The sequence below is a fragment of the Rana temporaria genome, chromosome 2 (assembly GCF_905171775.1).
Source record: "Rana temporaria chromosome 2, aRanTem1.1, whole genome shotgun sequence".
NCBI lineage: Eukaryota > Metazoa > Chordata > Amphibia > Anura > Ranidae > Rana > Rana temporaria.
Genome location: NC_053490.1, coordinates 244,077,746 through 244,221,924, shown reverse-complemented (window position 1 = coordinate 244,221,924; position 144,179 = coordinate 244,077,746). Strand labels below are relative to the sequence as shown.

Here is a 144,179-nt window from a genome sequence, read left to right as displayed (position 1 = left end):
TATGAAGCCACACAAATGTCTATCAAGTAGCACCTGAAATCGCGCTGACCTTGCTACTTTGAAATCGCGCTACTTCAAGTAAAGTAGCACGATTTCAAAGTAGCATCAGTGTGAACCAGGGCTAAAGGTTACAAAAAAAAAATAGCCAAATCAGACACAGTTTCTGTATGGGAACCTCAGTTTAATGTTTGCACCAGGGAAAATGAGAGAACCTCATTGATTCTTGTCAATGGTGGTGGATTTAAAGAATAAAACATAGAAGTTTTTTTTTTTTGTTTAATATGTTTTATTATAGCTAAATCTACCTAAAAACATTTATTTTCCACCTAGCATAAACATTCTGATAAATGATGTCATAAAAGTGTCTAGCATGTTTGTGCTAGTAGGATTACATTTCTTGTATGTTTTATCCATTACATCTGCCACTGTTAATAAACATTTGAGTTGTTCCCTGAGACATTCTATGATCGATGTTGCAGCAAGGCGATAGAGAAGTATCCCAGCATCTTCAGAGATGTCAACTGCCTTATCTTATCTTGTCTGCTCAGCGTGCGGGGGTGTTGGCGGTGTCGAGATTGGAGGGTGGCTGTGGAAAGATGCACAGAAAAATAAACGACCAATGATCCAGCATTTACTGTTTGAATGAGAGGCTATTCTACAAAGTTCAATTAGACCCACTTTTGTGTTGGTCTATGCTGTTCTGGTTGGTAGGGTGTAAAACAAAATAGCACTATAACCCAGGTTTGTCCTAGTAAGGCAATTCTCCACAGCAGTGCCCCGTTGTCAGCCTCTGTATGCCACCATTATGTCGAACAATCAAAAAAAGCCGGAAATACGCTGAACTGCTATAAGTAAGACCCACAGAGGCTGAAATGTGTCATTGTATCTGTCACTTGGATTTTATACCCCTTTGATTTCAATAAAGAAAAATATTTTGCAGTTCACCATCTTGCCAGCTGTGCTTTTTATGCCGTTCACCGGGGATCTTCCTATGTCCTTCTCAATGCTTGCTCTGGGATCACTGTTTTTGATTTTAGTCTGCTGCTTTGCTCTGTTTCTATGGGGAATGCTGCCCAGTCAGACCACCCATTGCTTATAAGTTAAAAGAGAGCCAATACTGTTGTAATATTTACAGCCCTGTAAGGACCTCAAGATAGAGAGAGCCCTCTAAAGGTCAAGACAAATTGTCATCTAAGAGCAGACATTCAATGTTGATCAAGTTCATTATCTCACCTCTCATTATAATTGTTCCCCATTTACAAACATCATAGGTTACCAACCCTAATAGCTTCTGCATTTGTGGTAGAAAATCATTGCCTGATAAGCTAGTATGTCAAGTCTGCCGGGAGCAAGCAGCATAAAGCCCTGCAAGGACCTTAAGATGAAGGGAGTCTTTTAAAGGCCAGAACAGTAGCCATTTAGGTGCTGACATCCAGGCAATGTTGATCAAGGTCATCATCTCCCCTCTCATTATTATTGCTCCCCATCAGGCCCGGACTGGGACAAAAAATAGGCCCGGGCATTTTAGACTGAGCAGCCCGGGTGGGGGGGGGGGGGCGGTGCAGCTGCACTTTGCGGCGGTTAATCATGAGATGTGGGGTTCCAGCACCCTGCACCTCTGGACCCTTTATATTACACAACTCCCTGGACCCCTTTACATTACACAGCACCCTGCACCTCTGGACCCTTTACATTACACAACACCCTGGACCTCTGGACCCTTTACATTACATAGCACCCTGCACCTCTGGACCCTTTACATTACATAGCACCCTGCAGCTCTGGACCCTTTTACATTACACAGCACCCTACACCTCTGGGTCCCTTTACATTACACAGCCCCCTGCACCTCTGGGCCCCTTTACATTACATAGCCCACAGTTTGTTACACAGACACCCCCCTAACAGTTCTGGACCCCCTGCATGTTACACATACCTCCCTACAATGCAGACCCCCTCCCTACAGTGCAGACCCCCCTACAGTACAGACCCCCTCCCTACAGTACAGACCCCCCCTACAATACAGACCCCCCCTACATTTCAGACTCCCCTTACAATACAAAACCCCCCCCTACATTTCAGACCACCCCTACAATACAGAACCCCCCCCCCCACAATACAGAAACCCCCCTACAATACAGACCCTCCCTTCAGACCCATAATGTACCTCATATCCGTGCGCGACTGCATGTCGGGTTCCCTCCCTCTGTGTAGACATAAAGGAGGCGACTTCACTCTGCGGCTCCGACTCGCAGCTGAGAGTGCACTGGGGGGCAGTGGTGTATTTAGGTTTTGTGCTGCCCTAGGCCTGACTAAACATGTGCACCCCCTAATTTAAATATGACCTACCCCTTTCTGTCAATGCCACGCCCCTTCATGTTTAAAACCTGCCCTATCACCTGCAAATCACACCTCTTCCTCTTAAGGATCCACCTTGATGGCACAATATAAGTACGTAAAATGAAATAAATGAATAACTAGTACAGTGATAGGGCATATTTTTACCACTGATCACTGTATTACTGTCACTGGTCCCAAAAAAAGTGACAGTGTCTGATTTATCCACCACAATGGCCCAGTCCCACCATGTACATGAAAGAGTAAAGCCCAGGTATCCATAGTGTAAATTCATATAGTAGGAAGCGCTTGTAGCTTGGGAACAAGCAGTTTTATATGTGAGTAGCAGCTACTTGTAATGGGAGCAAGTGCTTTGTGAATACTGTTCTTGCCTCTCAATGTTACATCGGCGTAGCGCATATGAGATGCGCTACGCCCGCACAAATATACGCCGCTCTACGTGAGTCCGGGCCATGGTGTTTTTATCATCAAAGAGATAGGTGACAGGCAGGGACAGAAGCTATCAGACCCAGTAGCAGCTGGTGCTCAAAATTTTTAGAGGGGCGCAAACAAACTGAAAAATACTGAAAAAAAAAACATCAAATGCAGCCGCTGTGCCCATCAAATGCAGCCACTGTGCCCCATCTAATACAGCCACTTGTGCCCAATCAAATGCAGCCACTGCGCCTATCAATTGCAGCCGCTGTGCCCATCAATTGAAGCCACTGTGCCCATCAAATGCAGCCACTGTGCCCATCAAATGCAGCCGCTGTGCCCATCAAATGCAGCCGCTGTGCCCATCAAATGCAGCCGCTGTGCCCATCAATTGAAGCCACTGTGCCCATCAAATGCAGCCACTGTGCCCATCGAATGCAGCCGCTGTGCCCATCAAATGCAGCCGCTGTGCCCATCAAATGCAGCCGCTGTGCCCATCAATTGAAGCCTCTGTGCCCATCAAATGCAGCCACTGTGCCCATCAAATGCAGCAACTGTGCCCATCAAATGCAGCCACTGTGCCCATCAAATGCAGCCCCTATGCCCATAAAAATGCAGCCACTGTGCCCATCAAATGCAGCCATTGTACCCGTCAAATACAGCCACTTGTGCCCCATCTAATACAGCCATTTGTGCCCAATCAAATGCAGCCACTCCTGCCCATCAAATGACATCACTTTTACCCCATCAAATGCTGCCACTTTTACCCCGTCTAATGAAATCACTCATGCCCATCAAATGCTGCCAGCTGTGCCCATCAAATGCTGCTACTGTGGCCCCTGCCTGCCCGGCACTTATTCCATCTCAGGCAGTGGGTGACGGTGTCGAGCTGTGGGACAGCTCCTGTGTCCTCCATTCTTTGCTCTCCTCTGTTGTTCCATTGCATCCAATAGGAGCCAATCAGGTAACGGGTATTAGACCCACGCTACCTGATTGGCGGAGAGGCGGTTCAGTGTTAGAAAAGCAAATATTAATTTGCTTTTCTAACACATCTGGGTGGACTGCAAGAACAATGCTTTGTGCTTGCAGTCCTCCTTTTTGAAGCCTGTTAGAGCCTACGGCTCTAATCAGGTGCTTCAAAAAAACACCCCTGCTGATGTAATTCAGACGCCCGGCATCAGAAAAGAGGCCGGACGCATGAATAGGGGGTGGCAGCGGCAGCCATGGATAGATTCATGCAATGCATGAATCTATCCATTCTACATAGAGGGGGTGGCTGTAGAGAGGGGGCAGTGCCCATGTACCCTTAATGGACGGGACACCTCAGACCCATGTGGCATTTAATTGCAGCTTTTGTCCATGTCTGCACCAACAGGGACATTGCTGGAGCCATGTGTTTGCTGGGGACAGACCTATACAGCATGGATTGGAGCCATAGGAAGTGCTCTTAAAATCCTCCTCAGCTCTGTGCTAGCTACACAGGTCTGACTGACAGGAGGTGGGCAGAGACAGGAGCCAACAGCTAGGGTACATTAAACTCCTCCTTGGCTACATCGTGCCACACAGGCTTGGCAAGTAGCAGTGGAACTAGCACTTACATTTGGGAGGAGGATGCAATAGTGCTTGCTGGACGTGCAGGTCTGCATGTAAGTTCCCCTCACTCTCTCATCCAGTCCACAGAGCCCGGGCAGGAAGGATGGTGCGGAGGAAGGTGGGCGGAGTATTAGGCTCCGCCTCCGGCAATTGTAGTGAGTGCGGCCAGCCTGGACAATCACCGCCCAAGTTTTTTTCACGGGGTTCGGCTTTAAGACACAGCACTGCTCGGGGGGAGACATGCCATGCCGCCCGAGGGCCGTCGCGGGCCAATGGCGGCCCGCGGGCCGCCGCGGCCCACCGGGCATATGCCCGGTATGCCCTATGGCCAGTCCGGGCCTGCTCCCCATCTACAAACACCACAGGTTACCAGCCTTAATGGTTGCTGCATTTGTGGTGGAAAGTCATTGCCTGACAAGCAAGTATGTCAAGTCTGCTTGGAGGAAGCTTAAAGGGTTTGTAAAGGAATTGTTTTTTTATCTTAAAGCGGGGGTTCACCCTATAAACAAAAAAAATTTTTTTTTTCTTCTAGCATAAAATTAGGCATAGTAGCGTGAGCTACAGTATGCCTGTCTTGATTTTTTTTGCCCAGTACTCACAGTGCAATCCTCTATAGAAGACGGAAGGTGATTGACGGCCGGCTCTGGCACGTCACGCTTCTCCGGAAATAGCCGAAATAGGCTTGGCTCTTCACGGCACATAGTCTGTGCGCAGGCGCCGTATAGCGCCGTGAAGAGCCGAGACCAACTCCGGCTGTCTTCGGGGAGCGTGACGTGCCAGAGCCGGCCGTCAATCATCCTCCGTCTGGATAGGAACGCCCATTCCCCGCGGGGAGTCGGAATCTTCTATAGAGGATTGCACTGTGAATGAATGAATGAATGAAAAACTTATAAAGCGCGGCGCATGCGAACTGAATCGCTTCTGGGCGCTAGTTGTTCGTGTCTCATGACATCAAAAGAGCAGAGTTTTGTGAGTACCGGGCGAAAAAAATCAAGACAGGCATACTGTAGCTCACGCTACTATGCCTAATTTTATGCTAAAATGTTGCTATGGAGGGTGAACCACCGCTTTAATAGCTTCCTTTACCTTAATGCAGTGCTGTTTTCATGTCCTCATTGTTAGTTTTTTATTTCAAGTTGCTGTAATTCTTCTCTGATCTCCACACTTCCTGGTTGTCTGTTTCCTGATAACCACAGTACTGGGAGCTCTCTCTCTGTGGTCACTAATCAATGAGGCGTGATTACTGTGTGTCTAAAACCCATCAACACCAATCCGTTTCATTTTACAAACCATCACTTCCCTGTATTGGCTCTGTGTCTCTGTACATCACAGAAGCAGGAAACAGCATGCAAAAACGAAACTAAAACTGCAGGTACATTATATGATTGATTGTTATCTATTTTTAATCATTTTTAAAAGGAATCAGTTAACTATTATGTCTCTATACCCTGTAAACAGTCATTTCAGCAAAAAAAAATGTTTTCCTTTACAACTCCTTTAAAGAATCAGCCACAGAGTAGATACTTGTACTCCTCAGTTGGCAGCTGCACTGTCTATCTCTCCAACCAGAGCCAGTAGATGTAGGTGTTCAAATTGGAAAGCTGGTTGGAGGATGAAGACGTTAAAGGGGCCACAGGCCTTTACTTTTGGCCAATAGAGCCCTTTTCAAGGTTAGGTAAAGATGCAACTGCCTAGGGTGAAGTGGAGGAAACTCACCACAAGGTTAGAAAGTACTGATTTCTCTACATTGAACGACTGGAGGAATTAATCCAGGAAGAATGGCAGGGCCAGAAAAAAAAGGCCTGTGTAAACAGGTTGTCAAAACTATATCCCCTGAAAGAGCCAAAGGTCAACCTGCTACTGTCTAATCCAATGATGGATGCATCATTAATGCAACTGGCAAGACATGTCACCTTGTAGTTACATTCAAGGACACTCTAGTCCACAAATTAGATCTAGATCTGAAGTTCCTACATACTGTAGCATCTGCAGGTGCCTGCAGACCAGCAATAACTTTTGCAGCAGTAATATCGAGTTGGATGGTTATTATTAAAGAAGCCCTTCTGCAGGAAGTGGAGAGAGACAAGGTGGTAATAGCTTTGTAAGAGCTGAAATTGAAGGTTGACGTCAATTGATCTTCTTTAAAGCGGGAGTTCACCCATTTAAAAAAAAAAAAAAAATCTCCCCTTAGCTTCCTGCTCGTTCGGTCTAGGGGAATCGGCTATTTATATTAAAATATGTGCAGTACTTACCCGTTTTCGAGCTGCATCTTCTTCCGTCGCTTCCGGGTATGGGTCTTCGGGAGCGGGCGTTCCTTCTTGATTGACATTCTTCCGAGAGGCTTCCGACGGTCGCATCCATCGCGTCACTCGTAGCCGAAAGAAGCCGAACGTCGGTGCGGCTCTATACTGCGCCTGCGCACCGACGTTCGGCTTCTTTCGGAAAATCGTGACGCGATGGATGCGACCGTCGGAAGCCTCTCGGAAACCTGTCAATCAAGAAGGAACGCCCATTCCCGAAGCCCATACCCGGAAGCGACGGAGAGGATGCGTCTCGTAAACGGGTAAGTACTGCACATATTTTAAAATAAATAGCCGATTCCCCTAGTAATAACGAGCAGGAATCTAAGGGGGAAAAGTGCCCTCTAAGGGTGAACCCCCGCTTTAAGAATGATGTTGCCCGCGGTCATGGCACAAAGGGCATTAAGGCTGAAGCCATGGTTGGTGGATCCCACCTTAAAAATAAAGCTAGTGCAAGATACCAGACAAGAGATCCAATCTATTTGGGAGTGGATACAGCCATTTCAAGGGTGACCACTGGCAGGTTAGGGCGGATATCATGACAAAAATCAGAAAGGTCCAGCATACAGGTGGCAACTCCCAGATAGATACAAGGACGTAAAACCCTACGGACCGGCAAAAGATTACTAAAGGAACTGGAGAAGTACCCAATCTTTATTGTTGAAGCCTTAAAAATCTAAGGAGAACATTAACTGGCGGAGCACATTTTTTACTGGCAACCTGAAAAGTTACAGAACTCCTATTGAAAACTAACATAGTGAATATTTGAACAGTATAAACACAATATGGAAACACTGACTATAACAAAGTAATTTGCTTGATTTACACCTAAAAAGTCATCTCAGCATCAAATTATCAGCCCCTGACATTTACTAGCCGTTGTAAAAAAAAAATCACAGATTTTTACAAACTGTCAGTAAATTTACTGGCAGTTGGCACCCCTGGCACTCATCCAGAGAGTGCCTGTGGGAGCCAAATGAAGCTTTGCGCACACACCTGGATGGAAAATATTCAGGATCAGTGGGCCATATCAGCTATACTGTTGTGACATTGGTGGAAGTCTGACTACCCACAACACATTTACTGTGGCAGGATGGCCTGGCTGCGCAAAACAAGGTACCTGTACGTTGCAGCTTCTTCCGGGTCTGGGGCGCACGTGCAATCACCGCCATAACTAGTAAAAATAACATAAATATATCCCATAGTTTGTAGACGCAAACCAATTAATTATACGCTTAATGGGATTTTGTTTACAAAAAACATGTAGCAGAATACATATTAGCCTAAATTGATGAAGAAATTCAATTATTTATTTATTTTTTAAAATGGATAAGTAAGAAATATTGTTTTGTTTTCAAAATTGTCAGTCTTTTTTTTTGTTGACCGGGACCGTGGGTCCCGCGGACCCGATTACCGCTGGAGTGCGGCGATCGCTCCCCAGAGCTGAAGAACGGGGAGAGCCGTGTGTAAACACGGCTTCCCCGTTCTTCACTGTGGCGGCTGCATCGATCATGTGATCCCTTTTATAGGGAGACACGATCGATGACGTCAGACCTACAGCCACACCCCCCTACAGTTGTAAACACACACTAGGTGAAACGAAACTCCTTCAGCGCCCCCTGTGGTTAACTCCCAAACTGCAACTGTCATTTTCACAATAAACAATGAAATTTAAATGCATTTTTTGCTGTGAAAATGACAATGGTCCCAAAAATGTGTCAAAATTGTCCAAAGTGTCCGGCATAATGTCGCAGTCACGAAAAAAATCACGAAAAAATCACGTCACGAAAAAAATCGCTGATCGCCGCCATAAGTAGTAAAAAAAAAATTATAAAAAAAAATTATAAAAATGCAATAAAACTATCCCCTATTTTGTAATTGCTATAAATTTTGCGCAAACCAACTGATAAACGCTTATTGCGATTTTTTTTTTTACCAAAAATAGGTAGAAGAATACGTATCGGCCTAAACTTTTTTATATATTTTTGGGGGATATTTATTATAGAAAAAAGTAAAAAATATAGATTTTTTTTCAAAATTGTCGCTCTATTTTTGTTTTAATAGCGCAAAAAATAAAAACCGCAGAGGTGATCAAATACCACCAAAAGAAAGCTATATTTGTGGGAAAAAAAGGACACCAATTTTGTTTGGGAGCCACGTCGCACGACCGCGCAATTGTCTGTTAAAGCGACACAGTTCCGAATCGCAAAAAGGGGCAAGGTCCTTTAGCAGCATTTTGGTCCGGGTCTTAAGTGGTTAAAGCGCAAAAAATAAAACCCGCGATCAAATACCACCAAAAGAAAACTATATTTGTGGGGAAAAAAAATACATAAACTTTGTTTGGGTACAGTGTTGCATGAATGCACAATAACCAGTTAAAGTAGCACAGTGCCAAATTGCAAAAAAAATTCTGGTCAACATTCCGGGGATGAAGTGATTAAGGGATGTACGCCTTCTGATCTCTTCCAGCCAGTCAAGCTACTGGATTTGATGGAAAAGTAAAAAATTCTCTGTCCTGTTTCTAGCATAATTAAATAATAAAAAAAAAGTAATCGTGAAGGTTCCAAGTGCCCAGAGGAGTCAAGGATTTGATTCACCTCTGTTCCAAAAAAATAAATAATGAAATCTGTGCCCAGTGCTAACCTTGAAAAAACTCAACAAGCACAGAAAGTTGGAGTCATGAAAGAAAGACAACTTCCAATTAATTCTATTATCAATAAATCGGGGAGATTGGATGCTCTCTGTAGGTTTATCAGACACCTACTTGTACCAATCCATCCTGCATTTCAGTTCCACTAGCAGTTTCAGTACCTCCCCTTCAGTCCTACTGTCTGCAATAGCGAGGAAGATAAGAATACACCACTACTTGGATGGCATCATTCTAGCCAGCAATTGGGAGATGCAGCATCAGGACGCTCCGCTACACACTCTACAAAATTCGGATTACTAATTAATTGGAAGGGGATGTGGCTCTTCTGCTTCACCAAGAATCAGTTACGCATAGATAGCCCTTAGATCCGACAGGTGTCATTGTTTTACACTGTCGGATCTTAGGATGCAATACTGCGGCCGCCGCTGGGGGAAGTTTGCGTCGTAAACCAGCCTTGGGTATGCAAATTAGTAGTTACGGCGATCCACGATGGTCTTTCGCGTTCGCTACATCGCTGCTAGTCTAGTTTCCCGTCGCAATTTTAGTCGTCGTTTTAGGTGCCCTAACTTTACACAGCACACGTATGTGCTGTATAAAGCATGGCCGTCGTTCCCGCGTCGAAATGTAAAATTTTTTCCTTGTGTAAGACGTCCGGGAAGACGGAAGTACGCTACGCACGTCGCCGTTCAAAAAAATGACATCACTTTGCGCAAAGCACGAAAGGAAATTCAAAAGGGAGCATGCGCAGTAGGTCCGGCGCGGGAGCGCGCCTAATTTAAATGGCACACGCCCCTTTGAATTACGTGGGCTCCGGCGTAAGTTTTCTCGCAAGTGCTTTGTGAATCAGGCACTTGCGATGAAAACTTGCGGCGGTGTAACGTATCTACGATACGTTACGCCGCCGCGATTCTACGTGAATATGGCCCGCTATTTTTATCTTATATTCTTATGAATGCTATTATTTGACTTGCTCATTTAGACAATCTAATCCCATTCCATCTACCCCTTAAACGTCCACATATGGTCCAGATGCATTTTGGGACCGTGACAGTGCTACTGGTAACCGTTTTTTTTTTCCCTAACTGTTGGTTAGCTGCCTCCCGTTCTATTATCATGACTAATTTTCACCTTTGTAATTATTTTTACTCACATTTTCCATCTTAATATACTATAATCACTATTAGTTTGGACGTCGCTGTTCACCTCTTTTTAGTCAACTCATATATATTATTAATCACATTAATTAATCAACACAGTATACCTTCTTAGGAGAGTAACTCCTTTCTCACTCACCCACACACTGGGAAGGCTATAATAATTGTCTTCTCCCTCTCGGTGATACCCATTTTCTCCCACATTTTCCCTTCTTGTCCCTTCACCTTCATTATCTATCTGCCAGTACTGACTGGCATCATCATCTGTTGCCACTTTATGTCATGATATCCGGATCGCAACGGCCTGTTTTTTGTATTTGTGCTTTGTGCCCATGCTGGCCATACGATAGCTTTTCTATGTCTAGTGACAATGTCATAATACTGATATAGACTCATTACTGCATTTAAGGCTACTTTGAGATGCATTTGCATACGCTAACTTTATATATTCTGGCCATTTACTTATTTATATTTAGTCTCTATGGGATGTTGTCGGTTGGTAAACATTGCCGTATGAATATACAATTATGTTGTTTTAATTTTATTTTTATATTTTTTGTTTATTTTTGCTAAAATATTGTCGTTTTATTTTTATATTTATTTTTATCTTTTCATTATTGTTTTCTGTGCTTTTTTCATTTATCTTCTTCAGATTCCCTGATTGTCCCATATATGTACAACCATTTTTATGTCAGATTCACCTCTTTTGGTGATCTTTTTAACATAAACTGATATTTAGAGTTTTTTATTGTTTTTGCCAGCTCTTCGGTTATTTCTTGTGTATGGCATTTACCATGGTCCCCTGATCACCCATGCTCGCTCTTTCTTCTTTTTTCCCCCCTTTTTTTCTGTTTTTCCCCCCCTTTTTTTATGCTTTTTGATCCCCGCAGCTGTGTGTGTACCCAGTTGTGGGTGTACGCTGTATGGGCATTTATTGTCAGGCGTTTGTTTGTTTACTCTATGTACTATGGGCGCTGCCATTTTGGCGCCTCCTGTGCATGCGCTGTCTGACTGGCGTCTCCCACTAATGCGCGGCATCTCGCGCTTAACGCAATTGCATCACTTCCGGCCGCGCTGTTATGCTTCCGGTGACGTTGCCTTTTTAAGATGGCGGGCGCCATAGCTCCGTTGCTGCACATGTTTACCAAATATTCCTTTTGGCTCCCTCCGGGTCCGGACTTCTATGCCCTACTGGACATTAAGGTAATCCATACCTCTGATACACTACTTGCAGGATCTCTTTTGACTTATTTTACTTTGTGGCCTTTGTGTAGCCCTTATTCTTTTCATGTTGATATACCATTCGGTGGCCTACATGGCTTCCCCTCTTTTCTTCCTCTCTCTTTCATCCCTTAGGCTATGTGGGTTATTATATATATCTTCCACCAGGACGCTACCGTTTTCATGTGGCCGTTTTCTCTATATTATTCTTTAGCCCACAAGCTACCCAGACTTTTTGGCTATCATTTTCAGGACTCGATATTGGGACCTTACTTGGAGTATACCCTGTCGCCAGATAATAATTACTCTTTACTTGTATGAACTGTGCATCAGCCCGAACCTTTTACATTCATATACTCTGGTAAGTCATTTCCTTCTGCTTCGGCTCTACCCACATTTGTTTCCGGCTCCTTTGGCACTCTTTCCCGAGCTCCCCCAGCCTTGGAGCCAAATACAGGACCATTCTGGAAGAAAACCTGATGGAGTCTGCAAAAGACCTGAGACTGGGAAGGAGATTTGTCTTCCAACAAGACAATGATCCAAAACATAAAGCAAAATCTACAATGGAATGGTTCACAAATAAACATATCCAGGTGTTAGAATGGCCAAGTCAAAGTCCAGACCTGAATCCAATCGAGAATCTGTGGAAAGAACTGAAAACTGCTGTTCACAAACGCTCTCCATCCAACCTCACTGAGCTCGAGCGGTTTTGCAAGGAGGAATGGGCAAAAATTTCAGTCTCTCGATGTGCAAAACTGATAGAGACATACCCCAAGCGACTTACAGCTGTAATCGCAGCAAAAGGTGGCGCTACAAAGTATTAACTTTAGGGGGCTGAATAATTTTGCATGCCCGATTTTTCAGTTTTTTATTTGTTAAAAAAGTTTGAAAAATCCAATAAATTTTGTTCCACTTGATGATTGTGTCCCACTTGTTGTTGATTCTTCAAAAAAAATTACAGTTTTATATCTTTATGTTTGAAGCCTGAAATGTGGCAAAAGGTCGCAAAGTTCAAGGGGGCCGAATACTTTCGCAAGGCACTGTATAAATATATATATATATATATATATATATATATATATATATATATATATATATATATATATATATCCTGTATAATAATACCATGATAAGGTTTCATATTTTTTAAGGTTGTAATATGGGATCCTTCAATACATTTATTATTACTATTATGCCTTATAATTTTTATAGGGAACTATTGTTGTTGTCAATTATGTCTATACTACTTTAAGACATACTTATGTGTTTGACCCAGGGGATGTATACATTTTGCCCACATCCATCATGGCTATTCTGGACCCATCTGCCTCCATTTGGATGTGGTTGCTGCGTGAGGGCCTCTGGATGGTCTGGTATGCAGACCAGCAGTGCAGAGCTGCCTTGTGTGTTTTTTGTACTTCTTGGCTCCTCCGCTGTGTCCCCTTATGCTGCTTCGGGGGTGATTCTTCTTTCCCTATTGTGGCTGTTTATGGCACTGCGCATGCATGGCTTGTCCATGCATGCCCACTGTGGAGCTGGGCCCACTGTCATCACCTGCTAATTGCGGCAGTGCGGACATCGCTGGGAAGGAGTCCTATATAGGGGAGCCTTGTGACCTAGTCCCACTGCTGATGCATTGCGGGGGACACCTCTCCTGGTCACTTGGTGATTCTGCTGACACTCTGCGGTCTGATGTCTCTATAGAGCTTGAAAGTGATTTATATGGACACTTTTTTATCTCAATGCCTTTACCAGGTAGCCACCTTTGAACACTGGGTTGGTAATACTGATCTGCCTCGGAAACCCTGAGCCATTACATCTATAGATTTAAGGTGAGCCATATACAGTCCTCGATGGACCTCATAATAGAGTTCCTTTATGGTAGGGTGACCAGACATCCCCAGTTTCAGGGGACAGTCCCCTGATTGAGGACACTGTCCCCGGACCAAGTCTGTCCCTGGTTTTGTCCCCAGATTGGATTTAATAGGGGGCTGGGGCAATTTCAAAGAAAGTCAGTGCAGAATTAAAATAAAAAAAATAGGCACAGCGGAGCGGGGGTGTGTAATTCTATTAGCATAGGAGGGTTGTATTTTTCCCATGATCTGTGCCCCTTTCTGATGATCATGTACTGGTCGGAGCGGAGGGAATATTTCTTCAGTTTCGGGCACATGCCCATTCAGCTTCGCTCGCATGTTATTCTGCCTTGGCTCAAATCCTGGCCAGCCACCTGCCGATCTCCTTGCCTACCCTGGCAGAGTGATCTTCCTCCGCTCCCCACCCAGTAGTAGCCGGGGCCTGAAGAGTAATGCCCGGTACACACGATCCGATTATCGGACGAATGATCGTCCGTTTTTTTTGTATGCTAATCTCACGTCGAATCTGATGAGTTTACGGCAGAATAAAAAATCGGAAGTGATGTCATGTGTTGTAATGCATTTGTATTGCATTTTCGAACGACAGCTGTACTGATTAAACGAAAATCGTACAATCTGACATCGTACGAAAAAAAATTCTGTGCATGTCCGATAGAATAAAATCGGATGAACTGTCCTGATCGGCTCTCGGAAGCTCTGTACTAACGATCCGATTATCGTACAATCGTTTCAAAAAGCCATTACTAGTAAAGAAAAAATATGTCCCCGGATTTAATTTAAAAAATCTGGGCCCAGATTCACGTAGGGCGGCGTAACTTTGTGTGGGCGTAGCGTATCTTATTTACGCTACGCTGCCGCAACTTAGGGAGGCAAGTGCAGTATTCACAAAGCACTTGCGTTCTAAGTTACGGCGGCATAGCGTAAATGGACCAGCGTAAGCTTGCGTATTTCAAAGTGGGCGTGTTGTATTTAATTTAAACGTGACCCCACGCGCATGCTCAGTATCACGTCGAATTTACACCCTAAGGCTCAATGCCTGTGAAGTGAACGTAACCTACGCACAGCCCCATTCACGTACGACTTACGTAAACAACGTAAAAAGATACGCTTGTTCCGACGTCCATACCTTGCATGGGCTGCGTCAACTAGAGAGCAGCTTTATCTTTACGCTGGCGTATGTCTCACGTAAACGGCGTAACTAATTGCGACAGGCGTACGTACGTACGTGAATCGGCGTATCTACGGCATTTGCATATTCTAGGCGTTAATCAACGTACACGCCCCTAGCGGCCAGCCTAAATATGCAGCTAAGATACGACGGCGTAGGAGACTTACGCCGGTCGTATCTTAGCAACAGATAAGCGTATCTCAGATTGAGAATACACTTATAGATATGACGGCGCCACATTCGGACTTACGACGGCGTATCTACTGATACGCCGTCGTAAGTCTTTGTGAATCCGGGCCCTGGTCACCTTATTTTATGGTCCTTCGCTTTATAACTCTTCTGTGGTTTGTTTTATATCCTTTTGTCACACGGTCGGACATCAAACAAACTTTCCCTTGGATTTTTGTCCGAAGGGAGTTGTCCGGTTACACCCATAGCATACACATGCTCAGACTTTTCTGCAAACTTTTCTAAAACTTTCCCAACATCACATGGTTTTTATGCTCTTTTCTGCTCTTTACCGCCACCCTTTGGTTAACTTCTGCTATTGTTGGTTGATTTTAACATTGGTTCTGAGCATGCGTATTTGCACTTTGTACAAAAGTCCGATGGCTTGCTGTACACACGGTCGCACTAGGCACGTTCGGCTTCTTTCGGCAACTCATGACGCGCTGTATGCGCCGGTCGGAAGCATGTCAATCAATTAGGAACGCCCAGTCCTGCAGATTATACCCGGAAGCCGCGGTGAACATATATATATAAAACGGTATGTACGGCAAGGATTTAAAAAAAAAACAGCCTAATGTCATCATCACAACTCGCCTGAATGTAATGTTAAAAAAAATTATTTTTGGGTGAACACCTGCTTTAAGACTGACATATCACAGGTTACTAATCCTTGACCAACTGCTAAGCTTTAGTGACCTCTTGTGGCGGATCAACTCATTACAACCTTGTGCATCCAAGGTGAAGTTACATTTGTGATATCTTTTCACTCTACAATGCATTATACAGCCATAGAATCCCTTTTGACCGTAAATGCTGTTTTTTTGTCCTTTTAGCGTTCTGAGCTTTGTTTCCATTTTTTTGTGGGAAATTCAGTATCAACTTACTAATTAATAGGATCTTCTGTAATCAAGATACTGGGATCTCCTAATGGTGTGTGGTCTCTTATTATAAATATTTCTGTTCCTATGGACCTTATTTTGGGATTCCCTTTTATAATAAAAATCTGTTTTTACACTCCCTGACCGAGAGTGTATACTCCCTGTTATAGTGTTCTCATACCCACCGGGACAGTACGCATGTAGTCACTCCCTGGGTGGGGTAAGAGTTTGTACAGCCCCTATAGATTTTTATGATTAAACACGCTATTTTTTCATTGTGTTTGTATCATGACTGTCATTATCTTCTTATAGACAAGTTTACCCGCTCACTAAAGCTCCTGAAGAAGCAGACCCTTCCATGAAACATTACGAGAGAAAAGATTTGGATACATGTTATGTGATTGGTCATAAGTATCAGCCTTTTGCCTTCGTTGAACTATTATCTAGCCCATAGAGAGTGCTTTCTATGTCTTACTTTAGCACGCCCTTTGTTTTATATGTATTTTATAAAATATATGTGGCTGCCATAAGAACTCTCAGAATTGGGGCGAGTGGCAGCAATAATTACCCCCAACTATAGTGTCAGTGGCTGCAATAATTTCCCCCTACTATGCTGTCACTTAAAGGGGTTGTAAAGACAAAAATATTTTCCTCTTAAATTAAAGTCTGACAGTAGCTGATAAAGTAAAAAGTAATGTTTTGCATTATAACTAGTTTGATACCTGTTGAAATCCACGCGTTTTATTCACCTTCGTCACTCCTGAATCGTTATTCTCACTGACTTCCTGGTTTGCGGTGCGCATTCATTCTTGCTACATCACGGCCTAATGGGAACTACAGTTAGCCTCCATGCCTGTGAGGGATAAGAGAGCATCTTCACGCAGGGCTGTAGTCATAGGGAGGGGGTGAGCACATTCTGCTTTCCACCATGCAAAACAGCTCAGAGGCTGGTGGAAAGCAAGAAGAGGAGAGACAGGAAATGGTATTTTCAATCCTGGATTACTGTATTTTGGAGGTCAAAAGGAAAAACGAGGTAAGTGATATTTAAATGCTCTTGCTTACAGCAATCAATTGATCTAATAAAAAACAAACCTTTAGTGTTCCTTTAATAATCCGCAGCTATGGTGTCAGTGGCTGCAATAATAAGCCCCTACTTTGCTGTCAGTCGTTGCAATAATAAGCCTCAGCATTGGTGTCAGTGGCCGCCATAATAACCCTCAGCATTGTGGTGAATTGCAGCAATAATGACCCCCAAACTTTGGTGTCCGTGCCTGCAATAACAACTGCTAGCACTGGTTTCTGTGGCTGCAATAATAACCATCAGCACTAGGGCGAGTGGCAGCAATATTAACACTCTACTATGGTGTCAGTGGCTGCAATAATAACCCCCCAGCACTGGTTTCTGTGGTCACAATACTAACCCCCAGTATTGGTGTAAGTGTCAGAAATAATAAACCCCAGCATTGGTGTCAGTGGCCGGAATAATAACCCCCAGCATTGGGGTGAGTAGCAGCAATAATAACCCTCCAACTATGTTATCAACCCAATCCCCCCTCTACATTGGTAGCCAGTGGCAGTGCTATTCTACCCGCAACCCTTTCCCCCATATTCACACTGATGGTCAGTAGACATAGGGCCAGATTCAGAAAAGAGATACGACGGAAAATCTCCTGATACGCTGTCGTATCTCTGAGTGCGGTCGGTCGTATCTATGCGCCTGATTCAGAGAATCAGTTGCGCATAGATATCCCTAAGATCCGACAGGTGTAAGTGTCTTACACCGTCGTATCTTAGGCTGCATTTTCTGGCTGGCCGCTAGGTGGCGCTTCCGTATTTTTACGCGAGGAATATGCAAATTAGTATTTACGCCGATTCAGAAACGAACGACCGCCCGGCGCTTTTTTTTTACGTCGTTTGCGTTCAGCTTTTTCCGGCGTAAAGTTACCCCTGCTATATGAGGGGTATGTGCGGCGTATCCTATGTTAAGTATGGCAGTCGTTCCCGAAATTAGAATTTTTTACGTCGTTTGCGTAAGTCCTTCGCAAATAGGGCTGGACGTAATTTACGTTCATGTCGAAACCAATGACGTCCTTGCGGCGTACTTTGGAGCAATGCACACTGGGAAATTCCACGGGAAAAATGTCAATCACGTCGGGTCACCAAGAATTAACATAAAACACGCCCCCTCATCCACATTTGAATTACGCGCGCTTACGCCGGCCCCATTTGCGCTACCCTGCCGTAACTTAGAAGGCAAGTGCTTTGTGAATACAGCACTTGCCTCTCTAACTTACGGCGGCGTAGCATAAATACGATACGCAGCGCCGCCGTAACAATGCGCGCCCCTACCTGAATCTAGCACATAGTATTTAGCGACTCCACTTTCACCTTCCTCCTCCTCAAATGATCACACTCCTGAGCTGCTTTCCCTCTCCCGGGGGCCGGACTTTCAGTGGCAGGTGCTGGAAGACATAGAGGATCCCAGATCTAGCTGCAGAATGCTGGAACTTGCTCTGTACCAGGGTTTTGGGAGCGGTCCCCAGGGGTTCAGCTGTGATCTACCCATAAATTGCAGGCAGCTGACGGTAGTTTGCATCCTCACCACTGACATAGGCAGGGCTATGCTGAGAAGCAGCTGTAATTGTGCTGGCTGTGCCATGCCTCCATGTAAAGAGCCCTGCCCCTATATAATGGGCACTGCTTTTATGTATTGAGCCCTGCTCACATGTAAATTTCCTGCTCCCATCTAATGTGCCCTGTGCTCATTTATTGTGCCCTTCCCCCATGTAAAGGGCTAGGGTTGCCCCGATACCACTTTAAGACCGAGTACAAGTACCAATACCGATCACTGATACCAATACTTTTTTTTAATCTCATGTGACAGTGGCACATGTGTCAGTATTTTTTTTTTTGTTTTTCTTTTACAATGTTTTATTTTTTAAGGGGGGGATGGGGGGTGGACAGTGTCAGTGTGTTTTTGTATTTTATTTTTTATTATATTTTACAATTTATTTTTTTATTATTTATTGCAATTTTTGTTGGGGGGCTTTTGTTGGGGGGCAGGGCTTTGGTGAGATATCAGGAGTCTTAACAGACCCCTGACATCTCCCCCTTGAGACAGGGAAAGGGACTAGGGACACAGATTCCCCAGTCCTCAGTTATGTGAATGGACAGAGTCAGTGATCACTGACTCTATACATTTAGAAAAGGTAGGAGCACGGAGGAGAAGAGAGGGGGACAGCAGCATGGAGGAGAAGAGAGGGGGACACGGATCAGCACGGAGGAGAAGAGAGGTGGACACGGATCAGCATGGAGGGGGACAGCAGCAGAGTGGAGGGGGACTGGAGGAAGATGCAGGGACAGTCAGCGGTGATCGTGTGTGGGAGAGTTACAAGCACCGATCACCACTGATTTCACTAAAGCAGCTGAAAGCCGGACTTTGAGACCTATACAGGGTGATCGGTGCTTGTAGCTCTCCCACCGCACTAATCACCCTGACTGCTCAGGTATCGAGTGAAGCATCGGAGCATTTGCCCCAAGTACAAGTACTCGGGCAAATGCTCGGTATCGGTACCGATACTAGTATCGGTATCGGGACAACCCTATAAAGTACCCTGCCCTCATATAATGTATATTACACATATGTAATTGGCCCTGCCCCAATGTAGTGGGCCCTGCTCCATTGTAATGTGCCCTGCTCTCATGTAAGGTGTCCTGCCCTCCTATAATTTGCCTTGCTTCCATGTAACATGCCCTGTGCTCATATAATGTGCTTGCCCAATATAAAGTCTGCTGCTTTCATACACTGTGCCCTGCTCTCAAGTAAAGGGCCCTGCTAACATGTAAAGCACCCTGCTCCAATGCAATATGCCCTGCCCTCATGTAATGTGCCATGCCTCCATGTAAAGTTCCCTGCCCTCTTCTAATGTGTCCTACCCACATGTAATGTGCCCTGCTCTCATGTAATGTGTGGACCCAAAATCCTTCAGTGGCTAAAGATGTTGTACAGCTCCCCTAGAGCCAGGATCCATACTGATGATAGAATATCTGAGTCCTTTCTGTTGCAGCGAGGTACCCGTCAGGCCTGTCCTTTGTCCACTTCCGTCTTTGCCCTAGCCTTAGAGCCTCTGGCAATTCTCATTCGGGAGTCTAGCTTGGTGAAGGGATTGCGGGTGGGGCCACTGGAGGAGAAGATCTCACTCTACGCTGACAATGCTCTCCTCTACCTGCAGGATGCAGATTCTTCTCTGAAGGTTTAATGAATTTTGCTACTATTCAGAGATTCGTATAAACTGGGATAAGTCCATGTTATTCCCTCTTGACTCCCAGATGCAGACCGCTCCCCCGACCACCCAGTTGGTATGGGTTGAACAGTTTAGATATTTGGGCATCCAGGTTCAGAGGGAACCAGCTAGGTTCTCTGAGCTTAATATACTTCCGCTGTTGTCCCAACTTTGTTAGAAATGTGCAGCATGGTCATCTCGGCCTTTGAATCCTATGGGACGCATTAACCTCCTGAAAAGGATTTTTCTCCCTAAATTACTCTGGGCCATATTCTCAAATAATTTACGCCGGCTTATCAACAGATACGCCGACGTAAGTCTGATCCTATGTTTAAGTGTATTCTCAAACTGAGATACACTTAAACATGCCTAAGATACGACGGCCTGCGCCATTGTATCTTAGGCTGCAATATTTACGCTGACCGCTAGGTGGCGGTCAGAGTAGAATATGCAAATGACTAGTCACGCCGATTCTCTAACGTACGCTTGCCCGCCATAGTGTTTTAACGTCGTTTCCGTAAGCGATACGCGGCGTAAAGATAAACATGCCCCCTAGGTGACGTACTCAATGTTAAGTATGGCCGTCGATCCCGCGTCGAAATTTGAAAATTTAACGTCGTTTGCGTAAGTCGTCCGTGAATGGCGCTGGACGCCATTTACGTTACAGTCAAAACAAATGACGTCCGTGAGACGTCATTTAGCGCAATGCACGTCGGGTAATTTACCCGACGGAGCATGTGCATTACGATCGGCGCGGGAGCGCGCCTAATTTAAATGATCCACGCCCCCTACCAGGATCATTTGAATTAGGAGGGCTTGCGCGGGTGGACTTTACGCGACGCCGCCGCAAGTTTACAGGTAAGTGGTTTGGGAATCAGGCACTTGCCACTTAAACTTGCGGCGGCGTAACGTAAAGGACATACGTTCCGCCGCCTCAGATCTTTAAGAATATGCCCCTCTGTTTTTTGCAACTGCCCAACATGAATGCCCAACTCATTCTTAAGGATGTGAAGCGGTGTATGGGGAGGATTTAATCTGGGGTGTGCCCTTTCCAGATTGGTAAAATCGAAAAATTCTCCCAGTGCGGTGTGGAGGATTGGCTCTACCGGACCTTTGGGTCTATTTGTGGGGGGCCATCTTGGTTACCGTCCGGTGGTGGTTTCCTGGGCGACCGTGGCGGTGTGTCTTGAGGCTGCAACTCTGGGTTTCCTTAAAGGAACTAGGGAACTTGGTTTACCAGGGGCCCCAGGCCTACCCTTCCCTGCCATATCCCACTAGGACCACAATCAGGGTCTGGACTGTAGCTAGGAGAAGATTCCATCAATTGAATAGAGGGTCTCCCTCTACCCCATTGTGAGGCAACCCAACCTCCCACATCTTCGCTCCATCCCTAACCCTCAACTCTGGGCTAGGTATGGGATGAAGATGTTGGGAGACATTCTTGTAGCAGGCACGCTTCTGTTTATGGAATTTAGGGCCAAATTCTGATTACCAGGCTGGATTATCTATAGACACTTTCAGCTGCGTCATGCAGTACGTGCTCAGTTCACATAACACTGAACCTTGCAATGGACCCTATAGAGCAGGGATACCTCCAGTTGTTGCAAAACTACAAGTCCCATCATGCCTTTGCCTCTGCCTTTGTCATGCTTGTGGCTGTCAGAGTATTGCTATGCCTCAAAGGACTTATAATTCTGCAACAGGTGGAGGTCTGCTAATTGAATATCCCTGCTATAGAGGAACTATTGGCACAAGACTCCTTATCCAAACCTTTATCTTCTCTATACTTTGATCTACTTAGTGTTGACTCTCCTAAGATGGACCCGTCTTTGGGACCGGTGGAAGGCTGACATACCTGAACTCGACAAAGAGGACTGGGAGGACTGTCTAAGGGAATAGTACTAAATTTCTTCCCAGGATAGGTTAATCCAAATAAAATGTTTGCACATGGTTTACTATACACCCCAGAGATTACATAGTACATATCCTTAGAGATCCCCAGAATGTACCACTTTGTGGGGGAGATGTTGGCACATATTTACATATGTTTTAGAGTTGCCCGGGAGTAACCCGCTTCTGGGGAGAGGTAGTTGACCTCAAACTTCCATCTTCAGCTGACCCTTCCAACTACTCCTAAATTGTTGCTATTAGGTATAAACGATGATAACCAAATGCCTAGGTGTACCAAATTACTAATTTCCTACTTGTTGTACAATGCTAAATTATGCTTAGGCGGAACTCCAGTTCCCCTCCCTCTGTAGTCTCTTGGGAAAAGTTAATTAACACTGCTCTTCCTATGTACAAATTGACATATGTCAACGGAAATTGCCCTAAGAAGTATGATTGAGTGTGGCAGCCATGGACCGCATAGAAAGGGGGTACTCCCCATTGATCCTGTTCCGTGGGCGTGGATGCTATATTCTCTCATGATTCTCCTTAATTCACTCTGTTAAAGGGTACAGCTGATGTGGTTTCTACGATTTACCTTGTCCTTGTATAGTCTTGTTATGATGACCAAGATCCTCACTCATTGTCAGTGTATATTATATGACATTGCTAATTTACATGTTGTTTTTGCTTTTTGTACCATGCGTATGTTTTAATAAAGGAACATTCAGTTTTTATAAAAAGTGCCTTACTTCCATGTAATGTGCCCTGCCCCCATGTAAAGGGCCTTTCCGGACCTGTGTACTCCACCCCGCTGCCACCTGTACACAGCTTATTTTAAGTTCAATCTAAAATTGAGCATCTGTGCAGAAAAAAAAAGCAAACACAAGTTTCACATTAAATCAGTATATTTTAATATTTATTCTATTATTTAATGCTATTTTTAAAAATAACTGTTGTTATATCAACAGCTCGCTGATCACACCAATGTTCCGTGAGCTGTAGATTTGAACATTATTTCAGGGGTTTCCCGAGATCGCAAACTTTTTGCCAAGGGTTCCTCCAAGGTAAAAAATTGAGAAAGCCCGATATAGAGGAACGAGATTGTCAGTGTAGAAGAGAAAGTGTTTTAGAATAGCATAAAAACTCCCCCTCTCCAAAACATAAGGGGGTGTTTTGTAGCTTAAAAAGATAACTGGGAGCTGTGAACAGTCAGCATGGGCAGAGAGCGCAAAAAGTAACCAGCACACAAGATTCCTGGCTAGTACAAAGCACTATCAATAGTAAACTTAACAGGACTAAAGGACTAAAGGAAGTGCAAATAAGGGCGTATTTACACTTCGGTAGAAGTAACATGCGCTCAGTTTTTATGCACACCCTTTTTGTGTTTCAGCGCAACGCACATAGGGTAGGCCATTCACTTGAAAGGGGCTGCCTTATGCATGACAAACAAACCAAATAAGCTCCTGAAAAGGGGGCATTAATTAGTGCCCACAACATGGGGAGAGTGGCTGGCAAAATAAATAAAAAATAAATAAATAAATTAAATTTACAGTAAACATTATTTTATATGTCTGTTTAAAAAAAAAAAAAAAAAAAAAAAATGGAGTCCTGTCAGCTTCACTATGGCTGTCAGGTATAATTTGGGCGGGCAGAAGCCTGGTTTTGGGCGGCAAAAACGTGATTTTGAGCGGGAAGGCTGAAGTCACGTTTTTCCCGGTCTTTTTCAAGTCACGTTTTTCCCGGTCTTTTTCAAGTCACGTTTTTCCCGGTCTTTTTCAAGTCACGTTTTTCCCGGTCTTTTTGGGGCTATATAAGCCCAGCACCCCGAGGCATTAACCAGCTGTAACCTGGATCAGCGTGGTGTGCTCCCCCCCCCTCGTACCTTGGAGTCATGGAGTCATTGGTCCGGAAGATCCTGGAGCGTGCGGCAGCTGAAGGCGGCGAGGAATGGCTGAGGAGATGCGTGTCTGAACCCGAGGCGGAGTTCCCTCTCGTTCCCGAGGAAGAAGAAGACACAGCGGGTCTTTCTGAGGTAACTCAGGACCCTCTCCCTCTGCAGCCATCTTTTCTCCCCCACAGGTCTCCTAGGAGCCAGCCGCCTGAGCGCCCGGCGAAAGCATCGGTGTCCCGGACGGAAGAGGAAGCCAGCATGAGCTCAGCCAGCGTCACACCTCGCAGCAGTCTCCGGATCCAGAAGAAGAAGCAGAAGAGGTCGGCCTCTCCCTCTCCTGTGCGCGTCACTGCAGGGCGGGGTAGAGCCCGTCAATCACAAGCAGAAGAGAGGCCTTTTTTATTTCCTTTGCAGGTTCCATCTTCATTGGAGGACTCCTCAGCGTCACTAGTCTCCAGGCAGAATAGGCTGGATGAGGTGATGGCTCAGCGTCATTCAGAAGCATCTGTACAAGCCTCAAGCTCTCAGAACAGCGCGTGCAGTACCACAATTTCACCACAGGTGGCAGCAGCGTCCTCTGTAGATGGTGAGTCTGCTGGCCATTCAATGCTAAGTCAATTATTAAATTCTATTAACAAATTGAAAGATGTTATTAGTAGCCAATTAAATTCACAAGTGTCCCCAGCTAATGTGTGGTCTAATCAGGTTAACCCTTCGCTGATCCCTAGCATTTCTAACATTAATTCTTTGCAGGATCCCGTTTGTTCTTTGCCAGTCCCTGCGCAAGTCCCTGAAATTTGTTTTAAAGAGCCCTTGCCATGCGATATTTCTCCGTTAGGTTTTCATCTGTCAACTAATATTAAAGAGAAAATTTGGAAGGGTGATTTTATTGATTTATTAACTTTACTTCCTGGCAAAGAATTTTCTGGGAAGTTTGATAAAAAATTAGATGAGGTTACTGATGATAGGCGTCGCACGGTCCCAAAAATTTTTTATAATTGGCTTCAAGCTTTTTGTATTTTTTCTGCTATTATGGGAGAAAAATTCCCTGATAAATGTAGCGGTTTATTTCAACATTTGGAAAATATTTTGGAAGCCTATCGGAATTTTGGCGGATATGGTTGGTTCAATTATGATGAATCTTTCCGCCAAAAAATGTCGGTTTACCCCAACTTAAAGTGGGGTATGAAAGACGTAGGCTTATGGCTAAATTTAATTCTTCCTCAAAAACCGGCTTTTGCAAGACAATCGCCGGTAAGTCAAAATAGTTCAATTAAGAAAGGTCTTTGTTACGCTTTCAATGAGTCCCAGTGCAAGTGGTCGACCTCGTGCCGTTACAAGCATGAATGCTCCTTTTGTTTTGGGACCCATCCAGTCACAAAGTGTTTCAAAAGAAATTATCCACATTCACAACACAGGGATAATTCCAAAAGCTTGCACGCCGGTGAAGCTGGAAAGAATGCACCCTTGGCTAATGCTGTTCCCAGACAGGGAGAAGGCGGAGGCCTTAATTGAAGGTTTTTCCTTAGGTTTTAAACTACCAGTGTTTTCAGGTGTCGGTTGTACCATGGTAAGCAATTTAAAATCCGTTTTGATGCATAGCCAGGTAGTGAGGGAGAAATTGATAAAGGAGATAGTTGCCGGTAGGGTTGCTGGTCCTTTTGTTTCTCCTCCCTTTGAAAATTTTCGCATTTCTCCTTTGGGTGTTGTGCCCAAAAAGGAGCCTGGCTCATATCGCTTGATACATCACCTTTCGTATCCCAAAGGTGATTCATTAAACGATGAGATTGATGGCTCCTTGGCCTCCGTTTCGTATGCAAGTTTTGATGACGCAATAAGACTCATTAAAAAATTTGGTAAGGGGGCCTTGTTAGCAAAGTCTGATATCAAATCTGCGTTCAGATTATTGCCTATTTCCCCTGAATCCTTTAGCTCATTGGGTTTTTGTTTTGAAGAAAAGTTTTTCTTTGATATGTGCCTACCCATGGGTTGCTCACTATCGTGTAGTTATTTTGAAATGTTTGCCACGTTTTTGCAATGGGTCATCACCCACGAGTCGGGTTGCGACGGCGTCATCCATTACCTAGATGATTATCTTTTTATTGGACCGCCAAATTCTCCCGTTTGTTTTTTATTATTGAAATTATTTTTAAATATCTCGCAATATTTCGGCGTTCCTATTGCCACTGAAAAAACGGTCTTGCCAGTTACAGTTATAGAGTTTTTGGGTATCTCCATTGATACCATGTTATGTCAGTATCAACTTCCTTTAGCTAAAATAAATAAAATTCAAAGTTTGATTTTTCTTTTTCTAAGAAGAAGGAAGGTCCTGTTAAAAGAACTTCAGTCCTTTTTGGGATTATTGGCTTTTGCAACCAGGGTCATGCCGGTTGGCAGGATTTTTTCCAGACGGTTGTCTTTGGCAATGTCTGGATTAAAATCTCCTTTTTCTCATATTCGCATCACTTCCGAGCTGAAAGATGATCTTTTGGTTTGGTCTCAGTTTTTGGAAGATTACAATGGTCGTACCTTTTTTCAAGAAGATTTTATTTTTTCAGCGGATATGGACCTTTACACTGACGCAGCGGGTGCACATGGCTTTGCTGCAATTTGGAGCACCCACTGGTGCTGTGGTAGTTGGCCTCCTTTTTGGGTGGCCAATAAGGCAACCAAGAATATAGTCCTACTTGAATTATTCCCTATAGTGGTAGCCTTTGAACTGTGGGGGAATATTTTTGCAAATAAAAGAATTTTGGTCCATTCAGACAATAAAGGTGTTATTTTTGCACTAAATTGTCTTTCTTCAAAATCCATTTTGGTGATAAAGTTACTGAGATATTTTGTTTTATTATGTCTAAAACTTAATATCTGGGTTAAAGCGAAGCATGTAGCTGGGAAAAGTAATCTGATAGCGGATGCACTGTCTCGTTTCCAGATGGCTCGTTTCAGACAACTCTTTCCGGAAGCGGACCCAGTGGGCTACACTTGCCCGAGTCATTTATGGGATTTGATATAACTCCTGTTATATCAGCCATTAGAAGCTCTATTGCCCCCAAGACATGGATCGATTATTCGGTTGCATGGAGGAAGTGGCTGTTGTTTCATGAGGAAGTAGGTTTATTTGGTTTTTCCCCTACGGAACAGACAGTCCTGGCATTTCTTTGTTCTCTTATGCAACAAAGTTTATCCTATCACTACATCAACAAGAGTTTGGCTGGGATTTCTTTTTTCCTGAAGTTGCATAATTTGCCTGCCTGTAACAGCTTCTTTTCAGTACGTCAGGTCCTAAAGGGTTATAGAAGGCAGACATTTACACCAGATACGCGTAGGCCCATTTCCATAGAGCTTTTAAGGAATATTTGTTTAGCTACAAGTAAAGTTTGTTGTTCAGAATTTGAATCCTTACTATTCCAGACAGCTTTCGTGTTAATTTTCTTTGCAGCTCTCCGCATATCGGAGCTAGTTCCAAACAATAAAAAAGGTAATTCTGGTTTGCAAGTAGGGGAAGTTTGCATCTCGCAAGGGAAAGTACAAGTTTTTGTCAACAAGTCAAAAACTGATATTTTTGGCAGAGGGCATTGGCTTACCCTGCATGCCTGCGGTGATCCTATTATTTGCCCTTATATAGTTTTATCCAAGTATTTTTCAGTTAGGCCTTCATGTGCAGGTAATTTTTTGGTTCATCTTGATTTTTCTCCATTGACAAAGTTTCAATTTTCTTCCATATTTCGGCGCTGTTTGGTTTCTTTAAATCTTGGTCATTTAAAATTTTCCCCTCATTCTTTCCGTATTGGAGCTGCCACGGAAGCTGCTAGAATGGGTCTTAATGATTCTGTTATTAAAAGTCTGGGTAGATGGGAATCTAAGAGATTTAGTATATATATTCGCCCTAATCTATCTGTTTGATTCTAGGTTCAATATCTTCCGTCTGGATAATTGGACATTCATTTGTTCACTGGGCTCACAAAAGGGCAGGTCAACGTTGCTACTCTACTAATCTTTCTTTACCCTCTGATTCTTTTAAAATCTTCTGGAAAGGTATTCGTGGCCTCCGGTGGAACAATCTTTTTCAGCATATTTCTTTGCTTTCTAATGTTTTGCCTTACCCGGATATTTTAATAATTCACCTAGGAGGGAACGATGTAGGTAAATGTTCAACGTTGGACCTAATTTTAATGATAAAAAATGACTTGCAACGTATTCATTTATTTTTCCCAGGTACCAGAATAATTTTTTCAGAGATGATTCCTCGTTTGATCTGGTTATCTTTGTCAGAGAAAAAATCTTTGGAGAAGATACGTAAACGAGTTAATCATTCAATTGAAAAATTCATGCCTGTGTTGGGCAGTTTTTCCTATAGGCATACGGAATTGGAGGGTGGCTTATCTGGCCTTTACAGGCCAGATGGTGTTCACCTATCTGATATAGGTTTAGATATTTTTAATATGGATTTTCAAAACATGATAGAAATGGCCACGGTGGTGGGGTAGGCCGCTTTTGTTAGCGGACAAAAGCGGCTGGTGGGGACTTGTATTTATTTATTATTTATGGTATTCGCTCGAGTTTTATGACTGAGCGAGATCTTGAGAGAGAATTTTAAGTTTGGAAAGTTATTTTAAGAAGTTGAATATTGAAAGTTTTATTTATTAAGAAGTTAAATTATTAATTGGATTATTTATTTATTTATATATATTTATATATTTACCAATAAAGGTGCCGCGGCCATTTCTATTACCAAAAAAGAAAATGAATAAAAAAAAAAAAAAAATAATTATTATCAATAAAATTATTTAAATACACTTTGGTATGTTGAGTTTTTATTTATAGGTATTAGTTATATTTATTTGGTACAGCCTACATTCCCATGAAAAGGGGGCATTAATTAGTGCCCACAACATGGGGAGAGTGGCTGGCAAAATAAATAAAAAATAAATAAATAAATTAAATTTACAGTAAACATTATTTTATATGTCTGTTTAAAAAAAAAAAAAAAAAAAAAAATGGAGTCCTGTCAGCTTCACTATGGCTGTCAGGTATAATTTGGGCGGGCAGAAGCCTGGTTTTGGGCGGCAAAAACGTGATTTTGAGCGGGAAGGCTGAAGTCACGTTTTTCCCGGTCTTTTTCAAGTCACGTTTTTCCCGGTCTTTTTCAAGTCACGTTTTTCCCGGTCTTTTTGGGGCTATATAAGCCCAGCACCCCGAGGCATTAACCAGCTGTAACCTGGATCAGCGTGGTGTGCTCCCCCTTCCCTCCCACCCTGTCGCAGCACCTGTTATGTATCATGTCACCCTTGAAGTCAAGGGGGGACTTGTATTTATTTATTATTTATGGTATTCGCTCGAGTTTTATGACTGAGCGAGATCTTGAGAGAGAATTTTAAGTTTGGAAAGTTATTTTAAGAAGTTGAATATTGAAAGTTTTATTTATTAAGAAGTTAAATTATTAATTGGATTATTTATTTATTTATATATATTTATATATTTACCAATAAAGGTGCCGCGGCCATTTCTATTACCAAAAAAGAAAATGAATAAAAAAAAAAAAAAAAAAAATTATTATCAATAAAATTATTTAAATACACTTTGGTATGTTGAGTTTTTATTTATAGGTATTAGTTATATTTATTTGGTACAGCCTACATTCCCATGTACCTTTTCTCAAAGCACGTTTGTTGTGTATTTTCTCCTGCAGCAAGAATGAATTTCACCCAAAAGCATGTTGAGTGCTTTGCTGCAATTTTAGCACGATCCAATATCAGGCACAGTTGCTCAGATGTAATTGGAACCTGAGAGAAGTATATTGTTATGATTCACACATCTTTTATGGGGGATGTTATTAATCTTGCCCAAAGTGTTAGTTCACCTTTTCATTTTATTTAAAAAGGAAAACTAACACCGTACACCCTCCCCACCTCCAGTTGCCACTGCACTAACCTCTATGGATGCTGAGCTGTCAGAGTGCATGCAGATGGTACAGTGGTCCGGGGATTTGAAATCGCCACTTTTCCCTGTGTGGAGTTTCCAGGATGTATCAGAGTGATTCTGATTGGTCAGTGGCGGCACAAGGCATTGTCCTGATTTGTCCCAGAAACGCTGAAAAGGTGAACACCTTAAGGCATTCCTTATATTGCTTCCCAATCTGTGATTGGTGGGTTTCCCCATGAAGAAAGCAAATCAGCATTCCAGGACCGTCTTTAATATGGTTTGGGCCCTGGGCAAACATTTTTTTTGGGCCCCCCTCCAGCTTATTTTGGGCCTGGCTGGTTCACATGTATGTTTTGGCGGTCCTCATTTGTGCAGGTACAGCAGTCCATTGATTTGAATGGGCTGCCATGCCTTTGTTTCCTGCAGAAAAAAGGTGCATTCAGCATTTTAAAAATACAGTTGCCTTGAAATCCATTCTGCTTTTGCACCATGCTACTTATCTGCAGTTCTTGCACACACAAACGCACTGTGTTTTTAAAAGCGTGACCTAAACGTCTAAAAATGCACCAAGTTTGACAGTGCGGGAACTGCAGATAAGTCCCAGCAGACAGCAGAATGGACAGACAGTGCTGTATTTCAGTGCTTGATGGGCATAGGTCTGCCTTGTACGCAGCCTATTACATGAGGCATGCGCTTTTCTTTGCAGGAAACGCAGGCATGGCGGCCCATTCAAATGAATGTGGGCCTCCAAAACACATACATGTGAACCAGCCAGGCCCAAAATAAGCCCATCAAGCAGTTAAATACAGACAGTAATGCCATGTGCTCTGAGGCCTTACTCAGCCTGGACTGCAGGTCTGGTCTGTGATTTAAAGAGTTCCTCTATTTTACACATGGCATGGCATGGGGTCCCATGGTGCTAAAGCAGAATGGACAGACGGTGCTGTGACCCCCATGCCATGCCATGCCATGTGTAAAATAGAGGAACTTTTTAAAACACTGACCAGACCTGCAGTGAATTATCAAATATTATAAAGACGTTGGGCACACTCTACAGAAAACTTCTATTTACAATATAGATTAGCAAACAGTGACATACCTTGAGGAGCAGGACATGAAGAAGTCAGCCTCACTTTTATATACAAGCAGCACCCAGTGGCAGGAAGGGAGAAGTGCACGTCTAAAGGGAAGCCAGGGGTGCTGTACATTTTAAAACACTGGGAAGGGAAGCAGTACTGTCACTGGCTGCGTGCCGCTGATGATTTTCAGCCTGATTTGTGGGCAGCACAGGGGCTTAACGGGCGGCAGGGATCAGGAATTATGGGACCACTTACACAGCTTCAGGCATGGGCCCCCTGGATCAGAGAACCGGGGGGGGGGGGTGCTGCTGCCTGAAATTGAAAAGCAGGGGGGGCTGCCGCGAATTTAGAAGCGGGGGGCCCTTTACAAAAAATAAATAAAAAATAAAGAAAAATATATATAAAAAAAAGGGGTGTAGCCATCCGGGACCCTGGGGACCTCTGAGCCCTTTAATAAAAAGAAAAAAAGAAATAAAATATATATATATATATTTTTTAAAAAGGGGGTTGCCATCTGGGGCCCTGGGGACCTCTGGGCCCTTTTAATAATTGTTTTTTATAAAAATAAATTACAAAAAAGGGGGTTGCCATCCGGGACCTCTGGGCCCTTTAATAAAAAAAATATAACAAAAATAAAAAAATAAACATTTATAAAAAAAATAAAAAAGGGTGTTTGCCACATGGGGCCCTGGGGACCTCTGAGCCCTTTAATTATATATATACAGGCATACCCCACTTTTAAGTACACAACGGGACCAGAGCATGTATGTAAAACGAAAATGTACTTAAAGTGAAACAATACCCTTTTTCACTTCTAGGGTGTAGTGGGGGGTCAGGGGCTGTAGTGGGGGTGTCAGAAGCTGTAGTTGAGGTCTCAGGGGCTGTAGTGGGGGTGTCAAAGGCACACTGGAACAGGGTGGGGTATGCTCTCGGAGCTTCAGCTCCTTCTACTGCGGCTGCAAAATGTCCGTACAGTACTTGTAAGGCACTTTACATACACTCGCAGGTATGTCCTTACTCGCGAGTGTATGTAAAGTGAGTGTACTTAAAGCGGGGTATGCCTGTATATATATATATATATATATATATATATATATAAAAAAGAAAAAAAAGAACTAAAATAATATGAAAAAAAAAATTATAAAAAAAGGGGGGTTGCCATCCGGGGCCCTGGGGACCTCTGGGTCCTTTATTAATAATAATAATAATAATAATGATATATTATATATATATATATATATATAATATATATATATATATATATATATATATATATATATATATATAAAAAAAAAATAAAAGAAATAAAGAAATATATAGAAAAATATGTTTTTTTATAAAAAAAAGGGGGGTTGTCATCAGGGGCCCTGTGGAACTACGGGCCCCTGGGGACCCCTAGACCTCTAAAAAAAAATTGGCCCTTTAATAAAAAATAAAATAAAAATATATTAAAAAAATATATATTTTTTTATTTAAAAATAAATAAAAAAAGGGGGGTTGCCACCTGGGGCCCTGGGGGCCTCTGGGCCCCTGGGGACCCCTAAAAAAATGGTCCCTTTAATAAAAAAAAACTCAAAAAAATAATTGCCCCTTTAATAAAAAATAAAATAAAAATATATTAAAAAAATATATATTTTTTTATATAAAAAAAAATAAAAAAAAGGGGGGTTGCCATCTGGGGCCCTAGGGGCCTCCGGGCCCCTGGGGACCTCCGGACCCCTAAAAAAAAAAAAATGTTTTTTTTTTTTTTTTTTTTTTTTTAAGGTTGCTTTGGGCCCCCAACAGTGACAGGGCCCTGGGCAGCTGCCCCATTTGCCCTGTGGTAAAGACGGCCCTGATGGCATTGTGTAGTGTAGTACCTTGGACACCTAGAGCATGGGTCTTCAAACTACGGCCCTCCAGTTGTTCAGGAACTACAATTCCCATCATGCCTAGTCATGTCTGTGAATGCATGGGATGTGTAGTTCTACAACAGCTGGAGGGCCGTAGTTTGAGGATCCCTGACCTAGAGGATGGAAGGTCATGTCCTCAGTCTATATTGAGCATTCAGTGGATATGAAGGCACCATTAACTAGAGTTCCTGGTTTCCCCTATCCCAGGGGTGTATGGCATGGTTGGCTGTGCTTCCTTTGATGGTTGATGATCAGGATTCCTGAGAGGTTGGGGTGAGAAGGGAGAGTCATTAGCCATTTATTCAGATTTCATGGCTTCCTGTGGAAGAAGAGGAAGACTGAAGAGGGTTCATAAAGGGTACAGAAAGATGAGAGTACTAAGATGCTAAAGACCCCTAAAGAATCAGCCAGCACTAGAGAACCTAGTTATAGTCAATCAGAACCCCCCCACCCCACAAACCATCCTAGATCCCGAGATACTGTCCCCGGATTTAAACAAAATCCTGGGGTCCCGCGGATCCGGGGGATGTCATGGTGCCAAGTGCCTGAAGGCTCATTCCAGCACCCGGCATTTGCCAGTCTGAGTGCAGTCAGATTTGCCACTGTAGGGGGAGGAGCAAAGCCAAATCTACTCTAGAGTCAGAGCAGCTCTTCCTCATACATAATCCACCCCTGCACCCCTACACACACACACACACACACACACACACATATATATATATATATATATATATATATAATCCACCCCCCACACAGAGAATATACCTCCTGCCCTGCAGCCCCCCCCCCACACACACACTAAACCCCCTGCTCCCGTCCCCACACACACATAATCCACCCCCTCCACACACAATCCACCCCATGCTCCCCTCCACGCACACACATATGGTCCACCCCCCGCCCCCCCACATACACAATACACCCTCCACACCCCCCCCCTTACACACACACACATACACGCCCCCCCCCCCCCACACACACACACAAATTCCCTGCCCCCCCCCCAAACACACACACACACACACAATAAATTCCCTGCCCCGCACATATTATCTCCATGCTATGCCCTGTATGAACTCCTTCACCTTCATTATCCTGCACATAAGCCCCTCATATACATCCTCCTACTGTATATGACCTATACATTACCCCTTCACCATCCAGCACATAAGCCCCTCATATCCATCCTCCTACTTTATATGACCTATACATTACCCCTTCACCTTCTCCCCCTCCCTCTGTGTATGATGTATATTTATTAAAGGAGCTGTATCTGGTGCACCATTACCAAGCTCCATTTTTTCTCTCAAATTTAATAAAACAAAAAACAATGGTTTAATAAATACCTCCGAAAGAATGTATTACCGGTATGTTTCAAATATATATATATATATATATATATATATATATATATAATTCCTCTGGGTACAGTGCTGCATGACCAAGTAGTCAAACTATCACAGCACAGAAAAAAGTCCTGGTAATGAAGCAGTATTAGGCCCATTTCACACCTATGCAGTTTGCTTTTGGTCGTTTGTGTAGTGCTTTTTTGCATTTTTTGCAGACACAATTTTGCCACGATTTTCGTTTTGCATTTTTTATGCTTTTTTATTTGGCCAAATGTACTGTTGGGCAGATAAAAAAAATGAAAAACGAGGCAAAATCTCTGGCAAATCATTGCAAAAACGCACTGCATGCTTTTATGCAGCTTCTCCATTGAAGTCTATTGAACCTAAAAAGCAAAAAAAAAACAGTTTTGTGTTTAAAAAAGTCCCTGACCCTTTCCAGAAACGCAGCGGCTGAAAAAAAGCAAAGATGGGAACGTGTCTCATAAGAAATCATGTTAAATGAACTGCAGTGGGTTGCTACAAAAAGCACCAAAAAACACATAGGTGTGAACCAAGCCTTATGCCGCGTACACACGGTCGTTTTTTGTGATAAAAAAAACACGACATGTTTAAAAAAGTCAAAAATGACCGTGTGTAGGGAAAACGTTGTTTTATGTCTTCTGAAAAACAACAAAAAAAAATTCGAACATGCTTCAATTTTTTATGTCGTTTTTTTGTGTCATTTAAAATAATAGTGTGTGGGTAAAACTACGTTTTTAAACCCGCGCATGCTCAGAAGCAAGTTATGACGCGAACTTGAATGGAACAGAGTGCCGTCGTACGTGCTGAACGTAACCGCGCTTTGCTAGAGCATTTTGAAAAAACTATGGTGTGTAGGCAACGTCGTTTTTTAAAATGAAGTTTGAAAAACGTTGTTTTGTTTTATGATAAAAAACGTTGTTTTATTTCATCACAAAAAACGACCGTGTGTACGCGGCATTAAAGGCTGGTACTCAAACTGGTAAAAGAAAGTCGAAAAATAACAGATTTCACCAGCAGGGCCAACAGGTAAAACACCCAAGTCACACAGGGGGTTCAGGAAACAAAGACTGCGGTGTTAATGCTAGTGACACATTGAATGACAAAGATCATTTATCATTTTGTCCTTATTTTACACTTAAATACCTAATTTAATGGATTTAAAGATCTTTCCCTTTATGTGCTGGATCTAATGTCCCCTTTGTTCATTATAAATAAAGTTTTACAAAAAAAAGGGGGGGGGACTTGTTTATTTTTTTACTTCCAACTGTCACTTCTGCAGAGGTTTTCGAGCTGAGCAGTTGCCTTGGAGCCGTGTGAGACTTTTACAGTTTCTGGCTTGCGTTTTGTAGCAAATTACATTTTCTTCATCTGAAGATGGGTGGTAAGTTGACAGATACATAATTTTACTTATTTTTTGTAATTATAGGCATTTAATCAATGTAGTATTCAGGGGGTAGGTAGCCATTGGCACTCTAGCTGGTGTGTTGTATATACTCTGACAGCCATAGGCATGGCACATGATGGGTATTGTAGTTTTACCTTGCCTACCCCTGCTATATACACTGATAATTGTGTGAATTATGGGCTGTCATCAGCCATGGGGTCTTACAGAGGCTGGATGATGTATATTTAAAAACCAACTGTCACACCAGCTTACATTTCATTGGTTACTTTTCAATATGGGCACACCTGGATGTTGGTATGGCGATTGGAAATGGAGCTAAGAATATATCCAGCCTCTCTGTAAGACATTTATGTCATCTAAGACCATGGCTGATCAGATAAACACATCTCTACCCCCTTTGAATCATGTTACATTTTTGCTAATAAAGAAATGGGGGGGGGGACCAAAAGAGTGGGGGCTGTTCACTTTCCATTGTGAATGTTGGTAGACAGGGCCACTGAAAAGGCAGTAAAGCTGGCATTGGCAGAATTACCAGGTGTGGGGCCCCAAGATGGCAAGCAGGACAACATGGACGCTGAGTGAAGAGCCTACCCCAGGCGCTCTTAATCTGTGAGGAGGGGGAATGAGGGACACACAGAGCTTCTGCCACTTCTCCTTTCTGACAGGAGAGACTGTTATTCTCCCTCATAGGCACAATGTGCCGATTCCCAAGCTCTGCAGTTCCAGTCAGGGCCGCTATCAGGGGGTACAGCCCATACACTTGTAAGGGGCCCCAGTGTCTGGATGGGCCCGGCCTCCTGGCAGGGATTTGAGAAGGCAGGGGCGGGTGCAGAGGAGCTCCGTGGAGGCTCCTGTATGTGTGTGGGCAAACTGCTGCTCTGTCATTGAGCTGACATCAGGCTCTTTGCTGCCACCTCTGGCCATTTCCTGCATGTGCACCCCTCTGTGTGAAGGCCTCTTGAACCACCTAGGGAAAGAGAGCCTTGACTGATGGTTGTACCTAATGGTTGTAAGTGTGTTTTATTAAATGAGTAAGGGGGGCAAGGATGTGGGGGGGATTTTATCCCATTATTACAGTTGATTCATACCTAGGCCCATTGCGCCTCAGCAGCCATGTGTACATGCCTGTGTGTATGTGCATGCCATATATACACATGTGAGTGGTGTTTAAAGCGCAAAGGTGTGTGGGGGGCTGAGAGCGCAAAGGTGTGTGGGGGGCTGAGAGCGCAAAGGTGTGATGGGGGCTCAGTGCGTACAGGTGTGATGGGGGCTCAGTGCGTACAGGTGTGATGGGGGCTGAGAGCGCAAAGGTGTGAGGGGGGGCTCAGTGCGTACAGGTGTGAGGGGGGGGGCTCAGTGCGTACAGGTGTGAGAGGGGGCTCAGTGCGTACAGGTGTGAGAGGGGGCTCAGTGCGTACAGGTGTGAGGGGGGCTAGTGGGCAGAGTCGGTGGGACGGCCAGTGGGCAGGCCCTGGGGAATGTTGGTGGTCAGGCTCAGGGGGGCCCAGGCCTAAAGCGGTTTATGGGTCCCCACAATTTCTGATGGCTGCCCTGGTTCCAGTCACTAGAACTTTGCCTTATGTCTCCTTCTTTCTGCAACTTTTACTCACTACCCCCCCACCGGCATGTTCTCTTCCAGGTGTCACTTCACCTTCTTCCTCTGTCTCACTTAATCTGCTCATCTTCTCCAGCGGTTGGCACCCCTCTCTACCTTCCCGCCACAATCATGCAGAAAAAACGACACCCTGACCCAATCAGTCCAATCATGTGAAAGGGGCCTAATAGTGGACTCACATCAGAGTGCTGCAGTTTGGCCACAGTGTGATTGTATGAGCAGTTTACATGCGTTTTATGGTACGCTACTAATGAATTATTTTAGGACATGTGTTTTCATAAAAGTACATGGAATTCCTGCATGCTACATATTTCATGTGCTTTCAGAAAACACACTGTCTAATTGAATTCAATGGGAGCGCACCTAAACCCACATGTAAAACACACATACAATCACACTGCGGCAAAATTGCAGCACCCTGATGTGAGCCAACTATGAGGTTGGTTTCGTACCTTTTGCATGACAGGAATGTGCACAAAAACACACTGACACACACAAACACACTGTCCTTTAATAGAGACACAGCAATGGCACCCCCAAACATCTGCTAACACATACATTTTCACAAACAACATGGTGCCACTCAGTGTTCCAATCTCAAAAGTGAGCTATCATGGGTCTGTTTAGAGCCCTGATGTTTCACCAAAGTCAAACAGCTGTTTAACATGTAAAAAAAAAGTCAATAAATACAATTCTAAACACTGTTTAAAAAATGTAAAAAAATAATGCTTGCTTTGGTCTCTGAAGAGCAATTAGCATTCAGATTGCTCTTCATAGATCATTTGACAGGCAGTAAGGAGGCATCATATTGCCTCTGCACCGCCTGCTTTAACCCCTTTAACTCTGCACTAGAATGCCATAACCATGTGAATTGCATGCATTTGTGGGGCACTTGCAGAGCAGCACCATTCACTTGAATAGGTTGAGTTCAGCAGGGGGTATAATGCCATGCCACTGGGATTAGTGGGAAGGGCCCCGGGACTGATGGAAGGGGGTGCTTTCTTGCACCAGGCCCTGAAGGTTTTAGTATACTCCTCCGAAAACTGGTCCTGTTGTACTGGGCTTGAATGGATGGATTTTTCTTTTCATAAATTTTTATTAGTAATGACATAAAAAAAAAAGAAATTACAAAACAGGAGTACCAGCATAGTAAAACATTGATCTACAAGGTAAAAAAGAAAGCCTTTGAGTACATTACAACATATGAGAACACAAACCGTAGTGAAAGAGTAGCACCCCAAGGCATAAGTTATAGCTACAATGACCAACTTATCCACATGCGGGAAACTGGGCTCGGAACTAAGACCCATAAGGAATAACATAAATATTTACCACCGCTCCTGGGAGACCACACAAGGCCCATAGCCAAGAGAAAGCTATCAGTCCCGGGTGCAGTGGGTTACACACGCGGGCGAATTAATGGATTTATTATCATTATTAATGTATTAATTATGTATTAAAATTATTAGTCCGGTGTGGTTTTCATTCAGCAATTCAGGTGTGAATTTGACACTTAAATCGCACCTGAACCAGACTGAAAAACACACACAGGACCCTTTTTTTTTTTTTAATCGCACCACAACCAGCCCGCATGTATGTGAGTCGGCTCCATTGAAAGCCGGTCTGGTTCGCTGTTATGCAAATTAGATACAATTCAAAACTCATCAAGTCTGAATGTTTCTGTTCTACGATTACAACTGTTTGTACTGCAGGGTTTCAGCCCCATACTAAAATGTTATTTTTTTTTATAGGTTTTATCCTCCCCCCCTTACCACCGATGAGTCCGCGGACCATCAGGCCAGTTAGACGCCACCGACTGTCCAATGAAGACCGACAGAGGATCCTGATCGGGCTTCGGATGTTGGTTCGCCATCATCCTTTCCGGAGACCATAAGGTCCTTCAGTGCCTTCACTACGCACGTATCCAGCATAGAAAAGGTAAGTCTCCTCTGCAAAAAAAAATTCAAATCAAGAAAACCCTTAAAAATGTTAAAAAGTAGAAAAACTCCATAAAAATACATAATTTCTATTTTTTTTATTTACAAAACTATGAAAAAGCAAAAAGTATATGGACTTTTGGTGAATTATATGTTTTTTTACCATTTCTTCCCAGTGGAGGCCAAACATCTGGAAAAGAAAGTCATCGTGATGGCGGTCAGCAGATGGGCGTCATGCTGTATCATAAAAAGGTAAGTACTTCTAAGTATTATAATGCAGCCCTCAAATTTTCCACTCGCCTACTTGCATTTTAAGAGTGGAAAATAAGGGGCGGCGAGGAGCTGGGCTGCCTGGGAGAGGGGAGGGGGACAGACCCGGACCGCTGAAGAGGCTTACTCTTTTTTATCAATTTTCAATTCCTTTTTTCATTGTATTTATTAGAATAGGAGTGATATTGATATAAAAACATAGATTAAGGGGTTTTTGGGGGGTGGGGTAAATTACAGTTTGTATAAGGTTTTGTCTTTCAATTTCTTAGATTTGTGATATATAGTGATAATATATCTATAAATAAAGTAGTTTTAAGGTTATATTTTGGGGTTGGGGGGGGGGGGGGGGCGGTATCCCAATTACAGACATTGATCTCCTGAATAGGACAGGAGGAAAAATGATGAAAGGGAAGGCGAACCATAGCTCATCCACCACACTTAACCCCTTCATCACCCCCTAGGGCCAGATTCAGATACATTTGCCCTGGCGCAGCGTATCAGTGATACGCTACGCCGCCGTATCTTACCTGCCGGAATTTCGAATCCACAGCGATTTCGCGCCGTAAGATACGGCGGCGTAGTGTTTTTCTGGCGGCGTATTTGAAATTCGGCGGGTAGGGGGCGTGATTCATTTAAATGAAGCGTGTCCCCGCGGCGCTTGAACTGCGCATGCTCCGTTTTGAAATTTCCCGCCGTGCTTTGCGCGAAATGTACAACGTCATTTTTTGAACATAGACGTGAGTTACGTCCTTTCCTATTCACGGACGACTTACGCAAAAAAAATTTAAATTAAAATTCGACGTGGGAACAACGGCCATACTTTAACATGGCAAGTCTATTTATACGCCACAGAATAGCAGCTTTAACTATACGCCGGGAAAAGCCGACTAGCGACGACGTAAGAGAATGCGACGGCCGCGCATACCTTCGAGGATCGCCGTTAAAAGCTAATTAGCATACCCGACGCGGAAAACAACGCGAACTCCACCCAGCGGGCGCCGAAGTATTGCACCTACGATCCGAAGGCGTACGAAGCCGTACGCCTGTCGGATCGAAGCCAGAAGCCGTCGTATCTTGGTTTGAGGATTCAAACTAAAGATACGACGTGGCAAATTTGAAAGTACGCCGGTGTATCAGTAGATACGCCGGCGTACTCTCACTGTGAATCTGGCCCCTAGTGTTTAACCCCTTCCCAATGTCACCTACACAGCAATCAATGCATTATTGTAGCTATAAATGACAATGGGTCCAAAATAGTGTCAAAAGTGTCCGCCGCAATATCGCAATCATGATAAAAATAGCAGATCACCGCCATTACTAGTAAAAAAAAAAAAATAATAATAAAAATGTAGACGCTATCACTTTTGCGCAAACCAATCAATATACGCTTATTACGATTTTTTTTACCAAAAATAAGTACAAAAATATATATCGACCTAATCTGAGGAAAAAAAAGTTTTTTTATATTTTTTTGATATTTATTATAGCAAAAAGTAAAAGATATTGTTTTTTTTCAAAATTGTTGCTCTTTTTTTGTTAATAGCGCAAAAAATAGAAAATTGCAGGAGGTGATCAAATACCACCAAAAGAAAGCTCTATTTGTTGCAAAAAAAGGATGTCAATTGTGTTTGGGTACAGCATCGCACGACCACGCAATTGTCAGTTAAAGCGACGCAGTGCCGAATCGCAAAAAAATGGCCCGGTCATTGGGCAGCCAATTCTTCCAGGGCTGAAATAAAAAGTTAATATTACCCTAACTTTAAACGAATGGCCTGTAGTGGCTTTTATAATGCTGCTTATTGAAAATGTAGGGTACTGAAGTTTGTTTTTGTTTTGCAATTCCAATGCTTGACATGTTGGGTATTATATTGTGTGCACCAATACTAAAATTGAATTTTTTTATTTCAACCCTGCGTCACGTGATGCCATTAAACCAAATCACAACCCGGTGATTTCAAAACCATTCACACCTAAAATGAAGGAGGAGATCTTTAGGCTGAGTACAGAGCATGCGATTCCTTCATCTTCAAATCGGGAGGACCGAGATGTGACCGAAAGCAAGATGAAGTCTGAATTGCAGATAAGTATGACTACGTGCCCAGGTAAAAACACGACTAACATTTATTTACTGACACACACTGGTCAACATACAATGACTGGCATGCACTGACTACACTAACAGAGGACCTCCAGATGTACATAAACTGACCGCTCCATACTTCAGAGAGATGCACACAGACAGATAACCAAATTAGGAGAGAGTAGATCGCACACACAGATTATAAGATGAGGCCTACTACAAACATACACCCAACATTAGAAAAAGGATGACTAGCATCCAGTAGGGTAGCTTAGTGTAGTCAGTGTAGGTCCTGCCCTAGAAGAGTCTACCTTGCCGTGGTGGGCAGGCTTGTAATCTCTTGGTCAAAAGTGTGTCAGCGAATGGGCGAGACGATCACTAGATCTTCACTTCTGGCCAATTGATTTTACCAAAGGACTCTTGGTTTTATATATATATATAGTTGGAAAAGGAAAAAATATGTATAGGTCCATAATTATACTTTCATAAACACACAACAAAAATGTGATATATTTACATTTGAATTGCTTTCTCTTTTATTTAATCCTTTCATGACCAGGGGTCATTACCCCTTGGATGCACAGGCCACATTTTCAAGGCTGGAAGGGGGTATATGGCTACTTCTTCCACTTCTGGGGTGTGTAGGGATGTGTAATAGGTGTTTATATAATAACATGTGTCCTAACCATGTACCGTATTTATCGTGGTATAACGCGCTCCCGCGTATACCGCGCACCCCTAAAGTGGCCCCCAATCCTGTGGAAAAAAAGTTTTTTTGTACTTACAGTTTTGGTGTCTTGCGCGGCGTCCATCGGCGGCCTCGTCGGGTCCGGCGTCCTTCTGCGGCTTCGGGTGTCCTCTTCGGCGGGTCCGGCGTCCTTCTGCGGCTTCGGGTGTCCTTCTGCGGCGGGTCTGGCGTCCTCCTGCGGCGTCTTCGCGTCCTCCCCGCTCGTTTCCCGCGCCGAGTTTTGAATACTGCGCCGACATATACAGAGCGCAGTACACTCGTGTATTGTCGGCAATGCTCGGCTACCCGCGCTGACGTCCTGTACGTCCAGGACGTGAGTGCGGAAGGAGCCGAGACTGCCCGACTATACCCGAGTGTACTGCGCTCGGTATATGTCGGCGCAGTATTCAAAACTCGGTGCGGGAAAGCGGGTATCGGCGTATACTGCGCACCCACGATTTTGCCCTGATTTTCAGGGCAAAAAAGTGCGCGGTATACGCTGATAAATACGGTATATATGTATGTACTGACAAGTTCCTTATGTGACAGTAGTGACAAGGTCCTCTCAATGGAGACATCAGGGGTCTTCTAGCATCACCCCAAGAACAGGATATACAATTAAATCCTGTAATTAAACATTCCCCTTAACTAGCAAAAGATATCAAGTTCTCAGGGAATTTTATATTCATTTTATATTCCTACACATTCCCCTCACAAAATATATAGGGAATTATTTCCTGTTATCCAGGACTAGAGGATCTGCTCTATTCAGAAGAAGTGTTTTCTGCCCTCGCAATCTATACTTTAGTATTAAGCCTTTCTCTATTCTCCAATAGAATTATCAATTTTAAAATCTCTTGCTTCCTAAAGTGACTGTAAAGCTTTATATTTTTACATTAAAATAATAAACATGTTATACTTATCTGCTCTGTGTAATGGTTTTGCACAGATCAGCCCTGATCCTCCTCTTCTCAGGTCCCCCGTCTGCACTCCTGGCTCCTCCCCTTGCCTGCTATGGGGCACTTGTGCGTTGCTCGATCCGGAGCCTCACTGTCTTTGCCGATTTGTGTAAAAAACTTCTGCACTATGTGACTATTAAATGACAGTGAAAAGAATTGTGACTCGCTCACAGCTCGCTCACAGCTTTTGACTAACAGCAGCTGGAGCCAATGGCTCCCAATGCTCAAAGCCAGGGGTCTCAAACTAGTGGACATCCAGCTGTTCCAAAACGACCCCATCATGCCTCTAGCTGTGGGAGTCATGCTTGTAACTGTTAGCCTTGCAATGCCTCATGGGACTTGTAGTTCCGCAACAGCTGGAGGTCCACCAGTTTGAGACCCCTGCTCTAAGCCAAGCCTGTGAGACGGGGAGAGGGGAGAGCTGCTGCAGATGTGCATAGCGCTGGATCAAAATCGGGCTCAGTTGAGTATTAAGGAGGTGGGGTTGGGCACCATTAAAGGGTTTTGGGGTTCTGAACTAAGCTTTTCCTTAAAGTGATTCTAAAGTCCTAAAGTAATTGTGAAGGTTTATTTGTTTTATTATTTAATAACAACCATCTCTATACTTACCTGCTCTGTGCAACGGAATTGCACAAAACGCTGGTGAACCTCCTCTTTTTGGGTCCCTGTTGGCGCTCCTGGTCCCTCCTCTCTGTCCAGTGCCCCAATAGGAAGCCGCTTCCATTGCCCCCCGCTCCCTCATCACTTGTATGGATTGACAGCACTGGAAGCCAAGGGCACAGCAAAGCCAGTGAGACCCGGAATTGAGGGGAGAAAAGAGCAGCAGGCATACACGGTGCTGGACCGAATGAGGGCTCAGCTAAGTAAAAGGAGGGGGGGGGGAATGCTGAAACCTAAAAAAATAAACCCATGTAATATGTCCCTTCCCCCATCACGTGTAAAGTAGCTTCTCAATATGTGCTCATGGTCATTATCATTATGATGATCAGAGTACAGCAGGTGTTGTGTGGCTCTGTCAGTGTAACATGCTGTTGTGTGGCTCCGTCAGTGTAACATGTTGTTGTATGGCTCTGTCAGTGTAACATGATGTTGTGTGGCTCTGTCAGTGTAACATGCTGTTGTGTGGCTCCATCAGTGTAACATGCTGTTGTGTGGCTCCGTCAGTGTAACATGCTGTTGTGTGGCTCCGTCAGTGTAACATGCTGTTGTGTGGCTCTGTCAGTGTAACATGCTGTTGTGTGGCTCCATCAGTGTAACATGCTGTTGTGTGGCTCCGTCAGTGTAACATGCTGTTGTGTGGCTCCATCAGTGTAACATGCTGTTGTGTGGCTCCGTCAGTGTAACATGCTGTTGTGTGGCTCCGTCAGTGTAACATGCTGTTGTGTGGCTCTGTCAGTGTAACATGCTGTTGTGTGGCTCCATCAGTGTAACATGCTGTTGTGTGGCTCCGTCAGTGTAACATGCTGTTGTGTGGCTCCGTCAGTGTAACATGCTGTTGTGTGGCTCTGTCAGTGTAACATGCTGTTGTGTGGCTCCATCAGTGTAACATGCTGTTGTGTGGCTCCGTCAGTGTAACATGCTGTTGTGTGGCTCCATCAGTGTAACATGCTGTTGTGTGGCTCCGTCAGTGTAACATGCTGTTGTGTGGCTCCGTCAGTGTAACATGCTGTTGTGTGGCTCCGTCAGTGTAACATGCTGTTGTGTGGCTCCGTCAGTGTAACATGCTGTTGTGTGGCTCTGTCAGTGTAACATGCTGTTGTGTGGCTCCGTCAGTGTAGTGTGTGTGTGTAGGGGGATTGCTTGCCTGTGGACCAGCGTCAGGATTACTCTTTCTGTCAGCCTCCTCAGTGATCAGTCTCTCCCTCAGGCTGCAGCACAGCACTTACTGAGGGAAAGGAGCCGCATTACAATTGAATCCATCCACCGTGGAAAGCATACAGTAAGCACAAGTTACACTGCTGCAGAGCAGAGATTGTATGCCTGCGCCTGAAAATTGAGAAAAAGTCCCTCTTCTGCTCTCACCTCCTGGGCCCCTCTCTTAACCTAATGGGGCCCAGGAAGGTACGATATACCTTGCCAATCAAGTAGGTGCAGGTTAATAAAGTTATTTAGCTAATTATTTTTTTAGCTAGAAATTAAAGGGGTTATAAAGAATTTTTTTTTTTAAATAACAAACATACTTACATCCACTGTGCAGTTAGTTTGCACAGAGTGGCCCCGATCCTGCTGTTCTCAGGTCCCTCTGCGACTGTTGCGGCTCCTCCCCTCAATAGCTAACCCCCTCTGGGAAGCACTATCCCGAGGGGGTTAGCTTGCGGACGCACTCCCTGTCATACATGCTGCGTCCATAGACACAGAGTGTATGAAGCGGTACCACCCCCCTGCGGCCACATCATTGGATTTGATTAACAGCAGCGGGAGCCAATGGCTGCGCTGCTATCAATCTATCCAATCAACGCTGAAAAGCAGTTGAGAAGAGGACGCAGAGGGATGCACACAGCAGGTGAAAGGGCTGCATAGGATGCATTAAGGTGAAATAACATGAACCTTTACAACCTCTTTAACTACAAAGCTGCTCGGGCCCCCCTGCTGGCCGGGCCTGGTACAACAGGGCTGGTTGTACTGCCCTATCAGCGGCCACGCCTGTAAAATTGGGTATCACATGTGTGTGAATGTCGCTGTGTTATATAAAACTATTGGCTTTGTTTTTCACATTTTAGAATATGGTGTCTGGAAATTTTGCATAATTTTAAAGTGTGCATTGACCGAAAAAAAAAAAAAATCTTGAGAAACATTGGTCCAAGATCCAAGCAGTATAGAGACACAAGATCTGCAAATGTTGTTTGGAAATGAATGCACAGTACCCATAAAAAATGTAACGTCATAAAGGAGCCCTTTTGTTGGGTGAATTATTTCCTGGTTTTATTTCTCTCATCTTCCAATATCAAACACTTCCATTCTCTTAGTGGTGTCCACACATCTTTTTTGGATCGGGATGTTCATTTTGTACATTTTTTCATTTTTTTTATCGTTATTTTTGTACACTCGCTATAAATTTTAGATTGAACAGTTTTTGTTTTCTTTCTGTAAGATGCAAACTATTGAGACCATTGAGGGATGATTTTTTGGCAGCAGAATAGAACAAAGCGTCCATTTTTAGTAGAGTGTCAGCAGAGTGTTCTGTTTTTGTTTTCTTTCTATAATTTTTTTTTAAATATAGAGACTATTGAAGGATCATTTTTTGGCAGCAGAATATCATCCATGACAAAGCATCCATTTTTAGTGGAGTGTGGACAGGTTAGATCCCTTTTTATTCCTCTCTGGGTCCCTATTGGGGAGGTTCCCCTCACTTCCTGTGGTGTAAGTAGGAAAGGAAGTGAGCAGAATCTCTCCAACAGCTACCCAGATAGCAATAAAACAGGATTTCTGTACTCACCATAAAACCCTTCATCAAGGGACGCAGGATCAGTATAATGTGAGATTACTGGGCTATGAGGCATCGAATAACTGCATACAAAAAAAGGTGTTGGTTAACCAGATATAATCCCTCACACTCCCATAATGATTAGATTAGAAAAAAACAGTAGTAGGATATTGTGTCCCTTGATTGTCTTCAAGAAACTGCACTTTGATAGGAAATGTTGGAACCTCATCCTTAAAGTTGAACTTTGGGGAAGAACAACAACATTGGTCCTTTTGCTGTTTAAAAATAATTACCTCTACTGATACCTGTCCTATGTTTGGCTGCTTCTCTATATGGTAAAAATGTTACATTCATTCAGCCGCCACATAACTGTAAGTGCTCAATATCTGGCATTGATATTTGTAGTTCTGGCTTCAGTAGACTGATCATAGCAGGTAATTCTTTGTACACCTCCTCCATTCAGAAAAACCCTTGTGTTCTTTTTACTAAATGCATAGCTTTCTGTGATGTGAGAAGGGGAGCATGAATGAACAATCGTAGAAAGTCTTGCATTCAGTGAAAGGGACACAAGGCATTTTCTGAATGGAGGAGGTTCCCGGTTTTCCCAGAGTCTAGCTTTAAGCCTAAATTTGTGTTTGTTGAGGTTGAAAAGCCAGTGGGAAGGAGGTTGAGCTTTATGGGGACCCTTGTGAATGGGAAAAATAGTCTGCTTGTATGAAGATGCAGCTGGGAGGGAAACACTTAAGCCAACAGCCTAGGGCAGCACTGTGCAGGGGGGCAGCATGAAAAGAGTCCCCTGCCGGCTTGCGCTACACTTTTAGTTTATTGCCAGTCTTATGAGGTGGACTGGGCCGCAAGACAAATCAGTCTGGTGCCCCCATAAAGCGGCTGCACTGGTGCTGATATGATAGGGATGGCACAGACAAAAGGGACACTGAGATGGTCACCTATACCTGGCAGGTAGGTAGTAGGACTCTCCTGCAATCCTTTGCTTGTGTCAGTTGTACATATTAGGAATCTTGATTTTATTTCTGTTGATTTCTAATGAGAAAAATAAACAGATGGATTTATTTGTTCCTGCCCCCAATCCTTCCTTTGCTTACTGCCTGGAACACATACCTCCATCACTGTGCTACATGTTTTCTGCTGCACCACTGGCATGGGTATATCCTCTTAGTCCTCCATAAATTTTGCAGAAATTTGTGCTTAAAGTAGAACTATAGGCAACTTTTTTTTCCATTTTGGATTGAGTAGGGGATGGTTACAGCCCTTGTTAATTTGTTTTTGCCATCTGTTCATTTCCCTTCATTTCCTGCCCCATAGCCAAACAGGAAGTGAGAGGAAATCTCTGATTAAAGCGGGATTCCACCCGCAATTTTTTTTTAAAAGTCAGCAGCTACTAACAGTGTAGCTGCTGACTTTTAATAAGGACACTTACCTGTCCTACTTGCCCGCGCTGATGGCCCCCCCGATGCCGATCCCACAATTGATGCAGGTCCCGCGCCGCCATTCACACTAGGGGAAACAGGCAGTAAAGCCTTACGGCCTCACTGCCCATTTCCTAATGTGCATGCGCGAGTCTCGCGCCGACTTGTGAATGGGCGGCTTCTCTCTAAGAACACACACAGTTCCCAGAAAGCAGCGCGCCCCATTCACTAGAAGAAGATGAAGAAGAAGACGGACCGCGGAAACGGAAGAGGCAGATTACGAACTTCCGCATAGCAACAGGTATTTCGGGTGAGTATACTTTTTTTTTTTTTTCACATTTTTGTTTTCAATTTTTTTTATGATTTTTGGGCAAATGTTTTTTTCCTGGGTGGAACTCCACTTTAAAGGAATCCCCCCCCCCCCTCACAAGGCCTCAGAACTAGTGTCCCACTGGAAAATTTCAGGGCAGGTCTTAAACAGGAAGGGGTGTGACCTTGACAGGAAGGGGTGGATCATATTTAAATTAAGCGGTGCATGTCAGGCCTAGGGCAGCACAAAACCTAAATACACCACTGAATAAACCAACTGTAATTCCCCTACCTGCGCAAATGTGTGTATGTGTGATGATGATAGGGGCTGCTCGTTGTAAAGTGTGAAAACTTACATGTAGAAGAAAATGTTAGTGAACAGTGCACCCTACTTACTAACTAAACATACTGGGCCATATTCTTAAAGAATCTCCGCCTGCTTCGCTTAGGGCACTTACACTCCGCTGTCCCAACTTACTGGAGCAGGTGTTGTATTCCCCAACCACTTGCTCCATAAGTTGGGACAGCGGAGTGTAAGTGTCCCGGCGTAGCCTGGCGGATCTCCAAGGGGGCGGCTTCTATTCAAATGAAGCGCGCCCCCGATGCAAAAGAACTGGGCATGCGCCGGGCTGCAAAAAGCCCAGTGCGCATGCTCCAGTTCTCTGCGGAAAACGTCAATGACGCCGACGTGTGCGTCATTGACGTAAAGTCGTATTCAAGAACGACTTACGTAAACGACGTATCCGACGAAAAAACACGACGGGGACCCGACGCCATCCGTAACATGGCCTACGCGAGACTTGCGGAAACTTACCCCTCATATAGCAGGGGTAAGTTTCCGCTTACGCAAACGATGTTAGCGACGGTTACGCGACGCAAACTCGTTCGGGAATCGGCGTAGAAGGATCATTTGCATATGCAAATGACTCCTTCACGTAAATGCCATCTAGCGGCGGCCGGCGTCATTGCATTTAAGATCCGCCAGTGTAAGATGGCGGATCTTAAGTGTATCTATGCAAAAATGATTCTGAGAATCAGGAGCATAGATACACTGGCCTAAAAAGGGAGTTACGATGGAGTATCTGACTTACTCCATCGTAACTTCTCTGAGAATATGGCCCACTCTGTGTACATCATAAATGAAAATAAATGCAATATATTAAGCAACCACTAGGTGTCCTCAGCAGGTTGCTAACGATAAAGTGACAGTGCAAAAATTGTAAATATCAATAACCAATGTAGTGACCACTGCATCCCTCCAGTGTGTGACAATATACTTCTGTAAACTATAATTTTATTATTATAAACTTATAGTGCAATGTCCAAAAGTAAATGATAATAAGTAAACAAAGTCCATTCAATTCCTATCAAACGATATCCAAAAGTGCATGTGATTCAGGTTAATCCAGACAGGTTAATCCAGACAGACTCCCGAAGTTTGCCAGTCGAGCCCTCACCGGTTTCCCAGGCATCAGTAAAGGAAAAGGAGACAATCTGCCAATCATCGGGTGTCTGTATTACCCTGCTGTATATGACTTCTGTCATGGGAGTCATATAAATCCAGTGAATAGGTTATGTGGCTGGTGTTGGTGGAGGAAGATCCTAGTCACTATTGTTGGATACATGGAATCACATGCACTTTTGGATATCATTTGATGGGAATTGAATAGACTTTTTTTTACTTATTATCATTTACTTTTGGACACTGTACTATAAGTTTATAATAATAAAATATAAAAAATAGGCCTGGTCAGCCAGTGGATATAGAGTATTATATGAGGGGGTAGAGATGTAATGCAGGTCATATATCATATATGGGACACATTAAACCCAGTGGTGGCCCGTGCATCTATATACAGGGATGCCGGATGCATGGATTCCAATGGAGGGGGTGGGAAGCCCACTCAGTTGTGTGACGATAGCGAATGATGATTAGTTATCGCCACACTGATCCTCCTCCTGGCCAATCGGGAAGTGGGTTGGAAACCCATAACCCGATTGGCTGAAAGGACACGTGCCATATAGGACACCTAGCAGGAGGAGGCAGGCTGCAAGGCAGAAGCCGCCGTGAACTAGGAGAGGACATAGGAGCCGCTGCCTGAACCACAGATCGCCGCCCGTCACCGGCTGCCAGACCCACAGCTTGCCGCAGGTCATCTGCTGCCTGACCTGCAGCCCACTGGCTGGGGGGGGGGGGGTTCTTGGGGGGGAGGGTGTGCTGCTGGCTGCCGGGGGGGTTTTGGCTGTTTAGCGCACCCCCCCAAAAAAATGTGGTTTCTATGATTTACCTTGTCCTTGTATAGTCCTGTTATGATGATTAAGATCCTCACGCATGGTCAGTGTATATTATATGACATTGCTAATTTACATGTTTTTGCTTATTGTACCATGCCTATGTTTCAATAAAGGAACTTTCTGTTTTTATAAAAAAGTGTCTTACTTCCATGTAATGTGGATTTGGAACTCAGAATTTCGAATTCGAAACTCAGAACTTGGAATACAGAATTCAGATCATGGAATTTGGAACTCAGAATTTGGAGCTCGGTATTACAAATTTGGCATTTAAAACTCAGTGCAGAACAGGAACATGTCTAGTTGCTCATAACAAATCACCAGTCAGATTTCTATTTTCGAACTTTGCACTGCAGAAACAAGAATTGGGAACTGATTGTTTAAGCAAGAAGAGATGTTTTTCTCTTAACACATTTTCCATATTACATGATCTACCTGTTGGTGGTCACATAGTATACACATGAGTTGATATTTTAAAAATGGAACAAAGAAGGCCAACCTAAAGAAGCAGAAGATACTGATAATATACTATCACATTTAATTTTGCTATGGGAAAACTGAAATAGGAATTATGGTTTGTTAATCTGAACAATAACTCCAGTTGTTTTTCAGGCAGGTTGTGCCTCCATAAGGTCAAAGGCATAACCAGGAGATTGCAAAGTTAATGAGTTGTTTTTTTACAGAATAACAAATTCTTAAGAAATTTATATATTTAAAACAACTACTGGTTAAGAGCCTATTTACACCCTGGTGTCCTGGGGGTTTGCATTACAATAAATGGGCTGCCAATGTATCATATTGTCCAAAAAAATCAGACATGCACCATTTAAAAAAAAAAAAAGCGCACCATAAAACACAGTAGAATGTTACTGTGTCTTGGAATGCACAGCAACGCACATGTGCTCCCTTAGTGTGTTAGGGTGCCATTGAAAATGTGCAATGTGCGGTGTAACGAACACATTATCGCAACACATAAGCAAAACAATGGGGCCTAGGAAAAAAGAAAAATAGCAAAAGAATAATGTTTATACCCCCCACCCTGAAACCTCCCTCTCTTGAAGAGGGAATCTATAACCACAATCTTCACTTCTGACACATTTCTGGTTGTTTGCCTCAACTTTTCAATTTTTGTGTGGCTCCATCACCTTGCTGTCTGCTTTAAAGGGGAGTTCCAGCCTTTTTTTAAGTTTATTAAAAGTCAGCAGCTACAAAAAGTGTAGCTGCTGGCTTTTAATAAACAGACACTTACCTGCGCCACGGCTCCAGTGTCGCGCCGGCAGGGGCTCCGCTCCTCACCGGCCGGCGTCTTCATTCCTAGTGTGGGCACCCGGCAGTGACAGCTTTCGGCTGTAAGGCAATTAAGATGGACTCTGCACAGGCTTGCTTATTTGCTGAGGTAATTTGCAAACTGACACGCTAAGTCCAGAAACTGTCTGTGCGTGTAAACGCACCTCCAGCAGTAACGCTAAAGCCAGAGCCCAAAGTTAACTCGCCTGACCGTTTTTCTGGTGACCCCCATGTGTTTTTTAACTTTAAAAACAGTTGTATGCTATACTTTAAGCTTAAGATGCACTCCTCTGGTTCTGAAGCACAGCGGGTCATCCTGATTATTACATGGTTGCAGGGGGATCCCCAGTCTTGGGCATTTAGTCTCCCCACAGATGACCCAGTCAGAGGGTCAGTTGAAGCCTTTTTCAAAGCCTTAGGTTTACTGTATGATGATCCTGACCGTTCCCATTCAGCTGAAGCTAACCTTAGGTTATTACGTCAGGATAAACGCACCGCTGAACAATACTGTTCTGATTTCCGCCACTGGGCACCTGATTTAGGGTGGAATGACCCAGCTCTAAGAAGCCAGTTCAGGTTAGGTTTATCAGAAAGACTCCTTAGTACACTACCCTGAACCAAAGTCTTTGAATGAAGCCATGCAAGTAGCCATCCGTAAAGACAGGCGTTTACGGGAAAGGCGTACAGAGAGGTCTGTTTCTTTGCCCCCAGTACGCTGCCCATCTCCTTTCCCAAGACCTCTCCGCCTCTCCAGGAAGATGAGCCCCTGCAAATTTGGCTACCCATTTATCCTCTGGGGAAAAGGCTAGAAGGAGATCTCAGGGTATCTGCTTATATTGTGGCAACCACAGCCACTTTGTCGCTAGCTGTCTTAAGAAGCCGAGAAATGCCAAAAGCCTAGTGCGGGTTGGGTCCGCTTCTATAGATCATACTGTGACTGTTTCCCTCAGAGATGGCTTATTTGTTCCTGCACAACCTTGTTCTGCCAAGTTTTCTAACCACCTCTCCGCTTTCATTGATTCTGGTGCTGCTAGCAATTTCATTGGTAGGGACCTAGCACACAGTCTACAGATTCCGGTGACTAAGGTGCACAGACTCCTCTCAGTCTTAGCCATTGATAAATCTCCCTTGTCCATGGGGCTGGTGGCCTTGCGCACGGTACCTATTACCCTGACCATTGGGGAATTTCACAGGGAGACAATCAGTTTCTACCGGATCTCCTCTCCTGCTTATGCCCTTATATTGGGGTATCCCTGGCTTAAACTTCACAACCTGAACATAGACTGGCTGCAGAGGAGATTGGGTCCTGGTCCCAGACCTGCATTCAGAAATGCATTAAAACTGTTGACCAGTTGCCCATATATAACTCTTTTGTGGCCAGTACCAGTTACGTGCCTTTATTAAAGTCCTATTCAGATCCTGATCATGACAACGTTTCCAAATGTGACTACAGTTTACATAGCCATATGTTTTTTTACATAACTCTGTTATAGCAAAAGACGCTGACAAGTGTATTGAATTCTCTACAGGTCACCTCTCCAGCCAATTGCCACAGCCTGAATCCTCTCCTCCTCGAAGTCAACCTTATCCGTTGTCTCATAGCCTTGAGCCCAGTTTGGAAACTCGCTAAACTCCCTTGGATGCACAACCAGGCTAACTTGTCCGCAAGTTCCACTGTCGCTACACCTGGTGATGCGATTCAGACAGTTGCTACACCTGGTGATGCAATTCAGATAGTCGATACACCTGGTGATGCGATTCAGACAGTTGCTACGCCTAGCAATGCAATTCAGACAGTCGCTACACCTGCCGAGTCGGCCACTGCATCAGTTATGCCAGTCCAGCCCATGCCCATTGAACTTCCTGTTTTTTCTTATTCGGGACTTTCTGGTGATGCGATTCAGACAGTAGCTGCGCTTGGCGATGCGGCTCGATCGGCCACTGTATCAATAGTGCCGGTCCAGCCCATGCCCATTGAGAGAATCCTGCATTTTCTTATTGAGGGCTTTCTGTAACCTGGCCTCACCCTACTTCTACTATACCCAGTCTGACCGGTCTAAGAGGTTCGATCCATTCTTTGGATATACTGTCTCATTTGGCCAGGTGGGGCTTTCAACCTTCTTTTTTAGAGCTCCCTGTGTTCCGCTCATGTTTCAGCTGTCCGGCTTGAACCCTGTGACACGTCCCCTGCTAACCCGCCTGACCTCATGGATCTCTGCCCAGTCTGATGGTCCTGTGCCGGATGTCCAGCTTGTCTTTGAGGGTACGGGTGCCCCTGCTAATATTAGGATCACTTAGTGCTCCTGCTCCTCGTTCCAGCATCTGGGTGTTGGCTGTTGCATTCTCCCTGTCTGTGTTCATCTGCAAGGTGATTGATGGTCGGTCACCTGTTTAAGCAAACCAAACACTCTATCCCTTGCTTGTGATAAAGACTGCGTTGCCTGCATTGTTCCCGATCAAGCCTCCCGTTTGTCTGCCCTGCTTTGCTGTTGGATTTCCCTGTGTATGACCCGGATTGGATATTGGACTTCCTGAACTCAGCCTGTCTTTTACCTGGACTGTCACAGAACCATGCTATCTGTCTCCTCAACTGCAAGTAGTCTGCTGTTTGCTCTGTTCGCATCTTCCCTGGTGTGGTGTCCAGGCAATATAGCATTGTGTATAAGTCCTGGGGGCAACCAAGTATCGGTAGGCATGCTTGCCTTAAGGGAAAGGGGGCTGCTATATGTGAAGCACACAGTAGCTAGCTATAGTGTCTGACCACCTGCATTGGGGTAGATGTGACATTCGTGACAGGAACTTGGATATTAGGATTTGGAATTCAGGACTCAGAACTCTGACCTCGGAATTTAAAACTCAGAATTTGGAATTCAGGACTCGGAACGCAGAACTTGGATCTCAGGATTTGGAATTCAGGACTCAGAACTCGGAATTTAAAACTCAGAACTTGGAATTCAGTACTCGGAACGCAGAACTCGGATCTCATGATTTGGAATTCAGGACTCGGAACTCGGAATTTAGAATTCAGGACTCGGAACTCGGAATTTAGAATTCAGGACTCGGAACTCGGAATTTAGAATTCAGGACTCGGAACTCGGAATTTAGAATTCAGGACTCTGAACTCTGACCTCATAATTTGACATTTTGGACTCAGAACTCTGAATTTGAAATTTTGGACTCAGAACTCTGAGCTTGGAATTTGGAACTTGGGGCCAGATTCACAAATGAGATACGACGGCGTTTCTCCTGATACGCCGTCGTATCTCTGTTTCTATCTATGCGACTGATTCATAGAATCAGTTTCGCATAGATATCCCTAAGATCCGACAGGTGTAATTGTTTTACACTGTCGGATCTTAGGATGCAGTACCGCGGCCGCCGCTGGGGGGAGTTTGAGTTGTAAACCAGCGTCGGGTATGCAAATTAGGAGTTACGGCGGATCCACGACGGTTTTTCGCGTTCGCTACGTCGCCGCTAGTCTAGTTTCCCGTCGCAAAGTTTCCCGTCGTTTTTTTTTTTGGTGCCCTTAATTTAGTCAGCAAGCGTATTGCTGGCTAAAGTATGGCCGTCGTTCCCGCGTCGAAATTCAAAATTTAACGTCGTTTGTGTAAGCCGTCCGGGAATACGGAAGTACACTACGCGCGTCGCCATTCAAAAAAATGATGTCACGGCACGCAAAGCACGGCGGGAGTTAAGAAATGGACCATGCGCAGTAGGTCCGGCGCGGGAGCGCGCATAATTTAAATGGCACACGCCCATTTAAATTGGCCGCCTTTCGCCGGAGGCCGCCGGCGTAGTTTTCATCGCAAGTGCTTGGTGAATCGGGCACTTGTGATGAAAAATTGCGGCGGTGTAACGTATCTAGGATACGTTACGCCGCCACGATTCTACGTGAATCTGGCCCCTAGATCTCAGGATTTGGAATTCAGGACTCAGAACTATGAACTTGGAATTTAGAACTCGGAATTGGGAATTCAGGATTTGGAACGCAGAACACGGATCTCAGGATTTGGAATTCAGGATTTAGAACCCGGAATTTAGAACTTGGAAGTCAGGACCTCAGAATTTGGAACTTGGATCTCATGATTTGGAATTCAAGACTCAAGACCTCGGAATCTGGAACACGGATCTCAGGACTCAGACCTCAGAATTTGGAACTTGGATCTCATGATTTGGAATTCAAGACTCAAGACCTCGGAATCTGGAACACGGATCTCAGGACTCAGACCTCAGAATTTGGAACTTGGATCTCATGATTTGGAATTCAAGACTCAAGACCTCGGAATCTGGAAGATGGATCTCAGGACTCAGATCTTTGATCTCAGAATTTGGAGCTCTGCACTTGGAATTTAGAACCCAGATCTCAGGATTTGTAACTTGGAATCTGAAGCTCAGTACTTTGGAATTGGGAACTCTGAACTCCGAATTTACTACTCAGGAAGGCAGTTAAAACAGAATTCAACCAGCTGCTTTTACAGCCCCCCCAAACAGCAATGGAAAACAGCCTAAAAACGTTCTGCATGCTGCAGTTCGTCTGTGCTAACAGTTTACTATTAAAGTCACATGGAGCTCTTTAGACCCGCAACACCTGTCAACACAACACTCACTGCGGTGTGCATGAGCCATTTATTTTAAAAGTAACGTTGTGAAAACACAGTCACACTTATAACTCCCTGCCCACACTTGGCTCAGGAAAGATGGCGCCACCGTGCGGACCATCCGTTCTCCTCCAAGATGGCGGGCCCGGTAACTACTTCCGGGTTTGTGGAGGAAGCAGAGCAGAGCGGAGTGGAGAATGAGGAGCTCGGAGCGGGTGGCGGTGCTCCTCCTGTGTGTACTGGGGCTGTCACAGGGTGAGACGATAGATGAGCCGCACTACACCGGTCATAGCACATCTTCCTACGAACAGCAAGCCATTGGAGTTATTGTAGTGTCTGGAAAGACTAATATTATTGTGTAGAGATAACGGGCAGTGCACTGTGCTTTACACAACCTTCTTTCCCAGTAGCTGTATGCTCGGTTTACTATGGTGGGAAGACTGACCCATAGAAATGGGGTCTTGTTATATAATGCCAGCTTAGTAGTTGTTTCTGTGATACAGTAATGAAAGGTATGTAGTTAGCTAATCACCTGGTGGCCCTAGAGCCCTTGGCATGTGTCACAATGTTGGTGCAAATCTTTGTCATCATGTTACATCCATTACATGGTGATTTCACCTTTACTATGAAACTGCCTGTCCCAATAAGGAGCATCTATAGATACAAATCCAAAGTTCAATAATGTCTTTGCTACAGGAGCCATGTACATGCCTTCTGAAGACTGGCTGAAAAACTCCCAGATATGGCATCACTCCACCCTGCCTTGTTACTAGACCGCTCCAATTAAAACCCCCCTCATATGCATTCTCCCCCCTGTCACAGTACCCCTAGGCTCAGTGATCCTGCAGCAGAGGCGATGATGACCCACACATCTCGCTCCTGTGATGGTGGAGATTAAGGATGAGCTCAGGCGTGTTCGCACACCCCACATGCAGAGCCCACCAGGAAGTTGGCGCTGCTCTAATCGCAGACAGTGAGACATTTCCCGATCTCTGCAGCCGCGCACAGGGACGATGTCTCACTGCCTGTGATTATCGCAGCGCAGTGCCGACTTCCTGGCGGGCTCTGCACGTGGGGTGTGCGAACACTCCGTAGCTCGTCCTTGGTGCAGATAAGTACCTACTGGCCGTCATCCTAGCAACAAGGCAGGATGGTATGATGCCATCTCTGAGTTTTTTTGTGCAGGCTTCAGGAGGAACTTCACCACTTGTTTTTTTGCTAGAAATTTACTTATAACCCCCCCCAAACATTATAAATGTTTATTTTAGCAGAGACCTTAGGGAATAAAATGGCGATTGTTGCAATTTTTTATGTGACACAGTATTTGCGGCACAGTTTTGCAAATGCAATTTCTTCAGGGAAAAAATACACGTTGATGGAAGAAAAAAAAAAAAACCCCACAATAGCTACCCCAATTTTTTTTGGTATAAGGTGAAAGATGTTACATCAAGCCTAACACGTCACACTTTGAAAAATCGCATTTGCTCGTGGAATGGCGACAAGCTACAGTAAAATCTTCATGGGCGACACTTTAAATACCTTTACAGGTTTAGAGTTACAGAGGAGGTCTAGCACTGTAATTATCGCTCTAATGTTCGCAGCGATACCTCACGTGTGGTTTAAATACCGTTTATATATGCGTACGTGACTTGCGTGTGCGTACGCTTCTGCATGTATGGGGGTGCTTTACTTTACTTTATTTTTATTTTCATCACTTTTATTTGTATTACAAGGAATGTAAACATCCCTTGTAGTAGCAATAAGCATGACAGGTCCTCTTTATGAAGAGATCTGGGGTCAAAAAGACCCCAAATCTCTTCAACTTTAAAAGCAAAAATATAAATATATATCATTTTTTTTTTTTCTTCCAGCCTGGATCGGCGTCATGATGTCACTCCAGTCCTCCAAGGCCATAGTAGGTCAAAGAGTGTTGACTCTTTGGTTGCCTATGAGAGAAGCCGGCCGCACTGCTGGATCGTTTCTTGGGCGAATCAGTGGAAGCCGTAAGAAATACTGGCAGGAGTCCCCTCTTGTCACTTGGGGAAACTGTTCCAGCTGCTTATGAGCTGCTCAGACTGGCTTCCTGAGAAAGCGGTCCGCCTGCTGGAAAAAAAAAGATACCAGGGTCATAGCCGATATCTTCAGCCATAGTCCCGGTAAACCACTTGCATACCGCAATGTATATATACATATTGCGGTCATCAAGTGGTAAAATGGCCCACATCTATGGACTATGGAAAGAGTAATATTTAACTTTGGTCTGAGCTGCACAGTTTGTTTTTATTTATAGGTGCCCCTCACCTGGTTAAGCAGTTTGCTAGTAAAGGTGAAACAACCCTTAAACCAACCCTGTCGCATAGTAAAAGTCCTACAGGAAAGCACATACCTGTAAATGACTGAGAACTTACACTTTCTGCTGCCTGCACCGCTCTGTTGTAGAGAAATGGCCCTCTTCGGAGCAAAAACAACACGTCCAGGAGTTGCCGCAGCACCCTGTGGGTCACACAGCGTGGATCTGCTAAGAATGTTGAGTGAATTTCAATGTTTGGAGGGGCAATGATTTGACTTGGTACAGTGGTGGTAAGAATGGGAGAGGCAAAAGTAGTGGAAGGAGCCTATCCAATTATGTGCTGGCAAGAAGCATGGTAAAGTGATTCTAAAAGTACAAATATGTACCGTATTTATCGGGGTATTGCGCGGACCCGCATATAGCACGCACCCCCAACCTGCAAGGGAAATTTCAGAAAAAAAAAAATACTTAGTTTGAATGCCCCTCGTCGGTGTCTTGCCCGGCGTCCATCGGCGGTCTTGTCCTGTCCGGCGGCCGTCTGCGGCCTCGGTGGTGTTTTCCTGTGCTGTCTCTGAGTCGAATTCCTGCGCGGTGTTTGAATGCCGCCGCCGACATATACCGAACGCAGTACACTCGGCCACGCTCGGCTTCTCACGCATAACGGCTAGGAGGCGTCACAGAGCGGCGTATATCGCGCACCCATGATTTTCCCCTTATTTTAAGGGGAGAAAAGTGCGCGGTATACGCCGATAAATACGGTATATTATTCTTTAAAAATATATTAATATATGTTATACTGACCTGCTCTGTGTAATGGTTTTGCACAGAGCAGCCTCGCCTCAATCCTCTTCTTTTGGGTCCCCTACCGTTGCTTTCTGCTGCTCTTCCCCCGGCCACTGAGTGCCTCCATTAGCAAGCCTCTAAGGGAGGGGTCTAAAAAAACTGGTGGCCCTCAAGCTGTTGTAGAACCACAATTCCCATAAGCATGACTCCCATAGGCAAAGGCATGATGGGACTAGTAGTTCTGCAACAGCTGGAGGGCCGCCAGTTTTAAGACCCCTGCTCAAAGGCTGTCTCCCTAGCTGCGCACCTGTGAATGGACATTGTCCATTCACACACAGACTGTGGCTTGGCCCCTGCTCCCTTGTCTTTCCTCAGTGGCTCACTGGCTGTGATTAACAGCAGCAGCAGCCAATGGCTTTCATTGCTGTGTGAGCCAATTAGGAGAGAGAGACCAGGGAGAGCTGCTGCTTTCATGCACATTGCTGGATCGAGATGGGGCTCAAGTAAGTTATTAGGAGGGGGAGCTATACACAGGAATTTTACTGTGTTGCATTCTCTGCCTTTAGAGCCACTTTAATAGCAGAGGGAGAAGCTGATCACTTTGTAACTTCCCCTTCACCATCCAGTCATAGGTAGCTCGGACATGACAGCCTGGGCTCAGAGGAAGTGGGTTGAATGATACTGGCTGTCAGTCAACCCAGAAGACTGAGGATATCTAGTGATGGTAGAACAGAAGTACTGTGAGCCATAGCTCCAGTCTAAAGGTGAATATTGCTTCAAAAATTGCTTGTCATTTGATTTCTTTAATGGCTATTTATTTCTATTTTTTTTTATTTAAGTTCCACCTTCATCTCTTAATATCCATAGGTATAATTATCATATTGATTTGAATGCTGACACCCTCAAAGGAACCTGTACATGATTGGTACTAACATCCCAAGGATCTTGATGTTTTTATCTGTCAATGTGTCGTTGAACTTTGAAGACTTGTTGTTTTTTGGGGCTGTTTATATGATTTTTCCATTGCAGGACAGGAACAACATGATTCAATGGTTAAACTTGATGGAGGAAAGTTCAAGATGGGAACAAATGCTCCTGATAGTAAAGATGGGGAGGGCCCAGCTAAGCAAGTCATGGTGAATCCGTTTTCTATTGACAAATATCCAGTCACCAACAAGGATTTCAGGTTAGTTTATTAATTTCTTGTTTTCAGGTTTGCTTATATTTAGAGAGATACTCCCTGCAAGTAAGGGCCCTTTTACATGTGCGGACCGGACCGTATGTCCGCATTTTCATCCATCCGTTTGCGGATGAAAACGGGACATACATTGGTCCCTATGTGATTGTGGGTGTCAGCGGATAGACATCCGCTGACACCCATAATCACCCGCCTCCGCAAAGATCCGATTTTGCGGACGGAAGAATGTCCTATTTTTTTTTTTCTCCCGTCTGCAGATCGGATCGGATGAACACAGACATACGGTCCATGTTCATCCGATCCCCCCCATAGGGGAGAGCGAAGGAAAGACAGGGCGTTCCCTGCACAGTGTGCGGGGACCGCCCTGTCAGCCGACGGCTTAGCAGGGATTTTACGGAGGATCCCCGCTGAGCTGAGGGACACACGGAGGCGGATCATTACTGATCCGCCCGTGTGAAAGGGCCCTAACAGGTTTTAAGGTGTTGTCAAAAATCCTGTGTGGATTATGGATTGTTGACTAAGTTCAGTGAATAAAAGGTATTCACTGAACTTAGTGATTTAAAATGATTCCTGCACACTTGTATAGCAGTCTGACTGTGTTTGTACATAAAACACACAGTAGACTGCTATGCTGTCATAGAGTTGGATTGGAAAATCTTTGGATGATTTCTGATAAACCATGTTAAAGGATAAGTTCACTTTTGCAACATCTTGCATGTTCCACACGTTTTTGGGGTAGAACATGTTCCAGAATCTGCAGCCTCTCCCCCTGTTCCCCTTCCCTTACGACAAGTGGGGATTTTCTTCTTGCATCTGCTGTCACTATTTAAAAACGGCACTGCCATCATTCTTTTTCATTTTACATCAGCCTCAACAATGTAGGAAAATTGCAGCCAACGCTTGTATATAATTGGGAAGTTTAATCCAAAGACTAGATGTATAAGAACAGATTCCACACATTTATTTATTACTCAGAAAGCCCTGCTTCATGCACACTTCTTCAAATGTCGTCATTATCTACAGCATGGGTCTTCAAACTACAGCCCTCCAGTGGTTCAGGAACTACAATTCCCATCATGCCTAGTCATGTCTGTGAATGTCAGTGTGTTACAATGCCTCATGGGATGTGTAGTTCTACAACAGCTGGAGGGCCGTAGTTTGAGGATCCCTGATCTACAGCCTAGTAGACTCTGTACATCTGTAAAGCCCGAAGGCTTTCACACTAAAGCGGTGCGCTAGCAGGATCGCTCCAAATGCCCTGCTAGCCGCATCTTTGGAGCGGTATAGGAGCGGGGTGTTTACCGCTTCTTCCCATTGAAATCAATGGGAAACCGCGGTAATACCGCCGGCAATGCGCCTCTGCAGAGGTGCATTGCAGGTGGTTTTAACCCTTTTTTGGCCGCTAGCCAATGCAAAAAATCGGGCCGCTATACCGCCACTGCCCCGTGTGAAAGGGGCCTTAAAGTGATATTAAAGTCTTCTTTTTTTTTTTTTCTTTTGTTTGTTTAAAAATAACAAACATGTTATACTTGCCTGCTCTGTGTAGTGGTTTTGCATAGACCAGCCCGATCCTTGCCAGCGCGTCTGGCCCTTTCCTCCTGCCAATCGCCCCCACAGCAAGCAGCTGAGCTGCTGCTCTGTGTCCATTAAGACATAGAGCTGGGGCTTGGCCCTGCCCCTTCTCTCTCCTCATTTGGCTCACTGACTAGTATTATTATTATTATTTTTTTTTTATATAATGCATCAAGATAAAAAACCTTCTGCCTTTTTAGAACCACTTTAATTATTTTTTCCAGGGAATATGTGCGAGCAACAAAATATAAGTCAGAAGCCGAATCATTTGGATGGAGTTTTGTCTTTGAAGACTTTGTGATAGAGGAGCTAAAGAAAAAAGTTACTCAGAAGTTGCAGGTATTTTTGTGCACGTTTTGGACCCATCTGTATATTTAAAATGTTTAAAAAGAAGAATAAAGTCTAATAGTACTCTCGTGGATCCTTTATTATAAATAACCAATCCACCACTATTAAAAATCGATCCGTTCCTAAAATATTAGTCAGCTCAAGGCACGTCCACATACAACTGCACATATTAATCCTCTAATCAGCCAAAACTATTAGAAAGTTAAAGTGGAGTTTCCATCCCAAATTTTTTTCATTATTGTGCTCATTAGACCTAAAAAAGTAAAAAAAATGTTTTTACTCATCTGGAAATGCCTGTTGCTATGCGGTCCCATGAAATCTGCCTTTGAAATCACCTAGGATTCTAACATCATCTCCCTCAATGCTCCTGGGAAATGTGTGTCATCATTTCCCAGGATGCAGTACGCTGTCCAATTATCACTCCCCATTCAAGACTTCCAGGAAGTAAGTGCTTGTAGGCTTCACAATGCCCACAAGCAAAATGACAACGGTGTAGACATAGTTTTATAAACTATTTTTTTTTAATATCTATGCGTATCGTAAAATAGTAAGTGACCGGATTTATATTATAAAAACGCATGATGAAAGGACATACATTTTAAAAAATGCTAATTGTGGTTGGAACTCCGCTTTAAACAGAGAATAATCCTCCTCTACTCTATTTCAAGATGAATAATACTTTCTCTTTCGTTCATGGATGGACACAGTCTTAATCTTGACAAAGTGGGTATTAGCCTTCCTTTAGGAGTGACTAGGCAGAAACTTATAGAAAGTGTTAACCACATCACACACACACACACACACCCTACAGCCCCGCATCTCGCAGATCAGTGTTTTTTTTTTTTTTTTTTTTCTGCCTTGTTAAGGAGAATACATGGCGATCAGGCTGTGCCTCTCCACATGGTCTGAGGCTACATGGGCGTCCAGTCAGGATCCAGTCGGACAATGCCACGGCGGTGGCATATGTCAACCATCAAGGAGGAACAAGAATCTCGGCTGCAAAGGTCGCTCACATCCTGAGGTGTGCAGAAAGGAGCATACCGGCCCTTTCGGCCGTATACATTCTGGGAGTGGAAAATTGGCAGGCGGACTACCTGAGTCGCCAGATGCTGGACCAAGAAGAATGGTCTCTGCACCCGGATGTGTTTCAGCTCCTTTGCCAAAGATGGGGCACGCCAGACGTAGATCTCCTGGCGTCTCGGCTCAAATCGGAAGGTATTGAGGTTTGTGGCCAGGCCAAGAGACCCTTGGGCAGACGCAACAGATGCATTGGTGGCACTGTAGAGTCAGTACTGGCTAATCTATGCCTTCCCTCCTCTAAAGCTCCAATGATCCAAATTGCTCCAGATTGGCCTCGACGTCCTTGGTACGCCGATCTAGTGCATCTAGTAGCAGACGTCCCTTGGCGTCTACCGCTGAGAGAGGACCTGCTGTCACAAGGTCCCATACTTCATCCTGATTTACAGTCGCTGGCTTTAACGGCATGGCTATTGAAAGCCAGGTAATTGAAAGACTGGGGCCTATCAGATTCTGTGATTCCTACCATAAGGAAGGCTAGGAAGTTATCCTCTAGGAGGATTTACCATTGCACTTGGAAGGCTTACTTAGCCTTTTGCAAGGAAATTAGGTGGAATTCACTGACTTATTTGGTTTACAGAATCCTGCTGTTCTTACAGCGCGGGGTGGACCAAAAGCTTGCTTTAAGTACGATTTAAGGGGCAGATATCTGCCCTGGCTGTTTTTTGTTTTTTTTTCCCCAACGACCCCTGGTGACTCACTCTTTAGTGAGAACATTTGTACAGGGGGTTCGGCATGTGGCTCCTCCGGTCTGTCCTCTGCTACCTCGTAGGACTTGAATCTGGTCCTCTCCGTGCTTCAGAAACCACTGTTTGAAGAGATTAGGGAGATTCCCTTGTTGACACTTTCTCAGAAGGTGGTCTTTTGGGTGTCTGTTACGTCAGTTAGACGAGTTTCTGAGCTGAAAGTCTTGTCATGCAAGGCTCCTTATCTGATCTTCCACAAGGATAAGGTGGTGCTGTGTCCGCAGCCTTTTTTCTACCTAAGGTCGTTTGGCCTTCCATCTCAATGAGGACATTGTACTTCCATCCTTGTGCCCTCATCTGTTGCATCCTAAAGAGGCGGCGTTGCATTCCTTCGACGTTGTCCGAGCTCTGAGAGTGTACCTATCCGCTACTGCTCTGTTCCGGAGGTCAGACTCACTATTTGTTTCGGTGGCTGGTCCCAAGAAGGGCCTAGCGGTCTTGTTGGCCACCACCTCAAGGTGGATCCGACAGACAGTGATTCAGGCTTACGCCATAAAGGGTCGGGCGCCCCCCCTTTCCTCTCACGGGGCATTCGACCAGGGCTATAGGTGCCTCTTGGGCTTTCCGACATTAAGCGTCTGTTTCCCAGGTGTGTAAGGTGGCGACCTGGTCGTCCGTTCACACTTTCACAAAATTCTACAAGGTTGATGTGAGTGCATCTTCGGATGCTTCTTTTGGCCACAAGTTTTGCAGTCGGCTGTTTAGAGTTGCAACTCAGTTGAGGAGCTCTGTTTTGTTTTGGGGTGAAGTTTATTTTTATGCTGTTCCCACCCCTCGTTTTTTTGACACTGCTTTGGGACGTCATTAAGGCTGTGTTCGTCCATGAACGAAAGAGAAAATAGGATTTTATACTCACCGTAAAATCCCTTTATCTGAGTTCATGGACGGACACAGCACCCACCCCTCCTTTTTATGTTTGTACTGCTTTTTGACGAACTGACCTGCGAGATGCAGAGAGAGGGGCTATACCCAGAGGGCCCACCCCCTGGGCTAAGCTGTAGGGGGTGTGTGTGATGTGGTTAACACTTTCTAGAAGTTTCTGCCTAGTCACTCCTAAAGGAAGGCTAATACCCACTTTGTCAAGATTAAGGTTGTGTTCGTCCATGAACTCGGAGAAAAGGATTTTACGGTGAGTATAAAATCCTATTATTACCTCTGACCTCAATAGGTCACCATAGGAGTTATTTTAAACATCACTGTTATTAGGCTGTATTCACACCTGAGCGACAAAACGCCGGACGCTTCTGCCACTAGAGGGGAGAATTCCCATTGCTGTCTATGGAGATGGTTCACATCTCATAGACGCCGAACGCCTGTCGCCTGAAAAAAAGTCCCGGACCCTTTTTTTTCAGGCGACAGTGGCGTTTTCCCATTGACAGCAATGGGAAGACTTTTGAAAAAAAAAAAAAAATTGAAAGTTTCACACCCGCGGCAAAATACGCCGCTACCGCCGAACGCGGCTGTCGTTCAGGTGTGAATGGGGTCTAAAAGTTCCAGCAAATACATCAAGTAGATATAAATGCTGAGATTGGGCTATGTGATATTTAATGTTAACACACATTTTGTTGAAACATGCTGAAAGCCCATCCTAGATATTCCAAAATACTTTGAATACTGAAGTTGGAAGACTAAATCAGTAGCAGTGGTCCCTAAGGCCTGATTCACACCTATGCATTTTTAGTGCATTTTGCAGATTTACACTACTGTCAATTTGACACGTTCTGTAGTGCAAAAAGCACTAAAAATGCATCAGGCCTGAATGCTAAGGTTGTCCAATAAAACTTGGAGGAGTAGGAGATACTTTCCATAAACTAGCATGGATTCATGTGAATTTAAAGGGGGTACAAAAGCAGGTTTGACAAAACCATTTCCTGCCATGACAGCTTATGGCTCATAGAACTCATAGGCATAATATGTTCACCTGATCAAGCTGAAAATGACTGGCTTCCTGACTTTCATCTAAAGTTTCATCTAAAGTCTGAGGGTAGCTAAGTTAATAGTTTAATCTTCTGACTGGCAGTAATGTATCCAATACATTGTGGCTTTTCTAGGTACAGTAGTTAACTAAATGTTATAGTAAGGGACAAAACAAGTTAATGGCTATTTGTGAGTGATTCCCTAGAACTACAGAAGGAAAGGTTTTGTGAATGAATGACACAGCTGTGCAGAGCCCCACACAACCACGCTGGTTTTAAATTGTGACAGCAGGTGCAGGGAAAAGATCCTTCATCTGCTGTCATGGGTTAGGAAAGGGATTGGGAGGCGCAGGGACTGGTATATAGTAGGGTTGTCCCGATACCACTTTTTTAGGACCGAGTACAAGTACCGATACTTTTTTTCAAGTAGTCGCCGATACCGAATACCGATACTTTTTTTTAAATGTCATGTGACCGTTTTCAAACCACAATACAGACTAAGGATATTTTCTTTAGAATTATGAAGAACTGGTACATCGTGGTGTGGGGCTGTTTTTTAGCATACGGTACTGGAAAACTACATATCATTGAAGGAGTGATCACTGCCAGTGCCACCTATCAGTGCAGCTCATCGGTGCCAGTGCCCAAAAGTGCAGCTAGCCAGTGCCACCTATCAGTGCAGATTAGTGCATCAGTGCAGGGAGGCAGCTTATTGGTGCATCTCATCAGTGCCACCCAATCAATGCCAGTGCCACCTATCAGTGCCATCCATTTATGAGTGCCATTCAATCAATGCCAGTGCCATCCAATGGCACTGCAGCTGACTGGACATGTGGATTTATTATATAGCGGTCGTCGGCCGGCCGCCGGGCCCTGGTGAGAGAATTAAGTTTGGGCCTATATTATGATGGGGGCCTGGAGCTGCAGCTCCATCAGCCCCACAGTTAATCCGGCCCTGCCTCTATGCACCGCTCGATGTCACAAAAAAAAAAAAAGTATTCTATTTTGGTATCGGGAGTATTTGCACGAGTACGAGTACTAGCGCAAATACTCGGTATCGGTCCCGATACCGATACTGGTATCGGTATCGGGACAACCCTAGTATATAGTAACATATGAAACCCTAAGTACAGGTGAAACATGTTACTAAAGGTGAACTTGGCCTTCAAGCTCACAAAAATTTAAATTGTAGGTTTCCAACTTATTTGATTACTGACCTTTTTGTTTTATTTATTTTTAACATAGTCCGCACCATGGTGGCTTCCTATAGAAAAGGCATTTTGGCGCCAGGTAGGAGTTTCTTCTAATTTTGTTGTTCTCCAGGCTTTTTCTTTTATAATACCATTTTCTGTATTTCTTTATAATGTTTACTGTGTTTGGGTCGTCTTAACACATACAAGTAAAATCTTTATGTACACCTATGATGTCTATTTTCACCTACGGTATGATCTACAATATATTGCTATACTATACACACTGGGGCATGTTTATGGAAAGTGGTTTGTGCGTTCTTGTTTTCATAAAAAGGATTTTATTGTTTGGCGTGGGCAGCCTTAATAATGTTCATTAACCACTTAAGACCTGGACCCATATGCAGGTTAAGGACCTGGCCCCTTTTTGCGATTCGCCACTGCGTCGCTTTAACTGACAATTGCGTGGTCGTGCGACATGGCTCCCAAACAAAAGTGGCGTCCCTTTTTTTTTTTTTTTTTTTTTTTTTTTCCACAAATAGAGCTTTCTTTTGGTGGTACTAAACAAAAATAGAGCGACAATTTTGAAAAAAATTCAATATTTTTTACTTTTTGCCATAATAAATATCCCCAAAAAATATATAAACATTTTTTTTTGTTTTTTTCCCTCAGTTTAGGCTGATACGTATTCTTATTTTTCTCGTGACTGCGCCATTATGGCGGACACATCGGACACTTTTGACACATTTTTGGGACCATTGTCATTTTCACAGTGAAAAGTGCTATAAAAATGCACTGATAAAGTGTGACAATGGCAGTGAAAGGGTTAACCACTAGGGGGCGCTAAGGGGTTAAGTGTGCCCTAAGGGAGTGATTCTTACTGTAGGGGGGCGTGGTTGGACATGTGAGGTCACTGATTGTCGTTCCCTATGACAGGTAACAGACGATCAGTGACAAGCCACAGAGAAGAATGGGGAAGGTTTTTTTACACTCACCTCTCCCTGTTCTTCAGCTCCTGTGACCAATCGCGGGACACCGGCGGCGATCAGGTCCGCGGGCTTTGTCACGGAGCTTCGGACTGTGTCGCGCGCGGGTTCTTAAAGGTGACGTGCCTGTGCCCAGCCGTGCCGTTCTGCCAACGTATATCGGCGTTAGGTGGTCCTTAAGTGGTTAATGATATAGTTGCCTCATTATATCAGAATAGTTTTCCCTCCATACACCCTTGATATCCCCCAGCATCATTATTCCATCCATGTAGTACCCCCTTTTCCAGCGGAGATACAGTGCATGTAAAATGTTGTCTTTGTTCACCTCCAGCACTGCACTCACCTATACCAAGCAGGCAGAAGGAGGGGTCTCTGGAGGAAGCATCCCTCTGGGCATTCCAAACCTTTTGGTGCAAACAGTGCTGGACAGCTGGGCTTACCATGACACCATCCGCAATGCATTCAAGCTGCATGGGGCGGGTCAGAACATCACTGGTGCTTTAGGCCTGCCCCTCCATGCTGGCTGTAAAATAATCGGTATGATTCTGCACAACGCGGCGCACCACTGCCAGCCTGTCTCCCTTGTGTTTTCATCACTCTCAGCGCCATCATGGGGCCCCCAATTTTGGAGCAGTGTGGGCTCAAGGACCAGCTGCTTTGGGGTAATTGCAGGGGCCCCTGGGCAGTGCCCAGGTGTGCCCGCTCATTAAGACAGCCCTGCTTCCATGGTATATATAATGCCTTGGAAATTATTTTGTACCCTTCTCCTGATTGATACCTTTTAACAATGAGTTCCCTCTGATGCTTTGGAAGCTCTCCGCGAACCATGGCTTTTGCTGTAGGGTGCAACTAAGAAAATGTCAGGAAAGACCTACTAGAACAGCTGAACTTTATTTGGGGTTAATAAGAGGCACTTTAAATAATGGCAGGTGTTTACTGAATCCTATTTAACCACTTCAGCCCCAGAGGATTTGGCTGCCCAATGACCGGGCCATTTTTTGCGATTCGGCACTGCATCGCATCTTTTCTTTTTCTACATTAAAGGTTGAAAAAGTTTTGAAATTATTTATCTTTATCTCATTATTATTATTTTTTTTTTATTTTTTTACATCACATAAACCTGACATTTTAACAGGGGTGTGTAGACTTTGTATATTCACTGAATATGCTCATGTTCTTTTCCAGCCAGCAGGGCCAGGCTCAGGGATCAAGGAGAAGCTTGAATACCCAGTGCTGCACGTCAGCTGGAATGATGCACAGTCCTTTTGTAAGTGGAGGGGGCAAAGACTGCCTACAGAAAAAGAGTGGGAGTTTGCTGCACGTGGGGGTCTTAAAGGTATGAGATTATATATATATATATATATATATATATATATATATATATATATATATATATATATATATATATATATATTTATATATATTATTTTTTTTTTAAATACACAAGCTAAATGTCTATCGCTGTTAAAAAATGAAAAATATGGCAATGTGTTTTACTGACAGGCAACACCTACCCATGGGGGAATCTTTTTCAGGAAAATCGAAGCAATCTTTGGCAGGTAATATCGTACGTTAACAGTAAACTTGTTTATTTTCATCATTTTGCTCTCTTCACAAATTTTTTTTTTTTTTTTTTTTATTGTAAATGCAAAAAATTTTAATAAAACTTTATTGGGGCAAGATGCTCCATCTCCGTTTAGACTGCAGTCATTGCCATAGGGTAGTTGTCTTTTTCTAATCTGTCAGATATTTATATATTAGGCAAAGGAGAGGATGGCAAGAAGGGCAGTGGATAGGACATGTCTCATCTTTCTTTCTTTTGCTATGTATTGAGTTGCTAAGGAGCAGGTGTCAGGAAGTAGAAAGCTGTGATAGAAATGGGTTGTAGGTCAGAGGAAGGACAGTAGGTGAGTCCAGGTCCAGGTGCTACTTCAACAAGAAAATTCACAGCATGAGCTGATAAATGTAAAGATAACCACATCTTTTTCAGTCCCAACTGGTCAGCTTGGAAACTTGTGCTGATTTACCAAAGGAAAGCCTGTCAGGCTAAGTTTTTTTATTTTTTTTTTATTTCCCGGCACTCTAGTTCAAATTTTGTTCTCTGCTCTCTTTGAGCCTGTAAGTTATCCTGCATTTTTTTTTTTTTGCTGGCACTGGGCAGAAATATTCTGACAGTCAGCATTTACCTGATTCATAAAATGTAGACTATCATCTGGTTATAATGTCTTGTTCGGTTTTTTTTTTTTTTTCACACTGGTGCGACAAACGCTCTGACATTGGCAGCTCATGACGTGTGAAAATCAATGTTTCCCTATGGGAGCCGTCTTTACTAGTCCGACACAAGTCGGTCCGACTTTGAAAATGCTCCCTGGACTACTTTGGTCCGACTTTAATCGTACTTCAGCCCATTGAATATCACACAAAAGTCGGATCGCCATCTTGCATGATTCGACTTTGGCATGTGACTTGTGCTCCGATGATCTTGAGGAGGAACTTGATGCCAAATTTTAAATAAAAAACAGGCATGAGTTCCCCCTTAAAAGAGCACACCAGGCCCTTTGGTTTGGTATGGATTTTAAGGGGAATCCCCTATGCCGAAATCCATACCAGACCCTTATCCGAGCATGCAGCCTGGCCAGTCAGGAAAGGGGGTGGGGACGAGCGAGCGGCTCCCCCTCCTGAACCGTATCAGGCCGCATGCCCTCAACATGGGGGATGGGTGCTTTGGGGCAGGCCCCAAAGCATCTTGTCCCCATGTTGATGAGGACAAGGGCCTCTTCCTGACAACACTGGCCATTGGTTGTCGGGGTCTGTGGGTGGGGGGCCTATCGGAATCTAGGAGCCTAGCAGATGAGGGTCTGGCGTAGGGGGTTCCCCTTAAAACCCATAACAGACCAAAGGGCCTGATATGCTCTTGGAGGGGGGACTCATTATGTTTTTTATTTAAAATTTGGCGTAGAGTTCCCCCTCAAGATTCAAACCAGAGACAGTGCCTGGCATTGTCGGGGGATCGAAGTCAGACTTTAAGTCGCAGGGCAAAGTCAGATCCAAATTAGTACGACTGTCGTATCAGTGTGAACCCAGCCTCAAAGTGTTGACTGTGAGAGCACTAAATCCATCAGCTGGTTCTAATATTTGTATCAGAGGGCAGGCAATTTATCACTGCCCATTACCATGAGTGGCTCAAGTTATAACATGACAGGTGTGATCATGATGAAAATTGAGTTTGTAGTGTTATAGAAATGTAGTTTCTATTATAGGGTAAGTTTCCAAGCCGGGACTCGGCAGAGGATGGTTATCATGGGGTTTCTCCAGTAACAGCATTTCCTGCACAGAATGCTTATGGTAAGTAGTCTTTTATATTTCTATATTTTTTTTTCAGTACTGTAGATTTTGTGTTAATAGACACATATTTATTTCTCAAATGTAAGGGCTGGTTTATACTAGAATGTGGTATGGGAAAGGCGTGTTCTGTGAGCAGTTCCCGCATTGCAGGTGAACACACTGCCTTGTTTTGTTAATGGCACCTCATACACAGATTACAGTTGTATGCAGTGCGTTTTTTTTGTGATCGGGTGTGTTTTGCAGCCCATTTAAATGAATAGGGTGTCAAAAAAAGCACTGCACAGGAATTCATATGTTCCCGTTGCAATCCTGATGTGAACCGGCCCATAGTTTTTTTTTCTCAAATGTCTTTACAGTAGACTTGAGCAAACATGTTATTGTTTGACAGCAATAATATGTTTAAAAGAGTCCTCTTGGCCTCTTGTCAGCTAAAACATAAAGCAGAATATCCGATGCTTTTGCATGATCGTGCTGTAAATATATGCAAACTTAATGCAGTAAAAATATTTTATGGCTAAATTCTCAATGGGCAAATTAATTCTCTGCAAACCTGATAGCCTAAATATGTTTATCATCACATTCCTTTTCCCTGGGAGCAAAAGGCATATGTGAATTTGATCATCCCAGCAGTGTTTACTTACTGTTGGTGATGCGGATCATATACTTCATTCATGCATGACGCCACATAGTACTGTAGATGGAGTTTAATTTTGTAGGGAACAAATTGATACAGGTTTCAGATAGGTGTGTGTTGTTTTTTTTTTAAGATTTAGACCTGCCTGCACTGATATGCAAAAGAACGCAGGGAAAAAAGCAAAAATGGAACCTATTCATTAGGTCCAACTCATTAAAGAGGGCAGAGAAAAGGAACTGTACTGTGTTATTCTGCAACCAGTGAGTCTCTTCCTCTCTTTGGCAAGGAAAGTTCTGCATTGTTTCGGCCAGTATGAAATATTTCCCTGCCTCCTCTAGGGAACTTGCCACTGGCAAAGTGCCTCTCTTGACATGATTGCAAGTGTAACATAACTTTACTCAAACCTATTTATGATTGCCCAATCATGTACCAGCAAAGTTCAAAATGGATATTTTGGATGGAGATAAAAGTTCTTTGGGGTAACACAGTTGTTGACCGCAGAGGACTTTAACATGGTTTGTTTCTACCATGAAACATTTAGCTGTTTTAATGAGGTTATATTTTACTTTGTCAGGTTTGTATGACCTGTTGGGAAACACCTGGGAATGGACATCTACGGAATACAAAGTACCTAAAGGGTCTGCTACACATGGTGGACAGAAGATGTATGTATTACGTGGGGTTTCTTGGATCGATACCCAGGATGGTTCAGCCAATCATAAAGCACGTGTTACCACTAGGTAAGAATTGTATATTCCTCAATATAAAACAAAGCCTCCCCAGTTAGTTCTACACCTATCAAAAAATACTAATTCTGGTGTGATGCTAGACCATAAATACAAAAGACTGAAAAATAGGAGTAACCATGTACTCCGGAAATAACTATGAATCTTTACTATCTTTATTATTGAAAAAAATCATAGAACACTTACTAACCATCCATTGTTTTGTTAAGAAGAATTCTAGATCTGCAATTAAACACCCATGGGGACTCCCACATCCTGCAAAAAATGCTACTTGACTGCAATAGTACTGCTCAAAATAACTGTTACAATCCACAAATGCATGTGTCCTCCACAGAACAGAATCTTCCACATGACTGTATCCATTTGTCATGTTTCTGTCATTCATATTACCCAGACACAGGAAGGATACATTGTCCATCTCTACTTTGTTGATACAACTATGGGATTGCACACATATATTGAGCATTCCTTGGGCAGATTTATTATTTCCTTCATCTTTACACCACACCTCCTAATGCTTTGGATATCAAGCCCATCAGTTTTCATCAACATGTATACATAATCAGGTTCATATGGAATTGGACAGGTAATTGCATATTGGTGAAGTTGAAAGCCTTAAGCAGGATCTTCCTTTCTATGCAGGGGGCTCCTGACGATTCTCTACACCAGGGGTGTCAAACTCAATTTAATTGTGGGCCGCATTATGATTGCCCTCAAAAGGGCCAGTTGTATCTGCATCCCCTCCCCTTACATTAGATGTCAAGAGCCACCCCACCATCAGAAGTTGAGTCGCCCACTCTCCCTTACATCACAGTGCATTCCACTTTCATTATGCTGCTGCTGGGAAGCAGCTGGATGCATTGCTTAAAAGCAGAAAGTAAGGGTCTTGAGGAGGACCAGAGGAGGGCTGGAGCTCTCCTGCAGCTTCAGGAGAGGTGCGAGGGCCACATGAAATGGCCTGGAGGGCCGGATTTGGCCTGCGGGTCCTGTGTTTGACACCTGTGCTCTACACAGATATACTGTAACTTGCTTGTTGTCTCCCATATGTTATATTCTACTTCAGGGTGGTTTTATGAAATGGAGCCACAGTTACTTGGCTTCTCTAGACACTGCTCTAATATCTCTAAAAATAATTTTACAAGCTCTTCCTTCTGAGCAGAATATGATCGCGTTACTCACACTTGCATAATGAAACCTCATGTACCCACTGTTGTCACAAATCTGCTTATTTAAAAAAAAAATTGTGCTAATGGAATCATTCAGCAAGCTCTTAAATCCAGACCCTTTATGATCATGCTCCCCACAGTTCATCCTTTAATGAGAGCACATTGAGAACACATAATACTGTTGACCTGGTTAAGCCAAATCGATCACACTCAAGATCTCTTCTTAAATGACCAGCCACCATCCCATTAATGAAATTGAGAAGATATGCAGTCCCCTATCTGCTGTATTCAAACTTCATATTTCTGTGCTTGGTATTGAACCACCCATGTGCATACAGACTGACGCATCATACTGCCATCTCCTCTTGGCGTTGGAGAACCCAGCAGACATACTGTGCATCAATACATTACACCCATAATCTTCATCAGACTTGTATTGTGGCACATAAATTGGTGTAACTTTCACTTAAAGCGGAGCTCCACCCTAAAGTGGAACTCCCGCTGATCAGAACCCTCCCCCCCTCCGGTGTCACATTTGACACCTTTCAGGGGGGAGGGGGGTGCAGATACCTGTCTAAAGACGGGTATTTGCACCCACTTCCGGCCACAAGGTCTCGGGCAGACTGCGGGTAGGACGTCACCTTACGTCCTCCCCCCGTTGTGCTCTGGGAACACTCAGCTCCCAGAGCACAGCGGGAGCCAATCAGCAGGCGCAGCGCAATTCGCGCATGCGCCGTAGGGAACCGGGTAGTGAAGCCGGAGCGCTTCACTTCCTGGTTCCCTTACTGAGGATGGCGGGGGGAGCAGCAGAGTGACGAGCGATCGCTCATCCTCTGCTGCGGACGGCGCTGGACTCCTGGACAGGTAAGTGTCCTAATATTAAAAGTCAGCAGCTGCAGTATTTGTAGCTGCTGGCTTTTAATTTTTTTTTTTTTTTTTTTTTTTTCATGGCACATCCGCTTTAAATAGTTTGAAAACAAATATTATATTAGTTGTGTTAGTGTTATTTCCTGGATTGATGCATTCTTATGTTCGATAGCTTTTGTAACTATATGCAGTTTAATGCCATATCATGGCCAATTTATATATGTACATTGTGTGTGTGTTGACACTAGTTACTAACATCCACGCATATTCACCCTGCTGCTAGACTTCCATACATCACTCTCCAGTAGACAATGAACAGTCATTTGTTTTTGTTTTTTTGTTTTATTTGGGGGATATAACTTGGTTGAGAAAAGGGTATGGGATGCCCATAGAACAGATTACATTTGCCATGTTATAGCAGTTGTGCTTTAAACTGGAAATGGTCATGGTGACGTTGCTGATTAAACTTGAAGAATTGTTATAGTAGCTGCGCTTTGCATATACTGAATAGTGCACTTAGAAAAATTATGTATTATACCCTTGACAGACTTTACACTTCTACACAAGCTCCTGCAGACTGTTACTCCCAGGACTCTTCTCCTCCTGCACAAACTTCCCTGTCACAACGTTGGTTTTTCCGCCCCATCATCTTGAAATGTACTAGACATCACTCTGAATAATCCCTAGTTGTTGCTGAATTGTGATAGACCAGGGGCCTGCTGTACCCCTACTTGGCGGCCTAGTTACTTTATTAGAAATAAATGGTTGGTGGACTACTGATCCCAGCCAGTCTGACTTGTAAGTCCTGAGTCCTCCAACTGCAGCGACTTTACACAAAACCCCACACTCTCTCCTCTGGCCTTGCACCCAGCTCCCCTGGCATGCCTCTTCCAGATATCCACTGTGCCTCACTCACCGATCTCCTCCTGCAAGTCCTTGATGAAGAATTTACCCAGACATGCGTACCGACTGCTTCAACTCCTTTTCCAGGACACCTCTCGGCCGTGTAAGGAGAGGCTCCGGAGCTCCTCTGCTGAGGCCGGCACCCCCCCCCCTCCTAGATGGGGATGGGATCTCCTGCTCCAGTCTAACACTCCATTCTTCACTTCACCCCCAGCCGACAACTCCTCCTCAGCAGGCTGACTGTGAGTATATGTAGGAGGCCTGCCCCCTGCCAATCCTAGTTGGGGATTGGTCAGGGCTCCTCGCATGTACTCCATGCCACTCCAACTCTCAGCCCTGCCCCTCTTCCAGAACATTCTCACTGAAAGTAGATGACGTGCCTAAGAGCTGAAGCACATGTCAGTCACACTCACTGCAACACTAACCACTCCCTGCCCCCAGATCAAAAACAAACAGGCCTAGCGTCATTAGGGCTGTTTAAATTTACCTGTGCTGACAGAACCTCAAACACTACACCTCTGTCACCTACATATGGTAGAGGGTGGACAGTCATGTATTGTTAGGTTTGCAGTTGTGCCTTACTCAATCCATTTTCCGAAAATGGATTGAATAGTGCTCTTTGAGATGTTCAAAGCTTGGGATATATATATTTTTTTTCATGACCTATCCCTGCTTTAAACTTCTTCACAACTTTATCCCTGATCTGTCTGGTTTGTTCCTTGGCCTTCATGATGCTGTTTGTTCACTAAGGTTCTCTAACAAACCTCTAAGGGCTTCACAGAATAGCTGTATTTTTACTAAGATTAAGATGTAAAATTTTGCACCCCAAGTTAAAGATGCAGTGGCCGTTCCATGTGAATAGCCCAGTCCGGCTGTTATTTTACAGTTCAGGAGGGCAGTAAAACAGAGTCTCTGCTGCCAGTTTGAAAGAGACCCACTATTATTTCTTGTGCCAGTTGTGTTTTTTTTATTTATTTATATATATGTATGTATGTATGTATGTATGTATGTGTGTGTGCGCTTACAGACCTTCCCAGGTTAAAAATTAACAGAATTAAGTTCGGCCCTCCACAATAGTCCCAGTTTTTTATGTGGCCCTGAACAAAGATTAATTGCCCACCCCTGATGTAGATTTACCCTATTTGTCCTGGTGAGTTGTGAAATCTTCCAGTGAGGAGGGAGATCTGTTATGGTGACAATTGTCTAAGAGGGGTATTCCAGTAACTTTATGGAGCTTTCCTCCTACTTCTTCCAAGGACACAGACCGCAAACAACAAACTGATGGATTTGAAAGTGGTTGTAAAGCTTATTTTTAGGGTTGCACCGATACTGGTATCGGTACCGATACTAGGCATTTTCGCAAGTATCAGTACTCGCGAAAATGCTCTGATACCCTAACCCGATACCGGAAGTGACGTGAACTGGACACATCAGTCGCAGCCTGTCGGCTACATCTGCTAGGATCGGGGCTTTGTGATAGCTTGTCTCCCTGCGTGCAGTGATAAGGGAGATGCTGGCGTTCCAGCTAGTGCGGGATGGAGCATTGGAAGGTATTCACTTTATCTGACCTGACCCTGATGCCTGGATGCTGACGACCCCTGGATGATCTGGCTGCAGAGAGGAAGCTTGCAGTGGGGGATGTCTGTGCAAGAGACGGCCAGGTACTTCACATTTAGTACAACAATGGTAAGGCATGGGATGAGAAGATGAAGGCAGTAGAGGAGGTGTGAGCACGAGTCAGAGCTGAGGGGGTGGATGAGGGATCTTGTGATTGACAATACAGTGGAAAGGAGTGGTGGAGGAAAACTGGACCCTGCACTCTGCATGTAACGTGCTTGGACCCTGCACTCTGCATGTAACGTGACTGGACTCTGCATGTAATGTGCCTGGTCCCTGAACCCTGCACTTTGCATGTTAACATGCCTGGGCAGGCAGGAACAAAGATGGTCTCTGGACAGCCGCACTCTGAACAAATTGTAGCCTTTTATTAAAAGGACAGCACTACAAGTCACAGCAAAATAAAACCTGACTGATGACGCGTTTCGCACTGAAACACGTGCTTGGACCCTGCACTCTGCATGTAACGTGCTTGGACCCTGCACTCTGCATGTAACGTGCTTGGACCCTGCACTCTGCATGTAACGTGCTTGGACCCTGCACTCTGCATATAACGTGCATGAACTTTGCCCTCCAAACCCCTTATACTGTGCCCATCAGCTGCCACCTCTGTTCCCATGTCTCCCAATGACCCTCCCATCCCCACCATCTTCCCCTAGTGATTACATCACAGCCGTTTTCCATCTCAACTCTCCCGACCCGCAATCCCTATTTCACCCCACACTCAACTGCCCTGCCCTCACTAACCCCTTTAACTTGTAGTATGCGCCTATTCAGCAATTCCAAGTTAAAGTATAGCTAAAGGAAAAACTATTTTTTTCTATTGGATAGGATAGAGTGGAGGGGGATTAGAACACCTGTCAGTTTTTATTTCTGTCTGCGTCGTTAGAGGTTCGTTCACTGTTCAAGGTAAAAGAATATCCCAAATTTTGGGTTGTCCCCAGAACAGGAATATAAAGAAATCAACCAAAGGGGACACTAGTTCTGGTTGTCCTGGTAACAACCATGGATTACTTCAATTGTAGGGACTTCCTCTCGCTTCTAGTGGCTATAGCACAGAAAATAAAGGGAAATGCTCCCGATGGGAAAGAAATAGCAAAGAACGTGACATGGGTTATATCCCTCCCTTTTTCTATCCAAAATGGGCCTTTTTAGTTCTACCTTACCCATTTGATTACTTGGCACAGTGGCTAAGTCGTTTAGCACTTCCGCCTTGCAATAAGTAGATCATTGGTTCAAATCCTGACCATCACTCTACGTGCCTGGAGTTTGCATGTTCTCCCTGTGCCTACGTGGGTTTCCTCCCACACTACAAAGATATGTTGGTAGGTGAATTGGCTCCTCTCTAAATTGTCCCTAGTACATGAAGGAACCTCATCATACAATACACATTCTGAAAGGATGTATGTCAATGTAAAGTGATTTAAATGAGTAATATATGTAAAGCACTGTGTGTCCTGTCAGCACTGTATAGACATGTGTAAGTAAAAAATCCGCTGTACACCTGTGATTACGTCGGCAGAATGGCACGGCTAGGCACAGGCACGTTGCCCTTTAAGTGTCCAGCCGTGGTTCGCGACCCGGTCCGAAGCTCCGTGACCGCAAAACTGATCGCCGCCGGTCTCCCGCGATCGGGTCACAGGAGCTGAAGAACGGGGAGAGGCGAGTGGAAATGCACCTTCCCCGTTGTTCTCTGTGGCAGTGTCACTGATCGTCTGTTCCCTGTTATAGGGAACGATCAGTGATGTCACACCTACAGCCACGCCCCTCTACAGTAAGAATCACTCCCTTAAGGCACAATTAAAGGGGTTGTAAAGGGAAAAAAATGTTTTCCCTAAATAGCTTCCTTTACCTTAGTGCAGTCCTCTTTCACTTACCTCATCCTTCCATTTTTGCTTTTAAATGTCCTTATTTCTCTTTCGTTCATAGACGGACACAGCATTCTTTGACATTAGGGTTATATCCGCTTTCACTAGGAGAGTTTAGGCAGAAAAAAAGCACTTAAAGTGTTAACAAACACAAACCTTAGTGCAGCTCCTCCCAGGGGGCGTGGCCCCCCCGGTATAACCCACACCCTGCTCTAACAGCCTCAGTTTTTTCCTGCCTAACGTCAGGAGAGTCAGGCACTCTGGAGTTCCTGTACTCTGGAGATTTTTTTCTTGCAATTTTCTCGCTTTTTATTATTTTGTTCCTGCATTTTTTGGAATCCTGTGATTCTTCTATCAACAGCCGACTGGGTGACAGGCTGGGTCCTCGGCCCTTGTAGTCCCCCCAGGTTCGGCCTTCGAGCGTGTGCCGGCCCTCAGCTCAGCTTTGGGACGTCCACGACAGACCCCATTGCTCCAGGGGCGGCCGGGGAACTTCGGTTCTAGGGCACACATATGACCGGTCTCTATGGCCTTGTCACAGTGTGTCTGGCCGACAGCCATGCCGTTTAGCGGACGTTGGATCTGTCTGGGATACCTCCAGCCGGTGGTCGCAGGACGGGTAAGTAGTGGCCTCTTGCTCAGGTAAGTGGTCTGGCTGGAATTTTCCCCTGGGGAGGTCGACTGAGGGTTTGCCCTGCTTTCCTCTCTCCCTTTTTTCCTCTCCCTCCTTCCCAGTTTCTGGGTGACGGCCGTGAGGTGGGGGCCCCGCTTGGGGGGCTCAGTCTGACCTGGGGGCTGCTACTGCTGTGGGTGCTGTGTTTTTCTTTGCTGCCATATGTGCGGAGGGGGTCCTGTGGGCCTGTGTACTGCGTGTGTCACTGGGGCTTTGCTGTGTGTTTTTTTTTTTTAAAAAAACGCCGTTTTCGGGCGCCATTTTGCCGCTGACGGCGGTGTTTTATGGCGCAGTTGTAATTGCGGCGGCCATTTTCTCGGAGCCCGCAGACATATCGGCGGCCATCTTGATACAGCTCTTGTGCCTAGGATGACGGCGCGTACGGCTCTGCACATTTTCCTTTTGGATGGCGCGGCACAGGCAGCGTTTTTGGCTCTCGGCAGCGGCGGTCTGGTCGGACGGTAAGTCCTCCGGGGGGGGGGGTTTCCCTGTTCTCTGTGGCGGCTGGGGGGATGTCCTGTGGAGCCTGCCAGTACTAGGGGATGTTAACCCTTAGTGTCCCTGTTCCTGCGGCCTCCAGGGATGCTGTGCTGGCAGTCCCTGAGGCGTTTTGGGTCAGGATGGGAGTGTTGGAGGGATGTGGGAATTGCACTTGTTCCCCCCTCTGCCTCTCTCTGGGTATTTTTTCTGACAGGGAATCAGGCCTCGCTGAGGCGTCTGGTTTTGTTTTTTTGTCAGTAGCTGCTGGCTGAAGTCCACACGGACTGTGAGGATGGCCCTGTTTCAGGGTCAGCACTTGATGGTGCTGTTGTTGGGGCTCTTAACACTGCGGTGCGGGTTACCATGGTTGGCTATGGTGGTTTCGGAGGTGGCATCAGTGGTGTCAGTCCCTTTTGGGTTCCGTGCCGCCCCGCACCGCAATATGTGTTTTTTCCTTGTGTTCCATGTCTGGAATATGTTGTGCAAGGATTGGGATCAGTCGCAGGGTACAAAATGCTTTGCGGTCTGTCCCCTCTTTTTTGGGGAGGATTCCTGTATCAGGGTGTCTCTGATTGTTATCATAAAGGATGCCACGGGCGGTGTGAGCACTCTGCTCCCGCAATCTAAAAAAGGGTAGGTGCCTCACTGTAGGCGAGGGCCCTCATTTACTGTTCCCCATGCGTTTTTTGGTTTTCGCCCGCCAAGTGCGGCAGGAAAACATTTTCAGGGGGCTAGGACGTCCACTGAGGACACAGGCGCCCCCGGTGCCGCAAGCCTGCTTCCGCTTGGAGGTTTGCCTCCGCTCGCATCTCGGGTGGGGGGCTGGCTCCGCGAATTCGCGGCTCGGTGGAGGTCTCTCCTCTCTGACCGTTGGGGTTGCGAGGTAGTTTCCTCTGGGTGCGAGACAGGATTTCTCTCTTGTCTACCAAACAGGTTTTTTCCCTCCATCCTCTGGCTCGCCGGGTGGCTCTGTCAGGGGCTGTCCAGGATCTTCTGGTCAGGGCAGTGATTGTGCCAGTTCCCTCGTGGAACAGGCTCCGGGGTTTTTCTCCAATCTGTTTTGTGGTCCCCAAAGGAGGACGGGGTCCGTCCAATCCTGGGCCTCAGGCCCTTGTTTGTTTTTTTGTAAAAGTGCAAACTTTCAGGATGAGGTTTTTCTGGCATCCTTGGATGCCGTGAACGCGTACCTGCATGTTCCCATATGCTCAAAGCACCAGAGTTTCTGGACTTTGCGGTCAGGGAGGACCATTTTTCATTGTGGCCCTCCCGCTCGGCTTGGTGTCGACACCACAGGTTTTCACAGAGGTGCTCGTTCCGATACTGGCCCGGCTGTGGCAGCGGGGATTTGTTATTGTGGGATGTCTGTACAACATTCTCCTACGAGCTTCCTCGAGCTCTGAATTAGTGGAGCCATGTCTGTCACGTGTCAGACTCTCCAAGAGTTTGGCTGACTTCTGTTTTGTCCAGACGTCAGTGTTGGTCCCGTCTCAGGGACTGGAATTCCTGGGACTAGTCCTGGATTCCGCCGGGGCGAAAAAAATGTTCTCCTAACGGAAAGAATTCAGACTCTGCAATCTGCTGGGCAGCAGTTGTCGACCTAGTAGTGGTCATCTCTGCGATTCTGCATGAGGGTGCTGGGTCTGACGGTGGCCTCTGTCGAGGCGGTTCCGTATGCCAAATTCCACGCCAGGGTGCTACAGAGGGAACTGCTGTCTCGTGGGGACAAGCTTCCGTCATCCCTGGATTACCAGGTTCAGTTGAGTCACCTGGTCCCTGGTGTGGTGGCTGACTTTTCCGGTGCTTCGGGCTGGAAAGGCATTTCTGCCATGTCACTGGACGGTGGTCGCAACGGATGCCAGCCTCTCCGGTTGGGGAGGGGTGTTTTTGGGGCACCCAGTCAGCCCTGTGGCGCTGGACTCAGGTGGAGTCCCACCTACCAATCGGTGTTCTGGATCAGGCTTTGCCTTGCCTGGTGGTCCCTGGATCTACAGGGCTGACCATTCAGGACCCTGTCTGACAACGCTGTGGCGTACGTCGACCATCTGGGAAGCACACGGAGTTCTGTTGCAGCGACGAGGGTCGCGCACATCCTTCGGTGGGCCGAAAGGTCCGTTCCGGCTCTATCGGCCGTGTACATTCCGGGAGTATGGAATTGGCGGGCCGACTCCTGAGTCGGACTGCGCTAGACCAAGGAGAGTGGTCTCTCCACCCGTAGGAGTTTTCAGTGTCTGTGCCGAAAGTGGGGCACTCCATGCGTGGACCTTCTAGCGTCCCGCCTCAACCGGAAGGTGCCATGTTTTTTTGGCCAGGTCAAGGGACCCATGGGCAGACGCGTCAGGCGCGTTGGTGGCTCCTTGGGGTCACTGTCGCCTACTTTAAACCTTCCCTCCTCGGTAGCTTCTTCCTCGACTGCTGCGCAGAGTGGAAGCCGAGGGAATTCTATCAATCCTGATTGCCCCAGATTGGCCGCGTCGCTCATGGTACGCGGACCAGGTGCGTCTGGTGGCACACCCCCTAGCGTGTTCCCCTGGGGGTTGATCTTCTGTTACAGGGTCCGATCATCCACCCTGTTTTTTACAGCCACTGGCTTAGCGGCGTGGCTGTTGAGAGCCTGGGGCTGTGGGCCCGAGGCCTATTGGGCTCAGTGGTCTCTACCGTGCTGCCTGCACGGAAGTCTACCTCACGTAGGTTTTACATCATACGTGGAAGGCCTGCATCTCTGTGTGTGAGGAGATGAAGTGGCACCCTCGGACATACGTGGTGTCCAGGATTCTGCTGTTTTTTACAGCAGGGAGTGGATCAGGCTCTCGCCTTAAGTACGGTTAGGAGTCAGTTTTCTGCTCTGGCTGTTACTTTCGATGAGCCTTGGCGTCGCACTCCTTGGTGCGTACGTCTGGTCTGGGGGTCTGGCATGTGGCCCCTCCACTACCCCCATGGGACTTGAATTTAGTCCTTTTGGTTCTTCTGGATGCTCCCTTTGTGGACATTCGGGAGGTTTTTTGTTGACTGTCACGAGACGGGAGCAGGTTTAGCTCAGCGCTAGAGTACCTGCCCTTCATGCATTTGACTCTGGGTGCTAGCCCAGGAAGGTCTGCGTCACGTGGCCATGGCTCAGCGTGGGCATTTCCACTGTGATTTTTTCTGGTAGCAATTACCTCGATCAGACGAGTGTTTGTCTGTTCTGACGGCCTTGTCTTGCAAGGCTCCCTACTTGGTCATCCATAATGATGAGGTGGTGCTGCGACCGCAGCCGTCTTTTCTCCCAGGGTCGTTTCGGCTTTTCACGTTGATGAGGACATTGTTCTTCCATCCTTATGTCCTTGGCCGAAATGCAGGGAGGCGGCCTCTTTACATCCTCTGTATGTGATTCGGGCCCTACGTATGTACTTATCTGCTACGATTCCGTTCCGGAAGTCGGTCTCACTGTTCGTGTCGCTGGCTGGTTCTACCAGGGGGCCTGGTAGTCTCGTCAGCCACCCCTTTTTCGGGGTGGATCCGACGAATTGTGCTTCAGGCCTATGCCCGGAAGGGGCTGGCGCCTCCCTTTTGGGTTACGGCGCATTTGACCAGGGCGATCGGAGCCTTTTTTGGTTTTTCTGGCATCTGGCCTCTGTGTTACAGGGGTATATGGCAGCGACCTGGTCGTCGATCCACACTTTCAAGGTCTTACGAGGTGGATGTGTGCGCATCTTCTGATGCCTCCTTCGGCCGCAGATGTTACAGGCGGCGTTTTATGGTAGGAGTTTCTCCGTTGAGCAACTCCCGGTTTTGTTTGGGGTGTAACCTGTTTTGCTGTGTTATTTCCCGCCCCTCGAATTTTTTGACACTGCTTTGGGACGTCCCTAATGTCAAAGAATGCTGTGTCCGTCTATGAACGAAAGAGAAAATAGGATTTTTGTACTCACCGTAAAATCCATTTCTCTGAGTTCATAGACGGACACAGCACCCACCCCTCCTTGGTTTGTACTGCTTGTTACGAACTGAGGCTGTTAGAGCAGGGTGTGGGTTATACCGGGGGGGCCACGCCCCCTGGGAGGAGCTGCACTAAGGTTTGTGTTTGTTAACACTTTAAGTGCTTTTTTTCTGCCTAAACTCTCCTAGTGAAAGCGGATATAACCCTAATGTCAAAGAATGCTGTGTTCGTCTATGAACTCAGAGAAATGGATTTTACGGTGAGTACAAAAATCCTATTTTCTTCTGAGAAATCCTCACTTCCTGTTCTTCTGTCTGTAACTCCACACAGTAATGCAAGGCTTTCTCCCTGGTGTGGAGAAAGCCTCTTGAGGGGGCGAGCAGCAGTAGTGTCAGGACGCCCACTAACACACAGCTCCTTTCTCTGAAACGTAGAGTGTCCTGACTTGCCTGCTCCCCCCCCCCCTCAAGATGCTTTCTCCATACCAGGGAGAAAGCCTCGCATTACGGTGTGTAGTTATAGACAGAAGAACAGGAAGTGAGGATTTCTCCGAAGAAATAAGGACATTTAAAAGCAAAATGGAAGGATGAGGTAAGTGAAGGAGGACTGCACTAAGGTAAAGGAAGCTATTTAGGGGAAAAAAAAATCCTTTACAACCCCTTTAGCACCCCCTAGTGCAGGGATATGCAATTAGCGGACCTCCAGCTGTTGCAAAACTACAAGTCCCATCATGCCTCTGCCTCTGGGTGTCATGCTTGTGGCTGTCAGAGTTTTGCTATGCCTCATGGGAATCGTAGTTCTGCAACAGCTGGAGGTCCGCTAATTGCATATCCCTGCCCTAGTGGTTAACCCCTTCACTGCCATTTCAAAGTAAGCAGTGCATTTTTATAGCACTTTTCGCTGTGAAAATGACTATGGTCCCAAAAATGTGTCAAAAGTATCCGATGTGTCCGCCATAATGTCGCAGTCGCGAAAAAGATCGCTGCCATTACTAGTACAAAAATATTATTTATAAAAAATCTATAAAACGATCCTCTATTTGGTTTGCGCAAAAGTTTTAGCGTTTACAAATCAATTTAAAGCTCATTGCGATTTTTTTATTTTTTTTGTATATTTTTTTTTGGGGGGATATTTATTATAGCAAAAAGTTAAAATTGATTTTTTTTTTAATTGTCGCTCTATTTTTGTTTATAGCGCAAGACATAAAAAATGCAGAGGTGATCAAATGCCACCAAAAGAAAGCTCTATTTGTGTGGAAAAAAGGACGCCAATTTTGTTTGGGAGCCACGTCGCACGACTGCGCAATTGTCAGTTAAAGTGACGCAGTGCCGAATTGCAAAAAGGGGCAAGGTCCTTAACCTGCATAATGGTCCGGGTCTTAAGTGGTTAAATGTAAATTTCAAATGTGTTCACAAATAATGCACTTCAAACTCACAATGTATGTACTTCAAATCTAGAACTTAAAACGCATGCCCCAGAGGGTGATGCTTGCACTTCTCACCAAGCGCTTACTGTAAAGTTTCTAATCACCCCCCAATACACTCAAGCACGTCGGGATCCTACGGGGTAAATGACGTGCTATATCAAGATGCCACTCAACTCGACTCATTCCTGGAAGGTTTTACCCCATTTATGACCAGGCCATTTTTTGCTATTTTGGCATTGCGTTTCTTTAACTGGTAATTGCTCACACTGTATGCAAGTGACATTTTATATAATTGTTTTTATTTTATTTTTTCACTTTAACATTTAAAATGTCCTGGACTTGAAGTCGTTAAATCAAATCTTATGGCTGCTACAGCTTGATGTAATTTTACATTACAAAAGAGATTCACATAGCTCCCGAAGGTGCATGTAAACAGTGGAACACATGTGAGGTATCGCCTGTATCATGTTTGGTACCTTTACACAACCCAATCTTGTATATTTTATTATTCACTATTAAAATTCATTTTAGTGTGGGTTTTTTTCCTGAAAAAATTCATTTGATAAATAATAGCACAAATATCAGTAACATAAAAAAAACACACCTACAACTTCCACAATTTTATTCTTCTAAGCTGCCACTTTCCGAAAAATTTAGGGGGGGTGTTCTGAGTGATTTTCTAGCAAAAAAAAAATGCTGACTTTAGTATGTGTGTAAATTGTAAAAAAATTGCACCACACACAAAGTGGTAAAAGAAGAATGGTGTCTTCGTACATGACTAGGAAGCAGTGTTCTCCTCCTTGCCCGTTTTACTTTGTGTAATGTAGCTGCTTTTCCCTGTGTTTTTCTTGGTAATATTGTGGATTTTGCAATCACAGACAGAGGGGAGCTTAAGGTGTTTTGTGGAGTTTTCCGTACTTGGAGGATCTCTAATCTGCCTACTTCTGACAAATACATACTCCCACTTCAAATTTTTCACCTAGGCGAGAACTACAGAACTTTGGCCTCTCTGCTAGTAGTAGACAATAGTAGTAAAACTCTGCTTTATAACTGGGGCCCTACAGGTGTGTAGAATATTCATGCAAAGCACTAACCATACATCACTAGTAGTATTTAAAAGTTAAATTATTACAGCTAAATGAATAGCATTTTCAAAGTTTCTCCTTTTTTCTGTTGTTCATTTTTTTAGGATGGGCAACACACCAGATTCTGCTTCAGATAACCTGGGTTTCCGTTGTGTCAAAGATGTCACCACACCAGCAGAAAATGGAAAAGAGGACCTTTAAGGAAATATTGTGATTACTACTTGATTTCTCTGCTTGATGTCATAGGAATGAAGTCTCTTCCTAAGGAAGAAAACATTTTTTTTAATCATTTTACTCACCTATGGGTGAAAATAGAAGAAGTCCAAAAGAAATAATGCTCTTCAATCTGCAATGTGAAGATCCAAAGCCTCACTTTTTACTGGGTCTTCCATTTTAATGATGTATACAGATTCGGATCACGTTGTTTAATTATTTATACAGAATATCTTGCATGGGTACATAATTTTGCCAGCTGTATGGTACACAGTTAAAGCTGAACTTTAGTTTTACCTTAAAGTGGAGTTCCAGTCCCTAAATTCAAATTTTTTTCAAGACTAAAATTTACCTTGCTCCACTTTAATATGCACTTGTCAGATTGTGTTATGGTTGTAGTTCTTTTTATTTTTGTTTAAATTTAATAAAATTACCTGGATCTTGGAAGCTGGCAGGGTCTATCTTCACTGTGGGCATCTGAAGCCCTCCTGTGTCTATTTCTGGGATTTGGTGCAGCTGGCTACCCAGCATGCACCCTCCGATCTTGTTCCTGCGCAGTAATGCCAAACAAAGACTTGAGTGGCACGCCCTAAAAAAATGCATTCCATTAAAGATGGTGCTGCTATAAGACCATACAAACAGAATGGGGTACTTTTATGCAGTAGTGGGCTTATGCACTGTATGGCCATATGGTGTAACCAAATCCACATATTTTTGCTTAATATGTTCCGGTAAGAAAATAAATGGCTGCACATCCAGGAATTCCGATTTGTTTTTTTATTGTTCAAAGTGATAACACCAAGGACACAACACAAGGTCCTCGTGTTGGTGTTATCACTTTGAACAATAAAAGGCAATCGGAATTCCTGGATGTGCAGCCATTTTTTTTTCTTACAAGTTTACCACAGAGGCAGGCCGAGGATGGCACTCTAGGAGATATTCCACCTCAGGTTATCATCGTACACCTGGAGCAGCGGCTCTTTTTCTTTGTAATATGTTCAGGTGCTTTACATGGCCATGCATTTTTTATGTTGTTTTTGCATGTGTCCGCTTTAATCTTCTGTTCTGCGCAGTAATGCCATTGCGTGGTGCCCCATTACTTCTTGCAGTAAATTACAGCTTTTATTCGGAACTGAGCGGCTCCACTTAATACCTGCAGATGCTCCTAATTGAAAATGGTGCCAAACTCCTTCCGTTTGCGTAATTTCCTGATGGGGAAATAGCGCAAGATTTCGGTATGGGCGACTCCTGGGATACATGACGCTGCTATCCCATGAACTCTTGCAAATCGCCTAGTGACGTAATCGCCTAGGCTGGGACTGCCGGAAGTTCTGGATGAAGAAGAAAAGTTATTTCCTTTCAGAAATAACATATTTGCATTGTAAAAAGAATGAGATAAGGGGATACCATTCAGAGAGAGTGCATATAATGATGGAACCCTGCTTTTTCAACTTCCTTTAACAGCCTGAGCTATCCAGCAAAAGAAACAGAGGGTCGAGAAAAGCAAAACTCACCCCCCCCCCCCAAAAAAAAAAAAAAAAACACTGATGTTGTAACTGCTAAAACTAAATGTTAGCTGGACTTGGACTTTACATTGTGGTCACTGATGTAAAGTCCAGCTAAATCTACTAGTTCATCCAACACCAGCCTCTTTCCTGATTGACAATGCTTGTGTCCAAAATTGATACACATGGATAAGTGAATGTAGCTACTCTAAAACGAGGAGGTGTGGTACTGGCCAATCACCAGGTGAAAATAAAGGTATGAAAGCCTGAAAAAAGAAAACTAATGCAGCTACCACATTCAATGATTGATGAACTACAGTTACATTATATTACATTTTTTTATTTTTCAGTTTAGTGCTACTGTGTGTGGGCTTTTGCCATAAAGTGATGGTGATGTAACTGCGGTATTTAGTCCAAAGTGTCAATATTTTGTATGGTTATCATTATTTTCCAGCACTGCCTTAACTGGGCATGGAGGTCACCAGAGCTTCACAGGTGTCCTCTTTCACTCCTCCATGATGACATTGCAGAGCTGGTGGATGCTAGAGACTTTGCGTGTTTCCACCTTCGTTTTGAGAATGCCCCATAGATGCCCAATAGGGTTTAGGTCTTGAGACATGCTTGGCCTATCACCTTTACCCTCAGCTTCTTTAGCAAGGCAATGGTCATCTTGGAGGTGTTTGGGGTCGTTATTATGTTGGAATACTGCCCTGCGGCCCAGTCTCTGAAGGGCGGGGATCATGCTCTGCTTCAGTATGTCACAGTACATGTTGGCATTCATGGTTCCCTCAATGAACTATAGCTCCCCAGTGCCGGTGTTATAACGAGAAATCTTATACATTTTAAAATGTTACTTTTACAATCAATTTTAAAACCACCTGCTGATTTGAGTTAAATATAGGATTTTGCCAGCTTATGTAGCTACTCATGTTATCAATATAGTTAATAATAATTGGATTGTGTAAGTAATTTGTAACTGTATAGTTATTTGTAGCCGGCTATAGTCACATAACAAGATTCTCATCAGAGATTTGCAGCTGTTACACATCTTGGCTACAAAGTTGTTGGTGAGACAAGTGCAATTTCATAAAAGGCCTCTAGGTGCTTTAATATTTATACCTGCAGATGACAGGTCCTGCTTAATAAGCACCAGAAGTAATGATCAGATGAGTTTTTGTCAATCTTAGTGATTTATAAGGAAAACATTTTTGATATCCTGAGCCGCACAGAGGGCATCACTGACATACAGCCCAGTTAAAGTTGTCAAACATGTTGGTACTAAGCTAAACCTAAACCAAATTCAGTATCAATGGGAATCCTTAACATCAGTTTGCAAAATGTTTTTACTAGCATGTATCAACCATTATACAAGGTTCCTAAATAGAAGTAATCCACATAATTTACAGTCCAAAAATAAAGGGCACATCAGTCAGCAGACAAGGGTCACCTTTGGTGTCCCAAAATAATGCTGTGTCTGTACTGTAGTTTTGTTTTTCTTTGTAGAACAGATATATATATATATATATATATATATATATATATATATATATATATATATATATATATATATATATTTAATCATGAACATGCTGCTGTCATTGTAAAACTATAAAAATTATCCAAAATAGATGCAGCGCTAATGCAGTAATAAAAAAATATTATATATAATATAATCTAAAATATCATGTGAAGAAAAAAATCCTTAAGTGAACAAGAATAATGTGTAAAAACATATGAATCAAAGAATAATCAATAATAAAAACTCAACAGTGTTACTGGGACTCTAGTTTTCATTTTGTCACTATTTTTTCCTCACCATTTTTCTCTCAGAATTGTTTGGTCACCATTTATGTTTTCATTATCATAATATGGACTGAAACACTGTTGAGATTTTATTATTCATTATTTTTTGATTCATATGTTTTTACACATTATTCTTGTTCACTTAAGGATTTTTTTCTTCACATGATATTTTTTATTATTGCATTAGCGCAGCATCTTTTTTGGATAATTCTGATCTTTGGAGTTTGATACTGGACTTTAAGGTGCTGGCAGCTTCTTTTTCACATTTCTTTTATAACACATAATATATATATATATATATATATATATATATATATATATATATATATATATATATATATATAATTCTAGCTCAGCTTCAGCCTTTGGCCTTTTTTTTATTATTACTTTTATATTGTAAAACTATACCTGCTAGTACTATTGACTTTTGTGGAACAAACTGGTCCCACCATACCCTTCCCACTGCTGAGTTTCTAGTCCAGGAATAGAGATCTAAGGGCCAGTTCACACCATAGAAACGCAGTCCAGATGCTTTTCTGAATGCATGTTTTTGATGCAGTCCAGTGCATTTTTTCCCCTCTTTTTTTCTTAACCTTAAATAAGGACCTGTTTGTTCCAGTGCTTTTTTTTATGCATTTTCTAGCAGTCCAGAGCAGAAGATTTTTTTATTTATTTTTCTGGAACTGCAAGCACTGGTGTGAACTATGCCATTGGAAACCATATAACCTACCTTTCCATGCCTTTTTGATTCAGAAAACAAACAAACTGGACTGCATCTGGTGTGAACTGTTCCATAGTGAGTAATACATTTTATTTACTGTAGGTGACCGCGATAGTGTCAATCTCGCTCCCTTTCTCAGCGAGATTGACCACCTACGAGCCCCGTTGCGGGAGCCAGCTCGCCGCGATGGGAAAAAAACGTCATAGAAGAGACGGGGATCCGACTTGGATTCCCACCAATTCTAGCCGCGGCGTTTGGTATGAATCATGAGGGGGAACTCCACGCCAAATTTTAAATGAAAAAACGGCATTGGTTCCCCCCCCCCCAGGGGCATACCAGGCCCTTAGGTGTGGTATGGATTGTAAGGAGAACCCCCTACGCCGAAAAAACCCACGGAGCATGATGGAACTATGACATCATTAGAGGCCTATATAAATCGGTGTGAGCCGCGCACCCGGCATTACAGCGGGAGGCAGCGTTGCGTCAACATAAGAAGAAGGCAGAAGACTAGGCTAGTACGAGAGCTAAAAAGAAGATAGAGGCGGCCAGCCCCGTGTGCTTGGATACGGGTCTGGTATGGATTGTGGGGGGACCACCACGCCGTTTTTTCGGCGTAGGGGGTTCTCCTTACAATCCATACCAGACCTAAGGGCCTGGTATGCCCCTGGGGGGGAACCCATGCCGTTTTTTTATTTAAAATTTGGCGTGGAGTTCCCCATTCATGATTCATACCAAACGCCGCGGCTAGAATTGGCAGGAATCCAAGTCGGATCCACGTCGCTTCTATGACGCGCTCGCTGGAATGTGCTTTTTCTATTCCAGCGAGTGCAAGATGTCGGCACCATGTCGCCGAGAATCAGGGGATGCCGTCGTGCTGGAAACACATTCTTGGCGACAGGTATTGTAATCTCTTTCAGGTATATACAGTACCTGTTGTCATATTGTAACACAGGAAAGAACAAATGGGTACTTCGTTTAAAATCTGCATGCACAGTATATGGATTAACATAACTTAAAGTTATTATTCTAAATTGTGTTGGCAAATGTAATGCTATGCTTTAGTGATAAATATGAATGTTGTTATGCATAACTTTATCCAATTTTAAAGTTTGATACTGAGCCTCCATGATTTACCCACTTGCCTACTGGGCGTTTTCACCTCCTTTCTGCCCAGGCCAATTTTCAGAGCTGTCACACTTTAAATTACAATTACTCAGTCATGCAACGCTGTACCCAAACAAACTTTATCCTTTTTTTTTTTTTTTTTTTTTTTGAGACAGCTTTTTTTTGGTGGTATTTAATCACTCCTGGGGTCTTTATTTTATTTTTTCCTTAACCACTTCCCTACCGGCTCATTGTAAAATGACGCTGGAAGGGACCCTCTCTCAATCCGGGTGGACTTCATATCACGTCCTGTGTTCCCGGCGATCTAGGGCGTGCGCGCCCGCGCTCGTGACCCGGCGGCCGCGATTGCTGCCGGGCACTCGCGATTGCCGGTAATCACGGCAGGAGTGTGGATCTGTGTGTGTAAACACACAGATCCACCTCCTGTCAGCGGTGAGGAGACCAATGTGTGTTCCCAGTACAGAGGAACACACACCTCCCCTCCTCAGCGCCCCCTAGTGGTTAACCCCTTCCCTGCCAGTCACATTTACACAGTAATCAATGCATATTTATAGCATTAATCGCGGTATAAATGTGAATGGTCCCAAAAACGTGTCAAAAGTGTCCGATGTGTTCGCCGCAATGTCACGGTCACAGTAAAAAATCGCAAATCGCCGCCAATACTAGTAAAAAAATGAATATAATAAAAATGCCATAAATCTATTGCCTATTTTGTAGACGCTATAACTTTTGTGCAAACCAATCAATATATGATTATTGATATTTATTAAATAAAAAAGTAAAAAATATTGTGTTTTTTTAAAAAATTGTCGCTCTTCTTTTGTTTATAGCGCAACAAATAAAAAAAGCAGAGATGATCAAATACCACCAAACGAAAGCTCTATTTGTGGGGGGGGGGGGGGGGGAACATAAAGATTTAGTTTGGGTACAGTGTTGCATGACCACGCAATTGTCATTCAAAGTGCAACAGTGCTGAAAACTAAAAATTGGTCTGGGCAGGAAGGGGGTGAAAATGCCCTGTTATAAGGTTTTGTAAATAAGTAATTTTTCTCTTTTACTGATGAGGCTGCACTGAGGGGCACCGATAGGCAGCATTAATGAGGAGGCACTGATAATCAGTGCCCTGATTATTAGTGTAGATGCCACCTGTCACATTCACCGGTCACCTGCTCTTCTCTTGTGACAGCACGTGAGGAAAGGAATGCTGATAACTGGCAAATTTGTTTACATTGTGATCAGCTGTGATTGGACACAGCTGATCACATGGTAAAGGGCCGCTGTGACTGGCCCTTTTCCCCGTCCCAACCTTTGATCAACTGTGTCAAAGGCCACATCGGTCACAGAGCATGTTGGATGTGTGCCGCAGCAGGGGTGTAGTTCTGGGAGGACATCCAAGGATCCCCTCCTAGAACTGGATGACCGCTCTGTAGCCTTTCAAGGAATGTAAGGGGTGAAGGAGCCAGATGATGCTCAATGTCCTCCAATTTTCTACAGCTTCTAATGCACAACTTGAGCCTTTTACAGTATGCAGTGAAATCAGAGTAATCCATTTCAGTAGAGGTGATGAGACTGTGCAAGACTGAAAGTAAGGTTTGGAGTTCAGCTTTAAGAAAACAAAGCGATAAAAATCCAATATTGGTTCAAACTCAACTCTTCCCCACTCTGTTCAAAGCTTTAGAAAAAAGTTTGTACTGGAGTTCAAAGTTCTAAATGATTAACTGTTTCCTGTGATACTTTTTTTATTGTTCTTGTATATATACACACTTATATCATTAAATAGACTGTTTTAATACCTTGAGTATTTTAAATTTATTATAAATTAGATTATTTGTTTCATAAATATATTTACATACACACACATATTCCATAGGTACACTAATTTGATGTAATGTCTACTTGACAAAAAGGCAAAATGTTATAATTTACTGGACTCTGCCGCCAGTGATAATAGAATGGCTTTTGCCGTATTTTCAAAGAGTGCTGCTCGGTTCTGCTGCTCCCCTTTCTTCACCCAGTGGCCGTAGATCCTGAACGCACAAGCATCGATCATCTTCCGTATGGGCTTAATTGCATATGGGTCCCTTATTACAATTTCTTTAGTAACAGGTTTCGCGTTACGATAATAGTGGTAAATCCGCACAGAGGCCAAAACTGTTAGGCAGACCACCTACAAAGACAAACGTATGAATCGTTTGTATGCATTTCTGTGTGTAGATCTTTTATATCATTTGAAAGACATACATAGGCAATGGAAAACCACTGTCCAGAAATTTCTGAACACACTGCAGTTTCTCCTGTATTTGTAAAAGCCTCAGTTTATCATAGCTAAACATATTTAAGATATAACTGTTTTGCAAGGTAACCTACTTTCCTGGAGGCTCATGATGTCATTCTACTAATGAGTCAGCTCCACCCCCTGACCCCACAGGACAAACCCCTGCCAAATATCAAAATAAAAGGAAGTACTCTCCTCACTTTAATGTGCCTATAAACCATGGAACACCTATGAGGGAAATCCTAGGCTGCCATGATGAGCCTCCGGGAAAGGAAGATTACGGTAAGTATGGATAACTATTTAATGTATTCCTGGCATTGGTCTTGTCAGCCTACTCATGGGAAATAGCTGGCATAAAAAGGTGGGACAGAAACAAAAAAATAAAGACACCAGAGCTAATGCATGCAAAAGAATCTATTACATTAAATAGACAGCAGAATCGAGCAGTAATGAGCCCATAGGCCACCTCTAGCCAGTAATGGTGGATGAAGGTTTTAGGTGACCTCCATTACAGCCACATCCCCTGGCACATTGGTATAAATTGCCCGCAATGCTGCTGGTGCCCTTGTAGAGAGTGCCAAAATCTCCACTAGAAGGGAAAGACATTGTATATATATATATATATATATATATATATATATACATACGTATTAATGGCTTGAACTATCCATGGGGGAAATTAGCCTTGGCAAGGCTGCCTGTTTGAACTGTTAGAAAAGAGAAATAGATTATCTGACAACCTGAGATATATAGTAGTAACCCGAAGTAGGTCAATTCCAGATCAATCCTCCTGGGCTGCACTGTCTACTGTTGGAGGAAGTACAACTTCCTAATTCAAATGAAATTGCAAAGAGACCTTTGGAAGAAAAAACAGGAATGGACGCAAAACCACCTTATCCTGGAAAATCTCACAAAAAGGAGGCCTGACCAAAACTGCATGGATTTTGAAGACGTGTTTGGCTACCATTAACAATGTCTTTGGGCTGGGTCACACCACAATTCCTGCATTCCAGATGCATTATTGCATTGGCATTTACATGTTTTTGATGCATTTTCAATGTTAGTATTTATTTTTGTAACTTAATTCTGTGTCATTTCAGAGATAATTTATGAGGGTGTGTTTAGTGGAGGGACAGGGTAGGGGTTGGGTGGGGAAACAGGTGGCTAGTAACCCTTAAGGCCTGGCTAGTAGCTCAGGACTTGAAATGTTGAGCCCTGGTTATGGGGTATAGCCATCCAGCCTCCACCCAGGAAAATCTGAACGTGCACACGGCAAGTTCAGCTGTGTTCCTCACTCAAGCAACATGGTATAGCTCATGAGTCAAAGAAAAGACAAGGCTCATCGTGCAATATGTAATTATATTTATTAAATTATAAAAAGTATTGCACTTGCAAGAGAAAGGAGAAAACACAAATGGTAAAGCGTCAATTACAACTGCAGATTTAACAAGGGTAACACAGGAGCTGAGAAGTCACTATGTTACTGATATGCTGGTTAAATCTGAGTGCACCATACATTTTGTACTTTTGTTCAAGACCATTTTCCTCTTGTGATTTTTTTTTTTATGTATCGATTATTGTATATGCACTGGTTGTTACTTTGTAACATTGATACTATTGTAGCAACAATATATCGCCTTCACTTTAATGTTGGAGTTCAACAAGCAGACAGTGCAGTCCTTTATATCTTTTTAGTTTACATTTGCTTCTTTATTCGGAAATTTAAAAGTGCAGCAATCTGCTTATAATTATAATTTCATTCACTAATATTTTTGAACTTGAGGTTTACTTGTTTACATTTTGAATAGCCTGTTACTGCTCTGCTGCTCACTGTTTTTTCTTGCTCTGACATGACAAAGCAACACCCTGACTCTACTGCTTCCAAGATGGCTGCCTCCACATATAATGGAGAACAAGGCATTGCAAGTAATGGCGGAAGCTCAGCTGTAGGGAGACCACAGGTAATACGGGTTACTAGTCCTTTGGCCTCTGTCTGTGCTTTTAGAGGCACATCTTACAGAGTTCCTTTACCCTTTAATGTGTCATTAGCAAACTACCATCTGCCACTGTTTAAAGGGCAACTGTCATGAAAAAAAGGAAATTGGGCATGCAGCTAAAATGAGCTAAATTCACATTTTAACTTTGCCTTTCAGAATCCAGACTAATGTTAGTACAAATTTACTCTTGGGTCAACTATTGAGAGCTACAGACTTTATTCTGATTTTTACAAAATGTCAGAAAACATAAGTATAATGCATGACATTTTTGGGAAATGGAAGGACAAGGTAAGTGAACCAACAATGCACTAGCTTAAAGGAACTTATTTAGAGAATAAAAAACAAACCTTTACAACCCTTTTAAATGCCAAACAATGCATATCTTTTACCTTAAATTTCCTGTATGGACTGAAATGGCGAACTTCTTCTACTACATATTGCTGGAAGAATGGATGGGCTAGAGCCTCGTCTGCTGTAAGACGTTTTTCTGGATTCACAACTAAGAGTCGGGCAATCTAAAAGAGAAAAATCTTTTGTTCACATTAAATAAATACAAACTTAAGTCTGCACTGACATTTAAAGGTTATCATTTTAGTGTGGCAAGAAAGTAAGCATATTTTATACCAAGTCTTTAACCGTGTCTGACCGATCATCCCATTCTGGAGAAGCAAACTGGTAGTCCCCATTCATAATCATTCGTAGCATTAGCATTTGTTTTCTGTGCCAAAATGGTGGAGAGCCAGCCAGTAGTGTGTACATTATAACTCCACTACTCCACCTGCAAGACAAGAAAGGGGAGTGCCATTATCCTGCTAGTACACATGCACATTTCTGAGAAGATTCTGAAAAATACTACACTCATTGCAACCTAAACGGCAACATACATGTCCACATGTTTATTATATCCAGGGTGATATTCATCCATAGAGCTTTGGATTATTTCTGGTGCCAAATATCCAGGGGTGCCACAAATTTCTGAAATAAAAAAAAGTCAGCAACAAAGAGTATTATGGTTAATATGGTATAAAACTGAATTATTACACAGAATATAACAGACTGGCACAAATGGTTCTGTTTGATGAATGTAAATGTTGTATACCTTTTGGAAACGACACCAGCATTCATTCTATCAATGTATTGTGTCTACAAGATGGCCATAAACAGAGGGGGCAAGCACATGCAAGCATAATAAACCTCATTGGTGCCTATGAGGCCACACTGCTTAACTGTTGACTATCTCTATTCACATTTCACAAAGAAACAGAATTGAATAGCTATTGTTACATAATAAAGCATATATGATTTTTCATCTTTTATAAAGCAAATTCTGATTAGGAATATCAACAAATTCACCAGTTATTTAGTGATGGATGGTCTGAAGTGGGCAGGTTTGACACATATTGGATGGAGTGCCCCAATTTGTGAATGAGGACAACAATGGTGTAACAAAAGAAAAATGTGATACACCAGTTTCAAAGTATTTTGGTTACACAGGACATAAAAACGATATTCCCTTTGGAGTAGCTATGATACAATAAGGTAATACTGGAGAAGAAAGTCATGTAGATAGCAGTGACAAGTCGTCTATTAGGGGCACTTGGGTATGAGTAATGCGTAAGTAATGAGTAAGCACTGATTGTAGTGCGAAACATCAGCTGTATGCCCCTGTCTTTGCTGTGATGTATGGTATTTGATAACTTTTATCAATAAAAGGCAACCGAGAAGGTCTTTCCAGAGTGCGGCTGTCCAAACATTTCTTTCTACAGGGGCACACAGGCGCCGCCACCTCTCCATCCATGCGTCGGATGCATGGATTCCAATGTTTTTTTTTTTAAGCATATGATTAGGCTTCAAAAAAAAAGTGGGATCTGCGCCCCAAGCCCATCCAGTTGTGTGACAATAGCTAATGAATATTTGCTATATTGTGTGACAATAGCGAATGAATGAATATTCCCTTTTGTAACACTGAATCTCCTGGCCAATCAGGAAGCAGGTCATGAGACCCATCAACCGCTCAGGCAAAAAGGAGATCCAATTGGATTGGCTGGCAGGCAGGAGGAGATGCATGCAGGTGAACCAAGCAAACAGGCGGCCCACCTCGCTACCCGCAAAATGGGGGTAAGTGCAGGCCCTGACTGACCAACCTGGGGGGGCGTGACCCCCTGTGACTCGACCGGGGGGGTTAGTGCCTCTGTGACCCGACCGAAAGGAGGGGGGGGTGGCAGTGGGTGGATTGTTTGCCCCCCCAAAAAAACACCAGCCGCCACTGGTCGATAGGAAGGTATGAACCTATTGCATGCTGATAACCTGTCAATGGCAGACGTTTTGAGTATATGGACTTTCAGCCTGGAAGCAGTGTGTTTACATCTTCTCTGCAGTAGCTACTCCTGATCTTCACTAGATGGATCTATAGGGAAGACAAGAGAGGGATTTGTTTTTGATCCCAATACAAAGCTTGTCTTCCCTGGCCAGGAGCAGCTGCTGCAGGAAAATAATATGTAAAGGCATTGCTTTCAGGTTGGAGGACATTGTGTTAAAAATTCCTGATTATCAATAGAACAGGTACCCCTTGCAAGTGACATTTGTTAAGCAGGATGCAGGTAGAAATAAGATGAAATTATAAATACTAAAATGATGTAGGGTAAAACTCTGGCCCATATTTATTCTTTCAGTTCTGAGAGGTCAGAAACCGTTCTTAGAACACAGAAGCAGGGGGTCTCGCATCTACCCCAAGTCAAGCAACTTAGACAGAGGGTTATGTCTTATGGCAGCATAACAGTGGGTGTTAACCAATACATTGTCTCTCTTCAGATTCTACCAGTTACTTGAAACATGTCCTGAGGGTTTACAGATGTAAAGGATTTTCCAGGCAGATATGGATGCAATAGAAAAACTTCACAACAAAATAGTAAATGTTAAGGCTTCATGTCAACTCCAGCTTGATTGGACAGAAATGATTAGTCCCAGGTACACACAATGTCCTCTCCAAGGTTCTGACTGCTACAACATAAATTAAGTCTTCCAAATCTCCATTTGGGAGCTGAGGCACTCAACATATCCTGTTGGAATACAATAAACAACCATGTGCTCCCAAGAGGAAAACCTTTATTTTCCTAAAGGCTCCAAAGACAATTATCCTTTGCATTTTTCTCTATGCCCTTGTACTATATCATCTCTTGGCGCTGAACCACCCCCATGTCATTGAAGTGTAAAATGGCAGAACCTCTACTACTCACTTAAAGCTTGTGCAAACAGACCGTCAGATAACATCATCATAGGTGTGTGCAGCCAATTGCATTAGGGCATGCATCCTAAAGCTCAAATACACACGTGTGTGTGTCAGTGTCTACATATCTATGACTCCGGCACATTGATCTGCCAGCCTTCACAGTGAAAGAGAAGTTTGTTAGAGGGAGATCTTTCCCATCTTCCTGCTGGCAAACAGAGCGATAATGCGAACGCACTTAGGGTGAGTAGGGTGTGCCCAGGCACATCCGGCGCGCCCTGTGTGCACACCTATGCATATAATTCAGATTAGGTAGACCTTCGAAACACTACACCAAAAAATTGGCAAAATACCTAAAATGTTGGTTTAATCAAGTAGTCATGTGACCACAAGCAGCTATTTTCCAAATCTCTTCTGATGGGTGGCATTACAGCTGAAATATCTGACCTGTGCCATGATCTAGCTGTGAGCAGGTACTGCAATTATGTTTCCTTTCATGCTCCTTGGGTTCCACCCTGTTTTCCACTCTCCCGCAGGATGCCATTGGATGTTAGCTTGTAATAACACTGGTCGACTGTGGAACTCTAGGCACGCTGTGCATCATCACGGCATCTTGTGTGTCCCGGGAAAATAATAAAAGTGAATCTGCTCCCATTGGATCAATATCCAATAGTATGCCCTTTATTAAGTAGGGGACTGCCAGGTACTTGGAGTGCTTCTAAAAATAAATGTTTCCAAAAATGTTTACCATTCGTAACAGAAGTGTAGTCCATAGCTTTTAAAATAAAACTACATACATTTTAAGATCTATTATATAATGAATGATGTCACATGTAAAGCCCCTTGGGCTTAGAATCCAAGGGGCTCCAGAGAGACACAGGGATTAATCTGATGACTAAAATAGGCAATGTTGTTACCTTAGAAACATTTTAAACCATGTAAGGCCTTATACCTATTGACAGTGGTGTGGATCTCCCGGTTCAAAGTTTACTTCACAAAAAAGTGTATGTACCGTATATGATGACTTGTGGTTAAATGGTTAAAATGGAAGCACTTATATCCATTTTAGCCTGAAGAGGATGTCTATACTTTCACAAAAAAAAAAAGACTCAGGCCTTGTACACACGACCGGTTTTCTCGGCAATAAACAGGCAAGAAAAGTGCTGGCAGAGCTTTTTGCAGAGAAAAACGTTCGTGTGTATGGCTTTTCATCGAGAAAACTGCCGGGAATCTCAACGAGAAAAATAGAGAACCTGCACTCTATTTTCTCGTCGGGATTCTCTGCAGTGTTTTCCTGCCGAGAAACCCGAGCGTGTGTATACTTCCCTGCCTCCATGGAAACCTGTGCATGCTCGATGAGACTTCGACGCATTCGTGGTAGCTTCCAAGACATAGGTAGGGTGAAGCAAGATGGGGCAACGGCATCGAATGTGACAAGCGCATGCTCGGCGTAGTCGATGACGTCACCACGTTACCGCGTTCTTGCCATTCAAAAGAACGGCGGTTCTTTTGAATGTGCGTCTGTACACAGGGCTTGGCAAGAAAATCTTGCCAGGAATCCCGTCGAGAAAACCAATGTTTTTTATGTGACGGGATTCTCGCCCGTGTGTACAGGGCTTAAGGCTGGGTTCACACCTATGCAAATTGGATGCAGGGGTTTTCCGCATTTGATTTGCATGACTGAAGAATGTGACCGGCTCTTTATGGAGCCGGTTTACATGTCTCTGGGGTGGCTGCGGAGTGCACTGCACAGAAACACTGTGTGTCTTTGGCTCTGTTTCAGAGCCAAATTCAGGCAAATATTTGGCCCTGATTTGTCCCTGAAATGGGGAAACCGTGGCCATCTTAGGTGTGAACCTAGCCTGAAAGAAAAAACAAGTCTGTGTTCTTACAGTTTCCCTGGTGTACCTACCCAGTAGAGCTGCACGGATCCTCGGCTAAAGGCCCGGCAGCCGCCGGACCTTGCTGGAATCAAGTCTCCCGCGCGCGTGCGCGGGAGTGACGACATCGCCACTCCAGCCATCACAGCGCTGGAGCAGCGGTACCCGGAAGACACCCCGAGGCAAGATGACATTTCCCTCGGCGTGGACCAGGCAAGTTCCCCACACCTCGTTCCAAGGTAAGTATTTCATAATGAGCTAGTATGCGGTGCATACTAGCTCATTATGCCTTTTGCCTTTCAGGTGTGTAAAAAAAGAAAAAAAAGAAAACCTGCTGCAGGTATACAACCGCTTTAAAGAGGATGTCCCACGGCCGTTTTATTCCCCCCCCATTCTATTACATTCCTCACTACATTACTCACTACTTAGATGTTTTTAAACTGCCGCTGTCCGTTTTTATGAGCAAGGATAACTGATAACAGATAATCTGCTGTCTGTCGTTTCCATTTTGCTTGTGGGCATCGTGAAGCCCAAAAGCACCTATTTCCAGGAAGCGGTGAATGCATATCACCCACCATTCGCCGCTCGATCCTGCGCATGCGCAGTGTTAACAGCGAGCCGCACGGTAAACTTCATGGTTGCTAATACAACGATCGATTTGCCTGGGCTTCGAGCCGCACTGAGTCATGGGATGCATGACACTTCGCTCCCAGGAGACAGTGCGGCGCAGGAGAACGCCTACTCCCGTGGGAGCGAGACACCGGAAGTAGCCCTTCAGATGTAATAAATAAGGTATTGTGATGGGCAAAAAAAATCTGGAGTGACAATGTATTATGTATACATTATACTGATTCATATAAGCTACACTTGTCAATTTGCGTGGAACTTTGCTTTAAGCACATAAGCTCTGTTTTGTGTTGAAAATAACTTTAAATAAATACATTTTTGAGAATCGTAAGAGAATCGTGATCTTCATTTTAAGCAAAAGAATCGTGATTCTCATTTTTCCCAGAATCGTGCAGCTCTACTACCCAGCAATAATTACAACTACATTTAACAGGAAGAAAGTCAAGTTTTCAGTGCTAGCAGAAAAACTACGTATCTCTCTTGTGTATTTTAAAAGGTAGGTACTGTACATTTTACTGCTTTTCTTTTTACATGTCCATACTGCTTACAACAGTACAATAAATAAATAATAGGCAGTTTATGTTTTAATTGAACTACGCATAATCATTTTTTGCTGCATAAGGAAAAATATGATTTTTGACTTTGAAAATGCTTTCTTAGGCCTCAGTGTAAGGTCATTGAAATCTAAATGAAAATAAACAGTTTTTAAGAACTCTTGCTGAATCATGCACTGTTGAAAAGCTATCCTTAGCCCAGCACTTAGCAGAACATAGCTGTTCATCTTCATCCTTTGTCACTGTAGGCTGAATGATTCAGCAGAGCATAATTCATGAGATTGCTAAAAATGGAACATAGTCTACCTTTTAGTTGCTGTCCTTCAGGTATTTGACAGGAGAATCCGAAGTCTGTCAACTTTATGTTCATGTCGTCATCCAAGAGGATGTTCTCTGGTTTGAGGTCTCTGTGAACAATGTTCTGGGAATGCAGGTATGAGACAACTTCCAATAAGGCCCTCATTATCTTTCTGCCAGAAATGACAATAAATAAAAATTATGTTAGAATTTTACCAGCTCTAATAACTGATTCCGTTTTTTCTTGATTTCACGATTCAGGGCCGGTTCCCAATGGTACGATGTCCGACATTGGATATGATTCGCATCGCACTGCAGTGCAAATCACATGCTATCTCTGTGCGATGCGATTTCAGTTATACAAATAGTATGGCTGAATTCACATCACATTCGGACCAAACTCATACAGGACCCTTTTTGTGGTCCGCAGCAGATTCCTATATGAATTTGCAGATCCAACTGCAATATTTAGTTTAACCACTTGAAGTCAATCATGCACATGTAAGTGATTTGGTTGCAAGTGGTTATAACAAACTGTGTAGCTTTGACCAAAATTGCTAAAGATGTAGGCCGTTTACATACCTCATAAAGCCTGACTGTAAAACTCCCAGATATTGCATCCTCCTGGCCTGCCCTGTTGCTGGGAGGTTGCTAAGACATGCCCATCTGTTACTGTTCACCTCCCTGATGCAGTAGCTCTGAGTTCAGCACTTAGGAGCTCACTCCTGTGATGGTGGAGGTGTGCAGTAACAGTTGGGGGTGTCCAGTGCTGTCTTTAAGGCAAGGCAAAAGGGGAAGCTGCCCTGGGCCCTGTCATTGTTGTGGGGCCCAAAGAAGCTGCCTCATACTTGCCAACTATCCCAGTTTAAATTCCCTCATCCCTTGAGGTTTTAGTCCCATGCTGTGTCCTGATATCTCAGTGTGAAGTTCTGTTACTAATGCTGCCTAGCTCTGCCCCATTGTTGTGTACAGATGACTCACCTGCAGACCCTGTGTTTACATGTAAATACCTGCATTGATATGCAAATAGCAATTGTATTCATATGTAAATAGAGATGGACCAGCAGCAGTCATATGTAATTAGAGGTGGTATGCATATATATATATATATATATATATATATATATCATGTCCCCTGGGGTAATTTCCACCATCACCTATCCTGAATGCTGCCCACTAAGGAGATAAAGGGGCATGTTTGAAATTCCTGCCTACAACTGTAGCCATTAAAGTGTTACTAAAGTAATATGAAAATAGTTCACCTGTTTGACCACAGCTTATAAATCTTCTTTTTACATTAAAATATTGCTACTATATACCCTTTTGGCTGATCTATATACCACAGTCAGTGATAAACTGCCAGTTTCTCCAGTGCTAAGAGTTCAGGTAGGAGGAGATTCCCACTGCAGCCTGTATACACGCCACATCCCCACTGACAGGACAGAGCTCTGCATTGTTTACATATGCAGAGCTCTGTCCTGTCTTCCTCACCGGTCAGTGGGTGCAGGCGGACATCCATTGGCCGGAACCTGCTGATCGGAAGCGCAGAATCACGTATAATGTATATACACAGTTATGCTCATGCTTTAACAAACCCTGGCAGAATTTATGATTTCTTGGGCATTTTTCAGAGAATATGAATGATAACACAGAAACTTTTCTTTCACTCATTGTTAGTGTTTGGCTGAAGCCATTTATTATCAATCAATTGTATTTACTCTTTTTAAATCATAATCACAACAGAAAGTACCCAATTTACCCTAATCAAAAGTTTACATACCCCAGTTCTTAATACCGTGTATTGCCCCCTTTAACATCAATGACAGCTTGACGTCTTTTGCTTTTGCTGTACTTCTGGGTGAAGCCTCGTACACACAACCGGCTTTCCAGGCAGGAAAACTGCCAGGAGAGCATTTGGCCGGGAATCCCGGCAATGTGTATGCTCCCTAGCAGATTTCCCATCAGGAAAACAGCCGGGAATCCCGACGGGAAAATAGAGAACCTGGCTCTCTATTTTCTCTTTGGGATTCCCGGCAGAGTGTTTCCTGTCCAGAAAACCGGTCGTCTGTATGCTTACCTGTCCATGGTAAACTGATACGATACAACTTCGACGCATGCGCGGTAGCATACAACGATAGTGTGGGGTGTAGCAAGTTGTCGGCGATGGCTTTGAATGTGACAAGCGCTGGCTCGTCGACGACGTCACTGCGTTCTTGCCATTTTAAAAGACCGCCAGTTCTTTTGAATGGCCATCTGTATGCACGGCTTGGCAAGCCAAGCTTGCCAGGAATCCCATCAGGAAAACCAAAGTTTTTTTCCTGACCGGATTCTCGGCCATGTGTACAGGGCTTGAGGCTCTTTATCTTCTCAGATGGTAAAGCTGCCCATTCCTGTCAGTTTAACCGCTTTCCACCAGCGTTATAGCCGAATGACAACTGTAGCGTGGGCTTATTTTATTGTGAGGGGGGTACATGGACATCCTCTACCACGTGATTAATTGTGTCCAGTGACAGCTGATCATGGATGTAAACACAAGCTGCTTATCAGCTTTTCTTTCCTCGCGCTGACAGCGTGAGGAGAGAAGAGAGCTGATAACCGGCTTATATTAAAGTGGAGGTTCACCCGAAAAGTTAATTTTTAACATTAGATTGATGCTCATTTTGTCAAGGGGAATCGGGTAGTTTTTTTAAAATCGAAGCAGTACTTACCGTTTTAGAGAGTGATCTTCTCCGCCGCTTCTGGGTATGGGCTGCGGGACTGGGCGTTCCTATTTGATTGACAGGCTTCCGACGGTCGCATACATCGCGTTACGATTTTCCGAAAGTAGCCGAACGTCGGTGCGCAGGCGTCGTATAGAGCCGCACCGACGTTCGGCTTCTTTCGGCTACTCGTGACGCAATGTATGCGACTGTCGGAAGCCTGTCAATTAAATAGGAACGCCCAGTCCCGAAGACCATACCCGGAAGCGGCGGAGAAGATCGCTCTCTAAAACGTTAAGTACAGCTTCGATTTTAAAAAAGCTACCCGATTCCCCTTGACAAAATGAGCATCAATCTAATGTTAAAAAAAAAATTCGGGTGAACTCCCGCTTTAAATTGACATCCACACGGACATTCAGGGCACTGATGATTAGTGTCCTGATTATCAGTTCAGTCCCAACAGTGCCCACCAGTGCTGCCAATCAGTGCTGCCTGCCAGTGCCCATCAGTGCTACCTATCTAGTTCCCTTCAGTGCCGCCCATCAGAGCCTATCAGTGAAGGAGAAAAATTACCTGTTTGCAAAATTTTATGAAAAAAAAAAAAAAAAAAATCTGTCTTTTTTCATTTGATTAGCAACAATTAAAACCCCCCAGTGGTGATTAAATACCACCAACAAAAATCTCTATTTGTGTGAAAAAAAATAAAAATAAATTTCGTATGGGTAGAGTGTTGCATAATTGAAAGCTAAAAATTTCCCTGGGCAGGAGGGGGTAAAAGTGTCCAGTAGGCAAGTGGTAAATGACAATAAGGCCAGTATTACCCACACCAGTACAGTTGTTGTATGGGGATTTGAAAAAAACGGGTTTTGGATTTATTGCAAAGTACATTTTTGTAAATAGATATATGGATAATTTTAAAGATGGACAGTTACCTTGTTTCCTTCTCACTCAATGTAACTTGTTCCGTGAGGTAGTCAAATAGTTCACCTCTCTTCATTCTGGAGCAATAATACATATATGAAATACGTAGAATATATACAGTGCTAATATATTTTATATCTATACATACACACACAATATGAAACAATAATAAACATATCTTTTCAGGAGAGCTTGTTTCAAATGAAGTGCAAGATCTAAATGTGGGCGACACACAGTGACTGCTATAAAAAGCGCTGTTTACAGAGACATAGCATGGGGGAAGAAATCTATATAAGCTCCATATAGGCCACAGTATTTATGTGTAGCAAACGTCTATTGTGTTGTATGCATATTTGTGTTACAAACAAGCTCCAAGAAAATAAAAGAAATTGGATTTCAACATTTATTGTAGCTTGATCCTTGTGATTTACTATGACAGACCAGTCTCTGGTGTTATTTAATAGAGACCTATCTAAAATGTCAGGATCTAAATGTGCTTGGACCTTCTTGGAAGTTCTCAGTTGCATCCTAGCTGTCTGGCTGAACGGCAAGTAAAAATAAACATCCCGTGATAATTTTAACTGGTCACAGCAAAGGGTACAAGGACATCCGAGCTGAAATGTCTGTCACTCGACATCTGTGAGGGCAACTGTTACTTAAGCAAGATTGCAGGTACTGTACCCAACAATGCTTAGAATGACTTGCAGAGAATCATACAGAGCAATATGGCAACAGACCAATATTGTAAGCTCATTAGAATCACATTCATAAACTTTTCATTCATCTGCTGATGTGTAAAGTCATAAATATCTACTGTGTTCCTCAAGGACATCATGCTGCATGAGTGTCTGGATGGTGTGATCTAAACGTGTCAGATGTAACAGAGCAAACAGCCATTGTAATACCCAAAGGAACAACAAATGACAGTTCTTATCTACATTTATATTATTCATCCACACATTTCAACAGAACATGCATTTCCTTGCCCTGATCTTTGACTTAAAGTGGAGGTTCACCCTCAAAAAAAATTCTGACATCACACAGAGTCGAGCCATCCTACCGACAGAATGCCGGTGTTTTTTTTTTTTTGTTTTCCTCAGCACATACCTCATTATCAGGATTTTCACCTCACGGCAATCCCGCGGGAGTGGGCGTTCCCAAGCACTGCCTGTGATTGACAGGCTTCCGAACGGCGCATACTGCGCGTCACAGGTTGCCGAAAAAACCCGAATGTCGGTGCGGCTCTATACGGCGCCTGCGCACCAACGTTCGGGTTCTGTCGGCAACCTGTGACTCGCAGTATGCGCCGTTCGGAAGCCTGTCAATCACAGGCAGTGCTTGGGAATGCCCACTCCCGCGGGATTGCCATGAGGTGAAAATCATGATAACGAGGTATGTGCTGAGAAAAAAAAAAAACACTGGCATTCTGTCGGTAGGATGGCTCGACTTCGTGTGATGTCAAATTATTTTTTAAAGGGTGAACCTCCACTTTAATGATTTGGTGACGGTCTTGAGGACTCACTTGCTTCTCAATCTGCATAGAGTTTTAGTTTGAAGCAAATATTAAAGTTTAAACATTTTAGTTTTTTGGGTTTGGATAGCGTGGAGGATTTTGAGCTCTCAGATATTTATTGTTATTTGTGTTGCCAATGGAGGGCATTTTCATTATGTCCTAGTGACTGTGGTATCTTAAACAGGACATCTCTTTCATTGGGGACATATACAGCAATGAAAGTGTAATTTGTGTAACTGAGTGCAGAAGGGTTGGAATAACCACTGTGACCCAGCCTGTGCGGCCCCCTGTACACCTGGATAGGAGGGCAGTGGGAGTGGTAGCATGTAAAGCAGGGGTCCTCAAACTTTTTAAACAGGGGGCCGGTTCACAGTCCCTCAGACCGTTAGAGGGCCGGACTATAAAAAAAACTATGAACAAATTCCTATGCTCACGATCATTGCAATCCCCCCCCCCCTTCACCATCATCATTGTAAGCCCCTCATTGCAAGCCCCCCCCCCACAATCATTAATTGCAAACCGATCATGATAATTGCAAGTCTCCCCCACCTCACCATCATCAGCCCCTCATTGCAAGCCCACCCTCGCCATCATCATTGCAAGCCCCCCCCACAATCATTAATTGCAAGCCGATCAAGATCATTGCAAGCCCCCCCCATCATCATCATCATCATCATCAGCTCCTCATTGCAACCCCCCTCACAATCGCAAGCCCCTCATTGCAAGCCCCCCCTCACCATCATCATCATCAGCCCCTCATTGCAACCCCCCTGACCATCGCAAGCCCCCCCCCCCCCCACCATCATCATCAGCCCCTTATTGCAACCCCCCTCACCATCGCAAGCCCCTCATTGCAAGCCCCCCCATCATCATTACATCTTTATCAGCCCCTCATTGCAACCCCCCTCACCATCGCAAGCCCCTTATTGCAAGCCCCCCCCCCCCCATCATCATCATTACATCTTTTTTAGCCCCTCACCATCGCAAGCCCCCCCCCCCTCACCTCACCATCGTAAGCCCCTTACAGCCTTACTCCTTACTGTGCCAAACTGCTGCTGTTTCACGGTCCCGCTGTGTCACGATGCTCACAGTGTTGTTAACAGTTCGGACGCGCTGTGATAAAAGTCCCGCCCTCCTCCTCCTAGACCAGCTCGTGTGATAGACAGAACACTGGCTCTATCAAACAAGCTAGTCTAGGTCAGGAGGAGGGCGGGACATTTATCACAGCGTGCCCGAACAGCGTGCCAGCGTGACCGAACTGCCCAAACTTAACACTATGAGCTCCGTGACACAGCGGGACCGCTGTGTTACAACCTGCCGTGCATGTCAGGGTGGGGTGGACCGGTTAAATGTCCTCCACGGGCCGCATGTGGCCCGCGGGCCATAGTTTGAGGACCCCTGATGTAAAGGGACCGATACCTCCATGTAGCCACTAAATGCCTGCTTCTCCTCCTTTCCCACCGCACCTATTCAGCGGCTGCAGGAGGAAAATGGAGGGAATTGGTTTCTCTACATGCCGCTCCAACCGCCTCCCTATCCCTGTCCTGCTGCCCCAGGCCCCTGTGTGCTTTCCTTGCCTCCCCTCGCCCTACCCGCAGGGCTGCCGGGTTTCTCCTTCCCGCAGGCTGCTGTGGGGGATCTGTCAGGATGGAGAGTGGGAAAGGGGCATGTAAATGTGTAGTTTACCAGCCCCTTCCTTGTCTTAATGAATAGTCAGTGAAAAGTACGCCCGAGTGAACAAGGCCAGAAACATTTGGGTAATTTAAGCAAATGCCGTGCAACTAAAACCTCTATTTTATTAACAAATTATTATTAACTATTAATAAATATTAATTACTATTCAACATTTGTTGCCGGTATACTTTTTTTTATGTGGGGGCTGGCTAGCTTGTAGTTGGGCTGCAAAAAAATAAAAACATTTTTTTCTTTCTTCTGTGCAAAGCCCTTTCATGTGCAGCATACTCTAAAAGCTGGGTTAAGAAATTGCTGTTTTTACTTAGGCATAATGTGATAACTGCTGATGCATGTTGTCTTTAATAAACCGTCCAATTCTCTACTGTGCACATGTCCTTATTGTTTGCATGCCTGTTAGGGAATTCCACCCAGTATACAGTACCCGGTAGAGGTTCTAACCCTGCCAAATCTATCCAAAATTCAAGAAGAAACTTTTGTCTGAAGTTACACCCATTTATAGTTCATAAACTCGTCAAGCTGTTGTGGGACTGTCTTTTTAATTCATGTAACTAGTAGAATCATTTTACCTATGCAGCACCAACAATGGTGTCAGTGGATATAAACTCCCCTCCACTTATAACCTGCATACATGGATAAGCCCTTAGGCTCGGTTCACATATATACAAATTGCATGCATTTTTTGCTGCATCCAATTTGCATAACATGTGAATCAGACCTGCTTTCATACAGCCAGTTCACATGTGTGTGGGCAGCCACAGAGCGGTTTTAAAAAGGGTCCTGTGCGATTTTGGATCTGCTACAGGTGCGATTTTTAGGTAAAAATATTTGCACCTGAATCGCACCTGAAACGGTAAACAGAACCGCACCTAACAACCGCATACGTGTGAACCCAGCTTATAAATCATTTTCACATTTAAGCTGCCAACTTTCCACACAAAACAAAAGCAATAGATTTGGAATGATAATCGATGCACAATACAAATCACAAAATATTGTACTTACAGGTCAAATACCAGAAAGAAGAATGTGTTGGATTCATAGCTGTCCTTCAGCTGGACTGAGACAAAAAAAAAAAAAAAAACAGTTCCATCATTATCATGCGTTTAATATTCTTATATTTCTGGGAATAGCTATTCTGTGAAGGCTGGTTTAAATGCCAGAGAATTTTAATGAAAGTTAGGTTAAGGCTCATATATCGCATGCATGAGCGAATTAATAATTTTAAATATTAAATGACATAGGTATGCGATTGTCAAATTACCTGTAAATCCTACCCAAAACTGAAAGTGCATTTCATACACTGAATGACAGTCAGCCAGATTAAGTTGCATGAAAACAAATTTACTGATCAACACATATATGGCACAAACAAACCCAGTCATGAAATCTACTTGTGAAATAGCCAAAATGTATCATAGGATGACCTCTTCTGTCTGTGAAAGAGATGCAGATATCCCCTGCATGATTGCTCATACTACAAATATTACCAAATACATGATGAACAAGTATATAAAAAGATTAGCCCTTCTCGGTTCTAATCGTTGTTTTTGCAAGCATAAGCAGAAAATTATTTTCTGAAGGTTCTGGAACTTAAAGCAAATAGAAAACACATTCATGTCAAGGGTTAACGTGTATTTCCGCCATGGGAGAAGCCTGTAGGGCCTAACGGCCACGTGTACAGTCTCTAGCACAGTACATTTGTGAATATGCAGTAATTTGCTTTAAATAAAGTTATTTTATCCTAGCTTGTAGACCACAGGTGTCAAACACAAGGCCTGCGGGCTGAATATGGCCCTCCAGGCCATTTCATGTGGCCCTCGCACCTCTCCTGCAGCTGCAGGAGAGCTCCAGCCCTCCCATGGTCCTCCTCCAGCCCCCTACTTTCTGCTTTCAAGCAATGCATCCAGCTTCTTCCCAGAAGCAGTATAAGAAAGGGGGGTGCACTGTGATGTAAGGGAGAGTCGGGGACTCAACTTCTGATGGTGGGGTGGCTCTTAACATCTAATGTAAAGGGGAGGGGATGTGCTAGACATCTAATCTTACAGATACAACTGGACCTTTTGAGGGCAATCAATATGCTGATGCGGCCCACGATGAAATTGAGTTTGACACCCTTGGTGTAGACATTTGTATCATGCACTCAATGTAACTGCATATATATATATACACTGTACAATATCAGGGCCTAGAGTCATTTTAGGCTCCACACAAGCATTAAAGTGTATCTAAACCAAAAAACAAAAATGCTATAGATGTGGTAGCTACATTCGTTTCCTTTTTACTTTTTTTTCTTTATTTTCTTTTGGTGATCCAGCCAAAAAAGCACTTCCTAGAGTGACAACTCTTATACACTGTACTGTATCAATGGAGATACAGTGTTGTCACCCTGGGACAGGAAGTATCTTAGAATTACAGAATACCTGGGTTTTTGAACAATACATGAGGTAGTCAGTAGTTGTTTTCACTGAAGCTGGTAGTGTGTAACTTAAAGCTACAGTAAAATCCACTCGATTAGGGTGCAACCAGTGGCGGCCTGTCCATATATTTTTTTTAGAAGCACACTATTAGAGCCTGAGGCTCTAATTTGCTTCAAAAAAGGGTGGGCTCGGGGCGCAGAGCACTGCGCTCTGAGCCCACCCAGTTGTGTGACAATGGAAAATGTATATTCGCTATTGGCTTCCTAATTTTTCTCCCGGCCAATCAGAAAGCAGGTCCTGAGACCCGTCACCCGAATGGCTGAGAGAAAAAGTGATTCTATTGGCCGCCTAGGAGGAGGAGGAAAGAGGGTACACACCCCAGAAGTCGCAGTGATGCCGAGGAGGAAGAGACGCAGGGGAAGCCACCGCCCGATGCCCGGAGGAAGGGCTGCCCGTGACCTAGATGGGGTAAGTGCAGGGCTGGTGATTGACCAACCGACCGGAGGATCAGTCCTACTTCCAAGCATCTGATATGTACAGCTAATATTCCAGATATTTCGATAAATGGGGAATATTAGTCATACTGTACAATGATGTGAATGTACAATGTATATGTAAAGCGCTGTGTAAATTGACTGCGCTATATAACTACCTGAAATAAATACAAAAGAAAATTCTTCCCCTCTGGAAACCCTTCTCAAAATAAATAGACCCTGCTTATCTCTTTCAGCCACTAGACGGTGCTGTACATATGCCAAGAATATGACCATGAAGACCAATAGAAGATCTTGTAACATGAATTCTGAGGATGCTGAAGTTTGCATAACTCCCTTCTTAGCTCTCTCGTTATAACTATGTGGACAACCAGATATTATGGCTGGGTTTCCCAGCTGAGATAAGCCAAGTTTCTCAATTTGCATATTAGACTTAACGTGGTTGTAAAGCCACTGTGTGTTATTGCTACAATACCATGTGTTACATTAGATGGCATGCCCAGTGTATGTGTTTTTTATAGAGAGCTTGTAAATTCGGGAGCCTGTTGTGCTGATTGGAAAATTAAATAATCATAAGGGATCATAAATTGTTCTAAAAACCTGTTTTTATGGCTTTTTATTTTTTATTACAAATAACAGGAGCCGAGTTTTCAAAATGATTGTGAAGTGATTCAGTCACAGAGATCTTCATTGATCTCTATGACAACTGCTGTCAGTTCAGACTTCATGCGGAAAAGAAAATCTAATACAAGAATTATACATTTCTTTGTCATTGGTTCTCAGAAAGCAGCAACCTTAACATAAAATGTACATTGTGTATTGCTGTGCTGGAGTTTCTTTATAAAGCAGTCATGTCACTTTGTATTATCTACAAAACTGGTTACATAAACCATACAATAAAATGCTGGCAACTAAACGTGCCTACATGTACCACTGAACAGCATTGTTTGCATCCTTGGTGGTAACTGAATATTTCAATTCTGACCTCTCCTGTTAGGTATTAGCCTGCCACCCCCCCCCCCCCCCATTTTCCATGCTTTGCTGTTGGTTACCAAGACCACCCGTCCCAAGAACTGGCCAAAAGGGAGGTAGGAGGGATAGCACTCAGTAGTGTATTTAGGTTTTGTGCTGCCATAGGCCTGACTAAACTGATGCACCCCCTAATTTTAATATGACCTACCCCTTCCTGTCAAGGCCACACCCCTTTCAGTTTATGGCCTGCCCTCAAATTTTCAAATGGGGACACTAGTTTTGAGGGCCGGGGGGGAGAGGCAATAGATTCCCTTAATTTGCATAGATTTCCTCTCACTTCATGTTTGGCTATGGATCAGGAAGTGAAGGAAAATCTCTGCAATGGGACAGGGATGGTAAAAAAATAAACTGACAGGCGCTATAACCCTCCCTTACTCTATTCAAAATGAAAAAAAAAAATGAAAAAAAAGTGTTGCCTATAGTTCTACTTTAAGCACGAATTTCTGATAATTTTATGGAGAGGACTTAGAAGATATAACCATGCCAATGGTGCAGCAGAAAATACATAGCACAGTGAGGACGTTTTGTGGTCCAGGATGATAAGACAGTCAAAATTAGAAGCAGCACCCCCCCAAACAGCATAAACAATAAAGCCAACATTACATATAAAAACATTATACTTTCTAAAAGTATCCTATCCATCTGACCTAAAAAAAAAGATTAAAAATATACAGTTTACAGACAAAATGTTATAACATTCCCGAAATTTTAACATCTTTCATTTTCTCACTTATTCACTACAAAACTAGGATCCTGATGCCATCCTACCCAAATCTTTTAAAATCTATTTAAAACTTACTTTATGCTGAGAACTTAACTGCTCTAAATTTTAATTCTTATTGTCTGCCAATAGACATTTCTCCACTGTCAATGGATGTGCCCAAATCTACTTTTCTGCAATCACTTTTCCATCAAGAAACAGTACTCCCTTGTTGAGTAGATAGTGGTGCTCATTGACCCTTAATATGTAATGTTAGATGATATGGCTACACAGGCTTATATACTAAGTTAACTCTGTTGAACCAAACAACTTCTCTATTCAATGTGATGATATGGTTCCAATATTGTGTTAACGAACATTCTACACCTTGGTTTGAGAGTAACTTGGTTTGAGAGCGTTTTGCAAGATGAGCAAAATGTTTTAATACATTTTGCCTTGATATACAAGCGATGTCTTGAAATAAGAGTAACGTCATGTCACAAAAAGACATAAAAAAAAAGAGAGGAGCCTCTAAGTGTAGCAATATGGTTACATTTATGAAGGTACAATATTTAGCAACTTATTGCTACACTTAGAGGCGCCTCTATTCTCTTTTATACCCTGTAAAAAAATGCTTTGATATACAAGTGCTTTGGATTACAAGCATGTTTCTGGAACAAATTATGCTTGCAAACCAAGGCTTTACTGTTCTTGTGTAATGTACACCTCTCTTTTCGCAATACAATAAGATTGAACTAAGAAACAGTATTCCACTAAACCCCAATTTCAGATTAGCTTGATTTTCTGGAACCTCTAGATGCCCCAGCATACAAGTATAGGGATTACATATTACACTAACATACATTTTAAAAATATCATTAATGTTGACCAACATCTTTCCAATATCTTGCCAATTTAGGATATCTTAAGATAAGATACAGTAATCTCCCAGGACCTGTCCACATCCAATACCATTAGGACTATTCCAAAGGCTATAAAGTCAATTAGGAGTTATATATACTATGAATTTCTGAGTTACTCTCTGTGAGGCTGATAATGAGAAAGAGAGAATTCACAGAACTGTGCATAGTTCTGCTACATGGTTGGAACAGCCTACCTGCTGATTTCTTTAAAAAAAAACTATGCGCAAGTGTTCCTTGGAGAATAAGTGCTGTTTTAAAAGCAAAGGGTCTATATCTGCACTTTGTAGGTTATAAATCGATTATAAAATCAATGTTTGTATTATTTTTTACAGCTTCTTTACTTTACAGCATTTTTCACAAGTGCCTAAAACTCTTGCGCAGTTCTGTTTATTTATCTATTTATTACAGATACTTATATAGTGTCATCAATTTACACAGCACTTTACATATTTATTGTACATTCGCATCAGTCCCTGCTAGAGCTGCAACAAACGATTTGCATAATCCATTAGTTGGCCGATTATTGTTTATGATTAATCCATTAATTGGATAAAAACCTCCAAAAAGTTTGGTGTATAATTTAGTTAATATGTAAAGTTAAAAAAGGCAATTTATTCTTGAATACCTATGTGCAGTGGTAAATATAAATATGCAGCTATATGGTAAGCGAACAAAATATCTAAGCACCTGTGAGAATAACAGACAGACAAACAGATAGATAGATAGATAGATAGATAGATAGATAGATAGATAGATAGATAGATAGATAGATAGATTAGATAGATAGGATAGATATTCTATCTACAAACAAGAAGAAAGAGAGCGGCGCCCTCTAAGTGCAGCATATTTAAAACATCTTTAATAAAAAGGGATTAAAAACACTCACATTTGAGTAGAGATAATCAGGCATGTCAAGGGTTAAGTGTGTTTCATCTGCATTAGTCCTGGTGGAGTGTGTACATCATGGGCTGATGGTTGAGATCTGAGTCCTGTAGCACTCCTGTCTGCACTGAATGTGTACAGCGCTGGCCAGCGGCTGAGACGGGGATCGTGGAGGCTCCGTGATGTGATGTTGTCGTCACTTCCGGGATTCAGGCTGGCGGGCAGCGCTTCGCGATCGGGACATGCGTGTCCCTTCTTTAGGCTTTGAAGCGCTGCCCACCAGCCTGAATCCCGGAAGTGATGACATTACATCACGGAGCCTCCACGATCCCCGTCCCAGCCGCCGGCCAGCGCTGTACACATTCAGTGCAGACAGGAGTGCTACAAGACTCAGATCTCAACCATCAGCCCGTGATGTACATCACATCCAGTGATGCGGCGAGCTGAGGGGCGGGGCCGAGTGATACAGCGAGCGGCTATGGCCGCTCACTGCATCACGGGAGCGCGCCCACAAGGACTCATCACCATGCAAGCTCACTCGCATGAATGTGATGAGTTCTTGCGGGGAAGACCAGAGACCGACGAGGGACCCCAGAAGACGTGGATCGGGGGCCACTCTGTGAAAAAACTAACTGCACAGTGGAGGTAACTCAGGTAAGTATAACATGCTTGTTATTTTAAACAAAACATTTTTTTCCTTTATTGACCCTTTAAGTGTGTCCTAGGGAGTGATTCTAACTGTGTGGGGGCAGGGCTTACCGTGACGCGACAGTGATTGCTGCTCCCGATTACAGGGAGCAGTAGATCAGTGTCCTGTCACTAGGCAGAACAGGGAAATGCCTTGTTTACACGTTACCTCGCGGGACACCGTCGGACATCGAGTCCGCGGGTCCCGCCGCACGCATTTTCATAATCGATTATAGTCAATTATGTTAATTAGTTGTGTCACCCTAGTCTCTGCCCTCTAGGAGCTTACAATCTAAGGTCCTTAGTTTACATTTACCCACAGATTTCAAGCTCATGTTTGCAATATCAAATTAATCCCTAAGAATACTAACATATTAATAGATATTAGGAATTGTTGGTTCCTGTAGTAGACACATTTTTACAATTAAATATTACTCACTGACATAAGGGTGGTCTGAAACTTTTTTCAGAATTTCAATTTCCTTAATAGTAGCATCTCGAAGTTCTTCAATTTCTTGCTGTGTCAAGTGGTCTCCAGTGATGTCTATGATCTTCACAGCAAAATCCTCTCTAGTTGGCTTAAATATGCATCGCCGCACCACACTGCTAACTCCTCTGTAGGAAGTATAGAAATGTGTTTAAAAAAAAAGCATTCCATCTAATATACAGTATAATGCAACAAGAATATATACGGTATACAGTATATATCAGAAGTGTCTGTCTGTGATTTTTAATGATATACTTCCAGAAGCCAGTTTTAGGCCTCGTACACACGATAGGTTAACCAGAGGACAACGGTCTGATGGACCGTTTTCATCGGTCAAAACCGATCGTGTGTAGGCCCCATAGGTTATTTAACCATCGGTTAAAAAAAAGCCAACTTGCTTTAAATTTAACCGATGGATACCTAACCGATAGGTCAAAATCCGATCGTTAGTAGGCACGACCATCGGTTAAAAATCCAGGCATGCTCAGAATCAAGTCGACGCATGCTTGGAAGCATTGAACTTCCATTTTTTTCAGCACGTTGTTGTATTTTACGTCACGATCGGTTATTTAACCGATGGTGTGTGGGCGCGATGGACCATCAGTCAGCTTCATCGGTTAACCGATGACAACGGTTCTTCAGACCGTTCTCATCGGATGGACTGATCGTGTGTACGAGGCTTTACTGCACGTTACCTATGACCACACATATCTGAGGCTTACATAGTTACACTTGCTTAATATAAAATAAAAATATTCATTTATATATTTCTGAAAAATTCCTGAACTCTTTACAAAGTACGTAGATCATTCACATAAAATATAAGTGTAATACCCCTAAAATGAAAAGTCATATTAATATTGTTTTATTGCTAACAATTTACATAATAAAAAAATTCAATAAGGTTTTGAAATTTAAGAAGCCCAATACCCTTTGAAATTTTGGCTTAGTGCACCTTGACGTCAGTGGCATTTTGACAAAACCTTCTATACAAGCCACACTGATTTATTTACAGGGAACTGGCTCTGACCCCTGCATTAGGCTCCAGAAACTGCTTCGTCATGCATTAGTCTTTTGCTCTCTAAATAGTTGCAGCGTGTCCCTTTTTTATTTTAGAGCAACATCAGACTACAAGTGAAATCACTCAGTGAGCTGCTAACACTATACATAAAATACAGCAATTATGTTGAAGACAAAACATAAGTGCAATTTACATTAAGTACACTTTATTGCCAAAAGAATTGTGATGCCTGCCTTTACACGCACATGAACTTTAATGGCATCCCAGTCTTAGTCCGTAGGGTTCAATATTGAGTTGGCCCACCCTTTGTTGCTATAACAGCTTTAACTATTCTGGGAAGGCTGTCCACAAGGATTAGAAGTGTGTCTATGGGAATGTTGGACCATTTTTCTAGAAGCGCATTTGTGAGGTCAGGCACTGATGTGGACAAGGCGGCCTGGCTCGCAGTCTCTGCTGTAATTCATCCCAAAAGTGTTCTATCGAGTTGAGATCGGGACTCTGTGAGGCCATTCAACTTCCTCCACCCCAAACTCGCTCATCCATACTATATTGCCAAAAGTATTGGGCCACCCCTCCAAATCATTTGGTGGAGGGAGGATTATGGTGTGGGGTTGTTTTTCAGGAGTGGGAATTGGCTTCTTAGTTCCAGTGAATTGAACTCTTAAGGCGTCTCCATGACAAGACATTTTGGACAATTTCATGCTCACAACTTTGTGGGAAAAATTTGGGGATGGCCCCTTCCTTTTCCAACATGAAAGGCCCATAAAGACAAGGATGAACAATTTTGGGGTGGAGGAACTTGACTGGCCTACAAAGAGTCCTGACCTCAACCTAATAGAACACCTTTTGGATGAGTTAGGGTGGAGACTGCAAGACAGGCCTTCTCATTAACATCAGTGCCTGACCTCATAAATGCGCTTCTGGAGGAATTGTCAAACGTTCCCATAGACACACTCCTAAACCTTGTGGACAGCCTTCCCAGAAGAGCTGAAGCCGTTATAGCTGAAAAGGGTGGGTCAACTAAATATTGAACCTTACCGACTAAGACCGGGATGCCATTAATGTTCATGTGCGGGTAAAGGCATGTGTCCCAATACTTTTGGCAAAATAGTGTATATCTAAAGCCAAAACATTTTTTTTTATCCCGGCTAGAGTAGGAAATGCATAAAACATCGCAGACATAGCAATTCCATATATAAATCCATTAACTTTACCTCCCCAAGATCTCTTTGGGCTCATATTTCTCATAAAACTCTTGAGAAGTCTGCCAATCTGGTAATTCCTCTTCACGCGTCATCTTATATTATCTTTGAAAGCTTCTTCAGGGACCTGCAACAGATAAGAGTGTAATTATTGCAGTCATATTTAATATCGGATATAAATTTACCTGTTATTTTCATACTTTGATTGCTTTATGTACCATTATGTGAATGACGTATGTTGAATAGAACTAGGATGAACTAGGATGAGTTCACCATGCAATATAAGTCAGGACAGACTTTCCTGTGGTTGAGTCAACCCCCTCCTCACAAGGATCAGATTGACAGCAAAGTAGTATCTTCATGACCTTTCTATCAGATGTTTAAAAGCTTATTCTGTATATCTGTTACAAGGCTAGTGAGTTAATTACTAATGCAATGTGTGACACAGTTATGGGAAGAAGACAAGTCTTTAACGCACTGTTTGTATTTGAGCTTGTGCGGTTCCTCCTTCTTTGCAGCCCTCAGCTGGTTTAAGTACAGATACTCCTTGTTTAATGACTTACCTGTTTAACGACCGCTTGCACTTACTACCAGCTCTCCCCAACTTGTGCAGGACGACTGTTTAGGCCGCGTACACACGGTCGATCCATCCGATGAGAATGGTCCGACGGACCGTTTTCATCGGTTCACCACTGAAGCAGACTGATGGTCTGATGTGCGTACACACCATCAGTTCAAAAACCGATCGGGTCAGAACATGGTGACGTAAAACACACAACCTGCTGAGAAACACGAAGTTCAATGCTTCCAAGCGTGCGTTGGCTTGATTCTGAGCATGCGCGGGTTTTGAACCGATGCTTTTCTGTACTAACCATCGGTTTTGACCTATCGGTCAACCATCCATTGGTTCGATTTTAAAGCAAGTTCTAAAACTTTGGTCTGAAGGACAAAAGTCCGATGGGCCGTACACACGGTCGGTTTGGACCGATGAAACTGAACCTCAGTCCGTTTTCATCGGTTTGGACCGGTCGTGTGAACGCGGCCTTAGACTTACGACCAGCTCTCCCGACCCGCGACCATTCGGACTTACAACCAACTCTCCCGACCAATGCACGGGATGTCATGTCATCACTCTGCATCAGCCTCGTACAAATATAGTACAGTACAGTAGTTAGGAATGCTTAAAATATTGATTACTTGTGGTTCCTCATTTCATGGCCAATTCGTTTAACCACCTGGTCGCTGGAACGGAACCCGGTCATTAAATACCTGTATTTTAAGTGACTCAGATAACAAAGCTAGAACGCTGTTATACATATTGGTATTTTTAAAAAAAGCTGACAACTGTTTTCAGCTGTCATTCGGAGTCCAATGAGGTTTAAAAATTACAGTCACATAGCTAAATTAAAGATACTTGTCCTTGTGTTAATGCTTTGTTTATTGAGCCTTCTGACAATATAAAAAATAAATGTGGCTGATGAAGGTATGATGGTGCATGCACATACAGTATCTGCAGCAGCTTTCAGTCCTCCAGCACTATTCAAATGTTTGGAAGTTTTGACTGGGCAAATATCCAACACTTCGTGGTAACATCAGATCTTCCTTGCACTCCCATATGTTCCCCAGTAGAAATAAGGTTAGGCGTGTTTAGATGCTGGTTGAGCCCAGCAGGAAGCTGTCACCTGTAAAGGCCAATCATCTGCAGTGGGGGCTTTCCCTGCATGCACCCGCATCTATACATGCTTCTTGTATATGTGTGGCTGTGGGGGCAGGGAATGTCCCCACTGCAGACGATTGACCCATTACAGGTGACAGCTTCCTGGAGGGCACAGTTCAGAAGAGCATCCAAAAAGGCTCAAGCTCATCTCTATTTCCCAATTGATGAAGTGTGCATTTACATAATCTGCAGCTGAAAATTTTGGGGACATTTTCTAAGGCATAACTTATTATATATCAGTTGCAGTGATCACTAATGTGGTAATAACCAAAGTACTGTCATGTTTTAGCTATAGCCATCAGTACAATTAATATGGCTCCTTGTGGATTTATTCCGCTCAGTTGAGCACACTAGCATCTAAACTTGTTATTCTGGATTTAAAAGGAATTAATTTACTTTTTTTTATATATATATGTAAAAGAGATCCTACTGATAAAAATAATCAAATTAATATGTACATGGGGCAACCATAATGGCTTACTACATGCAGGCTATGCTTTCTTCTATGATGTGGCACACAACAGTTGTGCTTTACCGATTTGTCTCACAATGCACGTCTGAATCAGCAGATTTATTGCCTGGAATTTATAAAGAATGTCATAGACACTCAATTCGTATGCAGCTCCACACAACAAATGTTAATAACCGTGACAAAATTTTGTACATGTCCAAGAGGAATGAAAGGGACACACACTGCTGGCATCACAATACCCCTGTAGCTAAAAGCTATTTTTTCAGTAACACAAATCCACAGCAATCCCGAGGGTGGAAAACAAGGGCAATGTCATACCGTGGATTTGTTTTCCTGAAATTATTATACAGGATTTATATAGCATCAACAGTTTGCGCAGAGCTTTACAACATGAGGGCAGACAGTACAGTTACAATACAATTTAATACAGCAGGAACCAGAGGGCCCTGCTCGTAAGGAAATACATGTTTTGCTGTGCAAGGACGTGCTGATGAGTGGGCACCCAATACATGTTGGAGGATCAAGGAGAAGTAAGCATTTGGAGCAATGCTGTCTGTTGCTAAATTCTTCGGGGGTCAGCCTGTCAGTGCTCAGACCATACGCCACCCACTGCATCAAATTGGTCTGCATGGCTGTCGTCCCAGAAGGAAGCCTCTTCTAAATATGATGCAGAAGAAAGCCCGCAAACTGTCCTTAGTCTGCTGAAGACAAGCAGACTAAGGATATGGATTACTGCAACCATGTCCTGTGGTCTGATGAGACCAAGATAAACTTATTTGGTTCAGATGGTGTCAAGCGTGTGTGGCAACCAGGTGAGGAGTACAAAGACAAAATGTGTCTTGCCTACAGTCAAGCATTGTGGTGGAAGAGGAGCACAAGGTCTCTAACATCCACCAGCTCCGTGATATCGTCATAGGGGGTGGAAAAGGACTCCAGTGGCAACCTGTTAAACACAACAAAGTCTGGTACTATATAATCCTGCCAGGATATCTCTCCATGCAAATATCTTTAAAATGGTTGAGTGATCATGAAGCAGCTGTTTGGATGTTCAGCACCAGGAGCGGTGCTAAATGTAAAACCAAGGTTTTGTGGGATTTAATTTGTTGCAGTGGCAACCTGTAAAGATCTGGTGAACTCCATGTCCAAGAGGATTAAGGCAGTGCTGAAAAATAATGGTGGCCACACAAAATATTGACACTTTGGGCCCAATTTGGACATTTTCCCTTAGGGGTGTACTCACTTTTGTTGCCAGTGGTTTAGACATAAATAGCAGTGTGTTGAGTTAGTTTGAGGGGAAAGCAAATTTACGCTGTTATACAAGCTGTACACTCACTACTTTACATTGTAGCAAAGTGTCATTTCTTCAGTGTTGTCACATGAAAAAAATGTGAGGGGTGTACTCACTTTTGTGAGATACTGAATTTTTTCATCCAGAGGGCTGCTAAGGATACAGTATGCAGTAGCATGTCTTGCAAACATTTAGTGCTGGTCTCTTCTGGGTACTCCAGGAGCAACTTGCCATCTGCATACTGAGCACCTCCACCATTCAGAGAATGGCTGGTATTTTTTTTCAGTGAACACAAGGCATTCTTTGATTTTATCCAATCAGAGAAGGGGAAGAGAGGGGAAGCTGATGACATCACAATAGCACCCGCAAGAGATTTTATACATATCCCCAGCATATCTTCAAATGCAATATATGAAGAATTAGATGTACTGTGACTAAGCTAAAGTTCAGCTTTAATGGGTGCAGCATATATTTAAGGATTTTATGTAAACAAAATAGTTATATAGTAGTGCTGTGTTAAAGTGGTTGTAAACCTAGTTACACTTTTACATACCAAAGCTTACCTGTAGGTACTGGAAATATCTCCTAAACCTGCACGGTTTAGGAGACATTTACCATATACGCTCACGCTAACGTCATCGGCGCATGCGCACTGAAGAAAGGGCACAATCTAATGGGCTTGTGCCGTGACTGGTGGCTCCGGCACACATGCATGGGAGTGACATCACGCGACTCCGGCTAGCCACAGAGCCAGAGTCCACGGCCCCCAGAAGGAAGAGGGGTGAAGATGGATGCGGCCACCAGCGGGGACATTGCAGGCTTCGCTTGCAGGTAAGTACCCATTATGCTTTTACTTTGCACGGGAAAAAAGACAACGTAAAACCCATCAGGGCTTACTTCCTCTTGAATATATACTGTATATTAGTGATATTACCATTAATTTGCCTGTGAATGATAAAGTCTTAAAGGGGTTGTAAAGACAAAAATATTTTCCTCTTAAATAAAAGTCTGACAGTAGCTGATGAAGTAAAAAGTAATGTTTTGCATTATAACTAGTTTGATACCTGTTGAAATCGAGCTGTTTTATTCACCTCCGTCACTCCTGAATCATTATTCTCACTGACTTCCTGGTTTGCGGTGCGCATTCAATCTTGCTACATCACGGCCTAATGGGAACTACAGTTCCCATTAGGCTTAGCCTCCATGCCTGTGAGGGATAAGAGAGCATCTTCACGCAGGGCTGGAGTCATAGGGAGGGGGTGAGCACATTCTGCTTTCCACCATGCAAAATGGCTCAGATGCTGGTGGAAAGCAAGAAGAGGAGTGACAGGAAATGGCATTTTCAAACCTGGATTACTGTATTTTGGAGGTCAAAAGGAAAAACGAGGTAAGTGATATTTAAATGCTCTAGCTTACAGCAATCAATTGATCTAATAAAAACGAACCTTTAGTGTTCCTTTAAGCTTGATACACACTATATAACTTTTGTTCTTAGATTTCCTTTAGATTTACCCTCAACTATGTAGTGCAAGGGCATGCCTGATTGCATATAAATTGAAAGTGTTTAGGTATGACCTCAAATTATATTGTTTTAGTAAATATAAAGGAAAAAAATCTGCAGAAAATTGTGTAGTGTGTAGCCAGCTTTAGAAGTGAAGTTTGGGAGCTGCTATTGTTGACTTGTGTCCGACCGTGCAAAGCTCTTCGGCTGCCATCCTTGACTACATGGTAAGTCACGGACCTTTTTTTTCTTTCACTGTTTAGTTCACCCACGATCCCTTTACTCCTCATTCCTTTTTTACTTCCCCTTCCCTCCCTCACAGCGCAGCTACCATACTTTACATTATTATCACTTTTTCTGTTAGGATCAGATCCACAGGTGCTGCTGCAGCCCCCCCCCCCCCCCCCCAGTCCATCAGACAGTGCCAGAGTTCTCTATTTCTATAAGTGCGTAGCAAGTCATTTTTAGGGAAACCTGGTATGTTGGAGGTCAGAGACTTTCTAAGTAGTAAAAAAAAAAGATAAGGATGAACCCAGATGCTGCACCTTCAAAAACAAATGAGCAGCGGGGACTCCAATATTTCTATCCTGACAGAAATAAAGCCTTTGCATTATTTCCTCCGTCTAAAATAGCATCAAGAATGCAAATACAGTATATAATATTTACACAGAGAAGAACCAGATCAGTGACTTACTTTTTTTTGGATTTGTTGCCTTTTGCTCCACAGTGAACACAATTTCCTGCCAGTGCAGTGCTATATTTAAATTCGTGAAATTACTAAAATTATTAATGAAAAAAAGCTAGAATAAGTGTGTCCATTTTCTGCTCTGATAGATGACTAAGCTTGTTTATGCATCTGTTATATTACATAAATCGTTTCCTGGAAGGATGTTACATCATTCTCGTCTCTCTGAGAATACACTAAGGGTAATACAGCCATAAAGGAAGGCTATCTAATTGCTGCTCACAACAACATACAGCACCGTTATACAGCATTATTTGACTTGGATAAAACTAAACTGTGCCCACCTTTTAGTTCTTTTGCAGGGAAAACATTATGAGCAAACGTCACCGACTGTTTCTTTGAATAGACATTGAAAAGGATTTTGACTAAGTGCTGTTTCTTTTTGAGAGCTGTGCAAACATTCAGTGCCGGCCCAAGACATTGTGCTGCCTGGTACCCAGAATGAAATGCTGCTCCCCCCAAAAAAAAATTACGCCCACCAAAATGCCCCCACATCCATTATTTTATATCATGATAACTAAAGTGGACCTATCATGGCTCTAAACATGTATATAGGAGTATAAAAAGGACATGTTATGGCTCTATTCATGCAATTAACCCCACAGTGTAGCGGAGAGCGGAACGGGAGGAGCGGTCGGGCGGCAATTAGCCCCACAGTGGAGTGGAGATTGGAGCTGGCGGAATGGAATGGCGTGCAGGCAGGAAATTTGCTGCCCCCCTGAAAGTGCTGCCTGGTACAATGGTACCATTGGGTCCCGTGGTAGGGCCGGCCCTGCAAACATTTATAGACCTCGCTAATAATAAACTAGCATGAGCCGTGAAATTACATGTGTGTGCTATTGTCAGCGGCATAGGCCCCCCCCAAAATCTATCATCCATAGTAAGGTTACAGTTTATGCCAACAATCTGCTCTACTTTACCACACTGGCCACAGCCAGCGACCAGTCTCCCTTGTATGCTTAGTGAACTTCTTAAAGTGGAATTCCAGCTTACTACTGCAAAAATTAAAAATAAAAGGAGAATGCACACCCAAGGGCTATGTCCAATTTAGTACAAAAATACACAGCATCACTAAAAAAACCTCCAAAAAGTCTATTCTCCCCCACCACACAACCACCACCCCCCCCCCATTTTGCCTCCCCCACAACAAAATAGCACTGCAAAATCAATAGGTCCCAAAAACCATCCCCACCTTTCCCCTACATGACGGGATAACACGGAAACTTCCCCTGGGAGCTGGATCCAAGAAACCGCAATAACTCCCCCCAAAATAAGTGAACTTCTTAAAGTGGAATTCCAGCTTAGACCTAGCCAGCCTTAAATATGTCCTGTCCCCTTCCTAACACATATGTTAAAGCGGAGGTTCACCCTAATTGTCAAGTTTTGCTGTTTAAAACCAGCAGCCATAGTACTGTATCTATACGTTTTTTTTTTTTTTTTTTTTAAATAGGCCTCCTTACCTTGGAATGAGGGCCTTTTGTGAGCTGTCACTCACTTTTCCCCGCAGGAGTGGGCGTGGTTTCGAAAAATCCCCGATCAGCGCTATGTCTCCTGGGAGTGAGTCCTGAGAATCCCAGGAGACGCGCTGTGTTTGAAATCCCGCGGGTCACGTGACTAGTCTGGCTAGTCACAGCGGGGAGTGTCCTTTTCAGGACGCTGCCGGCCGTTGTCCTAGCAACTATGCAGTGTTGACGGCACGGCTCAGGAGACACCGCATCCCGGAAGATAATACAGGAGGGATTCACGGTGCCAGCAGTTAAGATGGCAATGTCCATCATTAATTTTTATAAAATCTACTTTTGGGGGAAATCGTCCTGGTAGCGGCTGCGACTAGGAGACTGGTGAGTACAATTTTCGTTGTACCATCAAGCTTTACAAAAACGTCTTTAAAAAAAAACGTTTTCCCCCGGAACTCCCGCTTTAACTAACCTGTGTAAGAAATATGTATATCAGAAGCAACCTGAAAATAGGCAAGTATATGAACCTTTCTTTCACAGATTAGTTAGTGTTAGCCTGGGGGTGGGTGGGCATTTTTAAGGCTAGTTAGGTGTAAGCAGGAATTCTACTTTCAATTTGGTTATCAATTGAACTAAAAAGTTAACTTCCAGCTTTCTTCTCACCCTTTGATCTCCACTGCTATCTCAAACGCCAAAAAGCTATTACGGGGCGTGGGGAGGGGGAGGCATCTCTTGTTTATCCTCTCTTTTGCCCCCCACCATTTTTATCCCACCCCTCTTGTCTGCTGTTAGGGCAGATGGTGAGGCAGCCATCTTGGGAACACTCAATATCATACAAGGGCCAATTTAGACAGAAGACAATTAGCCTACTAGCATGTGTTTGAAGTTTGAGATAAAAACCCACATGAGCACAGGGAGAACATGGAGCAAACTCCATTCAGATAGTGTCCTGACCGGAATTCAAATTGAGGATCCCAGTGATGCAAGGCAAAAGTGCTAAACACTAAGCCACTGTGCTGCCCCACTTCTAGTGCTGGCCTATTCCTCCCAGTCTGTATGCTACTGTCCAGAGGATTACAGGAGAATTATAAAGCCAGATTCAGGCACTGGTTCTATAAAAATATATATATTTTTTTAAATAAATACATAACTGGGTTACATTGGGCTTTTTTTGTAAAATATATGCCTTGGGCTTAGCTTATAGTAGTGTAGAGCACCCCTTAAGGAGCCGGAGATAAACTGGGATCCCCTACCCTGCACGGCCAGGCATACCAAATTTTCACAGGCACTCTACAGACAGAGAACAGTCCGTGACTTCGTTTTTGTGGTTTATTGAGGGTTAAATAACTTGGATGGGGATGGGAGGTAATAGGATGCCCACCTGATTTCAGCAAAAAAACTTTGGCGACATCTTCCTATACACAGTCTATATACAGTCTCCTTGACACTCCTCCTGCACTTAATTTGCTTGTAGACTCCAGTTAGATCACTGTAAATTAATCTGATAGACACAGTCAGATTTAGCAATGCCCCTTTGCAGGCAGGAACTCAAAGCCCCGTTTTGTAGCAGAACACAGTGATCAAGCTTGTAGTATCCCTCCTGTGGCTACTGGTCCCAGCACCACCTCTTCGGGCAATGCCAACCCACCTGGCTGCAGCTGCCCCTTTCACTAGCCCTTCAGGCTAACTTTCCTCCACACTGACTCACACCAGCCCACCCGTCTAACTCTGCAGGAGATCTCCCAGGGAAAGGATGAAGAATTTTCACAACTCTGCCTTCAGAGAGAATTGGCTACATGTGGCAGTCTCCCTCCTTGTTAGTCCCCAGTAGTGCTGCTCTACTCACACTGTCATCTCACTTGCTCCCGCGCCTTCGGGAAGAGCTTCCTCCATGTGTTGTGGCAGGATCCTTCCAGTGTCTGATCTCCTGCCCAAGGTCACCCCCCCAGATGGCCACCAACAGTATCCAGAGCACTATATCTCCATCTTCTACACAAATGCCCCCACTGGCATGGCCCATGCCTATTTACGAGGTAAGCCTTTCCCCCTGCCAGCCATTTACTGGGGATTGGCCGAGACCCTCATAAAGATTCCAAACAGCTCCTCATAACCTCCACCCACCAGCTCTACAACCTTCTAGACCAAGGGAAGGCATGAGAGAAGCTGTCAGTATGAGTCATCCAGCCCTGACTCACTGAACCCTGACTCAGATTCATAGCTCAAGCTTAGCCCTGAGCTAAACTAAATTTTCCTACCCTACAACCTCTTAAATCTAGCACACACTGGAGGGTGCTACAGTAGGGATTTTGCATGACCAACACATTTCTGTTGCTTTCCATTGGTAAAGCTCCAACATCAGTTGATTAATCAAATAGTCCTGCTCGCTGTCTTGGGATACTATTAGAAATCATACAGCAACATTTTGCTTGTTTATTTGTGAAATATTTTTTCTCACTAGTATCTTACATGGCATGTAGATGACCAGCAAACCTTTATTATATAATTAACAAGGGAGCTGCGGTGGCTCAACGCAATTGGCACTGCGCTGATAAGCCATTCACCTCTACAGCTAGGGGTTCGGATCCCGGTCTCGGCTACATGTGAATTGAGTTTCGTGGTCTCAGCCCGGCTCCCGGTGGGTGTGCTATGCGAGGTAAGCCTGCGCATAGTACGCCCACCCCCCTCCCACAAAAACCACCACACTTACACGTACTCGAAATTGGGTTAACATGCACGCACTTTGACCATGCGGTCTCTAAAAAGAGAGGCGAAGGACTAACGGGGCTGGTTGAGCGGGCAAATCCTCTCACTCCCTTCTAGGGAGTCCCTCTGCCCCGTTGGACTTCAAAGCGGAGCAGGTAGGGCGGCCTGTGTGGGAGGACCCCCTCACACACCCGCCATTGCCACCCAGGGCATGGAGAAAGGTGTCAGATTGCCTCTGGGGGAGGCCTGCCTACTCCCAACTCCTGCAGTCCGGCTCCTCTCTCGAGTACACGCACAAAATACACTTTAAAAAAAAAAAAAAAAAAATTAAAAATCCAAATCTACGTGTAATTAATATTCATCATGCTTCTACTTGTTGAAAAAAAAAATCATTACGCTTATACATTATTTTGTAATTCTATGGCAGAAAACCAAAGACATTTCATTAGATTGAGGGCAGTAAAGATAAGCATGGGAATAAATTAAATACAGAGCTCTTACATAATCTTCCTAATATGCCTGTGAAAAATAGGACACTTTGAACAGATATGTGTCCTTGATATGGAGTACACTTAAAAATTTAATATCTTTTTTTTGTATAAAGCGATATAACTGTTAGTTGTCAAAGTCAAGACATAATGCAGTTTCAATAGCAGTATAGAAAATAACACAGATTTAATGCTCAATAGAAGAATCATCTTTCTCCTGAATCTGTGTACCTTGAAATATGACTATAATGATAATAGCTGCTTTCACGATAACAACACTCCTCTTACCTCTAATGAAGCTGGGCCCAACAGTGTTCTCCTGATGGTATTCCCATGTATACTAACAGCAAGGATCCCAGAATCCTGCATACACGCAGCCTGGCAGAGTGATCATCCCCTGAGCTTGTGTTCTGTACACTGCAGATCTAAGCAAGTGACTTGCCAAAAATACATTGCTATTCATCCTGCAATACAAGCAGCAAAGCCAAGCCTCAACATGTGCTGTTACCACTTAGCTGTCGTGCACTTGTTATGTACTCAGAGCAACATGTGTGACCTGAAGGAAGGTGAATATTAGTCTAAATAGGACCAGAATACATACTTTTACTTACTGATTTTAGAAGGCTATGCGTTCACTTGCAGTGCAGGATTTCCCAGACTGAAAGCATTTTATTATGGTTACATATCCTGGCTGATAAAAATGAGCAGGGAGTGCCACTATGATCCTGGCACGGTATGAATGCTACAGTAATCTTATGTATTGTGTGTCGAACTGGTGAAGAAAAAAAAAAACAGTCCATTGGTGTTTTAAAATTACAGTATTGTAATGCAAGAACATTTTGTAACAAGGAACTAGGGAAGTTTTGATTTATAATGCCCACAGTTTTACATTTCTGGATATTATGGTGAGCCCTAGGCAGGGGAAATATACAGACGTGTACAGTATCTCACAAAAGTGAGTACACCCCTCACATTTTTGTAAATATCTTATTATATCTTTTTATGTGACAACACTGAAGAAATTAGACTTTGCTACAATGTAAAGTATAGTGAGTGCACAGCTTGTATAACAGTGTACATTTGCTGTCCCCTCAAAATAACTCAACACGCAGCCATTATTGTCTAAACCGCTGGCAACAAAAGCGAGTACACCCCTAAGTGAAAATGTCCACATTGGGCCCAAAGTGTCAATATTTTGTGTGGCCACCATTTTTTTCCAGCACTGCCTTAACTTTCTTGGGCATGAAGTTCACCGGAGCTTCACAGGTTGCCACGGGAGTCCTCTTCCACTCCTCCATGACAACATCACAGAGCTGGTGGATGTTAGAGACCTTGTGCTCTCCTCCACCTCCTATTTGAGGATGCACCACATATGCTCAATGGGGTTTAGGTCTTGAGACATGCTTGGCCAGTCCATAACCTTTAGCCTCAGCTTCTGTAGCAATGCAGTGGTCGTCTTGGAGGTGTGTTTGGGGTTGTTATGTTGGAATATTGCCCTGCGGCCCAGGGTCTGAAGGGAGTCACAGTAAAGGTTGGCATTCATGGTTCCCTCAATGAATTGTAGCTCCCCAGTGCCAACAGCACTCATGCAGCCCCAGACAAACGTGAGTACACCCCTCACATTTTTTGTGAATATTTTATTATATTGTTTCATGTGACAACAATGAAGAAAATACACTTTGCTACAATGTAAAGTAGTGAGTGTACAGCTTGTATAACAGTGTACATTTGCTGTCCCCTCAAAAGAACTCAACACACAGACAATAATGTCTAAACCACTGGCAACAAAAGTGAGTACACCCCTAAGTAAAAAAAAAAAGGTAAAAATTGGGCCCAATTAGCCATTTTCCCTCCCCACTGTCATGTGACTTGTTAGTGTTACAAGGTCTCAGGTGAGAATGGGGAGAAGGTGTGTTAAATTTGGTGTTATTGCTCTCACTCTCTCATACTGGTCACTGGAAGTTCAACATGGCACCACATGGCAAAGAACACTGTGAGGATCTCAAAAAAAGAATTGTTGCTCTACATAAAGATGGCCTAGGCTATAAGAAAATTGCCAATACCCTAAAACCGAGCTGCAGCATGGTGGCCAAGACCATACAACAGGACAGGTTCCACTCAGAAAAGGCCTCGCCATGGTCGACCAAAGAAGTTGACTGCACCTGCTCAGCGTCATGTCCAGAGGCTGTCTTCCGGAAAAAGACATATGGGTGCTGCCAGCATTGCTGCATAGGTTAAAGGGGTGGGGCGTCAGCCTGTCAGTGCACATTGCATCAAATTATTCTGCATGGCTGTCGTCCCAGAAGGAAGCCTCTTCTAAAGATGATGCACAAGAAAGCCTGCAAACAGTTTGCTGAAGACAAGCAGACTAAGGACATGGATTACTGGAACCGTGTCCTGTGGTCTGATGAGACCAAAACAAATGTATTTGGTTCAGATGGTGTCAAGCGTGTGTGGTGGCAACCAGGTGAAGAGTACAGACAAGTCTTGCCTACAGTCAAGCATGGTGGTGGGAGTGTCATGGTCTGGGGATGCAGTTCATCGAGGGAACCATGAATACCAACATGTACTGTGACATTAGAAAGTGCGAGTATTGCCTCTTTTAGATTTAGATAACAATATCAGTAAAATGTGCCAGCATCCCTATTGATTGTAATTGGTATGACCTAATCAATGACTCAAACAAGGGCTGCTTGCGGCCTAGTTGATTGACTGTAGATCAAAGGGGGAGGGGAAGTTTGTTTGGGATTTTCGAGGCACTGATATGCAACAATATAAAAAGTAGTATAAATATTTATTTAACAAATTATAATGATACAAAAAATACAGAACATTTGGGACAAACCCCACTAATCAGATCGATCACAAGACCGTTGGTCTAATCGGTGGAGTCGTGGTCTCGACCGGTTTCGCAGTATAAAACTGCTTCTTCAGGAGAATGTCTACAGGTATACAAATAAAATATAATAAAGCAACAAGCAATTATATACAATAATTTGATAAGAAAGAAAAATACATAGGGTCAATACTGTGCTTTGTAGGAGAGTCACAGGACTACTCACCTTGGTTTGCCAAAGTGATCATAGACACGCTCGGGCAAAAGAACCCCCTAGGGCGCACGTGGGGGATAATAAGGACGGGCTCTGGTGGAAGAGGTTGATAGGTTAATCCTAATGGTTAATATATTTAAGGACGGTTGTGCAAGGATGAGCCAGGATAAGGTGAAAGAACCGTGAAGGAAAGAGAGAGTTGGGAAACGGGGGGAGGGGGGAGGGGGGGGAAAAAAAAAGGGGGGGAAAGGGGAAGAGAGAGGGTTTATTGTGGGGGAGGGTAACAAAAGGGGCAAGGGGAGAAATGGGAAAGAGAAGAAAAAGTTTATTGAAGCAAAAAAAGGGGAAACAAGAAGGGCAAAGGGAAGAAAAAGAGAGAAAAAAAAAAAACGGGGGTAAAACTAACCAAAGTGAAGAAATAAAACAGGGATTGACAAGCGTATTTGAAGAAAGATAAAAGTAACAGAAAGAAAAAGAACAAGGAGGAAAAAGAAAAGAAGGAGAAAAGAATAAAAAAAGGGGAAAAATTAAAGTATGAAAAGGGGGAGGAGAAGAAGAGAAAGGGGTGAAAATAAGAGAAAGAAAAGGGGGAGGAGGAAGGGAAGAAAGAGGGAAAAAGAAAAGAATATCTGACATAAAGAAGGGAGGGGGGGGGAAGGGGGGTTTTTGGTGATGAAAAATGGGGAATAGAAATAAGTGAAAAAATAGAAAGGGTGATGGGATGGGGGAGGGGAACGTAGAACGTAGAACGTAGGCAAGCCCTGTTATAAGCTTTTTTTAGGTTGTAAAAAAAGCTTATAACAGGGCTTGCCTACGTTCTAGGAATTCCCTGTTATATGACACACCCAAACAGAAAAATACAACCACCTTAACCAACAATCCCGTACGTTTCATCACTACCTACTCCGCTCATCACAATGTCCTACGTGACATTCTGAATAGACACTGGCATATTCTTACTGATGACAGCACTCTGTCTAAACATGTGAAAGTACATCCCGAAATGGTCTACCGCCGTGCATCTTCACTGCGAGACCGACTCACTCAGAGCCACTACACACAAGAACGTCCACCCCCCCCCCAGTGCTTAGGGGAACTTACCGGTGCGGCAATTGCCCACGTTGCCCATGGGTACTGGAGGGCAAACGTTTCATCTTACCAAATAGTGAAGTTTTCCTCCCTTCTTTTCATGCAGACTGTGGTACTAAGGGTGTGGTCTATTTAATGGTATGTAATTGTAATGCCTTCTATGTTGGAAAAACAATTAGAGAATTTCGCCAACGCATTGGCGATCACCTGTATGACACAGGTTTGGGAAAATTGACTACTATTGGACGTCATATAGGACTTTATCACAGGTATGATTTGACAGTGGTACGCTTCCTTATATTGGAGGTCATCCCACCACATCCCCGTGGTGGTGATTGGGATAAATCCATTCTCCAAAAGGAATGTTTATGGATAGAACGTTTGAATGCTATGACGTATCCAGGTCTAAATGAAGTCAATTCATATAGGTCCTTCATTTAGTTGGGCTGTCGGTGGATTGACTGGTCATTCAACTATAATTGTTGTAGTTCTGATAGGAATGGAGATAAAATATTCCCTATATATATATATATATTGTCTATCCTATCTTTATAACCAGAACACACCAAATAAAATCTTTCCTGTTTTTCTTCCATGCATCTCTATCCATCAACATCACCACTGTCAAATGATTACTTGAAAGTCCCGGTATTTTATCCTTTAAATGTTACAAACACATGTCATAGATGTTGCCTTATTTCCTTTGAAACTATCTTGCTCTGATTGTCGTTTTTCTGAGTCTTGAATTATTCCTGCTTAAATGACTCCACAATGTAATGTATTTCAGGCATATCCCCCTGTTTACATTTTTTAATTAAAATGTTTGTAATATCTTTATCCTTGTGATTATATTTTGCAATCTCCTCGTTTTACATATGTCTCTATATTGTGCCTTGTTAGCCTAGGACCTTGGTCATGTGATCGGGCCCGCTCTGGCACTTCCCCCCCTCTTCATTGATTGGCGCACGTCGGACCTCTCAGACCACGGGCTCCAATCGAAGCCTGTTGTTTGCAGCCCTGAACCCGGCCAATGGCCATTGGGTCCCAGGACTGCAAGGCCGCGCATCGACGAATGCGCGGCCGTCTGATTGGTGAGTCACGTCTACGTCGCGTCCACGTGACCCATGACGTGACTTGGGATATCCCATTTAAGCTGCTCTATGAGCTAGCTGAATGAGACGCACGGAGCTCTCCCTGGGGACGCGCTGACACTTCAGAGAACTCTGTAAGTATACACGGTTCATGCTGAATCTGTACTGTATACTCCTATGCCTCTCCATTATCTGTGACATTTATTCCCAACTACATGCTTGGCATTATGTCTTTCTTCAGATTGGCTTTTGCCTGTGTTCAACCACACTGGCTCTCCTGTCAGCTTGCTTATAACCTTGTGTCACCTGCCCCAGTATCATTCAAATTGATTGTTTTATCCTGGACGGTAAGCTAGTTTAATATTAACCCATCTCACTCCAGCACTAATTGTCACACCCCGGTGTCCCATTCACTCACTTAGCAGCACCATTGGTTGTCCTAACCAATTTCCGTTTGGCTACTTTGGAATTCTTATCAACTACTCTTCCCCTCCCCCATCCCATCACCCTTTCTATTTTTTCACTTATTTCTATTCCCCATTTTTCATCACCAAAAACCCCCCTTCCCCCCCCTCCCTTCTTTATGTCAGATATTCTTTTCTTTTTCCCTCTTTCTTCCCTTCCTCCTCCCCCTTTTCTTTCTCTTATTTTCACCCCTTTCTCTTCTTCTCCTCCCCCTTTTCATACTTTCCTTTTTCCCCTTTTTTTATTCTTTTCTCCTTCTTTTCTTTTTCCTCCTTGTTCTTTTTCTTTCTGTTACTTTTATCTTTCTTCAAATACGCTTGTCAATCCCTGTTTTATTTCTTCACTTTGGTTAGTTTTACCTCCGTTTTTTTTTTTTCTCTCTATTTCTTCCCTTTGCCCTTCTTGTTTCCCCTTTTTTTGCTTCAATAAACTTTTTCTTCTCTTTCCCATTTCTCCCCTTGCCCCTTTTGTTACCCTCCCCCACAATAAACCCTCTCTCTTCCCCTTTCCCCCCCTTTTTTTCCCCCCCTCCCCCCGTTTCCCAACTCTCTCTTTCCTTCACCTTATCCTGGCTCATCCTTGCACAACCGTCCTTAAATATATTAACCATTAGGATTAACCTATCAACCTCTTCCACCAGAGCCCGTCCTTATTATCCCCCACGTGCGCCCTAGGGGGTTCTTTTGCCCGAGCGTGTCTATGATCACTTTGGCAAACCAAGGTGAGTAGTCCTGTGACTCTCCTACAAAGCACAGTATTGACCCTATGTATTTTTCTTTCTTATCAAATTATTGTATATAATTGCTTGTTGCTTTATTATATTTTATTTGTATACCTGTAGACATTCTCCTGAAGAAGCAGTTTTATACTGCGAAACCGGTCGAGACCACGACTCCACCGATTAGACCAACGGTCTTGTGATCGATCTGATTAGTGGGGTTTGTCCCAAATGTTCTGTATTTTTTGTATCATTATAATTTGTTAAATACATATTTATACTACTTTTTATATTGTTGCATATCAGTGCCTCGAAAATCCCAAACAAACTTCCCCTCCCCCTTTGATCTACAGTCAATCAACTAGGCCGCAAGCAGCCCTTGTTTGAGTCATTGATTAGGTCATACCATGTACTGTGACATACTGAAGCAGAGCATGTCCCCCTCCCCCTTTGGAAACTGGGCTGCAGGGCAGTATTTCAACATAACAACCCCAAAACACACCTCAAAGACGACCACTGCCTTGCTAAAGAAGATGAAGGTAAAGGTGATGGACTGGCCAAGCATGTCTTCAGACCTAAACCCTATTGAGCAACTGTGGGGCATCCTCAAACAGAAGATGGAGGAGCGCAAGGTCTCTAACATTTACCAGCTCTGTGATGTCATCATGGAGGAGTGGAAGAGGACTCCAGTGGAAACCTGTGAATCTCTGGTGCACTCCATGCCCAAGAGGGTTAAGGCAGTGCTGGAAAATAACGGTGGCCCAAGAATTCAGTCAGGGTTTTGGACCATACAAACCAATAACACTAGTGGAATAACTGAAAGGGTGCAAACATAATTGCAGTCTGTATTTTGCATTATTTGATCCTGTATGTTAACCTCACAAAAACTGACATCAATGTATTCCTATATAAAAAAAAAAATGATGATCATCTATTTTCATCCGCTTCCGTCAACGTCAGTTATTTTGAATGGATGAAAGCCTTATTTTTCATCCGTTAAAAAAAACGTAGTGGACGGAAAACGCATGTAAAAACGGACAAACGGTCTGTTTTTGCATAAACAAAGGACTCTGGGACTAAAAAATGGATGAAAAAAACGGATGAAAAACTGATGTAAACTTCATCCGTTTTATTTTTTCTTTGAAAAAAGTAACTGAACTGATCAAACGAACGGTCCGCATGGGTGAAAGGGGCCTTAAGGGCTAATGTTATAGTTAAAGTTCATAAAGCCATTTAAGTTTGCTCTGGGCACTGAATATCTGATTTCCAAATACCTGGCACCAGGTTGCAGGCTGCTAAAAATAATGTACCACATTTGGATACAATCAAGAACTGTTGCCAGTGACTATCCTAATAAAAAAAAAAATTCTGCTCATCATAAATTATATTTAGATCTGTGTATCAATGATGACAATATTACACAGGAAATTATATTAACCACCTCCCACCCACCATATAGTAAAATAGCGGCAGGCAAGATCCCCTTTCATTCTGGGATGACACCGCCCCAGTGGCACCGCTCTCATCAATGCCACCTCATCAGCGCACATCAGTGGAGAAAAATTACTTATTTTAAAAATGTACTTCTTTTTAAATGCTCAATTTATTTTATTTTTTTGCAAAAAATAGAAAAACCCAGCGGTGATTAAATACCACCAAAAGAAAGCTCTATTTGTGTGAAAAATATATGATAATTTCATTTGGGTACAGTGTTGCACTGAAAGCTGAAAATTGGCCCGGGCAGGAAGGGGGTGAAAGTGTCCTGTATTGAAACGGTTAAAGACCATCTTTTTTGCCCCACCCCTGTTTAAAAAATTGACTTTCTGGTCGAACGATGCAGAACGTCACTCAACCCTGAAAATTGGATACATACTGTGAGTGCAGTCCATCCTGGGCCACAAAGAAGAAGAGGACCCTTCAGCATTACATTATTGGCCTGAAGATTTCTGAAAAGGAAATTATAAAACAAATAGCATACCATACAACTTGGGAAACCTTCTGGGGAGAGAGGGAAAAGTGGGGCTCTAGTTTAGTATTAATTATCTTGTTTAAATGACATAATTGCCAGTAAAATAAAGATGCTTTAACAATGGAACACATCGCAATACATCATTTATGTTGATGGTATATGGAGTATATTCAATATACAGTGGTGCCTCAGATTGCGAGTAACGCAGTTAACCACTTTACCACTGGGCACTTCCCTTCCTAACCATACCAATTTTCCGCTTTCTGTGCTCTTACATTTTGAATGACAATTACTCAGTCATACAACACTGTACCCATATGAAATTTGTGTCCTTTTTTTACACAAATAGAGCTTTCTTTTGGTGGTATCTAATCACCGTTGGGTTTTTTATTTTTTGCGCTATAAAAAAAGACTGAAAATTATTTAAAAAAATGAAATTTTCTTTGTTTCTGTTATAAAATTTAGCAAATTAGTCATTTTTCTTCATACATTTTGGCCAAAATGTATACCGCTACATATTTTTGGTAAAAAGAAGTACAAATTGGTGGATATTATTTGGTCTTTGTAAAAGTTATAGAGTCCAAAAGCTATGGTGCCAATATCTGAAAACTGATCACACCTGAAGTACTGATGACCTCTCATTTCTTGAGACCTTGAGACCCTGATGCCGCATACACACAATCATTTTTCGGCATGTAGAAAAAACTAAGTTTTTCCAACTTCATCATTAAAACGACGTTGCCCACACACCATCGTTTTAAAAAAATGCTCTAGCAAAGCACGGTGACGTACAACACGTACAACGGCACTCTAAAGGGGAAGTTCCATGCGGATGACGCCACCCTTGGGGCTGCTTTAGCTGATTCCTTGTTAGTAAAAGACGATTTGCGCTTTTCTGTCTGTTACAGCGTGATGAATGTGCTTACTCCATTACGAACGCTAGTTTTACCAGAACGAGCACTCCCGTCTCATAACTTGCTTCTGAGCATGCGCTGGTTTTAATCGTCGTTTTAGCCCACACATGATCATTGTTTACAACCCGAAAAACAACATAGTTTAAAACGTCGTTAAAAAATGCAGCATGTTCGAATTTTTTTTGGTCGTTTTTCAGAAGCCGAAAAATTATGTGACGCCCACACACACCATCATTATAAATTACATTTTTTAAAACAACGTTTTTTTAATGCCGAAAAATGATTGTGTGTACGCGGCATAACATGCCAGAAAAGTACAAATACCCTCCAAATGACCCATTTTTGGAAATAAGACATTCCAATGTATTTAGAAAGAGGCATGGTGAGTTTTGTCAGTTGTCATTTTTTCCCACTATTCTTTGCAAAAATCAAGATTTTGTTTTCTTTTCACAACATTGTCATATTAGCAGGGGGACAGGGGCGCTTTAAAAAAAAAAAAAAATTATTGTTCATTTTACTTTCTTTTAGTTTAACACTTTTTTCCCCCCAAATTTTTTTTTAACACTTTTATTCCTATTACAAGGAATGTAAACATCTCTTGTAATAGGAATATGGCATGACAGGTCCTCTTAAAAGTGAGAAATGGGGTCAATAAGACCTCTAGGCTGGGAAGCCTGAAATAAAAAATTAAAATTATCCTGGCTTCGATTGTAGCGGTGAGTTGGTAGAAGCACCAGAGGGCGGCGGGAGGGGGGGAGGACATCCCCTCTCGCCTCCCATAAGAACGATCAAGCGGCGGAACAGCAGCTATGATCGTTCTTATGGTGTAGGGAATCGCCAGCTGAAAAAGCCGATATCTGAATGATGCCTGTAGCTGCAGGCATCATTCAGATATCCCTGCACAAAATCAAGGACGGTCGGTGGGCGGGAAATTGTTAAAAGTTTTTTTTTTTTTTTAACACAAAGTTGTCCATTTATACAATATTATATTTATACAATGACTGTATGAAAGCGTATGGGGACTGCATGGAGTGTGCTGTGTGTAGGAAAGTGTGTGGAGTGTTCTGTGAGTAGAGGAGAGTGTATGGGGATTGCATGTAGTGTGCTGTGTGTAAATAGGAGTGTGCTGTATAGGAAAGTGTATGGGGACTGCATGGAGTGTGCTGTGTGTATGGACACTGCATGGAGTGTGCTGTGTGTATAGGAGAGTATGGTGATTGTATGTAGTGTGCTGTGTATATATATGAGAGTGTGTTGTATGGGGACTGCATATATTGTGCTGGGTGTGTGTAGGAGAGTGTATGGGGACTGCATAGAGTGTGCTGTGTGTAGGAAAGTATGGGGACTGCATGGAGTGTGCTGTGTATATAGGAGTGTGTTGTATGGGGACTGCATGGAGTGTGCTGTGTGTATAGGAGAGTGTATGGGGACTGCATGGAGTGTGCAGGAAAGTGTATGGGGACTGCATGGAGTGTGCTGTGTGTATGGGGACTGCATGGAGTGTGCTGTGTGTATAGGTGAGTGTATGGGGGATTGCATGGAGTGTGCTATGTGTATATAGGAGAGTGTATGGGGACTGCATGTAGTGTGCTGTGTGTATATATAGGAAAGTATATGGGGACTGCATGGAGTGTGCTGTGTATACAGAGCTGCCTGTAACTACACTACATACAAAAAAATGCCAATGACAATTATAGCAAGATAAATAGCGAACAACATTGTCAGTAATATATTCATCAGCTTTAAAGTAACAACAACCCCGATAACTATATAAAAACAAAAGCTTTATTTATTTTATAACAAAAAAATATATACTGCAGCATTTCCTGTACATTTCTCAAACCCTTGGTTTTCATGCTGCATTTACTTTACCTAAGTCTAGAAGACAGCACTTAAACCTTTGTTTTACACTTGCCTATATTATAGCAGCACATTTTTTTTATTGCACCTAGTAAACAGTAAAAGGATCCTACAAATGAATAAAGAGCAAATTATATTCAATGTTGAAAAGCACAATAGTAAAATGGATATGTATACATATTATTATTATTAATAGTTAATATACCACATTTGTATTTCTACCAGGAACTTGCATTGTTGTATAATCCAACATTCATCCCTGAGCAGTCCTAATGATCTGACTTTTCTGCAATACAAGGCACACATACTCTCTTTAGAAACATTTGATTCGCCTAAAAATGACATACAACTGAATCACTAATAAGAGATCAAATTTAAAAAGATTGCACCTAAAAGAGATAAACATATTAATGTATAAAGTTTCATTACACATGCTTTACAAGCTGTGTAACTGCAGGTTAGCTACAACAAGCGATTATCTTGTAAACACAAAACAGTTTGTGACCCAATACCTCTTACAGCGCACACTATAGAGAATAGAAAGTCATCAAGGGTTTTAATGTATATATTGAAAATTGTGTGTTACTAATTCATGCTAAATTTCAATACTCTAGAACGGGGATATGCAATTAGCGGACCTCCAGCTGTTGCAGAACTACAAATCCCATGAGGCATAGCAAGGCTCTGACAGCCACGAGCATGACACCCAGAGGCAGAGGCATGATGGGATTTGTAGTTTTGCAACATCTGGAGGTCCGCTAATTGCATATCCCTGCTCTAGAACCATTTGATTTACATTATAAAGAATAAAACATACCAGTTACCCATTAGGGCAGGGGTTCTCAACCTTGTCGTCAAGTACCCCCAACAGGCCATGTTTTGGGAATTTCTCTTGGATAAAATAGCTATCCAAAATACCAAGCCATTGACTCCGATTTAAAGCACCTGCAAACGTGGCCTGATGGGGGGTACTTAAAGCGGGGGTTCACCCTATTAAAAAAAAAATTTTTTTTTATTTATTATACCATTACATTCGGCATCGTAGCGCGAGCTACAGTATGCCGGTCTTACATTTTTTATCCCCGTACTCACTGTGCTATGGATCATTGAAGATTCCGGGGAATGGGCGTTCCTATGGTGAGAGAAGGTGATTGACGGCCGGCCCTGGCACGTCACGCTTCTCCGGAAATAGCCGAAATAGGCTTGGCTCTTCACGGCGCCTGCGCATAGCCTGTGCGCAGGCGCCGTGAAGAGCCGAGACCTACTCCGGCTGTCTTCGGGGAGCGTGACGTGCCAGAGCCGGCCGTCAATCATCCTCCCTCTCCATAGGCACGCCCATTCCCCGCGGGAGTCGGATTCTTCAATGATCGATAGCACAGTGAGTACGGGGATTAAAAATTTAAGACCGGCATACCGTAGCTCGCGCTACGATGCCGAATGTAATGGTATAATGATGTGAAGGAGGGTGAACCACCGCTTTAAGGACTGTGTTAGTGGGTCTTGCGCTGGGCAATACTATTAGTGGTCCTTTTTTTTTAAGCAACTTTTAATTTACGCAGCATCTAACATAACAGCTGCGCGTAATAATAAAGGAAAGAAGTATGAATGTCTGCCTCTTTATACATGTCAAACACATTAAAGCAGAATTATAGGCAGATATAAAAAGAAAATCTATTTGTTCTTGTTATTTAGACATTAAAAACAAACTATTAAATAAATCAGTACATTTTATGCTATATTAGCTTCTTGAAATGCCCTGCACAACATGAGGAGAACCAGTAGTGTGTGCCAACTGGCTTCTATTGCAATACACTGTGAGCTTGCTGATGGAAGGGGCAAGCAGATGTTCTCATCCGTGTTATTCTTGCTAGGCTGGGTGTGAGTCCATGATCAAGCAATACTTACTTGTCCATAATGGGGAAAAGAGAGGTCAGTGACCTTGGCTATGTTGTCTGGCAGACATGCCTGGATCACAAGAGTGGCTGAAAAAAATTGCAAATCATCTCACTTTATTATATACTTTATAATTGTATATAGCTGCGACAATTCACATATGTGTTTAAAGTGGGGGTCCACCCATCCCTGCAAAAATGAAAAGCCAGCAGCTACACATACTGCAGCTGCTGACTTTTAATAATAGGACACTTACCATTCCCAGAGTCCAGTCAGGTCGGCACCGCAGCTGTTGTTTCCATCAGCTGTCGGGTGGTGCCGCTGCCATTGTCAATAAGGGAACCCAGTAGTGAAGCATTACAGCTTCACGCTGGGTCCCTACTGTGCATGCACGAGGCACCGCTGCACTTTCCTACTGGCCCAGTGGGGGAAGGAGGAGGGAGCCGAATCGCTGACAAAATTTGCCGCAGCCTGGTCTCCCGGAAGTGGGGAAGGGAATACGCTCCCCCCCCCCCCCCAAAAAAAGTGCCATGTGT

The 144,179-nt window shown here is 43.5% G+C and overlaps 2 protein-coding genes across 3 annotated transcripts; one reads left to right on the top strand and one right to left on the bottom strand.

Annotated features, from left to right (window-relative positions):
• Positions 1-56,586: 56,586 nt before the first annotated feature.
• SUMF2 (sulfatase modifying factor 2) lies at positions 56,587-87,987 on the top strand. Its single transcript, XM_040336734.1, has 9 exons — positions 56,587-56,753; positions 60,601-60,757; positions 62,566-62,680; positions 67,674-67,718; positions 69,790-69,940; positions 70,108-70,163; positions 71,865-71,949; positions 73,158-73,323; positions 87,432-87,987. Exons 1-9 carry the CDS (start codon positions 56,696-56,698, stop codon positions 87,526-87,528), a joined length of 930 nt encoding a protein of 309 aa, XP_040192668.1. The 5' UTR covers positions 56,587-56,695; the 3' UTR covers positions 87,529-87,987.
• Positions 87,988-94,478: 6,491 nt separating this feature from the next.
• Positions 94,479-131,047, bottom strand: PHKG1 (phosphorylase kinase catalytic subunit gamma 1). 2 transcript variants are annotated; one of them, XM_040336732.1, is made up of 10 exons: positions 130,883-131,047; positions 120,236-120,350; positions 117,953-118,128; positions 111,381-111,435; positions 107,182-107,247; positions 103,560-103,723; positions 97,851-97,941; positions 97,591-97,744; positions 97,356-97,481; positions 94,479-94,861 (listed from the first exon to the last, which is right to left on the bottom strand). In XM_040336732.1, the coding sequence occupies exons 2-10, from the start codon at positions 120,316-120,318 to the stop codon at positions 94,610-94,612; spliced, it is 1,167 nt and encodes a 388-aa protein (XP_040192666.1). In that variant the 5' UTR covers positions 120,319-120,350; positions 130,883-131,047; the 3' UTR covers positions 94,479-94,609. The 2 variants fall into 2 exon arrangements, with proteins under 2 accessions (XP_040192666.1, XP_040192667.1); XM_040336733.1 differs by lacking the exon at positions 130,883-131,047 and adding an exon at positions 125,896-126,037.
• Positions 131,048-144,179: the final 13,132 nt, after the last annotated feature.

What these genes read in the sequence shown, in the direction of transcription:
- PHKG1 (XM_040336732.1), bottom strand. Translation starts at nt 120,318, where the DNA reads ATGACGCGTGAAGAGGAATTACCAGATTGGCAGACTTCTCAAGAGTTT. An exon ending in TTCTTTCTGGTATTTGACCT is followed by an intron (nt 107,248 to 111,380) that starts GTAAGTACAATA and finishes TTATTGCTCCAG; the next exon opens with AATGAAGAGAGGTGAACTAT. An exon ending in CAGACACGGTTAAAGACTTG is followed by an intron (nt 97,482 to 97,590) that starts GTATAAAATATG and finishes TTTCTCTTTTAG; the next exon opens with ATTGCCCGACTCTTAGTTGT.
- SUMF2 (XM_040336734.1), top strand. Translation starts at nt 56,696, where the DNA reads ATGAGGAGCTCGGAGCGGGTGGCGGTGCTCCTCCTGTGTGTACTGGGG. An exon ending in GTCACCAACAAGGATTTCAG is followed by an intron (nt 60,758 to 62,565) that starts GTTAGTTTATTA and finishes TATTTTTTCCAG; the next exon opens with GGAATATGTGCGAGCAACAA. An exon ending in AAGTTACTCAGAAGTTGCAG is followed by an intron (nt 62,681 to 67,673) that starts GTATTTTTGTGC and finishes TTTTTAACATAG; the next exon opens with TCCGCACCATGGTGGCTTCC.